The sequence below is a fragment of the Aegilops tauschii genome, chromosome 5, assembly GCF_002575655.3.
Source record: "Aegilops tauschii subsp. strangulata cultivar AL8/78 chromosome 5, Aet v6.0, whole genome shotgun sequence".
In the NCBI taxonomy this organism is placed as follows: domain Eukaryota; kingdom Viridiplantae; phylum Streptophyta; class Magnoliopsida; order Poales; family Poaceae; genus Aegilops; species Aegilops tauschii.
The window spans coordinates 555,597,465-555,741,643 of NC_053039.3; the positions used below are offsets into that span (position 1 = coordinate 555,597,465).

At 44.6% G+C, this 144,179-nt stretch overlaps 4 protein-coding genes across 5 annotated transcripts; 2 read left to right on the forward strand and 2 right to left on the reverse strand.

Annotated features, from left to right (window-relative positions):
• Positions 1 to 46,550: 46,550 nt before the first annotated feature.
• Positions 46,551 to 48,082, reverse strand: LOC109782534 (guanosine deaminase). 2 transcript variants are annotated; one of them, XM_020341157.4, is made up of 4 exons: positions 47,796 to 48,082; positions 47,201 to 47,373; positions 46,961 to 47,065; positions 46,551 to 46,870 (listed from the first exon to the last, which is right to left on the reverse strand). In XM_020341157.4, exons 1-4 carry the CDS (start codon positions 47,809 to 47,811, stop codon positions 46,682 to 46,684), a joined length of 483 nt encoding a protein of 160 aa, XP_020196746.1. In that variant the 5' UTR covers positions 47,812 to 48,082; the 3' UTR covers positions 46,551 to 46,681. The 2 variants fall into 2 exon arrangements, with proteins under 2 accessions (XP_020196746.1, XP_020196747.1); XM_020341158.4 differs by having other exon boundaries at positions 47,183 to 47,373.
• Positions 48,083 to 54,907: 6,825 nt separating this feature from the next.
• On the reverse strand, positions 54,908 to 56,407 carry LOC109782527 (guanosine deaminase). Its single transcript, XM_073498927.1, has 4 exons — positions 56,257 to 56,407; positions 55,635 to 55,825; positions 55,384 to 55,488; positions 54,908 to 55,282 (listed from the first exon to the last, which is right to left on the reverse strand). Exons 1-4 carry the CDS (start codon positions 56,402 to 56,404, stop codon positions 55,130 to 55,132), a joined length of 597 nt encoding a protein of 198 aa, XP_073355028.1. The 5' UTR covers positions 56,405 to 56,407; the 3' UTR covers positions 54,908 to 55,129.
• Positions 56,408 to 59,351: 2,944 nt separating this feature from the next.
• Positions 59,352 to 65,766, forward strand: LOC109782535 (flap endonuclease 1-B). Its single transcript, XM_020341159.4, has 17 exons — positions 59,352 to 59,527; positions 59,646 to 59,762; positions 60,374 to 60,432; positions 60,534 to 60,593; positions 60,691 to 60,744; positions 60,834 to 60,882; positions 60,991 to 61,038; positions 61,243 to 61,308; positions 62,067 to 62,117; positions 62,202 to 62,321; positions 62,396 to 62,480; positions 62,890 to 62,968; positions 63,695 to 63,803; positions 63,874 to 63,930; positions 64,038 to 64,087; positions 64,169 to 64,217; positions 65,299 to 65,766. The coding sequence occupies exons 1-17, from the start codon at positions 59,516 to 59,518 to the stop codon at positions 65,470 to 65,472; spliced, it is 1,239 nt and encodes a 412-aa protein (XP_020196748.1). The 5' UTR covers positions 59,352 to 59,515; the 3' UTR covers positions 65,473 to 65,766.
• A 530-nt stretch (positions 65,767 to 66,296) lies between these two features.
• On the forward strand, positions 66,297 to 68,661 carry LOC109782528 (uncharacterized protein C24B11.05). The gene is made up of 8 exons (XM_020341150.4): positions 66,297 to 66,574; positions 67,099 to 67,208; positions 67,307 to 67,372; positions 67,473 to 67,570; positions 67,655 to 67,780; positions 67,869 to 68,159; positions 68,254 to 68,319; positions 68,410 to 68,661. The coding sequence occupies exons 2-8, from the start codon at positions 67,157 to 67,159 to the stop codon at positions 68,563 to 68,565; spliced, it is 855 nt and encodes a 284-aa protein (XP_020196739.1). The 5' UTR covers positions 66,297 to 66,574; positions 67,099 to 67,156; the 3' UTR covers positions 68,566 to 68,661.
• The last annotated feature ends 75,518 nt before the right edge of the window (positions 68,662 to 144,179 follow it).

The following is a 144,179-nucleotide window of genomic DNA, read 5'->3' on the forward strand; positions in this document are numbered from 1 at the left end:
GCCTTGGCCTCCTCATATTCGCCCCACATTTAGGCTAGATATGAGAGGTGCCGGTCAACCCGTACGTTTAGGGCTGGTATGAGGCGTTCATCTGAGTTGTTTTTTTACCAGTGAGTGACTGGGTCGTCGGATCAGGGCGTTTGAGGATGATATAAGGCCGTGTTATCCGGCCGGGCGTTGAAGGACGATTTAAGGCATCCGGCTGTAAATGCTCTAACCACGCGGCACGCGGGCGATCATGGCTTGGGTGACGTCACACACGTGGACGGACGGCGTCGATGGACGGGCGGAGCGGTGGGTCAGTCGCGTCAAGTAAAGGTGCATCAGTTCTCAAAAGAAAAAAAAATGTAAACGTGCATCACGTAGTACGAAGCGGTGGCGCTTTCCTTTATTCTGTTTCGATTTCGATTCCACGGGGACGCCAGAGGCGATGTGGCATGGTCTCCGTCAACGGGATTTCTTTTTCATTTTTTATCATCACATCATCATCAGACTGGAAAGATGCTCGCGTCCATGCGCACTCGCAAAGAATTGGAAACCTTATCCTCAAAAAAAATAAAAAATTGAAAACCTTGTGATGAGTAGAGTGTATCACCTCACGATCACGGGGGAGCGCAGGTTCTCATGCCAACATAATTTTCATTTAATTATCAGCTGTTCGTGGCAAACTGTCGTCTTCAATCTTGATTAACGCATTGCTCAACACGCCTAGGGAAATGGCTAAGCCCCACACCATATTAGGCTAGTCACAGTGAAGAGTAATTTAGACTAGTGTCATGCATATGAGAAGCGGATTTGTAGCACCCGGGTGCTCCACACCCCTTATACGAACATTAAATAAATAAAAAATACCGAGAAATTTGAAAAAAATATGATATTTTGGGATATCAAATCTGGGGTCCCAATCTACTTCCTTGTGAAATTTCGTGGAGAAAATATCACGAAACGTATCTGTGGCAAAAAAAGACAAAAAACTCCTATATATAGAAAAAAAACTGTTTGGATAGATTTTTGTTCAGACAGTATTTCCTTCGCCACAGATATATTTTCTTGTATTTTTTCACGAAATTTTACATGGGAGTAGATTGAGAACCCACGTTTGATATCCCCAAATTTCAGATTTTTTTGAATTGTTTGGTATTTTTTATATGATTAATATTCGTATAGGGGTGTGGAGCACCCAGGAGCTCCTGTGTATTTTTCCATGCATATGGCACTAGTCTATGTTACTATCTTCATAGTGCAAACTAACATAGAAGTACTATCATAGTATATGGTTGCATTTATTAGTTTGTAGACTCAACTTTTCTTGGGAAGCGCTATGTGATGGTAACATAATATGTTACTCTAGTTACCTCTCTCCACATTAACTAGCTGCCACATAAGCAAACTTATTTTAGGATGTGTTATATTACTACCTAAGTTACTCCCACTATAACTAGCCTTATGATAAAAATAATCATTTAGCTTGTTGATTGTTGTGTCCCCACTCCGTGTGGACAATTTGGACCTCCGTCCAGATGTATAAGTCACCTTACGAAAATAAAATAATTTCAAAATACTTAGGGGCGGTGCATTAACTCTCATATCGTTTCTTAATATAACTAAAGAAATCAATCAATAAGAGATGTGGGGTGTGTATGTTTTCAATGACTTGAGACTACGACATAAGACATGCAGTGGTCAGTTCATTGCCTGAAATGGTATTAATTGGCAAATAAATATTAACTTCTCTCGTCTTTTCCTTCGCCTTGGTCATGGTGCACAACATAAGATGACTTATGCAACTGGGCGGAGGGAGTAGTATAGGGACGGTGCACTTCTCGCAAAAAGAAAGTAGGGACACTGCACTCTGCCAACCCATTTAGGCGATTTCATTTATTTTTTTAGGATAGGCGATTTCATTTATTTTTTTAGGATAGGCGATTTCATCTCTATTTCGTACTGTACTTGCAAGCACAATATTTTTCTTTTTCTTTTTTAATATTTTTCTAGCTATTCATCGGTTTTTGTTTGTATTCTTTCCTTATTTTTATTTTGTCTTATCAATTTTTCTTTCTTTTTTCCATCCCTTTTTTCTTTTTTGGGTTCTTCAACCCACTTTTTAAATATGTTCTTTCCCTTTGTTTTCAATTCATAGTAGTAAAAATGAATTTCTCGTGCATATATGAATTTTTTTAAATACATGTCAAAAAAATTACAAATACACAGTGGAATTTTTATAAGAAAAAGTTGTCCATACAATTTAAGTAAATTTTAACACAAAATTTAAAAGTATTTCACTTTAATTTTCTAAAAAATACACCCTTAAATATATGTAGATCGTGTTCACATTTTTCCTAAAAAATATATATTCTTATGTTTGTTTGGAAGTCGGCTGGAAACGAGAACAAATATGGGAAACCGAGTGGGAAAAGTGTTCCCAGTTTTGACGTGGTGTTGTTTACCATTTGGTTTCAGGCTCAGTTTTGAAAGTCGGATTTGTTTTGTCTAGTTGGATATTACTCATATGAACCTACCTATAATCTCGAACGAACAGGGGAACTTATTGTCTTGAACAACACATTGCTCAATAGGAAATGGCTAAGCGCGCCGTATACCAAAATAATCGTTTCGCAAACTTTTTCTTGTCCTGATATCTTTTCGTGTGGGGAAAGCTCTGAAGGTATTCTGTTGTTGCTTCTCTAATGGGACAATCTAGACAGGGACATGGCACTAACCCACAGTCAATCTTTTTCTTTTTTTTTTTGAGAACATGACCCGATTATATTAAAAATTCAGATGTAGTACAAAGCACACCGAAAGTAAACAATTTTACAACAAAGTCCACAGACCACCTGAGGAAGACCCCGCACGCCGGAGCGGGGTGAGGGTGCGCCTCCATCGCCATCGCTCCTATCAGAGCTAGCACCCTTGTGTAGACAGCCATGACGGGCGTAAGTCTCCAACCTTGTCCACCGAGGACCAGCACACCAAAGACACAACCATCAGTGACAAATCCTCACGGCTTCACGCAAATCCAGAAATCCACACCCACAAGCACACCAAGACCCAACCTCCGCGCCACCAATGGGGAGCTTGCTGGCGCAACGACGAGAGTAAAATGCATCATAAATCCTAAAACTATTTTAGATGTGTCAGTTTAGTCCTATAACTTTGAAAGTGCAGTTTTGGGTCCTAAAACTATTGAGGTGTGTCAGTCAAGTCCTATAACTTCAAAACTGCAGTTTTGACTCCCAAAACTATGTAAGAATATGTTCGGAACAAAGGGAAGAAAAGCATAGGATTGGGGAAAACCCAGAAACTGGAAAGGAATAGAGGTACAAAACACAGGAAATAAAATCGTTGTGCTTCATACAGAATTGCCGTTCGGGACAGAGGAAATCGAATCAGAGGAAATCAGCTCAGGTGGGTCCCATCTAGTAATTTTTAAATGCTAGAAAGATGAGCACTAGCTGCAGCTCATGTGCATGTGGGTCCAAATTGTGCATGGTTCACAGCAGCCATTCCCCTGCTTGCCTCGGGCCAACGCGAAAACAAGAGGGTAGATTTTTTTTTTTCCCGTAAAAACGTAGGAGATCGAAACTTTCCATCGGATTGGAACGAGCCTATTCCTTCATAGGAACAGACAAAACGCAGCGATTCCACAGGAATGTGTTTCCTTTCGTTTTCCTACGTACCGAACAGGGCCTAAGTTTGTTCATCTTAGGTCCTAAGCTTGCATGGCCAACATATATGGTGCAATTTTTTTAAATGATCCCTTTATATGTGTTTAGTTCCCCAAAAGTGGTTCATACGCTTCCACGTCGCAGTGTGTGTTGCAACCTGTGCGCCCACCACCTACGTGGCCATGAGCTGCAAGCCAGCCTCACTAATATGTTTGCCACGGCCGCGCGGGGGGGGGGGGGGGGGGGGGGGGGAGGGAGATCCTGAGCTAGTCGGCATGGAGGACGACATCCCTCTCCCGTGACGCGGCCGCTGGGGAGGCCCCTCCAATAGTTTTAGAACTCAAAACTGCAGTTTTCGAAGTTATAGGACTAAACTGACACACTCCAATAGTTTTAGAACCCAAAACTGCGCTTTCAAAGTTACACGACTAAATTGACACACCTCCAATAGTTTTAGGACCCAAAGCTGCAGCTTCGAAGTTATAGGACTAAACTGACACACCTTCAATAGTTTTAGGACCCAAAAATGCAGTTTCGAAGTTATAGGACTAAACTGACACACCTCCAATAGTTTTAGGATTTATGGTGCATTTTACTCCAACGACGAAGATGAAGGGGAAGGGGAAACTCACAAGAACCCACACCATGGCCCGATGTAAGGGCATTTCCCGTCTTAAGTGTTTTGGTGTTTGATGACAATGCAATTTGTGGACTAACTGTGTGCCTAAGCTACACACGTATACTTTATGTGGCATGAGACGGTTGGGTACCTATCCGGACGAAAAGATTGAAGACGGCATTTCCGACACTTTTGTTTCCTTGGTCGTAGGAAATCCATACTATTAAGAGGGGCCGGCATCGGAAAGTACTGAGTGAATCAAAACACTTATATTGCACCCACATACATTCTTTCGTTCGAGGAGAGAGCCTCAAATTCTACCAAGTGTTGTTTTTTCCCACACTAGCGGTTGTACCGCTGGTGGGTGCGGTAGCACTGGGTGTCCGGTGCTTCCGGATCAACCACCGCCCAAGGAGTGATTCCCTTGGGTTGGGCAGTGCCCCAGGTGAAGGTCGAGCGGTAGTACCGCCCTGGACTTGGCTGTTCCCCACGGTGTTGCAGGGCGGTTGCTCCGGTTAGTGTACCGCCCCAACCACCGGAGTCGGGCGACTCCGTTCTGGTTGGTTGGCGGTGGTTGGCGTGAAGGAAATCTGGCCTAGAGGCAATAATAAAGTTGTTATTTATATTTCCTTATATCATGATAAATGTTTATTACTCATGCTAGAATTGTATTAATCGGAAACTTAGTACATGTGTGAATACATAGACAAACAGAGTGACCCTAGTATGCCTGTACTTGACTAGCTCGTTAATCAAAGATGGTTAAGTTTCCTAGCCATAGACATGTGTTGTCATTTGATGAATGGGATCACATCATTAGAGAATGATGTGATGGACAAGACTCATCCGTTAGCTTAGCACTATGATCGTTTAGTTTATTGCTATTGCTTTCTTCATGACTTATACATGTTCCAATGACTATGAGATTATGCAACTCCCGAATACCGGAGGAACACTTAGTGTGCTATCAAACGTCACAACGTAACTGGGTGATTATAAAGATTCTCTACAGGTGTCTCCGATGGTGTTTGTTGAGTTGGCATAGATCGAGATTAGGATTTGCCACTCCGTGTTTCGGAGAGGTATCTCTGGGCCCTCTCGGTATTGCACATCACTATAAGCCTTGCAAGCAATGTGACTAATGAGTTAGTTGCGGGATGATGCATTACGGAACGAGTAAGGAGACTTTCCGGTAACGGGATTGAACTAGGTATGATGATACCGACGATCGAATCTCGGGCAAGTAACATACAGACGACAAAGGGAACAACGTATGTTGTTATGCGGTTTGACCGATAAAGATCTTCGTAGAATATGTAGGAGCCAATATGAGCATCCAGGTTCTGCTATTGGTTATTGACCAGAGATGTGTCTCGGTCATGTCTACATAGTTCTCGAACCCGTAGGGTCCGCACGCTTAACGTTCGATGACGATTTGCATTATGAGTTATGTGTTTTGATGACCGAAGTTTGTTCGGAGTCCCGAATGAGATCAGGGACATGACGAGGAGTCTCGAAATGGTCGAGACATAAAGATTCATATATTGGAAGGTTACATTCGGACACCGGAATGTTTCGGGTCGTTTAGGATAAGTTTCGGAGTACCGGGGGGTTATCGGAACCCCCCGGGAAGTATGGGCCACCATGGGCCTTAGTGGAGAAGAGAGAGGACTGGCCAGGAGGTGGCGCGCGCCCCCCGTGCCCCAATCCGAATTGGAACAAGGGGAGGGGCGGCGCCCCCCTCCTTCCTTCTCCCCTCCTCCTCCTTCCCTCCTTCTCCCACTTGGAATAGGAAGGGGGGGGGGCGAATCCTACTAGGTTTGGAGTCCTAGTAGGGCTCCCCCCCATGGCGCGCCTCCCCCTTGGCCGGCCTCCTCCTCCCGTTCCTTTATATACGTGGGGAGGGGGCACCCTAGGACACACAAGTTGATCTTTTAGCCATGTGCGGTGCCCCCCTCCACAGTTACACACCTCGGTCATATCGTCGTAGTGCTTAGGCGAAGCCCTGCGCCGGTAACTTCATCATCACCGTCGCCACGCCGTCGTGCTGACGAAACTCTCCCTCGGCCTCAACTGGACCAGGAGTACGAGGGACGTCATCGAGCTGAACGTGTGTTGAACACGGAGGTGCCGTACGTTCGGTGCTAGGATCGGTCGGATCGTGAAGACGTACGACAACATCAACCTCGTTGATAAAACGCTTCCGCTTTTGGTCTGCGAGGGTACGTGGACACACTCTCCCCGCTCGTTTCTATGCTTCTCCTAGATAGATCTTGCGTGATTGTAGGAATTTTTTTGAAATTACCGCGTTCCCCAACAATGGCATCCGAGCCAGGTCTATGTGTAGATGTTATATGCATGAGTAGAACACAAAGAGTTGTGGGGATAATAGTCATACTGCTTACCAGCATGTCATACTTTGATTCGGCGGTATTGTTGGATGAAGCGGCCCAGACCGACATTACATGACCGCGTTCATGAGACTGGTTCTACTAACGTGCATCGCACACAGGTGGCTAGTGGGTGTCTGTTTCTCCAACTTTAGTTGAATCGAGTTTGACTACGCACGACCCTTTTTGAAGGTTAAAACAGCACACTTGACGAAAATTCGTTGTGGTTTTGATGCGTAGGTAAGAACGGTTCTTGCTAAGCCCGTAGCAGCCACGTAAAAATTGCAACAACAAAGTAGAGGACGTCTAACTTGTTTTTGTAGGGCTTGCTGTGATGTGATATGGTCAAGATGTGATGATATATAAATTGTTATATGAGATAATAATGTTTTGTAGAAGTTATCGGCAACTGGCAGGAGCCTTATGGTTGTCACTTTATTGTACGAAATGCAATCGCCATGTAATTGCTTTACTTTATCACTAAGTGGTAGCGATAGTCGTAGAAGCAATAGTTGGCGAGACGACAACGATGCTACGATGGAGATCAAGGTGTCAAGCCGGTGACGATGGTGATCATGACGGTGCTTTGGAGATGGAGATCAAAGGCACAAGATGATGATGGCCATATCATATCACTTATATTGATTGCATGTGATGTTTATCCTTTATGCATCTTATTTTGCTTAGTACGGCGGTAGAATTATAAGATGATCTCTCACTAAATTTTAAGGTACAAGTGTTCTCCCTGGTATGCACCGTTGCTACAGTTCGTCGTGCCGAGACACCACGTGATGATCGGGTGTGATAAGCTCTACGTTCACATTCAACGGGTGCAAGCCAGTTTTGCACACGCGGAATACTCGGGTTAAACTTGACGAGCCTAGCATATGCAGATATGGCCTCGGAACACTGAGACCGAAAGGTCGAGCGTGAATCATATAGTAGATATGATCAACATAGTGATGTTACCATTGAAAGCTACTCCATCTCACGTGATGATCAGACATGGTTTAGTTGATATGGATCACGTGGTCATTATGACTAGAGAGATGTCTATCTAAGTGGGAGTTCTTAAGTAATATGATTAATTGAACTTTAATTTATCATGAACATAGTACCTAATAGTATTTTGCATGTCTATGTTGTTGTAGATCAATGGCATGTGCTACTATTCCTTTGAATTTTAATGCGTTCCTAGAGAATGCTAAGTTGAAAGATGATGGTAGCAACTACACGGACTAGGTCCGTAACTTGAGGATTATCCTTATTGCTGCACAGAAGAATTACGTCCTGGAAGCACCGCTAGGTGCAAGACCCGCTGCTGGAGCAACTCCGAACATTATGAACGTATGGCAGAGCAAAGCTGATGACTACTCGATAGTTCAGAGTGCCATGCTTTACAACTTAGAACCGGGACTTCAACGACGTTTTGAACATCATGGAGCATATGAGATGTTCCAGGAGTTGAAGTTAATATTTCAAGCAAATGCCCGGATTGAGAGATATGAAGTCTCGAATAAGTTCTATAGCTGCAAGATGGAGGAGAATAGTTCTGTCAGTGAACATATACTCAGAATGTCTGGGTACCACAACCACTTGACTCAACTGGGAGTTAATCTTCCGGATGATAGTGTCATTGACATAGTTCTTCAATCACTGCCACCAAGCTACAAAAGCTTCGTGATGAACTATAATATGCAAGGGATGGATAAGACAATTCCCGAGCTCTTCGCGATGCTAAAAGCCGCGGAGGTAGAAATCAAGAAGGAGCATCAAGTGTTGATGGTCAACAAGACCACTAGTTTCAAGAAAAAAGGTAAAGGGAAGAAGGGGAACTTCAAGAAGAACGGCAAGAAAGTTGCTGCTCAAGTGAAGAAGCCCATGTCTGGACCTAAGCCTGAGACTGAGTGCTTCTACTACAAAGGACTGGTCACTGGAAGTAGAACAGCCCCAAGTATTTGGCGGATAAGAAGGATGGCAAAGTGAAAGGTATATTTGATATACATGTTATTGATGTGTACCTTACTAATGCTCGTAGTAGCGCCTGAGTATTTGATACTGGTTCTGTTGCTCATTTTTGCAACTCGAAACAGGGGCTACGGATTAAGCGAAGAGTGGCTAAGGACGAGGCGATGATGCGCGTGGGAAATGGTTCCAAAGTCGATGTGATCGCCGTCGGCACGCTACCTCTACATCTACTTTTGGGATTAGTTTTAGACCTGAATAATTATTATTTGTGAAGGAAATATGCCCGAGAGGCAATAATAAAGTTGTTATTTATATTTCCTTATATCATGATAAATGTTTATTATTCATGCTAGAATTGTATTAACCGGAAACTTAGTACATGTGTGAATACATAGACAAAACAAAGTGTCCCTAGTATGCCTCTACTTGACTAGCTCGTTTATCAAAGATGGTTATGTTTCCTAACCATAGACATGTGTTGTCATTTGATGAACGGGATCACATCATTATGAGAATGATGTGATGGACAAGACCCATTCGTTAGCTTAGCATTATGATCGTTACAGTTTCATTGCTACTGCTTTCTTCATGACTTATACATGTTCCTCAGACTATGAGATTATGCAACTCCCGAATACCGGAGGAACACCTTGTGTGCTATCAAACATCACAACGTAACTGGGTGATTATAAAGATGCTCTACAGGTGTCTCTGATGGTGTTTGTTGGGTTGGCATAGATCAAGATTAGGATTTGTCACTCCGTGTTTCGGAGAGGTATCTCTGGGCCCTCTCGGTAATGCACATCACTATAAGCCTTGCAAGCAATGTGACTAATGAGTTAGTTGCGGGATGATGCATTACGGAACGAGTTAAGAGACTTGCCGGTAACGAGATTGAACTAGGTATTGAGATACCGATGATCGAATCTCGGGCACGTAACATACCGATGACAAAGGGAACAACGTATGTTGTTATGCGGTTTGACCGATAAAGATCTTTGTAGAATATGTGGGAGCCAATATGAGAATCCAGGTTCCGCTATTTTTTATTGACCGGAGATGAGTCTCGATCATGTCTACATAGTTCTCGAACCCGTAGGGTCCGCACGCTCAACGTTCGATGACGACCGGTATTATGAGTTTATGTGTTTTGATGTACCGAAGGTTGTTCGGAGTCCCGGATGAGATCACGTACATGCCGAGGAGTCTCGGAATGGCCGAGACATAAAGATTCATATATAGGACGATAGTATTTGGACACCGAAGTGTTCTGGGGGTACCGGGTACATATCGGGTCACCGGAAAGGGGTCCGGGCACCCCCGGCCAAGATATGGGCCTTATTGGGCCTAGGGCGGGACAGACCAGCCCCTAGAGGGCTGGTGCGCCCCATATATGGCCGAATAGGCTGGGGGAAAGGAAAGGGAGAGGAGAGAAAGGAAGGGCGGCAATTCGGCCTCACCTTTCCTTCTCTCCCCCCTCCTCTTTCCTTCTCCCTCCGGAAAACATGGAAAGGGGGGAGGCCAAATAGGATTAGGCCCCAAGTAGGATTCCTCCTACTTGGGGCGCGCCTCCTGCTGCTCCCTCCCCCTCCCACCTATATATATGTGGGGAGGGCACCGCTAGAACACACAACAGACAATCTCTTAGCCGTGTGCGGTGCGCCCCTCCACAGTTACACACCTCGGTCATATCGTCGTAGTGCTTAGGCGAAGCCCTGCGCCAGTAACTTCATCATCACCTTCGCCACGCCGTCGTGCTGACGAAACTCTCCATCGGCCTCAACTGGATCAAGAGTACGAGGGACGTCATCGAGCTGAACGTGTGCTGAACACGGAGGTGCCGTACGTTCGGTGCTAGGATCGGTTGGATCATGAAGACGTACGACTACATCAACCGCGTTGATAAAACGTTTTCGCTTTCGGTCTACGAGGGTACGTGGACACACTCTCCCCGCTCATTGCTATGCTTCTCCTAGATAGATCTTGCGTGATCGTAGGAAATTTTTGAAATACTACGTTTCCCAACAGTGGCATCCGAGCCAGGTCTATGCGTAGATGTTATATGCACGAGTAGAACACAAAGAATTGTGGGCGATAATAGTCATACTGCTTACCAGCATGTCATACTTTGATTCGGCGGTATTGTTGGATGAAGCGGCCCGGACCTACATTACGCGTACGCTTATGCGAGACTGGTTCTACCGACGTGCTTTGCACACAGGTGGCTGGCGGGTGTCAGTACTCCAACTTTAGTTGAATCGAGTGTGACAACGCCCGATCCTTGTTGAAGGTTGTTTTTGATGTGTAGGTAAGAACGGTTCTTGCTAAGCCCGTAGCAGCCACGTAAAACTTGCAACAACAAAGTAGAGGACGTCTAACTTGTTTTTGCAGGGCATGTTGTGATGTGATATGGTCAAGACGTGATGATATATATATTGTTGTATGAGATGATCATGTATTGTAATAGTTATTGGCAAATGGCAGGAGCCTTATGGTTCTCGCTTTATTGTATGAAATGCAATCGCCATGTAATTGCTTTACTTTATCACTAAGCGGTAGCGATAGTCGTAGAAGCAATAGTTGGCAAGACGACAGCGATGCTTCGATGGAGATCAAGGTGTCAAGCCGGTGACGATGGTGATCATGACGATGCTTTGGAGATGGAGATCAAAGGCACAAGATGATGATGGCCATATCATATCACTTATATTGATTTCATGTGATGTTTATCCTTTATGCATCTTATTTTGCTTAGTACGGCGGTAGCATTATAAGATGATCCCTCACTAAATTTCAAGGTATAAGTGTTCTCCCTGAGTATGCACCGTTGCGACAGTTCGTCGTGCCGAGACACGACGTGATGATCGGGTGTGATAAGCTCTACGTTCACATACAACGGGTGCAAGCCAGTTTTGCACACGCAAAATACTCGGGTTAAACTTGACGAGCTTAGCATATGCAGATATGGCCTCGGAACACTGAGACCGAAAGGTCGAGCGTGAATCATATAGTAGATATGATCAACATAGTGATGTTCACCATTGAAAACTACTCCATCTCACGTGATGATCGGACATGGTTTAGTTGATATGGATCACGTGATCATTTAGATGACTCGAGGGATGTCTATCTAAGTGGGAGTTCTTAAGTAATATGATTAATTGAACTTTAATTTATCATGAATTTAGTCTTGATATTATTTGCAAAACTATGTTGTAGATCTATAGCTCGCGTATAGCTCCCCTGTTTTATTTTTGATATGTTCCTAGAGAAAACTAAGTTGAAAGATGATAGTAGCAATGATGCGGACTAGGTCCGGGATCTGAGGATTATCCTCATTGCTGCACAGAAGAATTATGTCCTTGATGCACCGCTAGGTGACAGACCTATTGCAGGAGTATATGCAAACATTATGAACGTTTGGCAAGCTCGATATAATGACTACTTGATAGTTTAGCGCACCATGCTTTACGGCTTAAAACCGGGACTTCAAAAATGTTTTGAACGTCATGGAGCATATAAGATGTTCCAAGAGTTGAAATTAGTATTTCGGACTCATGCCCGTGTCAAGAGGTATGAGACCTCTTACAGTACTTTGCCTACAAGATGGAGGAGAATAGCTCAACCAGTGAGCATGTGCTCAGATTGTCTGTGTACTTCAATCGCTTGAATCAAGTGGGAGTTGAACTTCCAGATAATATAGTGATTGATAGTGTTCTCTAGTCACTATCACCAAGCTACTAGAAAACTATAATATGCAAGGGATGACGAAAACAATTCCCAGGCTCTTCGCGATGCTGAAATCGGCGGAGGTAGAAATCAAGAAAGAGCACCAAGTGTTGATGGTTAACAAGTCCACTAGTTTCAAGAAAAGGGCAAAGGAATAGAAAGGTAACTTCAAGAAGAATGACAAACAAGTTGTCACTCCCGTGAAGAAACCCAAAGCTAGACTCAAGCCTGAAACCGAGTGCTTCTACTACAAAGGAAATGGTCACTAGAAGTGGAACTGCCCTAGATACTTGGCGGATAAGAAGGATGGCAAAGTGAGCAAAGGTATATTTGATATACATGTTATTGATGTGCACTTTACTAGTGTTTATAGCAACCCCTCGGTATTTGATACTGGTTCAGTTGCTAAGAGTAGTAACTCGAAATGGGAGTTGCAAAATAAACAGAGACTAGTTAAGGGTGAGGTGATGATGTGTGTTGGAAGTGATTCCAAGGTTGATAAGATCACCATCGCACACTCCCTTTACCTTTGGGATTAGTGTTGAACCTAAAATAAATGTTATTTGGTGTTTGCGTTGAGCATGAATATGATTGGATCATGTTTATTGCAATACGGTTATTCATTTAAGTCAAAGAATAATTGTTGTTCTGTTTACATGAATAAAACCTTCTATGGTCATACACCCAATGTGAATGGTTTATTGAATCTCGATCGTAATGATACACATATTCATAATATTGATGCCAAAAGATGCAACGTTAATAATGATAGTGCAACTTATTTGTGGCACTGCCGTTTAGGTCATATTGGTGTAAAGCGCATGAAGAAACTCCATGATGATGGGTTTTTGGAATCACTTGATTATGAATCACTTGATGCTTGCGAACCATGCCTCATGGGCAAGATGACTAAGACTCCGTTCTCCGGAGCGAGCAACTAACTTATTGGAAATAATACATACTGATGTATGCGGTCCAATAAGTGTTGAGGCTCGCGGCGGGTATCGTTATTTTCTGACCTTCACAGATGATTTAAGTAGATATGTATGAGAATATCTACTTAAATCATCTGTGAAGTGAAGTGGAAAATCATCGTAACATTTGAAAAGTTCAAAGAATTTCAGAGTGAAGTGGAAAATCATCGTAACAAAAAAATAAAGTTTCTACGATCTGATCGTGGAGGTGAATATTTGAGTTATGAGTTTGGTCTTCATTTTAGACAATGTGGAATAGTTTCGCAACTCACGCCACCGGGAACACCACAGCGTAATGGTGTGTCCGAACGTCGTAACCGTACTTTATTAGATATGGTGCGATCTATGATGTCTCTTACCGATTTACCACTATCTTTTTGGGGTTATGCATTAGAGACAACTGCATTCACATTAAATAGGGCACCATCTAAATCCGTTGAGATGACACCGTATGAACTGTGGTTTGGCAAGAAACCTAAGCTATCGTTTCTTAAAAGTTTGGGGCTGCGATGCTTATGTGAAAAAGCATTAACCTGATAAGCTCGAACCCAAATCGGAGAAATGTGTCTTCATAGGATACCCAAAGGAGACTGTTTGGTACGCCTTCTATCACAGATCCGAAGGCAAGATATTCTTTGCTAAGAATGGATCCTTTCTAGAGAAGGAGTTTCTCTCGAAAGAAGTGAGTAGGAGGAAAGTAGAACTTGATGAGGTAATTGTACCTTCTCCCGTATTGGAAAGTAGTTCATCACAGAAATCAGTTCCAGTGATTCCTACACCGATCAGCGAGGAAGCTAATGATGATGATCATGAAACTTCAGATCAAGTTACTACCGAACCTGTAGGTCAACCAGAGTACGATCCACACCAGAGTGGTACGGTAATCCTGTTCTGGAAGTCATGTTAATAGACCATGATGAACCTACGAACTATAAGGAAGCGATGATGAGCCCAGGTTCCGCGAAATGGCTTGAGGCCATAAAATCTGAGATGGGATCCATGTATGAGAACAAAGTATGGACTTTGATTGACTTTCCCGATGATCGGCGAGCCAGTAAGAATAAATGGATCTTCAAGAGGAAGACGGACGCTGATAGTAGTTTTACTATCTACAAAGCTCGACTTGTCGAAAAGGGTTTTTGACAAGTTCAAGATGTTGACTACGATGAGATTTTCTCACTCGTATCAATGCTTAAATTCTGCCTGAATCATGTTAGCAATTGCCACGTTTTATGAAATCTGACAAATGGATATCAAAACTGCATTCCTTAATGGATTTATTAAAGAAGATTTGTATATGATACAACCAAAAGGTTTTGTCAATCCTAGAGGTGCTAACAAAGTGTGCAAAGCTCCAGCGATCCATCTATGGAATGGTGCAAGCATCTCGGAGTTGGAATATACGCTTTGATGAGTTGATCAAAGCATATAGTTTTATACAGACTTGCGGTGAAGTCTGTATTTACAAGAAAGTGAGTGGGAGCACTACAGCCTTTTTGATAAGTATATGTGAATGACATATCGTTGATCGGAAATGATGTAGAATATTCTGGAAAGCATAAAGGAGTGTTTGAAAGGAGTTTTTCAAAGAAAGACCTCGGTGAATCTGCTTACATATTGAGCATCAAGATCTATAGAGATAGATCAAGACGCTTGATAAGTTTTTTCAATGAGTACATACCTTGACAAGATTTTGAAGTAGTTCAAAATGGAACAGTCAAAGAAGGAGTTCTTGCCTGTATAGCAAGGTGTAAAGTTGAGTAAAGACTCAAAACCCAACCACGGCAGAAAATAGAAAGAGAATGAAAAGTCATTCCCTATGCCTCAGTCATAGGTGCTATAAAGTATGCTATGCTATGTACCAGACCTATTGTGTAACTCACCATGAGTTTGGCAAAGAGGGTACAATAGTGACCCAGGAGTGGATCACTGGACAGGGGTCAAAATTATCCTTAGTGGAATAAGGATATGTTTCTCGGTTATGGAGATGACAAAAAGTTCATCGTAAAGGGTTACGTCGATGCAAGTTTTGACACTGATCCGTATGACTCTAAGCCTCAATCTGGATACATATTGAAAGTGGGAGAAATTAGCTAGAGTAGCTCAGTGCAGAGCATTGTAGACATAGAAATTTGCAAAATACATATGGATCTGAATGTGGAAGACCCGTTGACTAAACTTCTCTCACAAGCAAAATATGATCACACCTTAGTACTCTTTGAGTATTAATCACATTGCGATGTGAACTAGATTATTGACTCTAGAAAACCCTTTGGGTATTAGTCACATGGCGATGTGAACTAATCACATAAAGATGTGAACTATTGGTGTTAAATCACATGACGATGTGAACTAGATTATTGACTCTAGTGCAAGTGGGGAAATATGCCCTAGAGGCAATAATAAAGTTGTTATTTATATTTCCTTATATCATAATAAATGTTTATTATTCATGCTAGAATTGTATTAACCGGAAACTTAGTACATGTGTGAATACATAGACAAAACAAAGTGTCCCTAGTATGCCTCTACTTGACTAGCTCGTTTATCAAAGATGGTTATGTTCCTAACCACAGACATGTGTTGTCATTTGATGAATGGGATCACATCATTAGGAGAATGATGTGATGGACAAGACCCATTCGTTAGCTTAGCATTATGATTGTTACAGTTTCATTGCTACTGCTTTCTTCATGACTTATACATGTTCCTCAGACTATGAGATTATGCAACTCCCGAATGCCGGAGGAACACCTTGTGTGCTATCAAATATCACAACGTAACTGGGTGATTATAAAGATGCTCTACAGGTGTCTCTGATGGTGTTTGTTGGGTTGGCATAGATCGAGATTAGGATTTGTCACTCCGTGTTTTGGAGAGGTATCTCCGGGCCCTCTCGGTAATGCACATCACTATAACCTTGCAAGCAATGTGACTAATGAGTTAGTTATGGGATGATGCACTACGAAACGAGTAAAGAGATTGCCGGTAACGAGATTGAGCTAGGTATTGAGATACCGACGATCGAATCTCGGGCACGTAACATACCGATGACAAAGGGAACAGCGTATGTTGTTATGCGGTTTGACCGATAAAGATCTTCGTAGAATATGTGGGAGCCAATATGAGCATCCAGGTTCCGCTATTGGTTATTGACCGAAGATGAGTCTCGGTCATGTCTACATAGTTCTCGAACCCGAAGGGTCCGCACGCTTAACGTTCGATGACGATCGGTATTATAAGTTTATGTGTTTTGATGTACCGAAGGTTGTTCGGAGTCCCGGATGAGATCAAACATGACGAGGTGTCTCGGAATGGCCAAGACATAAAGATTCATATATAGGACGATAGTATTTGGACACCGAAGTGTTCTGGGGGTACCGGGTACGGATCGGGTCACCGGAAAGGGGTTCCGGGCACCCCCGGCCAAGATATGGGCCTTATTGGGCCTAGGGCTGGACAGACCAGCCCCTAGTGGGCTGGTGCGCCCCATATATGGCCGAATAGGGTGGGGGAAAGGAAAGGGAGAGGAGAGAAAGGAAGGGGGGCAATTTGGCCTCCCCTTTTCTTCTCTCCCCCTCCTCTTTCCTTCTCCCTCCGGAAAACATGGAAAGGGGGGAGGCCGAATAGGATTAGGCCCCAAGTAGGATTCCTCCTACTTGGGGCGCGCCTCCTGCTGCTCCCTCCCCCTCCCACCTATATATATGTGGGGAGGGCACCGCTAGAACACACAACAGACAATCTCTTAGCCGTGTGCGGTGCCCCCCTCCACAGTTACACACCTCGGTCATATCGTCGTAGTGCTTAGGCGAAGCCCTGCGCCGGTAACTTCATCATCACCGTCGCCACGCCGTCGTGCTGACGAAACTCTCCCTCAGCCTCAACTGGATCAAGAGTACGAGGGACGTCATCGAGCTGAACGTGTGCTGAACACGGAGGTGCCGTACGTTCGGTGCTAGGATCGGTCGGATCATGAAGATGTACGACTACAGCAACCGCGTTGATAAAACGCTTCCGCTTTAGGTCTGAGGGTACGTGGTCACACTCTCCCCTCTCGTTGCTATGCATCACCTAGATGGATCTTGCGTGTGCGTAGGATTTTTTTTGAAATTACTACGTTCCCCAACAATTTGGTGCCAGCGTTAAGCATGAACATTATATCTGGATCTTGTTTGATGCGAGACAGTTATTCATTTAAATCAGAGAATAATGGTTGTTCTATTTATATGAGTAATATCTTTTATGGTCATGCACCCTTGATGAGTGGTCTATTTTTGTTGAATCTCGATAGTAGTGACACACATATTCACAGTATTGAAGCCAAAAGATATAAGTTTAATAATGATAGTGCAACTTATTTGTGGCGCTGCCGTTTGGGTCATATTGGTGTAAAGCGCATGAAGAAACTCCATGCTGATGGGCTTTTGGAATCACTTGATTATGAATCACTTGATGCTTGCGAACCATGCCTCATGGGCAAGATGACTAAAACTCCGTTCTCCGGAACAATGGAGCGAGCAACAGACTTGTTGGAAATAATACATACCGATGTATGCGGTCCGATGAGTGTTGAGGCTCGCGGCGGGTATCGTTATTTTCTGAGCTTCATAGATGATTTGAGCAGATATGGATATATCTACTTGATGAAACATAAGTCTGAAACATTTGAAAAGTTCAAAGAATTTCAGAGTGAAGTGGAAAATCATCGTAACAAGAAATTAAAATTTCTCCGATCTGATCGTGGAGGAGAATATTTGAGTTACGAGTTTGGTCTTCATTTGAAACAATGCGGAATAGTTTCGCAACTCACGCCACCCGGAACACCACAGTATAATGGTGTGTCCGAACGACCACACTTTATTAGATATGGTGCGATCTATGATGTCTCTTACTAATTTACCGCTATCGTTTTGGGGTTATGCTTTAGAGACGACTGCATTTACGTTAAATAGGGCACCATCTAAATCCGTTGAGACGACAGCTTATGAACTGTGGTTTGGCAAGAAACCCAAGTTGTTGTTTCTTAAAGTTTGGGGCTGCGATGCTTATGTGAAAAAGCTTCAACCTGATAAGCTCGAACCCAAATCGGAGAAGTGTGTCTTCATAGGATACCCAAAGGAGACTGTTGGGTACACCTTCTATCACAGATCCGAAGGCAAGATATTTGTTGCTAAGAATGGATCCTTTCTAGAGAAGGAGTTTCTCTCGAAAGAAGTGAGTGGGAGGAAAGTAGAACTTGATGAGGTAATGGTACCTGCTTCGAAATTGGAAAGTAGTTCATCACAGAAACTAGTTCCAGTGATTCCTACACCAATTAGTGAGGAAGCTAATGATAATGATCATGAAACTTTAGATCAAGTTACTACCGAACCTTGTAGGTCAACCAGAGTAAGATCCGCACCAGAGTGGTACGGTAATCCTGTTTTGGAGATCATGTCACTTGACCATGACAAACCTACGAACTATGAGGAAGCGATGATGAGCCCAGATTCTGCGAAATGGCTTGAAGCCATGAAATCTGAGATGGGATCCATGTATGAGAACAAAGTATGGACTTTGGTTCACTTGCCCGATGATCGGCAAGCCATAGAGAATAAATGGATCTTCAAGAAGAAGACCGACGCTGACGGTAATGTTACTGTCTACAAAGCTCGACTTGTTGTGAAAGGTTTTCGACAAGTTCAAGGAGTTGACTACGATGAGACTTTCTCACCCGTAGCAATGCCTAAGTTTGTTCGAATCATGTTAGCAATTGCCGCATTTTATGATTATGAAATTTGGCAAATGGATGTCAAAACTGCATTCCTGAATGGATTTCTGGAAGAAGAGTTGTATATGATGCAACCAGAAGGTTTTATCGATCCAAAGGATCCTAACAAAGTGTGCAAGCTCCAGCGATCCATTTATGGACTAGTGCAAGCCTCTCGGAGTTGGAATAAACGTTTTGATAGTTGAGGGAGTCCTGGATTAAGGGGTCCTCGGGCATCCGGGCTATGTGACTTGGGCCGGACTCGTGGGCCGTGAAGATACAAGATGGAAGGCGTTCCCCCGTGTCCGGATGGGACTCCCGTTGGCGTGGAAGGCAAGCTTAGCGTTCTGATATGAAGATTCCTTTCTCTATAAACTGACTCTGTACAACCCTGGCCCCCTCCGGTGTCTATATAAACCGGAGGGTTTAGTCCATAGAGGCAATCACAATCATACAGGCTAGACATCTAGGGTTTAGCCATTACGATCTCGAGGTAGATCAACTCTTGTAACCCCTATACTCATCAAAGTCAATCAAGCAGGAAGTAGGGTATTACCTCCATCAAGAGGGCCCGAACCTGGGTAAACATCATGTCCCTGCCTCTTGTTACCTTCGATCCTTAGACGCACAGTTCGGGACCCTCTACCCGAGATCTGCCGGTTTTGACACCGACATTGGTGCTTTCATTGAGAGTTCCTCTGTGTCGTCGATAGAAGGATTGACGGCTCGCCTTGTCATCAACGACAGCATCACTTCTGGAGGAGCCCTAGCTTCAGGGCAGACCCTCCGGCTTGGCAACTTCACCATGGGCGCCCGTTCGGCCATTAAGCCAATGGCGGCCCCCCAAGTCGCCAAAAATCATCTCCGCATCGGCCCCGAATACTCCGACAAGATGGATCCGGCAGATGTAGCGTCTTTGAATGAGCTGCTAGATCGCATCGCCGCCTTGGGATTCGCAACTGACTATGATCGGATTGGGCTTAAACCTGATCAGAGAGAAATCATATCTCCGCCGATCACCCATCTAATAGCGGTTGTGGAGGAGCAGGCCAACGATAACTCTTCTCCTACGTTGAGAACGAACTTTGTTCGGATTTCCGAGCCCGGCGGGCCGGATACCTGTTGGGGAACGTAGTAATTTCAAAAAAATTCCTACGCACACGCAAGATCATGGTGATGCATAGCAACGAGAGGGGAGAGTGTCGTCTACGTACCCTCGTAAACCGTAAGCGGAAGGGTTATGGCAACGCGGTTGATGTAGTCGTACGTCTTCACGATCGACCGATCCTAGCACCGAAGTTACGGCACCTCCGCGGACTGCAAACGTTCAGCTTGGCGACGTCCCACGAACTCACGATCCAGTAGAGCTTCGAGGGAGAGCTTCGTCAGCATGATGGCATGATGACGGTGATGATGAAGTTACCGACGCAGGGCTTCGCCTAAGCACCGGTACGATATGACCGAGGTGGATTATGGTGGAGGGGGGCACCGCACACGGCTAAAAGAGATCAATGATCAACTTGTGTGTCTATGGGGTGCCCCCCTCCCCCGTATATAAAGGAGTGGAGGAGGGGCAGGGCCGGCCCTCCTAGGCGCGCCCCAAGGGGAGTCCTACTCCCACCGGGAGTAGGATTCCCCCCTTCCAAGAGTAGGAGTAGGAGAGAGGGAAGGAAAGGGGGGCGCCGCCCCCCTCCTTGTCCATTCATACTAGAGGGGGAGGGGCGCGCGGCCTGCCCTGGCCGCCCCTCCTCTTCTCCACTAAGGCCCAATAGGCCCATTACACTCCCCGGGGGGTTCCGGTAACCCCCTGGTACTCCAGTATTTGTCCGAACTTGCCTGGAACCCTTCCGAAGTCCAAACATAGTCATCCAATATATTGATATTTATGTCTCGACCATTTCGAGACTCCTCGTCATGTCCGTGATCATATCCGGGACTCCGAACTACCTTCGGTACATCAAAACACATAAACTCATAATATCGATCGTCGCCGAACGTTAAGCGTGCGGACCCTACGGGTTCGAGAACTATGTAGACATGACCGAGACACGTCTCCGGTCAATAACCAATAGCGTAACCTGGATGCTCATATTGGTTCCTACATATTCTACGAAGATCTTTATCGGTCAAACCGCATAACAGCATACGTTGTTCCCTTTGTCATCGGTATGTTACTTGCCCGAGATTCGATCGTCGGTATCTCAATACCTAGCTCAATCTCATTACCGGTAAGTCTCTTTACTTGTTCCATAGTGCATCATCCCGTAACTAACTCATTAGTCACATTGCTTGCAAGGCTTATAGTGATGTGCATTATCGAGAGGGCCCAGAGATACCTCTCCTGGCAATTGGAGTGACAAATCCTATTCTCGATCTATGCCAACTCAACGAACACCATCGGAGACACCTGTAGAGCACCTTTATAATCACCCAGTTACGTTGTGGCGTTTGGTAGCACACAAAGTGTTCCTCCGGTATTCGGGAGTTGCATAATCTCATAGTCATAGGAACATGTATAAGTCATGGAGAAAGCAATAGCAGTAAACTAAATGATCAAGTTCTAAGCTAACGAAATGGGTCAAGTCAATCACATCGTTCTCCTAATGATGTGATCCCGTTAATCAAATGACAACTCATGTCTATGGCTAGGAAACTCAACCATCTTTGATCAATGAGCTAGTCAAGTAGGGGCATACTAGTGACACTATGTTTGTCTATGTATTCCACATGTATTATGTTTCCGGTTAATACAATTCTAGCATGAATAATAAACATTTATCATGATATGAGGAAATAAATAATAACTTTATTATTGCCTCTAGGGCATATTTCCTTCAGTCTCCCACTTGCACTAGAGTCAATAATCTAGATTACACAGTAATGATTCTAACACCCATGGAGTCTTCAGTCTCCCTCTAGGGCATATTTGCTCGTGGAAGAGGCTTAGTCAACGGGTCTGCAACATTCAGATCCGTATGTATCTTGGAAATCTCTATGTCTCCCACATGGACTTGATCCCGGATGGAATTGAAGCATCTCTTGATGTGCTTGGTTCTCTTGTGAAAACTGGATTCCTTTGCCAAGGCAATTGCACCAGTATTGTCACAAAAGATTTTCATTGGACCCGATGCACTAGGTATGACACCTAGATCAGATATGAACTCCTTCATCCAGACTCCTTCATTTGCTGCTTCCGAAGCAGCTATGTACTCCGCTTCACACGTAGATCCCGCCACGACACTTTGTTTAGAACTGCACCAACTGACAGCTCCACCGTTCAATATAAACAAGTATCCGGTTTGCGATTTAGAATCGTCCGGATCACTGTCAAAGCTTGCATCGACGTAACCATTTACGACAAGCTCTTTGTCACCTCCATAAACGAGAAACATATCCTTAGTCCTTTTCAGGTATTTCAGGATGTTCTTGACCGCTGTCCAGTGATCCACTCCTGGATTACTTTGGTACCTCCCTGCTAAACTAATAGCAAGGCACACATCAGGTCTGGTACATAGCATTGCATACATGATAGAGCCTATGGCTGAAGCATAGGGAACACTTTTTATTTTCTCTCTATCTTCTGTAGTGGTCGGGCATTGAGTCTGACTCAACTTCACACCTTGTAACACATGCAAGAACCCTTTCTTTGCTTGATCCATTTTGAACTTTTTCAAAACTTTATCAAGGTATGTGCTTTGTGAAAGTCCAATTAAGCGTCTTGATCTATCTCTATAGATCTTGATGCCCAATATATAAACAGCTTCACTGAGGTCTTTCATTGAAAAACTCTTATTCAAGTATCCTTTTATGCTATCCAGAAATTATATATCATTTCCAATCAACAATATGTCATCCACATATAATATTAGAAACGCTACAGAGCTCCCACTCACTTTATTGTAAATACAGGCTTCTCCAAAAGTCTGCATAAAACCATATGCTTTTATCACACTATTAAAACGTTTATTCCAACTCTGAGAGGCTTGCACCAGTCCATAAATGGATCGCTAGATCTTGCACACTTTTTTAGCACCCTTTGGATCGACAAAACCTTCTGGTTGCATCATATACAACTCTTCTTCCAGAAATCCATTCAGGAATGCAGTTTTGACATCCATTTGCCAAATTTCATAATCATAAAATGCGGCAATTGCTAACATGATTCGGACAGACTTAAGCATTGCTACGGGTGAGAAAGTCTCATCATAGTCAACCCCTTGAACTTGTCAAAAACCTTTCTCAACAAGTCGAGCTTTGCAGACAGTAACATTACCGTCAGCGTCAGTCTTCTTATTGAAGATCCATTTATTCTCTATGGCTTGCCGATCATCGGGCAAGTCAACCAAAGTCCACACTTTGTTCTCATACATGGATCCCATCTCAGATTTCATGGCCTCAAGCCATTTTACGGAATCTGGGCTCACCATCGCTTCTTCATAGTTCGTAGGTTCGCCATGTTTAAGTAACATGACTTCCAGAATAGGATTACCGTACCACACTGGTGCGGATCTTACTCTAGTTGACCTACGAGGTTTGGTAGTAACTTGATCTAAAGTTTCATGATCAATATCATTAGCTTCCTCACTAATTGGTGTAGGTGTCACATGAACTGATTTCTGTGATGAACTACTTTCCAATAAGGGAGCAGGTACAGTTACCTCATCAAGTTCTACTTTCCTCCCACTCACTTCTTTCGAGAGAAACTCCCTCTCTAGAAAGGATCCATTCTTAGCAACAAATGTCTTGCCTTCGGATCTGTGATACAAGGTGTACCCAACAGTTTCCTTTGGGTATCCTATGAAGACACATTTCTCCGATTTGGGTTCGAGCTTATCAGGTTGAAGTTTTTTCACATAAGCATGGCAGCCCCAAACTTTAAGAAATGACAACTTTGGTTTCTTGCCAAACCACAATTCATAAGGCGTCGTCTCAACGGATTTCGATGGTGCCATATTTAACGTGAATGCAGCCGTCTCTAAAGCATAACCCCAAAACGATAGCGGTAAATCAGTAAGAGACATCATAGATCGCACCATATCTAGTAAAGTACGATTACAACGTTCGGACACACCATTACGCTGTGGTGTTCCGGGTGGCGTGAGTTGCGAAACTATTCCGCATTGTTTCAAATGTAGACCAAACTCGTAACTCAAATATTCTCCTCCACGATCAGATCGTAGAAACTTTATTTTCTTGTTACAATGATTTTCCACTTCACTTAGAAATTCGTTGAACTTTTCAAATGTTTCAGACTTATGTTTCATTAAGTAGATATACACATATCTGCTCAAATCATCTGTGAAGGTGAGAAAATAACGATACCCGCTGCGAGCCTCAATATTCATTGGACCACATACATCAGTATGTATGATTTCCAATAAATCAGTTGCTCGCTCCATTGTTCCGGAGAACGGTGTTTTAGTCATCTTGCCCATGAGACATGGTTCGCAAGTACCAAGTGATTCATAATCAAGTGATTCCAGAAGTCCATCAGTATGGAGTTTCTTCATGCGCTTTACACCAATATGACCCAAACGGCAGTGCCACAAATAAGTTGCACTATCATTATCAGCTCTGCATCTTTTGGCTTCAACATTATGAATATGTGTATTACTACTATCGAGATTCAATACAAATAGACCACTCTTCAAGGGTGGATGACCATAAAAGATATTACTCATATAAATAGAACAACCATTATTCTCAGATTTAAATGAATAACCGTCTCGCATCAAACAAGATCCAGATATAATGTTCATGCTTAACGCTGGCACCAAATAACAATTATTTAGGTCTAAAACTATTCCCGAAGGTGGATGTAGAGGTAGCGTGCCGACGGCGATCACATCGACTTTGGAACCATTTACCACGCACATCGTCACCTCGTCCTTAGCCAATCTTCGCTCAATCCGTAGTCCCTGTTTTGAGTTTCAAATATTAGCAACAGAACCAGTATCGAATACCTAGGTGCTACTGCGAGCTTTAGTAAGGTACACATCAATAACATGTATATCACATATACCTTTGTTCACCTTGCCATCCTTCTTATCCGCCAAATACTTGGGGCAGTTCCGCTTCCAGTGATCACTCTGTTTGCAGTAGAAGCACTCAGTCTCAGGCTTAGGTCCAGACTTAGGTTTCTTCTCCTGAGCAGCAACTTGTTTGTCGTTCTTCTTGAAGTTACCCTTCTTCTTCCCTTTACCCTTTTTCTTCAAACTGGTGGTCTTGTTGACCATCAACACTTGATGCTCCTTCTTGATTTCTACCTCCGCTGCCTTTAGCATTGCGAAGAGCTCGGGAATTGTCTTATCCATCCCTTGCATGTTATAGTTCATCACGAAGCTCTTGTAGCTTGGTGGCAGTGATTGAAGAATTCTGTCAATGACACAATCATCCGGAAGATTAACTCCCAGTTGAATCAAGTGATTATTATACCCAGACATTTTGAGTATATGTTCACTGACAGAACTATTCTCCTCCATCTTGCAGGTGTAGAACTTATTGGAGACTTCATATCTCTCAATCCGGGCATTTGCTTGAAATATTAACTTCAACTCCTGGAACATCTCATATGCTCCATGACGTTCAAAACGTTGTTGAAGTCCCGGTTCTAAGCCGTAAAGCATGGCACACTGAACTATCGAGTAGTCATCAGCTTTGCTCTGCAAGACGTTCTTAATGTCGTCAGTTGCATCTGCAGCAGGCCTGGCACCCAGCGGTGCTTCCAGGACGTAATTCTTCTGTGCAGCAATGAGGATAATCCTCAAGTTACGGACCCAGTCCGTGTAATTGCTATCATCATCTTTCAACTTAGCTTTCTCAAGGAACACATTAAAATTGAACGGAACAACAGCACGGGCCATCTATCTACAACAACATAGACAAGCAAAATACTATCAGGTACTAAGTTCATGATAAATTAAAGTTCAATTAATCATATTACTTAAGAACTCCCACTTAGATAGACATCTCTCTTATCATCTAAGTGATCACATGATCCAAATCAACTAATCCATAACCGATCATCTCGTGAAATGGAGTAGTTTTCAATGGTGAACATCACTATGCTGATCATATCTACTATATGATTCACGTTCGACCTTTCGGTCTCAGTGTTCTGAGGCCATATCTGCATATGCTAGGCTCGTCAAATTTAACCCGAGTATTCTGCGTGTGCAAAACTGGCTTGCACCCGTTGTACAAGAACGTTGAGCTTATCACACCCGATCATCACGTGGTGTCTCGGCACGACGAACTTTGGCAACGGTGCATACTCAGGGAGAACACTTGTACCTTGAATTTTTTTAGTGAGAGACCATCTTATAATGCTACCGTCAATCAAAGCAGAATAAGATGCATAAAGGATAAACATCACATGCAATCAATATAAGTGATATGATATGGCCATCATCATCTTGTGCCTTTGATCTCCATCTCCAAAGCACCGTCATGATTACCATCGTCACCAGCGCGACACCTTGATCTCCATCGTAGCATCGTTGTCGTCTCGCCAACTTGCTTCTACAACTATCGCTACCGCTTAGTGATAAAGTAAAGCAATTACATGGCGATTGCATTTCATACAATAAAGCGACAACCATATGGCTCCTGCCAGTTGCCGATAACTCCGTTACAAAACATGATCATCTCATACAATAAAATATAGCATCATGCCTTGACCATATCACATCACAACATGCCCTGCAAAAACAAGTTAGACGTCCTCTACTTTGTTGTTGCAAGTTTTACGTGGCTGCTACGGGCTGAGCAAGAACCGTTCTTAACTACGCATCAAAACCACAACAATATTTTGTCAAGTTAGTGTTGTTTTAACCTTCAACAAGGACCGGACGTAGTCACACTCGGTTCAACTAAAGTTGGAGAAACTGACACCCGTCAGCCGCCTGTGTGCAAAGCACGTCGGTAGAACCAGTCTCACGCAAGCGTATGCGTAATGTCGGTCCGAGCCGCTTCATCCAACAATACCGCCAAACCAAAGTATGACATGCTGGTAAGCGGTATGACTTGTATCGCCCACAACTCACTTGTGTTCTACTCGTGCATATAACATCTACGCATAAACCTGGCTCGGATGCCACTGTTGGGGAATGTAGTAATTTCAAAAACATTCCTACGCACACGCAAGATCATGGTGATGCATAGCAATGAGAGGGGAGAGTGTCATCTACGTACCCTCGTAGACCGTAAGCGGAAGCGTTATGACAATGTGGTTGATGTAGTCGTACGTCTTCACGATCAACCGATCCCAGCACCGAAATTACGGCACCTCCGCGGACTGCAAACGTTCAGCTCGGCGACGTCCCATGAACTCACGATCCAGTAGAGCTTCGAGGGAGAGCTTTGTTAGCACGACGGCGTGATGACGGTGATGATGAAGTTACCGACGCAGGGCTTCGCCTAAGCACCGCTATGATATGACTGATGTAAATTATGGTGGAGGGGGGCACCGCACACGGCTAAGAGAGATCAATGATCAACTTGTGTGTCTATGGGGTGCCCCCTCCCCCGTATATAAAGGAGTGGAGGAGGGGGGAGGGCCGGCCCTCCTAGGCGCGCCCCAAGGGGAGTCCTACTCCCACCGGGAGTAGGATTCCCCCCTCCAAGAGTAGGAATAGGAGAGAGGGAAGGAAAGGGGGGCGCCGCCCCCCTCCTTGTCAAATTAGGAATAGAGGGGGCGGGGGCGCGCGGCCTGCCCTGGCCGCCCCTCCTCTTCTCCACTAAGGCCCAATAGGCCCATTACACTCCCCGGGGGGTTCCGGTAACCCCCGGTACTCCGGTATTTGTCCGAACTTGCCCGGAACCCTTCCAAAGTTCAAACATAGTCATCCAATATATCTATCTTTATGTCTCAACCATTTCGAGACTCCTCGTCATGTCCGTGATCATATCCGAGACTCCTAACTACCTTCGGTACATCAAAACACATAAACTCATAATACCGATCGTCAGCGAACGTTAAGCGTGCGGACTCTACGGGTTCGAGAACTATGTAGACATGACCGAGACACGTCTCCGGTCAATAACCAATAGCGGAACCTGGATGCTCATATTGGTTCCTACATATTCTACGAAGATCTTTATCAGTCAAACCGCATAACAACATAAGTTGTTCCCTTTGTCATCGGTATGTTACTTGCCCGATATTCGATCGTCAGTATCTCAATACCTAGCTCAATCTCGTTACCGGCAAGTCTCTTTACTCGTTCCGTAGTGCATCATCCCATAACTAACTCATTAGTCACATTGCTTGCAAGGCTTATAGTGATGTGCATTACCGCGAGGGCCCAGAGATACCTCTCCTGACAATTGGAGTGACAAATCCTATTCTCGATCTATGCCAACTCAACGAACACCATCGGAGACACATGTAGAGCACCTTTATAATCACCCAGTTATGTTGTGATGTTTGGTAGCACACAAAGTGTTCCTCCGGTATTCGGGAGTTGCATAATCTCATAGTCATAGGAACATGTATAAGTCATGGAGAAAGCAATAGTAGTAAACTAAACGATCAAGTGCTAAGCTAACAAAATGGGTCAAGTCAATCACATCATTCTCCTAATGACGTGATCCCGTTAATCAAATGACAACTCATGTCTATGGCTAGGAAACTCAACCATCTTTGATCAACGAGCTAGTCAAGTAGAAGCATACTAGTGACACTATGTTTGTCTATGTATTCACACATGTATTATGTTTCCGGTTAATACAATTCTAGCATAAATAATAAACATTTATCATGATATGAGGAAATAAATAATAACTTTATTATTGCCTCTAGGGCATATTTCCTTCCATACCCGTCTCCGGGAAGGCACTCCCCGTTCTCCGAACATAGGACCGGACGTTAAGCCCGGAAACTCACCGGACACTCTGGAGCCCGAGCTGGCGACCTCGGAAATTCACCAAACTCCGGATCCCACTGTGGGTCAGGGTGCGAATTGAAGTCCGACCACCCACCACAGACAATATTCCCCAAGCAATTCCGGTCCACCGGACATATACGATCTAATGTATGTGCGGCATCAGCCTCAGGAAACAGTCCACCACTTTTGGGCAAGATTCCTCCTTGTTAAAAACAAGATCAAAGATTGCTGCGACGACGATGTGATTTCAGTATTTAACAACAACTGTACGGATGCCGGAATCCTTAATGCCCTCAAACGCCGTCGCATACTGCATTTTGCAGATTTGGCACATATAGTACAGAAGTACTGCGCAATGGAAAGCGCTTGGAAAACTCAGACAACCCGCTGGGAACCGCAGACCTTTAAGCCATCTCCAGGACGAGCAAAAAGATGCAGCTTCGCGGGGCACCTGATCATCATCCCGCGGACAAGACAATTAAGCCCTTTTCGAGACATAAAACTGTCTTCGAGGAATGGCTTGATAGGCCCTGTCAAATACACACAACGCCGAACACCGAACCAATGCACAACCACCGAGCATGTTGGATACTCCGGCAAGTGTCCAAGAGCGGCGAGGGTATCCTCACCAACACTACCTCAGAGAAATACTCCTCGGAGGACAACGATATCAAAGTATTCACGGTCTTCAAGACCTTCTCATAAAATAATCGGCGCAAAAGGGCGCTACGCGACCTTGCCGAAGTCTGCCAAGTAGCAGCAGTAAACCCTTGTAACGATACGGCGATTACTTTCAACGCCGACGATGAACCAAGGTCCCGCTCAGTCCGAGCACCAGCCGCTTTGGTCCTAAACCCAATGGTGGATGGCTTCTGGCTCACTAAAGTGTTAATGGACGGTGGCAGCGGACTGAACCTCATCTATGAGGACACGCTCAATAAAATGCAAATGGATAGGAGTCACATTGAGCAGAGTCATACAACCTTTCGGGGCATTATACCCAGTCGGGAAGCAAGATGCTCGGGGAAAATCAAACTCGACGTGGTATTCGGCATGCCGGAGAACTATAGGTCCGAAGAGTTACTCTTCCATGTGGCACCTTATAACAGCGGGTATCACGCCTTGCTGGGGCGAGACGCATTCACACGCTTTCAAGCTATACCCCATTACGGGTATATGAAGCTCAAAATGCCCGGGCCCAACGGAGTTATCACTATCACCAGTGATCCGGACATAGCACTCCGCGCCGAAAATAAAACCGCCTCTTTGGCCCTCGAGGCACTATCCGAGGCCCTCGCGGCCGAAGAATTGACCACCCTACGCTTTACAGTGGACAGGGATGATGTAATCCTCGATAAGAGACCTAAGTCCACTTCCTTGAAGCCAGCGGACGAAATAGTCAAATTTCAAGTTCACTCGATGGACCCCCAAGAAGACAGCGTCCATTGGGGCGCAGCTGGAGCCGACGGTCGACGCCGCATTACGCGCGTTTTTGCGAGAGAATTGGGGCATCTTCGCCTAGCACCCTTCGGATATGCCAGGAATCCCACCCCGACTGGTCGAGCATAGTCTCAATATATTGAAGGGATACAAGCCAGTCAAGCAAACGCTGTGGCGATTTTCCGAACCCAAACGACAGGCTATGGGGGAGAGCTAGCCAAGCTACTTGAAGCCGGGTTTATCAGAGAGATCAAACATCTGGACTGGCTAGCGAACCTGGTCATGGTACCGAAGAAGGATAAATCCTGGCGCCTATGTGTCGATTTCAAAGACCTTAATAAGGTCTGCTCTAAGGACCCCTTCCCACTACCTCGCATTGACCAGATTATTGACGCAACCGCAGGACACGATTCACTGTGTTTCCTTGACGCATACTCCGGATACCATCAAATTAAGATGAAGGAAACCAACCAGGCCGCAACGGCATTCATCACCCCGTATGGGCCCTTCTGTTTCAACACTATGCCCTCCGGGCTCAAAAATGCCGGCGCCACTTACCAGCGCATGATTCAAACATGCCTGGAAAAGCAAATCGGCAAGACTGTGGAGGCATATGTCGATGACGTAGTCATCAAAACCAAGCATGTTGAATCCTTGGTAGAGGACCTACGCCGTACTTTCGACAACCTCCGAGCATATGACATACGGCTCAATCCAGAAAAGTGCGTTTTCGCCGTCTCCGCCGGAAAACTGCTCGGGTTCATTGTCTCCAATAGAGGAATCGAAGAAAACCCAGCCAAAATCTTAGCCTTGTCACAATTGGCAACACCAACATACCTCAAGCAGGTCCAAAAACTAGCCGGGTGCATGGCAGCTTTGAGCCGTTTTATCTCCAGACTAGGAGAAAAGGCATTGCCATTGTATCGCCTGCTCCGACGCACCGACCACTTCGTGTGGACGGACGCTGCCACAGCCGGATTGGAAGAAATAAAAACTTTGTTAGCAAACAACCCAATCCTAGCCGCACCAAATGTTGGCGAGCCGATGTTGCTCTACGTATCTGCAACTCACCAGGTGGTGAGTGCGGTGCTCGTCGTTGAACGAGAGGAAGAGGGACATAAATTCCCACTTCAAAAACCAGTATACTATGTATCGACGGTCCTTACACCATGCAAATCCCGATACCCGCATTATCAAAAGATAGCCTATGCGGTCTTTATGGCATCCCGCAAGTTGCAGCACTACTTTCAAGAGTGCTCGATCACGGTGGCTTCCGAGGTACCACTCAATGATATTATAAACAACCGGGACGCCACCGGCCGGATTGCCAAATGGGCCATTGAGCTCTTACCATTTGAAATAACATACAAACCACGCCGAGCCATTAAATCTCAGGTGTTGGCGGAGTTCGTCGCCGAATGGACAGAGGCTGAACTCCCTAAAGAGTACGACACATATTCCAACTGGGTGATGCACTTCGACGGCTCTAAAATGCTAGCCGGACTTGGGGCTGGTGTTGTCTTGACATCCCCCACAGGAGACACAGTCCGCTATGTGCTACAAATATTATACACAGACTCCAACAACACAGCCGAATACGAGGCCCTACTGCACGGTCTCCGGATGGCCGTCTCCATGGGCATACAGCGCCTCGAAGTACGTGGGGATTCCAAACTCGCAATATCCCAAATAAACGGAGAATTCGACGCAAAGGATCCGAAGATGGCGGCTTACCGCAACGCCGTACTCAAAATATCAGCTCGGTTCGAGGGGCTCAAGTTTCATCACGTGGCTCGAGAAAGTAATCAAGCCGCGGACATCCTGGCTCGCATGGGCGCTAAACGCGAACCCGTCCAACCTAACACCTTTGTGGAAAGACTCTTCAAGCCATCGGTGGTGTGGCAAGACGAGAGCGGCAACCCTGGTCCAGAGCCAATCACACCCCCAGATCCTGAACACAGTTCCGATATCATCGGGGGCTCAGGCACCGAAGTAACACCCTCGGCCCACGAGATCATGGCTATAATTGTCCCATGGACCGAACCTTTCCTCGCCTACCTTACTAGGAATGAGCTCCCTGACGATCAGACTGAGGCCCGTCGCATCGTTCGACGCTCGAAGGCCTACAAAGTCCATGAAGGAGAACTATACAAGAAAAGTACTATCGGAGTCCTTCAGCGATGTATCTCCGAAGAGCAGGCATGGCAGCTCTTGGCAGAAATACACGCTGGTCTTGGTGGCCATCATGCCGCAGCTCGGGCCCTTGTAAGTAAAGCCTTCCGTACGGGTTTTTATTGGCCCACGGCCCGAGCGGATGCACAGGACCTCGTACAACGCTGCGTCGGATGCCAGCTTTTTGCCAATCAAAGCCATATGCCACCCACCGCCCTACGAACAATCCCCATTACTTGGCCTTTTGCGGTCTGGGGGCTAGACATGGTCGGACCCCTTAAAGGGGGAAGCAATAAGAAGAAATATTTACTGGTTATGGTCGACAAGTTCACTAAGTGGATACAAGCCAAACCAGTCAAAACGGCCGAGGCCGGACCGGTGATAGACTTTATATCCGGTGTTGTACACCGTTATGGTGTCCCGCACAGTATTATTACTGACAACGGCTCTAAATTTACGGCCGATGAGGTGAAAACTTGGTGCGCTAATTTGGGCATCAAGCTCGATTACACCTCCGTATACCACCCTCAGACAAACGGCCAGGTCGAACGGGCTAACGGCCTAATAATGAGCGGCATCAAACCCAGACTAGTGCGATCTTTGAAAGAATCAGACAAGCACTGGGTTGAGGAACTCGATTCCGTACTCTGGGGGCTGCGGACCACGCCCAATCGCACGACCGGATATACACCTTTCTTCATGGTGTACGGCGCGGAGGCAGTCTTGCCTTGCGACATTATTCATGACTCACCTCGAGTGCGCATGTACGAAGAGAGAGAAGCCGAGCTCGATCAGCAGGACGATCTGGACGGCCTGGAAGAGGAGCGTGATGTCACGAAGGCCCGTTCCGCATTCTATCAATAGCAGGCTTGGCGATATCAAAGTAGGGAAGTACGGGCAAAGACTTATAATGTCGGCGAACTCGTTCTACGCCTACCAGAGAAGAAAAAAGACAAGCTCAAGCCCAAATGGGAGGGTCCCTTCATTATAGATGAAGTTCTTACTGGAGGAGCCTATCGCCTTCGCAATGCTTTAGATAATCACTTGGAACCAAACCCATGGAACGCTGCCCGGCTCCGAAGATTCTACGCCTGAGTCCGCACATGTACCTTTTTTTCTCCCTTCCACTTTTTTCCTTCTTTTTCGTTTTTATACGACCTCTAGCTTGTGATCGGATAAACCGCACACTTGAGGGGTATACATCTTTAAATGTACATACCCCACAATACCTGGGGGCTTCTTTTCACAAGAAGCTTATTTTCATTATTATTTTTCGAGCATCGAGCTCACCGTATATATGTGTTTGTCTACTCATATATGTCTTTCCTCCACCATTATATGCACCTTTTATGACTTCAGATTTTTCCAAGATGGGTTGCCTGGCTCTTGTGCTTATGCCCTACGTTCCCGCTTGTTCGGCTAGGGCATAAAGGGAGCACCTCCGCGATTGTTACAACCGGGTTATCCGGACATGTACCTCAGACTGGGTGAAGCCGAAAGCTAGCGTTCTTAAGGGAATAAATGGTCGGCAGACAAAAGACGCATTGCCCTCGTTGCAATACACAACCCCCAGACTATAACGTGTACTGTGATCTTTTAGCATCACAGCTTCGACATGCAAAAAAAAGCATGCTGGCCCAGGGAAAGGAACCCTTAACAGAACTATTCTCTTTGGAAGATGTTTCTTACAAATTAAATGTAATATAACATAACTCCCCGAATACAACTTGTCTGTTCAAGCAACTATGACCGGACTGCCTGGTTTCCGAACATACTTCAGTGATTACCTGCGGTATAGTATTCGGAAACACTCCAAACCTCGGGTTCTCGGAGGTCGAAGCAGAAAGTCTGCCATGACAATGGTTTTACAAGTTCGGTTGGAGACAAGTTTGTCGATCAAAGTACATTGCTACTGGGACTCAAAAACTTCTTCTTCCTCTAGACCCTCTAACAGTTTGTCTAGTTCACAATCCTATTGTGAATAGGCCATCTTCACTTGGTCGTACACCAGGCTGACCAGAATTTCCTGTCCATCTTATCCTCGAGGTCCGACCCGCACCATAAGATTCGGATCAAGTTTGGTGTACCGTGTTTTCACCATGGCCCAGGCTTCCCGAGCACCTTCTCGGCATGCTGATATCTTCCATAGCGCAAAACGGTGCCGAGCTCCCTTGAATAAGTTCACGAGTTCCTCCATACTTCCTGGAGGAGAATCGGCTGGCCATAAAGCCTTCGCGATGTTTCTCATTGCCTTCCGATCTCGCTCATGCATCTTGGACAGCTCTTGTAGTAGGTCGCCTTGATATCCGGACACCTCGTCTTCGGGTCGCCCTGTCAGCATACCTACAGAAACAAACTTGTTACGATTCGTTTTACCGAATTGTATGAAAGTCAGTTAAAAGGCATACTGAATATGCCGCCTCTCAGTTTTCTGTTCTCCTTCAAAGCGTCCGACAGTTGGGCTCGAACGTCTTTCAGCTCTTCGCCTAGCCGGGTGTTGGCATCCTGCAGCTTGTTCTTCTCATCCCTGGTCCGTGTCAGTATACGTTGACCAGCGGCTTCTTGCCTTTCGGCATGATGTTTGTCCGCCTGCGCGGCCTTTAGTTTCTCTTCCAGCTGATCCGATGATCCTGCCATCATAAATACAACTGTGTTTATTTGAATAAACATTACTGGCACATGATTATATTTTCCGGACAGAAGGGACATTACCGGCCGGTGCCTCCTTGGACTTTTCCAGTTCGGCGGTAACAATAGTTAGCTGGGTCCGACACTTTTCCAGCTCCTGGGACAGCTTGTTGTTCTTCTCTGTGAGTACCTGGTTATACAACGATCCTTAAAATCAGTTGCTTCAACTGTTTCAAGTCTCGGGGGCTACTGGTATATGATTATTAAATCTACACAGTATGATCTTACCCGCATATCCTTTGAAAGCTGGTAAGTGGCTCCAGCAAGCCCATCTCGAGCAGCTCGGAGGTATGCATCCGCCGAGCTTGAACGCCTCTTCAGTAAAATGGGGGTCGCGCATAGCGGCCCTCCAGCGTCGATGGTTCATTGCACTCTCCACTTCGGAGTTGGTGACGGATACACTATCCGAATCTTCGAAGAGAGGACAATCCGGCATTGCACCTGTATCAACTCTAGTCTTGGAGGTAGGGTCCGGGGCCGGATTGGTGGACGTGTGCCCGGTGTGGTCTTCGGACATAGTCCGGCGAACGCTCTTCTTGAAGTATGACGTAGTAAGGAATGGTATGATTACCATTGGGCATATTCAAAACCATACCTCTTCGATGAAGGCTTGGCAGTGTCGCCATCCGCCTTTCTCTTCGAAGACCCGCCTCGCATAGGCTTCGTCCGTTTAGGGGATGCCTCTGGTGCGGAATGGCGAGACGAGCGCCACCCCTTTAAAGCACGAGATAGTGTGGTGGGTGAAGCGCGGTGAGAAAACTCTTTTGAAGGGGACGTCTTCGGGGCACTTACGTGAGAGGAAGGGAGAAGGCCGGGGTAATCAGCGATAATGGCTACTTCCGTACCATCGTAGCTCGCCTGATAGAAGACCCCCTCCTTGAGCTCTACAAATATATCCGGATCCTCTTCAAATCCAGGATCCAGGTCCCGAATATGGTCCTCTAGCTGCGGAGCAGGGCTGTAAATCCCTGCGATGGCTTTCCTCCATTCCTGTTAAAGATAGTTGGATTAAAGTTCGAATAAGTACGACTCGGGAAGGAGATCGAATAAAGTTACAAAACAAAGGCTCACCCAGCTAGGAGGATTGTCCATGGAAAAGCCGTCTCGGCATTTAGGACGAGTGAACTCTTCTTTCTCCCCTTTATAAAGATCGACCAACATGCCGGCCAGCGCGGCAAAGTTGTCCAGACCTTTGCGCCCGTAGCGAGATTTGTCATCCTCCCTGTTGTAGTTCCACATGGGGAGTCCTCTGGATTGGAGTGGCTGGACACCCCGCGTTATGGAAATCGCCATAACCTCAATTATGGACAGTCCGGATTGCGCGAGTATCTTTATCTTGTCCATTAACTTCTTAACCTCCGCACTATCTTCCTCCTCGAGGCTCCGGGGGCGCCAGCTGTGGCGTTTCTTTAACGGGACGTTGGAGAATTCGGGTAGGCCTCGTCGGATTGGGTCTGAGAGAACGACGTCTTCAATATAAAACCACTCCGAGGGCCACTCTTCGGATGTCTTCTTCGGAGTGCCGGATAGGTATCCTGTCCCAGCTATGCGCCACACTTCGGCACCGCCCACCTCAAATATGGATCTCTTTTGGGAGCGAGGGACGAGGTAGAAAAGTTTCCTTCATAACTCGAAATGGGCCTCGCAGCCCAGGAACAGCTCGCAAAGAGCAACGAAGCCCGCGATGTGCAGAATGGAGCCCGGTGTGAGATTGTGCAATTTGAGGCCATAATACTCCAGGAGACCTCGGAGGAAAGGGTGGATTGGGAATCCAACGCCTCTTAACAGGAAGGAAACGAAGCACACTCGCTCCCCCTCGGTAGGATTGGGGAAGTTTTCCGCCAGGGCTTCGCTGTTGATGGAAGCTAATCCCGCCCGAATAGGGACTAGATCCGCGGGAGGGAGATATCCCTGCATCTGGAGCTTGGCCAGCTGAGCGTGGGATACTGAGCAGCTCTCCCAATCGCCTTTTTCAGGGCCATGGGGGCGGGAGGAAGAACTGGGAATGCTAGCCATGTTGGCGTTGTTTCTTGTGGCAAGCTCTAAGGATTTTCCGCCTAGTGTGGAATGGCATATGAGATTCAATCTCCTTAAATAGACGCCTTCCCTACATGGCCCGGGTGTTATGTGTAAAAATGCTTCGACCCCTCGTATTCGTTTGACGCGTGGGAGCCGGGGCGACGATGGCGCAGAAGCCGAAGGGCATAACATTTAATGTATAGCCGAATTCACCTTACCAAGACCGAAGATGTAGAGGCCGAATACAGTCCTTTGGTTCAGATGCTTTGAAGTGTTCGGAGGAGGAACCCGCCTTGCAATGCCGAAGACAATTTCCGCGCCGGACATATCGTCATTGAAGCCTGGTTCAGGGGCTACTAAGGGAGTCCTGGATTAAGGGGTCCTCGGGCGTCCGGCCTATGTGACTTGGGACGGACTCGTGGGCCGTGAAGATACAAGATGGAAGGCATTCCCCCGTGTCCGGATGGGACTCCGCTTGGCGTGGAAGGCAAGCTTAGCGTTCTGATATGAAGATTCCTTTCTCTGTAAACCGACTCTGTACAACCCTGGCCCCCTCCAATGTCTATATAAACCGGAGGGTTTAGTCCATAGAGGCAATCACAATCATACAGGCTAAACATCTAGGGTTTAGCCATTACGATCTCGAGGTAGATCAACTCTTGTAACCCCTATACTCATCAAAGTCAATCAAGCAGGAAGTAAGGTATTACCTCCATCAAGAGGGCCCGAACCTGGGTAAACATCGTGTCCCTGCCTCTTGTTACCTTCAATCCTTAGACGCACAGTTCAGGACCCCCTACCCGAGATCTGCCGGTTTTGACACCGACAATAGTGTGATCAAAGCATATGGTTTTATACGGACTTTTGGAGAAGCCTGTGTTGGGGAATGTAGTAATTTCAGAATAATTCCTACGCACACACAGGATCATGGTGATGCATAGCAACGAGAGGGGAGAGTGTGTCCACGTACCCTCGTAGACCGAAAGCGGAAGCGTTAGCACAACACGGTTGATGTAGTCGTACGTCTTCACGATCCGACCGATCCAAGTACCGAACGTACGGCACCTCCGAGTTCAGCACACGTTCAGCTCGATGACGTCCCGCGAACTCCGATCCAGCAGAGCTTCACGGGTGAGTTCCGTCAGCACGACGGCGTGATGACGGTGATGATGTTGCTACCGATGCAGGGCTTCGCCTAAGCACCGCTACGATATGATCGAGGTGGAATATGGTGGAGGGGGGCACCGCACACGGCTAAGAGATCAAGAGATCAATTGTTGTGTCTAGAGGTGCCCCCTGCCCCTGTATATAAAGGAGGGAGGGAGAGGCCGGCCCTAGAGGGGGCGCGCCAAGTGTGGGGAGTCCTACTAGGACTCCCAAGTCCTAGTAGGATTCCCCTTTCCTTTCCGGAGTAGGAGAGAAGGAAAGAGGGGGAGAGGGAGAAGGAAAAGGGGGCTGCACCCCTTGTCCAATTCGGGCCAGAGGGGGGCGCGCGCCTCCTTCCTTTGGCCTCTCTCCTCTATTCCCGTATGGCCCAATAAGGCCCAATACTTCTCCCGGTGAATTCCCGTAACTCCCCGGTACTCCGAAAATACCCGAATCACTCGGAACCTTTCGGATGTCCGAATATAGTCGTCCAATATATCGATCTTTACGTCTCGACCATTTTGAGACTCCTCGTCATGTCCCCGATCTCATCCGGGACTCCGAACTACCTTTGGTACATCAAATCATATAAACTCATAATACAATCGTCACCGAAACTTTAAGCGTGCGGACCCTACGGGTTCGAGAACTATGTAGACATGACCGAGACACGTCTCCGGCCAATAACCAATAGCGGAACCTGGATGCTCATATTGGCTCCCACACATTCTACGAAAATCTTTATCGGTCAAACCGCATAACAACATACGTTGTTCCCTTTGTCATTGGTATGTTACTTGCCCGAGATTCGATCGTCGGTATCTCAATACCTAGTTCAATCTCGTTACTGGCAAGTCTCTTTACTCGTTCCGTAATACATCATCCCGTAACTAACTCATTAGTTACAATGCTTGCAAGGCTTATAGTGATGTGCATTTACCGAGTGGGCCCAGAGATACCTCTCCGACAATCGGAGTGACAAATCCTAATCTCGAAATACGCTCACCCAACAAGTACCTTCGGAGACACCTGTAGAGCACCTTTATAATCACCCAGTTACGTTGTGATGTTTGGTAGCACACAAAGTGTTCCTCCGGTAAACGGGAGTTGCATAATCTCATAGTCATAGAAACATGTATAAGTCATGAAGAAAGCAATAGCAACATACTAAACGATCAAGTGCTAAGCTAACGGAATGGGTCAAGTCAATCACATCATTCTCCTAATGATGTGATCCCGTTAATCAAATGACAACTCATGTCCATGGCTAGGAAACTCAACCATCTTCGATTAACGAGCTAGTCAAGAAGAGGCATACTAGTGACACTCTGTTTGTCTATGTATTCACACATGTATTATGTTTCCGGTTAATACAATTCTAGCATGAATAATAAACATTTATCATGAAATAAATAATAACTTTATAATTGCCTCTAGGGCATATTTCCTTCAGCCTGTATTTACAAGAAAGTGAGTGGGACTCTGTAGCATTTCTAATATTATATGTGGATGACATATTGTTGACTGGAAATGATATAGAATTTCTGGATAGCATAAAGGGATACTTGAATAAAAGTTTTTCTATGAAAGACCTCGGTGAAGCTGCTTACATATTGGGCATCAAGATCTATAGAGATAGATCAAGACGCTTAATTGGACTTTCACAAAGCACATACCTTGATAAAGCTTTGAAGAAGTTCAAACTGGATCAAGCAAAGAAAGCGTTCTTGCCTATGTTACAAGGTGTGAAGTTTTGAGTCAGACTCAATGCCCGACCACTGCAGAAGATGGAGAGAAAATGAAAGTCATTCCCTATGCTTCAGCCATAGGTTCTATCATGTATGCAATGCGGTGTACCAGACCTGATGTGTGCGTTGCTATTAGTTTAGCAGGGAGGTACCAAAGTAATCCAGGAGTGGATCACTGGACAGCGGTCAAGAACATCCTGAAATACCTGAAGAGGACTAAGGATATGTTTCTCGTCTATGGAGGTGACAAAGAGCTCGTCATTAAATGGTTACGTTGATGCAAGCTTTGACACTGATCCGGATGACTCTACGTCACAAACTGGATACGTGTTTATATTGAACGGTGGAGCTATCAGCTGGTGCAGTTCTAAGCAAAGCGTCGTGGCGGGATCTACGTGTGAAGCAGAGTACATAGCTGTTTCGGAAGCAGCAAATGAAGGAGTCTGGATGAAGGAGTTCATATCCGATCTAGGTGTCATACCTAGTGCGTCGGGTCCAATCAAAATCTTTTGTGACAATACTGGAGCAATAGCCTTGGCGAAGGAATCCATATTTCACAAGAGAACCAAACACATCAAGAGACGCTTCGATTCCATCCGCGATCAAGTCAAGGAGGGAGACATAAAGATTTGCAAGATACATACGGATCTGAATATTGCAGACCCGCTAACTAAGCCTCTCTCACGAGCAAAACATGACCAGCACCAAGACTCCATGGGTGTTAGAATTATTACTATGTAATCTAGATTATTGACTCTAGTGCAAGTGGGAGACTGAAGGAAATATGCCCTAGAGGCAATAATAAAGTTGTTATTTATATTTCCTTATATCATGATAAATGTTTATTATTCATGCTAGAATTGTATTAACAGAAACTTAGTACATGTGTGAATACATAGACAAATAGAGTGTCCCTAGTATGCCTCTACTTGACTAGCTCGTTAATCAAAGATGATTAAGTTTCCTAGCCATAGACATGTGTTGTCATTTGATGAACGGGATCACATTATTAGAGAATGATGTGATGGACAAGACCCATCCGTTAGCTTAGCACTATGATCGTTTAGTTTATTGCTATTGCTTTCTTCATGACTTATACATGTTCCTATGACTATGAGATTATGCAACTCCCGAATACCGGAGGAACACGTAGTGTGCTATCAAACGTCACAACGTAACTGGGTGATTATAAAGATGCTCTACAAGTGTCTCCGATGGTGTTTGTTGAGTTGGCGTAGATCGAGATTAGGATTTGTCATTCCGTGTCTCGAAGAGGTATTTCTGGGCCCTCTTGGTAATGCACATCACTATAAGCCTTGCAAGCAATTTGACTAATGAGTTATTTGCGGGATGATGCATTACGGAACGAGGAAAGAGATTTGCCGGTAACGAGATTGAACTAGGTATGATGATACCGACGATCGAATCTCGGGCAAGTAACATACCGATGAGAAAGGGAACAACGTATGTTGTTATGCGGTTTGACCGATCAAGATCTTTGTAGAATATGTAGGAGCCAATATGAGCATCCAGGTTCCGCTATTAGTTATTGACCAGAGATGTGTCTCGGTCATGTCTACATAGTTGTCGAACCCGTAGGGTCCGCACGCTTAACGTTCGATGACGATTTGTATTATGAGTTATGTGTTTTGATGACCAAAGTTTGTTCGGAGTCCCGGATGAGATCACAGACATGACGAGGAGTCTCGAAATGGTTGAGACATAAAGATTCATATATTGGAAGGTTACATTCGGACACCGGAATGGTTCGGGTCGTTTCGGATAAGTTTCGGAGTACCGGGGGTTATAGGACCCCCCCCCCCCGGGGAAGTTAATGGGCCACCATGGGCCTTAGTGGAGAAGAGAGAGGGCTGGCCAGGAGGTGGCGCGTGCCCCCCTTGCCCCAATCCGAATTGGCCAAGGGGAGGGGGCGCCGCCCCCCTCCTTCCTTCTCTCCTCCTCCTTCCCCCTTCTCCCACTTGGAATAGGAAAGAGGGGGGGGGGGGGGTGGGGCGAATCCTACTAGGTTTGGAGTCCTAGTAGGACTCCCCCCATGGCGCGCCTCCACCTTGGCCGGCCTCCTCCTCCCCCTCCTTTATATACGTGGGGAGGGGCACCCTAGGACACACAAGTTGATCTTTTAGCCGTGTGCGGTGCCCCCCTCCATAGTTACACACCTCGGTCATATCGTCGTAGTGCTTAGGTGAAGCCCTGCGCCGGTAACTTCATCATCACCGTCGCTACGCCGTCATGCTGACGAAACTCTCCCTCTGCCTCAACTGGATCAAGAGTACGAGGGACGTCATCGAGCTGAACGTGTGCTGAACACGGAGGTGCCGTACGTTCGGTGCTAGGATCGGTCGGATCGTGAAGATGTACGACTATATCAACCGCGTTGATAAAACGCTTCCGCTTTCGGTCTGCGAGGGTACGTGGACACACTCTTCTCGCTCATTGCTATGCTTCTTCTACATAGATCTTGCGTGACCGTAGATTTTTTTTTGAAATTACTGTGTTCCCCGGCGGTTGTCCCGGCTGCTCTCTAAGCAGCGCTACAACTGGTGGTCTTGGTACGGTTGTACCGCCCGAGACTTAGCGACCACCGAAACCCTGAAGAAGTGGTTGTACCGGTTATTGTACCAGCCCTTGTACCGCGCACGGGTGGTTCCGTTCAGATACTATGGCGGTATGTGTCCGGTTTTCCCGGCCGAGGTTGACTCAACGACACTACCGATGGTCCCGATGATTGTATCGCCCTGTGCATCGCTGCTGGCATAACCGTAGGGAGTGGTTGTACCAGACCATGGTCCAGTTTGTACTGCTCCTGTGTAAAATTGTAACGGTTGCATTTGAGGGGCGCTATGAAAGAAGTGGTTCTTCCACCTTTCCTCTCACCTCTTGCCCCTCTCTCTCCTTCATTGTTGCCCCCGATCTCATTCTCTAGCCAACCAAATTTTTTGATTTGCTAGGGATTGAGGGAGGCCTAGATCTACACTTTCATCAAAGGAAATTTGATTCCCCCATACTTTCACTTGTGGATCTTGTTACTCTTGGATGTTTGGGCACCCTAGACGGAAGAGGTCATCTTGAAGCCACATTCCATTATGGTGAAGCTTCGTGGAGGTGTTGGAAGCCTCGAATTAAGTTGTGAAAAGAGCCCCAACCTTATTTCTAAAGATCTAGTTGCCGCCTTCAAGGGCATCGCTAGTGGAATCACGACATCTTGCATTGTGCGAGGGCGTGAGAAGAATAAGGCGGTCCTATTGACATCTTGGGGAGCATTCTGCCTCCACACCTCTCTAACGGAGACGTACCTCCCTCAAAGGAGAAAACTTAGGAAACACATCCTCGTCTCCATCGGCTCCACTTGCGGTTATTTCGTGCCTTTACTTGTAGCAACCTTATATTATGTGTTTATCTTGTGCTTGCATTTGTTGTTGTTGTGCTTGTCATCTAGGTTGTTCACCTAGTTGCATATTTGTACAACCTATTTTTTTGTTGAGCCGTAATATTGTTAAAAGAAGGTAAAATTTGTTAGTCGCCTATTCAACACCCCCCCCCCCCCCACTTAGTCGCTCATATCGATCTTTTCACCCAATTGGAGATAGACAGGAAGAGAAAGCCGACCGCGTGCTGGCACCACCAGCACCGACTAGGACAAGGAAGAGCGACTGATTTATAAAGTTTAACTTAGAAGGATCCACACTCAATCTATAATCTTTCTTTTTTCAAGGGAATTCCAGCATGGCTTTCTTTAGCTTTAGCCAAGGAAAGCTTTCCCATTAAATGAATGTGCTTGTACTTACATAGAAGTACCAAAAAATTAAAAAAATTGTTTTGGCCCCTTAAATAATACTCCCTCGTCACATAACATAAGACATTTTTGCTAACAGAGGAGTATGTACATCATCAACAAGACTTTAACAATAAAACATGGATGATTATTAACCCATACATGCGGATCATGTTGAGCCTCCCACGATAAACAGTGAGCTACACGGGTGGTGCAACACTGGCAGCAGGTGGCCGTTGGCGCGACGCGGCAATAGTGCAGCTCCTTTTGCAGCGGGCACAGGCGGGTGCACGGGCGAGCCATGCGCCAGACGGAAGAAAGGGAGAAAGAGGGAGAGCTCAGGATCATCTTCAGGTTGCGCCAGAGGCTGCCATGTGGGGTCCTGGGCCTATGGGCAGTGAGAGCAAGGAAGATGGGTGGCTAGATGCAAGATTTTGACCAGAGTCCACATGGCAATCTCGGGACAAATGGATGAACTTTGATGTTTGGCTCCAAATGACCTTGATACAGCCGCCGTTCACCAGCTAGCTAGCTGGATACACCGTTCCTCTCCGTCCCACTCCCGTCCCCCACGTCCCTCTCCGAGGCGACACGGGGAACCCTAGCCGCCCCCGCCGCCGGCCTTCCTCCACCCTCCCCTCCCCCTCGCCGCCGCCGAGAGCAACCGCTGGGCAAAGCCCAGGCAATGTCGGCGGCGGCGGGGCTTCTCCCCTGGCGCGGCTTCCCTCCTTCCTCGCGGCGGCTTAGTCAGTCCCTGTGGGCTTGGTGGCGCGGCGCTTCGAAGCTCCGGCGGTGGCTCGCCTTGCGGCAGGTTGGAGGGCTTGTCCCCGTCTGGTGGTGCCGCCTAGACAGCGGCTGCGGCCTAGGGCTCTTGACCCCGGATTGGATCTGGGTGGTGCTCGGGCCTGGCCGTGGCTGCCTGTCAGGCGTGGTGGCGGCGAGTCTCGCGGCCTCTGGGCATCGTGGAGGTGCCGCCGGCGGCGTGTGCTCTACCTGGTGATGGCGGCGGCCGTGCACGGGAGTTGGATTCCTTCGAACAGATCTGGGTGAAAACTTGCTTTCGGCTACTGCCAAGGCCGGCGGTGGCGGCGCTATTTGCATCGTTCCCTTCTTGAAGGCATCGCCGTGGAGAAGTTCAAGACCACTCTCTACTACCTCCGAGGGAAACCCTAGATCGGATGATCGGATGACGGCGGCGCTCTAGTGTCGTTCCCCCTTTGGGGGCGTCATTCTTGGAGGTACACACGTGATCGAGGGACCAAAGGACGGACTCTTTGGTGGAGCGGTGCGCCATCTCACTCATTGATGGTGGTGGGTCTCGGGGGCATGTCACTGTGGTGACTCGGCGTCCGATGCGCGGAGATGGACTCGCGCAGGAGGGTGACGTGGTCTGGCGTCGTGGTGGCGTCGACGACAGCTAGACCGGGCAAGGTAGATGCAGCAGTACAGCTCTGAAGATGGATTGGTGGCAGGTGGCTGCGGTGGCCTCATACCCGGCAGGCGTCCTGGTTGAGGAGTGCGTCAGACCGGTGGGTGCCCCATACCCGGCAGGCGTCCTGGTTGAGGAGTGCGTCGGACCGGTGGGTGCCCCATACCCGGCAGGCGTCCTGGATGGGACCTCAGGTCTTAGGTGTTAGGTTTGTCTGCGAGGTCTGTTTGGTATTAGGCCCAGACTATCAGCATCCCTTCATCAATTGGATAGAAGTAGCGACAGATGTTGCCTAGACGGTGACTTTAGTCTTACTGTTTTTTACTTTGTAAGGTCTTGTGTGAACAATTAATAAAGTGGCTGCATGCATCGTCCAGATGCAGAGGCCGGAGGACTTCCTCCTTTTAAAGAAAATGACCTTGATCCAAGGGGGAAATGACGTCAACTAGGATTTACTACATACTAGTAAGGTTCATCTCCAGGATTATTTTGAGATTTTCCAGATGATTTCTTTCATCGTCGCCATGTCCAGTTTTTAACTTGGGCCGATTCTGTAATTCAAATTTAGCTTTTCAAATTTACAGCAAGGCTAGTGGGTTGATTTATTTTGTGAAGGTCAAGAATGTGATAGGGAAGAGGATGTTAAATTTTGAAGATTTTTGGAGGTGAGGAAATCATATTGTCCCCGCAAAAAGAAAACACATATTGTAATACCTTTTCGCCAATCTTAAAACGAGGAAAAAAATATTAATCACTTCCAAAAATTTAGATTTTTTGGGTAGGTGACGTTCTAAGGTATTGTAAACCTAAAATTGTTTTGTTAATACGATGTCAAGGATCTTTTTTATATAAACGCATGTTTTAGGATTTTAGCAAAAGAATTGCCTTTTTAAGTTTTAGTTAGAATAAAATGTGATGAACAATAAATCAAAAAAATTTAAAATGTTCTGAATTTCGTTTGTACATGTTCATGTTAGTGTCGAAAGTGTGCATGGCAGTTTTCCTCCGAAACATAATAATTGTAGTTCTGTTTTCCTTTGTACTCCCTCTGTAAACTAATATAAGATCACTATAATAATTTACGGAGGGAGTATATGTTCATGTTAGTATCCACAGTTATTGTCTCAGAATTAAGTAAGAGCAAATTAGAATCAAATCTGCCCAAATCACCAATGACATAATTTTGACAATTACAGTATCTTTCTTTTCTGAGCATCAAGGGATTCCGTGATGTGAAATCCCATCATGTCTTCATATACACATTATTTCAATCGAAATTTCCCCTTGGTGTTCTGAAAGACTTGTTCAGCAAGCAGGGCTCCATTCCCATCTGCTCGCTTTATCTCCAGGTTGGCCGTACGGTAGTGCCCAGTTCCTCCGAGAGCATCAGCAATGAAGGCGTCAAATCCAATGGCAACAGCAGCTTCTGCCTTGGCTCCATACACCAGCCTCTGCATTGCAGCATTCAGCATGATTATTAGTTAAACAAATTAAGCTACGTACATTCTACAGCATGAAGAATGCTGAAGTAAGGGGGGAACCTTGATCCGGGATAGATGAACAGCGCTAAAACACATCGGACAAGGTTCGCAGGATGCATACATTTCGCAATCCGACAGCTCAATCTTTCCAAGCTTTTTGCAAGCCTCGAGGAAAGCAAAACACCGATTATTTGATACAGACGACTAAACATTGGAAATATTCATGTACCAAAAAAATGTAAACAGTAAGCACCAAGTGCACCTATTTACAGGGTACCTCACCTCTCTTATTGCAGTTACCTCAGCATGTGCAGTTGGATCAGTGTTCTTCAAAACCATGTTATGGCAACTGACTACTACTTCGTCGTTGCGGACTACGACCGCACCAAATGGGCGTCCATGGCCACAGTCGACTGCTCGGTAAGCTTCTTCTACCGCTATCGATAAGAACTTGTGATCTCTATCTTGTGCAGCTGTTCAACGAAGCAAAGCATACACAAGTCAGTCTTTTCTCCTTAAGAAAGAGTGTTTCTCACCCCGCAAAAAAAGAAAGAAAAGAAATAGTGTTTCTCCTTAAGAAAGAGTGTATGGCCTGCTCTGCGATTGCCCAGAACCAACAAACCATTGCTCTGGTTTGGAGTAGCTAAGCAAGTGTCCGAGGAGAGTTTTGGTACTGACGAACGACAAAGCAATGGAGCTGCTAGCTAGATAGAGCACCAAACTCGCCCCCTCAAAGCAGGCTGAGAAGTGCGTCTTCTTCAGTGCAGTCTCCTCAGCACACTCCCATTCAGGTGTGGAACCAGGGAACTGCCACCCCATTCATCGAGATCGAGATCCAAGCCCACCATCCCAGACCCACGAGACGAGATGACCGGAGCGGAGCGCCAGAGCGTACCTTTGGCTTCCTCCATGGCGAGCGGATGGGAGGAGGAGGGGAGCGCGCGGAGCGAGCGACGAGGTGCGCGTCGGTCGGCCCCGCCCCGTCCGTCCGTGGGAGTGGGGGAGGAAAGGGAAGAGCTGCTGGTGTTGGTGCTGGTGCTCGGTCGTCGCTCGCCGACGCGGAAGGCTGATGAAGCATTGGAGCTGGAGCATCCGTCCACATCAGCGCTAGTACAGAACTAGAGCTTCTCACACCAACGATCGCTTATCCACTAATATCAAACTTACAATCTCCGAATTTGTTTCGTTCTGCGCTATGCAAGCTCCTAGAGTTAGGGGAGTCATATGAGAAAACAGATTCTCCTATGGATGTCTCAACCGTCCATTTGATTGAAGATATGTATGCATGCATGCTTATTTTCTCTCTCCGCCTGTCTTAATCATTACTCTCTTCGTTCCACAATATAGTGTGGCCACGTTTTTCGAGATCTAACTTTGACCATTAATTTAATCAACAAGACCGACTGCGGCGCGAGCAAAAATTATACCATTGAATTCGTATCAAAATGCAAATTCAGTGGTATGATTTTTGCTCCCGCCGCACTCGGTCTCGTTAGTTTAATTTATGATCAAACTTAGATATCGGAAAACGCGGGCGCACTACATTGTGGAATGGAGGGAGTAATTAATTATGAAGGCCTCATGCATGCATACTTTTGTTAGAGAGTTACATGTGCCATCCATCCCATCTTTCATGTTTTTTCATTTCATCTTCTAGTTTTAATTTACTACTCCGGTGTATTTGTTTTTTGATAAAATTTCACAATGCAAGATGCATTTTTTCTAGTTCCTCATAATTCCCTTTCTATCCTTCTGGAAAAATGAAAGTATCTCTCTTCTGAGTGTGTGTATCTCTCCTTATAGTAAAAGAAGCAAAGTATCTCTCTCTCGATTGCATGTATCTCTTACATTCCTGAATTGGCTGATTTACATGCCACTAACCAATAAATTTGCCAAGAATAATTTAGTCCTAACTAATCTATAATTATGTACCTTGGTCACCGCACCGAAAATAATACATCTTACATAAAGGAATTGAGGGAGTATATCTTTTGAACCGAAAATCTAGATTAATTTTCGTTCGCATATTTGTGTTCATCGCTTCGAGACTTTCAACAACTTTAAAAAAAATCTAAGTTTCAAATACTGAAACTTGGTAATCGTAACATTATTTCTTTTACCAAGTTTTACCAAATTTCATATGTTTTTACGGTTCTGGGCTTAGCATTTTAGGGTTCAAGGTTCAAGGTTTTAGTTTTAGTTTTGAAACTTGCTATTTATGATTGCTTCTATTAATTTTAGTAGTTGAAACTTGCTTGACTACCCAATTTAGCTCGCGATCCGCAAAGTCGTTGGATCCCACACAAGGGCACACCAAGTTTTAAGTTTTAGTTTTTGAATTTGCGATTATCTCGTTCACGCGTACCAAGTTTCAGCAGTTGAAACTTCATGGATTTTTAAAAACTCGTCAAAACATGTTCAACATTTATCTTATTTGAAAGCAACAGGAATCTGAAAAAAAAATTGGACTCGTCTTTCAAAATATATAGAAGAATAAAAAATTGAACATAAAAAAATTAAAAGGATAGGAGGTGAGATGGGTGGAGCTGCATGCAAGTGGCCCATCCAAAATGATTAATGCATTAATCTATGCACGGGAGAAAACTCCACTCTCGAAGTCATATGGACTCAATCGGCATAATAATCATCGGATTGACGATTTTGACCAAAAAATCCATCTAACAGAGCCGCAGTATTCCCCATATCGCCATAATTTATGGAAGGCGTCTCAAATCCAATCCACGAAACTCAGTATTTGAAAGTTGTAGCCATTGGTTTAGAGGACGCCCCATCCGCCAACTACTTGCACAGTTTCACCTCCCTCCTCACATCCCGCAGCCAATCTCCTCTCCTGCATGCCAAATAACGGCGACAGACGCATGCCAACTGCATGGGGCCATCTTAGCCACGTTTTCTCACTCATTTTTCCTCCGCCCGCGCCTATAAAAAGGTTGTCATCATATCGGAAAGCTCATATCCCCGCCTCTCATAGCCTCCACCTCTATCACCACCGTCCACAACCTCCAACTCCCTCTCTATCGCGCACAATCTCCACTTCCCCGCCGCCCACAACTGCTCTTGGAGTAAGAGCGGGATGATGATCGAGTCCACTTTTGCATCCCCATTATCCATTGTTTCTACATAATAGTGGTAGGATTTTCAAAAATTTATCGTGCACCACACCCTTTTTGCCTTGCCAAGTACCCAAAGAAGAAGGGTATTTTGAGCATTGATTGGAAAACACCTAACTCTAGGTGAAAATAATGCTAATTGATGTCATAATAACCTTCCTTATGAATATAACATTTCGTGGGAATGGATAAAACATAGAAGTTTTACCCACAAAAAAAAATAGAAGTTCCTTATGAAGATAAAATTCCTAGCATGAGAGTAACAATATCAAAGAGTACTGTGCATTGAATAAAACATAAAAAATATTTGGGCAAAAACCTACTAAAGCATACAAATTTCTCAAACATTAAGGTGAATGGGTAAATAAATCCAATTCATTTCTCAAAAGATTGAGGGGGAATGGATACAATAATTCCAATTCCAGATAATAAATGGAGCTGAATCCTCGTCATGATGATCATCATGCATACAAGTTCAAACCAAGTCAGGAAGAACTTGTTGGGCTAATCTTGCCAGAGATGGCTGCAAATAGTAACGAGCTGGAAGTAGAAGGGGAAATCTATCTTCATCCTTCAAGGTCTCTTTCCAGCTCCTTGGCCCCTCCTTCATCATCTTTGTAGCCTCCGCTTCGTCATAGTCATGTCAAGGGCATCTGTCTCATCGTCTCTGTCATCATTATATAGAGATCAAGGCCCACGACGCAAATGTACCGGCTGAAATCACAAGAGACAACGTTGTTGATGTCAAGGCTGTCAAAATAGTCCGCAAGACAAGTGGACGACTGGATGGTGTTATTCCGCATGTTGATCGCGAGCAAATAGTGTGCACATGTCGGGATGAACTTCCATATTCTCCGGCTTTCGCGGCACTCGCCGAGCGCGACGTAAACAATGTCATGATCATCTGTACTCAAAAGAGGGTACATGAGGGTTAAGTCCTTTGGGAGGTCGCGGAATCCATCGAGTCCCCAGAGGGTCTCAAGGCGGAGCTAGCTCATACTCTTTCTCCCACCCCATGTCAGGGTCCAACAATCTCCACACCATCACGGTGCGGTCCTTGAGGTCGACGTGCTCGAGGAAGCCGTCAATGGAGACCAACTTGATGATGGAGTTCTGGACGACGTGCATGGTGCGGTAGTCTTCCGGTTGCGCCACCCGGGAGTTGCTGCGTCGGTGATCTGCTCCGGGCAACTCTGGGGCCAATGGGAAGAAGCCAAACTCCAGCACATGGTCGTCTTCACCGTCGTTGTTGAATAGGGTGTCCAAGAGGCAGTACGTGACGCCACGCAAGAGGTCCGCCCAGTAGCCGACGCCGTTGCACGAAAACACCATGTCGGGTTGGAACACGCGCATGTCGACGCAAGACTTGTTTGGGAACGTAGCCTTCTTGACCTCAGACCATGGCGGCAAGGACGAGGAGGCGGGCCGCCACAGCAGGAGAGCATCTTGTTCCTCTCCACCACCGGCGTCGTCCGCCAACTTGCCCGCGAGGACTAGGGCAAAGTCCTCGCCATGGCGTGGCCGTGCAATGAGCATGTGAACGGTGAGGCCGGCCCGTGAACCTCCAGCAGGGGCTTTCTGGCGCGGGGATCATGTGGGGCGACCCATCGACGGCGTTGTAGACGAGATAGAGCATGTGGCCGAAGTCGTGGAGGAAGGTCGTCGTGATGACGACGACGCCTCTATCGACGGCTTCGATGTTGGTCAGCGGGCTGCCGCCTCGTAGGCCCAGGCAAGAGATTCCCGGCGGCGCGTCGGCAAGGTGCACCCCGATGTCCATGCTCCGGACCACCTCGTCGGCGTGGGACTGCGGCTGGGGTGGGAACCCGGACGCCGCCTTCTTGACGCACCTCAGAATCTTGAACGGCTGCATGGCGATTAGGTCTGTCTGGTCGTTGTCGTCGAAGTCGGTGCGCACGCGGCGGTGCAGCAGGCAGCCGGGCGGCAAGCTGGAACCACTACCCGACATGGCTGCTAGCTAGGGTAGTAGTGGATCTACGGCAGAGGCTAGGTTTTCTTTAGGGAAAGGTATGATGGCACCCGGGAGCCCCGGCACCCTCTTATCTGGCGCGTCCAACCGTTTCGAGATTTGTGCAGGGGCACAACGGTAGCAGGCCATTAGCGAGGCGACGTTTAATTAAGCACCTTTTCGACAGTGATGGACAGGGTTGGTCGTAGGCTGCGGCATGCATAGCAGGCTCTGGCAAAGGTAGGCCTGGATGGGGACCTTGAAATGACAGCTCACAGGGCGGTGCATGCAGGTCACAATTTTTTATTCTTGCTTGGAGCAACAATTATCTATTACTCCATGTTTCCTTTTCTGCCTCAATCATTCTTTCTTCTTCCTGAGAGGTACCATGCAAGAAAGAGAAAGGTGAGGACAGAGAAAGAGAGTAAGTTTGCTATTAAGCATTTTTCTGGAATTAGATTTTTAGGATGTTTTGAAAAAGCGAGGAGAGAGAGATGGTTTTTAGGATGTTTCTTCTAGAAGAGAGAGAGAGGTGTTATGCGTTAGAGAGAAAAGAAAGAAAGAGATGCTGTGAGAGGCAGAATAGTAATATAGAATGGAGAGATGTGTTGCATGCGTGACAGTCTGAGAGGAAAGGAGAGATGTGGACAGCACGTTTACTTCTTTTCTTTACTACTAGCCGACATGTCACGTCCAGCTCCATTTGAAATCCTCTCAGATTCCCTCGGTTCACAACCAGTACGTCTGCTAATCAGTTGTTTGCTACAGTACACTGCACATATCCCTAAACGCTGGAATCTGTACCAACGGTACTGATAAGGGGGTGCCTAGGCATCCGGGTCCTGAAAATCCACTCTCTTTTCTTTACGGAAGAAGATGACCTACATGGATGGTGCAACGAATTTGTTGGATTTTGTTTCTCCGGTGTTATTACAACTCGATGGCCTACATGGATGTGTGTATATACACACACGTGCACGTCGACAGGACACGGGAACAACTAGGAATCTGACTCGCACTCAGTTAATTTCAGAGAGTCTATTGAACGAACGTTCGCTAGATTCGTTCTTGGCGCAACCCAACATCGTCCGTCCAATACGTGAGCGAATCTCAACGCGAGGACAACCACGCAAACATCCCAAGCGCGGCCGTTCGCTCCTAAGTCACTGAGTCATCACGAGCGAGCTAATCATCATCTCGTCATTGTTTTTTTTTAAAAAAACTTTCAATCGATCATCTTCAATCATGACAGTACAACAAAGACCAGAAATAATAAAAATTACATGCGAATCCGTAGACCACTTAGCGACGACTACAACCACTGAAGCGAGACGAAGGCGCGCCATCATCATCGCCGCTCCCTCGCCGGAGCCGGACAAATCGGGAAGTCGTCGTCCTAAGGCCCATAGAACTAGCGCAGTAGAACGGCAACCACCGCTGATGAAGAGTAGCGTAGATCCGAAGGATCAGCTTGTCATTGTTGCTCCCCATTTCCTCCCCCGGAAAGTTGTGGTGGAGGTCGAGCTCCATGGTATCGCTTATCTAGCCATCTTTTTTCTGCATGGTGATCTACTTTTGTCTTTTTTGTTTCTCTTATCAAAAGAACATATAAACTTTAAAGCAAAACAACAAAACATTCTAATAACAATGTGGGAGAAAATCATTTTTTTTCATGCATCTTAAATACTTAAAACGACTTTTTTACTAAAAAAAATCTCATTTTGTATATTTATGTTTTTCCGAGCAAGAAAGTTTGTTTGACCTACAAAGTTTGACATCCATATGTTGTTTCATTTGAGACAAACAAAAAAGAGAAACTTTCATATAGTAAGTTAGTTGGCTGGCACAAATCTCAAAGCTATGTTGGAGGGGTGAGGATAAGGGGTGCCATGGAGCTCGGCCTAAAGAAAATCACTCTCACTTTCGACCCCCGCCTCTCTCTCGCATGTTTGTCCCCAACAAAGTTGGAACCTGATAGGCGGCCCCAGCTCCGCTGGTGGTGGACTGGTGGGGAAGGCCTTCACGACAAGCACGCTCGAAGCTCATCCACCATCAACGCTAGTAGCGGAGCCTCGGGTACCATGGGGGGCTCTCGCCCATTGTTGTCGGCCTGCAACCTTCGCTCTTCATGCTGAGAAGGCCTTCACGGCGCACGAGCTTGACACGGCGGAGCAGCTCTTCCTCCATCAACGTGAGCAGGGCTTCCTCAGGCACCACAGGGACGAGATTACATGGCCCGTCGTTGCCGGCCTACCCCGTCCCCTCCTTGGGAACCACAGGCGCCCGACCCATTGTTGTCAGACTTCCTCACCCGGTCCGGTGTTTTAGCTCCCACGAGCATATTCTCCAGGGGTGAACAGTAAATTCAAAACAACATCAAACAAATTTTAAAAAAAAATCTGATTTCTTTTAAATGTTCATGTTAGTATCCAAGGGAAAGTTGTGGTGTACCCCCATAACAATGTACCCTTTACCCTCATTGTCCATTCTTGAATCAAAATTCGTGCAAAAAAACTTCTCTTTTTTGTTTCTCCAAATAAAAGAACATTAGAACTCAAAACTTCGCAGATCAACAACAGTTATGTGCAGATAAGTTTTCGGATTTTTCGGCGCAACATGAATGTTTAAAAATGATAGAATTCATTCAAAATTTGAAATTTGACAAATTTATGTTCCATAAAAAAAATGGAAACATTTATACAATGAGTGACACTTGTGTATAATCTGCAAAGTTTTAAGGTCAAATGTTCTCTTGTTTGGAAGAAACAATAAAGAAAATTTTCTATATAAGGATAAGACGACTCATAACGCAAATTGAATTATCTAGGTAGAGGGTACACTGGTACAGGGGTATAAAAATCCACACTCTCAAAGCGTGTTTGACAGTTTTCATGTGGAACAGAATAATTGTAGTTCTGATATTTTTTTGTACTGTTTCATGTTAGTATCCACAGTTAGTATCTCAGAATTAAGTAAGGTCAAATCAGAATCACATGTTATATATGCTACTGTATTTGACTGTTTGTAGTTCATCACCAATGACAGATTTTTGACAATTGCATTATTTTTTTCTGAGCATCAAGGGCTTCCGTGATGTGAAATCACATCAATGTCGTCTTTATCTACACATTAGTACATTGGAAATTTCCCCTTGGTGTTCTGAAAGACTTGTTCAGCAAGCAGGGCTCCATTCCCATCTGCTCGCTTTATCTCCAGGTTGGCATTCTGGTAGCAGCTTCCCATGGCAATAGCAGCTTCTGCCGTGGCTCCATACACCAGCCTCTGCATTGCATTGTAACATTCACCACGATTGATAGATTGTCGATTAACAAAATAAGCTATACGTTCTACCAGATGAAGAATGCTAAAGTAAGGGGGGGAACCTTGATCCGGGATAGACGAACAGCGCCGAAACACATCGGGCAAGGTTCGCAGGAAGCATACATTTCGCAATCCGACAGGTCGATCTTCCCAAGCTTCTTGCAGGCCTAGAGTGAAAGCAAAACAGCGGGTATTTGATACAGACGACCAAACATTGGAAATGAACTACAAAAAATACACCAAGTAACCAAAAATGTAAACAATAAGCACCAAGTGGCTTATGAGCATAGCCTCTGCCCACAGGGCAATTTACCTCTCTTATTGCAGTTACTTCGGCATGTGCTGTTGCATCGGTGTTCTTCAAAACCATGTTATGGCAACTGGCTACTACTTCGTCGTTGCGGACCACGACCGCGCCAAATGGGCGTCCGTGACCACGGTCGACTGCTCGGTAGGCTTCTTCTACCGCTATCGATAAGAACTTGTGCTCCCTATCTTGTGCGGCTGTTCAAAGAAGCAAAGCATAAACAAGTCGAACTTTTCTTTAAGAAAGAAAGAAAGAAAGAGTGTCTCTCCAACTCCAATTGCAGAGAATTACAGAGATGAGTCGGGACTTATTTAGTCATCAATCAAAAGGTAGAATAATAAATAAAATAAAGTAAAGCAGCTAGTAGGTATTGTAGAACAACTTGTGCAATGTATAGAGAAATTAGCATACATAAGCAAACAAGATCCTCATGAACTCAGAAAGATGCTGTCCCTCTCTTGTATGGCCTGCTCTGCGGTTGTGCTGAACCACCAGATTCAACAGACGGAGGAGCTAAACAAGTGCACGAGGGCTGTTTTGGTACTGGCGATTAAATCCCGCCTCCTTGAACTTGGGTATTTTATTGAGCTATAAGCAGAGCACAAAACAGAGTAGCAAACAATCTGACCCGCGAGATAACCGGAGCAGATCGGCGGAGCCAGCGACGAGGTGCCTCCTGGCGGCCCTGTCCATGGGAACGAGGAGGAAAGGAAAGTGCTTGGTGCCAGGTCGTCGCTCGTCCAGTCGACGCGCAACTCTAGAACATCGGTCCACATCAGCGCTCGCTAGTACAGCACTACAGCTTCTCACACCAACGACGTGTACATTTTATTGATTATCCGGTGTCAAACTTATAATCTGGGCAACCAGCTGCTCAACATAAAATGTGTCTAGACAAATCTAAGATTAGACTTTTGGGACGGAGAGAGTATTATGCAAGCTCCTGCTCTAGCCAAGTTATGGTATGACTCCATAATAACCGTTGATATGTTGACCGAAAAGATCACTCTAACAGAGTCTTTGGCCCCGTTTTTTTGGCCTTTCGTTTCTGCTTTTTCAGATTTTTTATTTCGACAAAAAAAGGCGGAAAAAAGATCACTCTAAGTATGTGCTTTTTGTTTCGGCTTTTGGCTTATACCATCATATAACAATATTGATTCATAAGCTAAAAGCTGAAGAAAAAGCCCCTGTTTAGAAGCTTTTATGGCTTTTTTGTCAAAATAAAAAAGCTGCAAAAACAGAAACAAAAACCCAAACAAACAGGGTTCATATGGTTTTGGATCATCCTAATTATAAAAGGTGCTCCAAATCCATCACACGAGCCTCCATATTTAGAGGCCATGGGGCGTTGGTTTGGAGGGCGCTCCAGTCATCGACCGCTCACGCAGGATGAGATCCCGTGCGACCCATCCTTTCCTGTGTGCCAATTAATGGCGGCCGTCGCATGTCAACTGCCCCATGGCCATTTTCGTCACATTTCCCGCTCGTTTTCCCCTGCGCCCACGGCTATAAAAAGATCATTGCCATGTTGAGTAGCTCATACCCCTTGCCGCCCACAATCTCCACCTCCTTCCCCCGCCGCCCACAACCGGTCTCGGAGCAGGAGAGGGATCGCCATGAAGTGTCATTAAAAATATATATTAAGGATTACAAAGCATCAACTTAAATCTTTGGGTGCTCCACCTCATGTTTAATATGATTTTAAAGAAATACAAAATTAAGTTTGAAATTCCAATTGTTGTTTGATTAAGATGGAGAAAAAACAGTTCTTATTCTTTGCCGGCATAGGTGGTCACGCTCGCGTCCAGGCGAAATCCCCGCCAATGGCTGAGATGTGTAAGCTCCTAATCTAATGTATTATGTTTGTTGTATCTCGTAGGTCAATCTAGAAAAAGGGACATGTCACTGACCCATATCTAATATTTGATTTTTTATCTTCACCTTTTTTATCTCTACTATTAAAGGGGAACTAGAGTTGGTCATTGTACGTTCGCCTCCCACCCCTGTCCCTCCCCTGTTTGGTCCCCCCTGTACGTCACCCCTCCCCACATCCCGCATTAACTCAATCAAATCAAATCACACCAAAACCTCAACTAAATCAAAACTTTCCTTGTTTTCCCCTACCCATACCGAAATCAAATCTAACCAAAACCTCAACTAAATCAAATGTCCCTTGCCTTCCCCTATCCATACTCAAATCAAATCTTATGAAAATCTAAAATAAGGTGGGTGTAAGGTATATGCCGGACATGATTGATGGTGAACCATTTGACAGTTAGCTAGTGTGTGCTAATGGGATATCAACCCATGCAATTAGGTTGCTACTTTAGGTGCCTCATTGTTTCAAAAGATCTTCATAAGAATCTAGGAAGATTAAAATCTAAGGAATTTTTTCCTACATCCCTTGTTTGATTCACATGATTCAACACTGTAAGGGTTTTAAGGGTTCTTTTACATCGCGTTTCGTCGAAAATTTGGATCCACCCAAATCCCTTGTAAAGTATCCTTCGTCTTCCATTATGCAATCAAACACATCAAAATATCATAGGATTCAAATGAGCAGGACATTGCAATCATGTGTCAAATCCTTTTTATTTAGAATTCTACAATAGACTATGCCACAAAAAAAAAGAAATCTACAATATAATTTTTTCATGAAACTAATCAAGTGTATGTTTTATGGTGCACCTTAAACATGATTAATGTGCAAACGTGTTTCCGCATATACAAGCAATTTTACGCTATAATACTAAAAAATGCTTTAGGATGTTGGGCTCCAATAAGCCCATTTTATTGATTTTTCTTAAAATATATAGTTGAAGTGTTATTTTTTGTGAATTTTTTGGCATGTATCGATGTACCTACAAACTATCATATGCTACACATTTGTAAACATGTGTACATAAAAAAAATACATGGATTTGAAAACAGTAAAAAATATGCACATTGTTTGCTTGAAAATTCGTAAACGTGTCTTTTTTTTACAGATCACATGGTAGTATGTCCCAATGAGATTTTATCTTGTCAGAATTATTTGATGCTTCCAAATACGAATTTTGATTTTTTGTTTTATTAAAAAATGTGCCCACCGGAGCTTGGGCTCTAATACGCCTCTCTCTTGTAAATAATATTTTTTGATAAGCCTAGTAATTATAATACAATACTTTGATTGTTAGAAAGTTTTCGTTGATAGACGGTCACTTGAAAAATGCTAAAAAACATTCATTGTGGATGGAATGTAAGTCACATTACTACGTTTAAGTTATCTGATCTTTATCATTATTTCAGCACATATAGGAACTCCTTTATTGTAGGGAACTTATTTTTAGGGGTATAAAAGTTTTATTGCTCAAAATGCACATGATATGGGATACAAAATGGATCATGTGGTTAGACCAACCAGACATGTCACCCCTGATCAAGAGAATGTGAAAACTTGGCAAACCTATCGGCGTCGCTATTAGCAGCTCGGCCTTCAAAGGAAGACATACAATTAAATAATCGAGACCTACTATTAATCTCTTTTTTTGAATTATTTGAATTACTTACCACATGTGTCATGTGGTTACTGTTCATCTCCCTGATAATATTCCCATGTGCTCCCTGTCTAGGAACTGATAAAAGACATCCAAAGGGCATCATATCAACTCTTTTGATTGTGGGTTGTACATGGGCCGGGCCTACGAACAAGAGCTAAAATCTTCCAGGCCTATTTAGAGTGACAGGCGAATGGTGGTTTCTAGCCGTCGTCTTCCTCCTGGAAAAAAAGAGAGAGAGGCCCAAACGTCTATTATCCACTTCCCCGGCGGCGGGAGGAGGGTCTTGGACAAGCAGCGGCGGGAGCGGAGACGGTCGGAGGTTGCTCGCCGCCGGCCGCCGCCGACGCAATGGGAATCAAGGTACTCTCCTCCAGTGGGTTTCTCGTTCGCGGCTCCCGTTTTCGCTCGCTTGTGGCCCCCCGATGTGACGGCCTCTCCCTCCCTCACTCTCTCTCCGTCTCTGCGCCCCGCGCGCTAGGGTTTGACGAAGCTGCTGGCGGAGCACGCGCCGAGGGCCGCGGTGCAGCGGCGCGTGGAGGACTACCGGGGCCGCGTCATCGCCATCGACGCCAGCCTCAGCATCTACCAGTTCCTGGTGAGTCGCCGTCGTTCGCCGCCCCCCTCCCGTATGTTCTATCCCGTTCCCCTTGGATTTGGGTGGTGCGAGTTGTGCCTGTGCAATCGGATTGGTTAGGAGATGCCATTCTTCCACTCCGGGGAATGGTTCTGCTTCATGCTTGCTGCCGTTGGGCGGTTGATTGCGCTTGGGTTGGTTGGTTCACATGGGAGGATTGTGCGTGCCATGACGCCTGTCAAAAGCTTGAGCATATGCCAACACATTTTTCATCTGTCTATTTTGTGTAGGAGGCAGGGGTTGCCAGTCGCCAGCAGCAAAATTGCAATGTTGAGAGTGTAAATTAACAAATGCAGTAAAAAATAATATCTTATAGGCAATGCTGTTTACCATGTGCAAGCTTTCCATATGTCAGACAAAAGGGGATGCTTATTTAGTGTTAGCATGTGCAAGCTCTCCTTATATTGACAAAAGGGGTTTCTTATTAGTAAAACTTATAGAACTCGCTGGTAAACAATTCCCCATTTGCGTTACTCCTTTGTTTATTGTATTGTAGGACCATTTGCCAAACCATGTGGTTAGGCCATCTGCTTGCCTCATCTGCTGTATAATACTGTTTCCCATTTCTCTAGGTTGTGGTGGGAAGGAAAGGAACAGAAGTTCTGACCAATGAAGCCGGTGAAGTCACAAGGCAAGCAGAAATTGTTTGCCCATCAATTTGTTTGTCTAAAATGTTATTGAACTCATGATGTTTATTAGCTCATATGGTTTTTTTTTATTTCTAAATTGCAGTCATCTGCAAGGCATGTTGAACCGGACTGTAAGATTGCTTGAAGCAGGAATAAAACCTGTGTAAGTTTGATCCATTTCTGTGGCTGGTTGGTCGCTGTTCTTTCTTGCTTACTGTAACTAACACTAACAGGGGTTAACTGCTGAACGTTTATGCCAGGTTTGTGTTTGATGGTGAGCCACCTGCCCTGAAGAAAAAGGAACTGGCCAAAAGGTATACGCTGAACCATTCCATTGCTTCCATTCTTTACTCTCATTGTCTTGTCTCAACACATGCTTTGACATATGTTCGCTGCTTATTAGGTCTTTGAAGAGGGATGATGCTTCGAAAGATCTTCATAGTGCTATTGAGGTCACTTTCTCCTTGCCGTAGTTCGAGAATCTCCAACCCTCCTCTTTAGTCGTCATGCTTCTGTATTTGTTGTGTTGTTGGACCTCTGAGGTGGCAATTGCATTGCAGATTGGAGATGAAGATTCAGTTGAAAAATTTAGCAAAAGGACCGTGAAGGTAATTGTCCTACAATTTGGGGAAGGACTGAAGGAGGCAATAATTTCGTGTGTATATGTGTAGATTTAATTCGGATAAAGTACCCTAACATTCATTCTGCCAGTTTGAGCTTTGTCTGCAAACTCAGTAACATTCTTTACCATGTTCTGAAGTGGTTCCAACTTCCAAGCACATGATAAGGTCTTTTGTTCCTTTTCTTTCCAGATCACAAAAGAACACAACGATGGCTGTAAGAGGTTGTTAAGATTGATGGGTGTCCCTATAGTTGAGGTATTATTAATTATTTTAATTCATCAGTTGCTTCAAATATTTCTGTACATTGCAGTCACAGATGAGTTAGTTTCCTCATTGACGTGCTTTTTCAATGCCGAGGAGATTAATAGAACATTCAGAATCTTGTGCACATAAAGAAGTAATCACCAGGTTTTCACTAAAGAAAAAACATCACCCTGCTCGGGAGGCCTTAAATCTGCCTCAAATCTAAGTTCTCTTGAACGTGGGCTGATAATGTTTTCTCAGTCAAGTGTAGGATTCTAAGTTTTAAGCCTAGAAACTGTTCAGGCATGGTCAGCTTGCAAGCCTCTCCTTGAGCAATGAACCAGTCCCCTGCTTGTCTCTATCTTTTTTGTGTGGAGGTGAGTGTGTGTGTGTGTGTGTGTGTGTGGGAGGGGGGGGGGGGGGTCATGATGGACACGTTGTCTTGAGTACAAGATATCTGTTTGCTGTTCTCTTAACCTTGTCTATTCAGGTCAGCTTAGGCGTAAAAGAAAGGCTTGACCTTAGCATACGAAAAAATGGGACATTGGAGTGATACTTTGGCAATCAACAGATGTTTCCCGTAATTTAGGAAATACCACGAAAGGAAAACAAACTGGATTGGGCTCTGCTTCTCATGGAGTGAAATTCTTCTAAATGAACAGCATGCCGTACTGTAATTTCATGGCAAAGATGCAAGCATATTAGCTGGCCTTCATGAGCTTTACTGTCGTATGTATATACCTAATCACTTTGTCTGAATAATTATGCAGGCACCAGGTGAGGCAGAAGCACAGTGCGCATCACTTTGTAAGAACCATAAGGTGCAACAGACAAACAACTTTGTAAGAACTCTATCTTTATTATCCAAGTAGCATGACTTAATTGTATTTCATTGTGAGTGCCAGGCATATGCTGTCGCTTCAGAGGATATGGACACACTGACTTTCGGTGCTCCAAGGTTTCTTCGCCATGTAACTGACCTTAGTTTTAAGAAATCTCCTGTCACAGAGTTTGAAGTGCCAAAGGTAAATTCTTCTAGTTTTGATCTAATGTTTTTTTTTTCATCTGAATATCATGGCTACTCTTCACTATTTGACAGGTTTTGGAGGAACTTGGACTCACAATGGATCAGTTCATCGACTTATGTATCCTTAGTGGATGTGACTACTGCGAGAATATTAAAGGTTTACCTGCATCATATGTTTTCTTACACACTTCTGATATTAGATTGAGTCCACAGTATGATGTAGCTCTTCATGATTTGCTTAAAAAGTTGCACAGCTCTGAAAATATTAAAGCTGTTTCTCTTTATTAGTTATGTCATGCATGGACACAATATACTCAATTCCAAATCTAGCTTCAGCAGAACTGTGGAAGAAGTGTAATGTCTCAGGCTTCAGATTCATAATATATTGTTTGCGCTCACCGTATATGATTAAAATGTATGCTTTTGCTTATAGTGCAGCGAAATTGGGTGCTGTTTATGTCGTTTCCATTTTTGAATCTTGACAAATCTTCGTTATACATAAACAAAATGGATCCAAAATCCACAACCATTTTAATGTTTGTCGGACTTTGGTCTTGGTTGAATAGGTATTGGGGGACAAAGAGCCTTGAAACTCATACGTCAGCATGGTTGCATAGAAGAAGTTGTGCAAAATCTTCACAAGAGGTATGCTTATCCTTGCTAGTGTTTTATGTTGGCAGCAAAGTATTAAGACACTCTTTTTGCAGTCCATCTATTTAATTGTGCAATCAAACTCCTCATTGAGAAAACTACGCAATTGAACACTAGGCACACATTTTGAATGGTAACAATGATGTTTCAATGTTGTTTTTTCATCTGGGCATGCTAAAACACTGACATACCCTTTCAATGTAACAATGCGGCTACTGTGTCCATTAACATACATCCTAAACAGCTTCTGTCACCATCCTGCACTCTCGAACTACTCCTGTTGCCATTTCGCGGTGCTTCATGAGCTATGTTCTGGTGCTATGCCACTGTGGTGTTCCTGCACATGTCATGCCACCGTATCGCTCCTGTGCTGCTGTTCTCTGACCCTGCCTTCTGCTGTTTGGATCCAACCCCAGATTCATGGCGTCAATGGGGGCTGATCTGTCCGGTATCTGGCATGTCTTGACTTTTGATGACTAGTTTGTGATGACTGCACTGTAGTTTTTTATATAGCATAACATTTCAGTGGGCAATTGTTTATTACTCCCGATGTCAAGGTGGTAGTTAATTCTCAGTTTTGTCGAGGCAATGAAATTTAAATTTTGACCAGAAATTTGAATTCCCTGGGCTTTGCAGTAGACAACTATGTCTAGTTTTGACGAGGCACTCCAAGTAATCTAGAATGTTTGGTTTTACTTAACACACTCATATGTTCCATAGGTACACTGTTCCAGAAGATTGGCCTTACCAGGAAGTTCGAACCTTGTTTAAGCAACCAAATGTTTGTACAGAAATTCCAGATTTCCAGTGGACCTCAGCAGACAAAGAGGTTATGCTTGATAACTCATGTCATACGGTCCATGTTTTTCCACAAACTGATAGTTGCTTTCTATTTCCAGGGCCTTGTGAATTTCCTGGCATTCGAAAACAGTTTCAGTTCTGATCGAGTGGAAAAGGCATGAACGCATCTTTATTTCATCCGAGCACTCTTATTTAATCTCTTGTAATTTGAATTGTAAAATTGTTGATTTGTTGACACAATGTTTGTATGTTTATTCATTAGGCAGTAGAAAAGATAAAGGCTGCTAGCGATAAATATTCCCCAGCAGGGCGGTAAGTGTAATCTGCCTTGTATCTCATGGATAAACTCATAAAGATTGATGCACCTATAAGATAATATTTTTATTGTATCAGAGCGAAGCTTTTGACCCCAGTAGCTAACCTATCAGGATCTACAGATAAGGTGTGGTACTAGTCCCCTAGACTTATTATTTGTCTCACATGGTTCAAATTGACATCCCTTCCTTCTTAGTAGGGTAGTTTCACATTTTTTACAGAAAACATAATGCTTCATAAATCTCTCTCTCTCTCTCTCTCATACAATATTACGTACTGCTTAATTTCTACATCCGTGGAAGTTACCATTGGATGTGTCCATTATGAATGGTTTTATGAAAACTTATCGGCAGATTAGTTTGAGCAACTGCTTCATCCCTTTTTGTTTCCTTCCTTGCGGCCCATTATTATGTGCATTCAAGTGAGCCCTCTGTAGATGGACTCACGGCACAGTGAAACAGGTGTTCATGAATGGGGCAAATACCGCTCAGGGTGAGCAAGCCCATGAAGATGGGATACTATAATACAGAGAAATGTACTATTAACTGAGGGTGAGAAGTTTCGATGGGAGAAGCTAAAATTCTTCTTGCTCGTGTAATAAGATGTCCTTTTGAAACCGAAACTGTAATAAGTGTTGAGCCTCTTTTATCTAGTGTCCCAAACAATAATAGCCAATTCAGACTCATCTATATCTGCTAATACACTTTAGAATTGAACAATTGATCCCGCAAATTTTGTTTTTGTTTGAACAATTGAAGGCCAACAATTAAATGCCACACAAAGTAACAATAGTGCAGACAAAATGTATCTATCCGTGAATTGGACTCCGCTCACACGTGCGGTCTTCTTATCCACGATCCCATGTGGTTAACCTGCTGTGCACTGGCCTGGCTTACCCACACAGATGCATGTAGCCAACTCCATGACACGTCGCAGATTATTTATGCAACTTTGATGGACACAAGTTCTCAGTTGGTAGATTGTCTCTTCAGATAGTTGATTGCTTCAAGTATTCTTCATTTCTTCTGGCGTAGAGTAGCCGAGTGTTGGATTATTACCTAATTTTCTTAATGATTTTTCTGGCATGTTTTGAATTTTATCTGGTTGGATAGGAATATATCAATATACAGTCGTGTACAATTCTGAAAACCAAGAAACACTATAATGTTGATCCTTATCTTATCCGTTCGTATTTTACTGGATAACAGGAATCCAAGTGTGTTTTAGGTGCTTCAGGACAAGGTCTGAGGAGCAGGACTGCTGTACAAGTATGCAGTAGCTCAAGCTCTGGTTTCAGATATGGTAGTTCTAGTTCAAAGCCATTGGTGCTGGGAAGGCAATCAGGAGTTCATGTGAAGCCTCCCACCTTTTCTTTCATCTAAATCTGGAGTTGCTTTGGTTCTCAAGATTACCTAGCGAAGCTGTGACCAAGCTACAGGAAGAATAGATGGCCACTTGGAATGTGTCAAGTGAATGCTATGGTTGTAATTTAGGCTTGTCTTGTAATCTAGAAAATTAGCTTCAATGCTTCAACTTATTCACATCTAACGCTGCTTCCTGCTAGAGTGTCGCATGGTGACCGGCAAGTATTTGGTCGCCTTTTGGCTATAATATGGAAAATTGTCAGTGCGCCAGTGTTTTTTTGCTGACAAAATACACATATACCCCTTGCATTACCTCGAACTGGAGTAAATGTTTTGTTCAAACACGAGCTATGTTGATCATATAGTTTTTCAGATTCTGCACGATCTTTTCATGGAGCATAGAGGTTGTACATTAGCCTCCCATGCTCATGATACAGGAAATCGAGAAGTATCATTTGAACCGCAAAACTGGAACGTATCTTTGATGTTGGCTGTTCCATTTGGGTTATTATTGGATTCTTAACAAGTGGAGCCTTGGAAATCCTGATGACATCTGTGCCCTTTGGTTATGCCACATGATATGCTCAAATATGTGTTAAGTTAGCCTTGGAGATGTCTGATTCGCCATATCTTATATTCTGTATGACTTCAACATTGGCGGCTGGGGAACAACAGCTCTTGGAAGGGTACCAATCACCACCGAGTGGGTATATTCCCTCATGTATGCAAAAATCCAGGATATTTGATACAGATGCTGTAATATTCTCTGGTTCTTCCAACTCGTGCTAAATATTCTCATGCCACTTTTGTAGGAACTGGGAGGTTCTGGCTTGTGGCCCAGTGGGCACATGAGAGCCTTTAGATTTGAACACTAGCCTGTTGTTCTTCTGTAGGAAAGTGGCATCCTTGACCTGATGGAAAGTTGTAGACAGACATCAAATTGGCTGCGGATCATTCTGAATGCTGGATTTCATGCCATCAGTCTACCAAAGCATCTGTGCATCTGTTATGTTCTGTATGTTGCCAGCTTGGCCTGCTGCTATAAATACAGCACCAAATCTACCAGGCTCAACACCATTCATTGCCTCATTAGAAGCCTTCCAGTGTTCATTGTCGCAAGGTAACCGACTCTTTTGGCTTTCCGCAAGTGTTTTTATTTACTTTATTCATGTCCGCTGGAGCCAGGATATGTTTGGGCTAATCATGCTGGATTGAGGTGTCATGGTAGATGTATTAACACTTAGGTAATATCATAAATTCAGAATATACCTCCCACTGGGTGTGAATAATATAGTGAGATGAAAATTACAATGTCTATGTCAGATGTTAGTACCAAAGTTCAGCCATTAAAATATTTTTGCTGAGTTGTCTGATTTCAGAGCCAAGAGAATGTAGACAAGTCTTCAGCATGGGTATGGAATGTAGACAAGCCATTAACATATTTTTGCTGAGTTGTCTGATTTCAGAACCTACCATGTCTTACTGAAGTTTACAGTTTGGCTGCTTCAGTTTGATTGTTTGTATGGAAAGACTTGTTTTGCCTGCCGTGCTTGTTTTGTACCTGGCACACTACATAATTTATTTTAGTTAATCTCCTGGGGACTATGTTATTGCTTTCTCATGAACTGCTTATTGTTCTTTCAGGTTGCTATCTGATTGTGTCATTTCATTTAGCAACTGCCTCTGGTTTTGACTGTAGAAGATGGCTGCTATTGTTGAAGGTCCCACTCCTAAGTATGAGTGCTTGCTATTTGGTATGTACCGTGCTTTTATAAATCTGAAGAGTTGTTTGTTTAAATTACTTATTGTTTTGTACACTCCAGTAAAAGCTGTTCACTATTTGTGACTGCAGATTTGGATGATACACTGTATCCTCTTAGTGCTGGCATCAATCTTGCTTGCCGCAAAAATATTCAAGGTGTGAATAATAAGTCATTTTTTCAGTATCTTCGTACTTTATGAATCGTTATGTTTTCATAAATGATTGGAGAGACTAACTTTGAAATTTTGGCTACCAGATTACATGCGTGACCATCTGCGAATTGAAGAAAGCCAAATTGCAGAGATGTGCCTGGAACTTTATAGGGAATATGGCACCACAATGGCTGGTCTTAAGGTACAATTTGTATCCAGTTATTATTTTTAGCAGAAGAGCTTATGTTTCTTGGCCCCTAATCATACGAATGTTAATTCTCTGCAGGCATTAGGTTATGAGTTTGACAATGATGAATTTCATTCAAATGTTCATGGTAGACTGCCATATGACAATCTGAGGCCTGACTCTGTTTTGAGGACCCTTCTACTTTCCATTCCACAAAGAAAAATAGTAAGCGAATTTGCCACAGTTTATTTGCTCTTCTAATCATTACACCTTGCATTGGCAATTAGTAATTTGGAGAACTTGCTTGTTGCAGATATTTACAAACTCGGACAAGGTTCACGCGGAAGAGGTTCTGCGCAGGCTGGGTTTGCAGGACTGCTTTGAGGGTGTGATATGCTTCGAGACATTGAATCCACCAGCTGTGACGAGCAATGGCCTATGCAAGTCCCAGGCGGATCCTATGGCTCTCTCTGATGAACCATCTTCCGACTTGGACGGTCTCTATGGATCGGATGGCAGACCTAAATCATCCATCCTGTGCAAACCCACTATTGAATCCATGGAAGCCGCAATTCATATCGCAAATGTTGATCCTAAGAAGACAGTACGAGCAATCCCTCTTTCATACATGAGCAAGAACACTCCCCACCGGCAATGATAACCTGATATTTTGCTACTTTGCTACTTCCATTTTGTAGATCTTCTTTGATGACAGCACCCGGAACATTGCTACAGGAAAGGCTGCAGGCTTCCACACCGTGATTGTAAGATTGCGTCACGCATAATTCCAAACTAGGCGTGCTTCCACGTCCAGGGAAAATGTTACACCTGTAATTCTTGTGAATTTGCTGCAGGTTGGCAGGTCAACACTCGTTCCAGGGGCTGATCATGCACTGGAGAGCATCCACAACATCAAGGAGGCCTTGCCCGAGATATGGGAAGTCCACGACTGGTCAGAATTAGACGCTGTTCCTGCTTCTGCCACGGTAGAAACATCGGTTATTGCTTGACGTCGTGTTCCCAATGATTGGCTACCATCGGAGAATGGAATGTTGTATCACAGGTACCAAGCATGGACCTATTTAATAAAAAGTAGCATTGTATTCTCGACCTTCATGCGCTGATACACCTCAGAAACGCCGCCTCCCCTGTGCAGGGTGAAAAAGGTATACCAAAGTATCCCCAAAAAGTACAAGAGTAAACATATATTTTCATATGGGCAATAAACTTGAACGTCAATAAACACTTTTTTGTTTGTTGCAAAACCCACTTATTGACTACACTCCTTGTGTACTTGCTTGCATGTAATGCTATCTTGAAACAAATGCCTCAACGGTTAATGGGAACATGGGGGTCATAGCGTGGCCATCTTCTCTCCATCAAGAAAAGTAAGAGGAAATTTATATATGGTAAATCAACACTTCGATGACAATACATCAAGACCATCCTACATATTTGCTAACAGTTTGCTAAATATGAAAGACACTAAGGAAACTAGATATAGTTTCAAAACAAATAGCATGAGACATGACCAAATGCAGAGCTAACAAATAGTTGCATCTCCCGTACGGAAAGCATTCTGTGGGATATTCTAGGTTCCAGCACGTTAAGCATGAGAAGACAAGGAGTATACAACTTGCATCCTCTCCACAGATAATATTCTTGCTGCCCCAAGGAGCATTTCTTGCCTGGAAGAAACAAAACCCACATGATTTTGATCATGCCCGATAACCACTCCGGCATGGCCACCTTGCATCTAGGAGGTACGCCAAACCAGTTCACCATTACCGGGATAAATAAAGCAATCAACCGAAGGATACGCCAAACATATATCGCTGATATTCGTGACGTAACCTCCAATGTCACTTTGTTTAATGTCGCACGCCAGCTTGATGGTCATTCTTTTAAGCACTGGCGCCCATCTGAATATCATTGTGATGAAATCAATCTCACCACTGTCCCCTCCAAAGTTGTCGATTTCTACTTCTTCAAGAAGAGTCAAGGAGATACTTTGGCTCCTCCAGTTCTTTGGCTCATGACAATCACAATTTCCATGGCATTGCGATGTTTGTGACATCTAGAACATGAAAAAAACGTTAGAATGTGTTTTGAATAAGTAGCACGTATGTGTAAGATATATAAGCAGCATGGAGAAATATATACCTGGCACCATGCCGGTAGTATGACCTTAATTAAGCCCCTGTATAGCGGTTCGAATGTGATGCATCTCAAGGAGGCGTAACATCAATGCTCCAAAAGCATGCCCGTGTGTACTGAGATTTAGCTCTAAGGTAGAAAAGTTGGTAATCGAAAGTTTGTTCATCTCATGCTCAAGATTTAGCTCCACCACATCCACATCAAACCCCCGCAAAAAAAAAACATCCACATCAAACAAATCTTGAGTATGATCCTGCAAAACATTATGGTTATTATTAGGCATCACTAGTAGAGAATGAACTGATGCAACAGATCTACTGTAGTAGATTGAGAAAGAGGAGAGAGAAGAGACTACTTACAAGGTCAAATATGTCCAAGATCGGGCCAATAGCTCCTGTGCGACGTTTTTGAGGTGAATTGGCAAGAGTGCGACGTTGTTCGAGCGAATGGCTGTGGTGCGACACATTTGAGCGTGTAAATAGCCCAGGGCCACATGGGGTGTTAAATGTGGTTAAATTGGTCGTCAACCAAGCCCGCCCGTTTATGTTAGGACATGTGGGTCCAACTTAATTGTTCCTCAAAACAGCTGACCGTGCCCTGCCGCCTGACCATGCTGGGCCCGCCACTCTGCCCCCCTTCTTCTCCGGTGGCGGCGGATCTTGCGTTCTCGGTGGCGGCGGCGGAGCCCTCGTTCTCAACGGCAGCGGAGCCTTCATCATAAGAAAATGGTGAGTGAATTCAAACCCTAGTCGCCCTCCCGTCCCTCTCTCGGGCCCGTAGATCTCAGCTCGTTTCCTCTGTTTTCACTTGCGGAATCGATAGGTTGTGAGGGGAGTCCGTGGGCATACTGAGATGGAGCCGCCAGATTCAACTTCGAATAGGTAATGCGCCTCTCTCCGATCCAATTTTGCATGCAATTAGGGGGTAGCCTCGTCTGCTCTTTCTCACGGGCTCACACTGTCCGCCACTGACAGAGGGGATGCTGCCGCTCGGACCTTCGAATTGATAGTCAATTTCTTTCCATCAAAGGAAAAATTAGTTGATGGTAGCATATAGAACATTGAGAGAGACACAATTGTTAAATGGGAGGTTGAGTTTACAGAGATTGATCCACAAGTTCTACAGAACATGGGAGAGACGGCAGTGAAGAAATGGGTGGAAAAAATTGGGGAGAATATAGTTTGGGGTCCAGAGCAAGAAGTATCACTGTTGCGGTTTGATGATTGGAAAGGAGAGTATGTGAGAATAGAAGATGGTGAACAGATTGTTGAAGAAATCGATCGGCAAAACGGCTGGACAAGCAAACGGGCTAATTTTTTTTGCTGAGCTCGTTGATCTGAACATTTTTTCGAAGGTTGGATATGTGCCATCACAATTGGCTGCGCAGATGGTAGATGATGATTGGGCTACACAGAGGCCATTGATTCCCATGTGTACTGAACTTACAGTAATAGCCGAAGAGGGACAGGTGACTGGAACTGAAACTGAAACTGCAGCAACTGTTGATTGGAATGTAGTCGAATTAGATGAGCCTACTGATTTGGTCATTGCACCAATGCCTGACATTGAGATGGCCAAACTTTTTGGCATTCCAGTCGATGACAGAGATAAGCAGGAGAGGGGCGAATCTAGTTTGCCTGCTAATGCTGATGAAGAAGTAGATGGACAGTTGATGGAACAAGCTGCTGATGAAGTAGATGATGCACATGATGATGAGCTAGTGCATGTGTATGACAAAGAAAACCCTGTCATTGAAGTAGGCAAGTTGTTCCCAAGCATGAAGGAGTTTAGGATGTGTTTCAAGACTTATGCAGTGAAACATGAGTTTGATGCCAAGACTGTTTGGACTGATAGAAAGAAGTTTTATGCGAGGTGCAGAGGATTTGATGGTAGTGTGAAGCCTTGCAAGTGGTACATATCTGCTAGACTGCAACCTGATGGAAGTACTGTCAGGGTTAACCAAATCCCCAATCAACATACTTGTATTACAAGTTCACAGAGAGTATCAACCATGACATCACAACTTTGGGTTGCAGAAAAGATCACCCCAATTTTAGCCAAAACACCAAACACTTCTGCCAAGAAACTCAAAGTAGACTTGGAAAAGATGTACCCCATTAAACTGAAATATACCACAGTGTGGAAGGCAAAACAAAGGGCAATGAAAAATTTATATGGTGATTGGGCAAATACATTTAGGATGCTTTACAACTTCAAAGCAGAGGTGGAAAAGAGGTCACCTGGCAGTGTTGTGAAGATAGATACAGAGGTATCAGCCGAAGGTGAAGCCAAGTTCTCCAAGTTTTTTATGGCTTTGAAGCCTTGCATCGATGGGTTCAAAGCAGGGTGCCGTCCATATTTGAGCATAGACTCATCATTTTTGACAGGCAAGTGGAATGGTCAGTTGGCAGCATGCAATGCTCTAGATGAACACAACTGGATGTTTCCTATTGCTGTTGGCTTGTTTCAGTCAGAAACAGAGGCTTCATGGACATGGTTCATGATCCAGTTGAAAAGATGCCTAGGGCCAGTGTCACCTTTGGCTATACACACAGATGCATGTAAGGGGCTTGAAAATTCAGTGAAAAATGTTTTCCCACATGCTGAGCAGAGGGAGTGCTTCGGTCATTTGTGGATGAATTTGATCAAAAAATTTAGAGGAGAAGAATTTGGGCGCATGTGGCCAGCAGCAAGATCCTACACTAGACAGACACACAAATATCATCTTGATAAGATAATGGCAGCATGTGATGAGTTTGGTCCATGGCTGAACACCTACCATTCTTTGTTATGGTACAGGTCAGCATTCAACACTGCCATCAAGTGTGACCACATCAACAACAATTTGGCAGAGAGTTTCAACAACAAGGTGAAGGAGTTAAAAGATTTGCCTGTGCATGACATGGTTGACCAAATCAGGATCATGCTCATGCGGTTGTGGGAATTGAGAAGAAGGATAGGTGATTGTCTGCAAGGTGATAAGCTTCCAGCAGTGGTACAACAGATGGTCAATAGGAGCAGATGTCTTCCACATTTGTTTGTTGAAAAATCTTCACCTTGGGGTGTTGAAGTTAGAGATAACAAAACTGGAAGGAGACATGTTGTTAACACTGAATTGCATGATTGCACTTGCCTCGAGTGGCAACACACTGGTAAACCATGTGAGCATGCCATTCTCTTCTTAGCATCCCAACCGAAGATAAACATGCACCCATATTTGCATGAATATTATTCGGTAGCAAGATTCAAAGCTGCATATGCTACTCCAATTCCAGCACTTACAGATCAGTCTCAGTGGCCTGAAGTGGACATTGAATTTTCCATGTGTCCTCCCTTGACGAAAAGAAAGGCTGGCAGGCCTAAACACAGTAGATTCAAGGCATGGTTTGAGAAAGGTGGGAGTAGTAAGAAGGGAAAGGAAGATGGAAAGCCAAAAAGGGCCCAAAAAGGTAACAAAAACAGATGCAAGTTGTGCCAGGAACTTGGGCACAAAGTGGGATCTGTCAAATGCCGTTACACTCCTGATAAGCCAAAGTATGTTCTTGTGTATTTTTTTGTGTTTTGATTTGGTGCTTTTTTCCAATTACTATATCTATAACATTTTCCCAATGGCCAGGAGGAAGCGAGCAAGTCAGCCCCTTGTTGTTGAACAGTGTTGGCCAACAAAAAAGTAAGAGTCAATGGCGGTAGAAAGAAGAGAAGTGTGCCTGAGCCTGAGCAGACTGAAGAAAATCTTGCTGCAGTCAACATTCAGACTGAAGAAACTGCTCTCGAGGTTGAAACTGAACCTGAGCGTGTCGAGGTTCAGACTGAAGAAACCCATGTTGAGGTACACACCGAAGAAACTGAACCTGAGCGTGTCGAGGTTCAGACTGAAGAAACCCATGTTGGGGTACACACCGAAGAAACTGAAACTGCTGTCAACATTGAGACTGAAGACACTGATCACGAGGGTGTTGGCGAGGTGTTGAAAAGACCAGTGAAGAAAACCAAGATGATAAGTGAACTTGTGTGTGTAGTAGAACCAAAAACAAGAAGTGCTAAGGCGAAGAAGGGCACGCGACGTGGTAGGAAGAGGTAGAACAGAGAACAGTTTGAAAATTTGGGGCATGTAATAATATTTGTAACTTGGTGCGTACTGGTAGTCACTATGTATCCCCGTATTTCTATTCGAACTTGTTTGTTGGTACCTTGTCTAAACCAGCCAAATAAAATTAAAATTTAAATTCAAATTTGGACTCAAATTTGAATTAGGGATGGGGTATTGATGTTTTAATGCTATCTAAAGTACCTCAACTGAAATATGTTTGCTTGCTGATCATTCCGAGCCCTTTTGGTAAGTTGAACTCATAGTCATGAAAAGTGTGTCTCAAATGACCTCCAAAGGTAGGATAAACGGCCTCATATTTAAGCAAGTTTTTTTGGTACCTTGTCTAAACCAGCCAAATAATTTTTCTACACATCTATTCTACCTATATAGTGTAAATCTAAAGTCTCACTATTTATTGAATTAATTTTCTATTATTTTCTTTTTTTTGAAAAAATAAGGTTTAATAGAAAATTATATATAAAACAAGTTTAAAACATGAAAATGAGAAAAGTAAGTTAAGATCTTTCTTAGTCAATCCAAAATGAAGTTTTGGTGAGGTTTTCACACTTTTCATTTTCAAAACCCCACCTACTCTCGGGTGCCCACTACTCTCTCCCTTGAACTCCATACTACATTGTTCGAGGAATGACAATTTTGTGAAGGATTTTTCGTAAAAATGTATGTAAACCATATTTATTTTTTTTTCTCGTTACTATATGACATAATAAGACTATGTGCGCAAGTTTTATATTTTTTGATTTTTTTGAATTAGTTATGCTCAACCCTAATCAGTCAAAACCCCTCAAAACCCCTCTCAAAACCCCTCAAAACCCCGCACACTACCGGGTCGTCGATCGTTGTGCGTGGACGGTTGAGATCAGGCGCTAGGGTTAGATACAGTGTGCATCGATCCGCATGAGACGCGCTGATTGGTTGAATCAGTGGGGTTTGGATCAGCCTCTCTCGTTGGGGCATCAGGACCGTTCATTTGAATCCAACGGCAAGAGTTGACGCGGTGCATGGACCAAGCCTATGCAGTGCCCTTTCCATCGTTGCATGCGTGCCCGTGCCTACCCGCAGCATGCATGCCCACCCGCAGAACTGCGCCCGTGCGTTGCATGCATGCCCTCGACGTAGCCCTGCTCCGCCACCCCTATCGACGCAGTAACCTGTCGCATGCCTACCATTACAATTGATGCATCGTCGCATGAAAGCATGCGCCCGGTCACAACGCAGCAGCCCGATGAAGACAACCAAAAAGCCAACGTTGCATTGCGTGCTGTACATGGCGTGCTCCTCTTTGAGGACGCAATACTGGCATGGGGTATCGATGCCTAGTTCAAACGGCGTGCTTCCCGTTACAAGATGGGCAAATGAAGGCGTCCATTATTGTCATGTCTCCCATCGACCAAACATTGCCCTCTAGCCAGGCCCTAGCAAGATGTGCAAATTAATGGGCTACGGCATGAATGCACGGGCGGCACACGCAGAGAACTTCATGCAGGCGTGTCCCCTTGACCCATGACGGCACATACGCGTCCGTGAGCCCGTCCCCCTTGACCCGCGACCGGTTGCACAGAAGGATCGCAGCCCGTTTCCCACGCTCGTGTACACACTTTCATGGGGCGCCACCAAACGCCGCCCGCCCATTAATTCTACGGGGTGAAACCACGTCGCACTTGGGCTATTTAAGCCGGGCACTATCGTCTTCCTCTTCCTCCTCATCCACACCCCATCCTCTGCCTCCTCTGCCCTCCTTCTTCCTTCTTCTCCATCAAACCCAATCGAGCCCTCGAGCCACCCCGCCACCATGCAGTACAACGGCCCCACCTACCGCTTCCCCCCAATCGTGCCGGAAAGGCTCTACCCGGCCGGAGTGTATGTAGAGAGAACCCTTAGGGTTTGGGCGATCTCGAGGTGGAGGGGCGCAAGGGAGTTAACGGAGTTCTTCCTTGCGGCCGGCTTCCGCCACCTCCCCCGCGGCTCTCCTCGGATGTACCATCTTGAGGAGGTCAACCACAACGGCGTTGTGGTTGGGCTCCTCGCCACGTTCACTAACCCTTTCGATGCTTTCCATCTCCTCGGGCGAGCGTATTGGGTTGGTTGTGAGTTCATAGCTTTCACAACCTACAATATCTTCACTGACTTCAACGGCATCTTCCCCAACGACGGCGTTATGCACACGCTCCTGTACCCCATCAACAACGGGGAGGAGTGAAGGGCGGCACCCGGAGGAGCGAGGTGGCCTGGAGGAGGAGGAGAAGAAGAACCCGAAGAAGAACCCGCGTTTGGTGCCCCCCGATCTATCTAGCTTGCTATAGATCTATCGTATTAGTTTTTTTAAGTTGTAATCGTTATGCTACTATTATTAAGTTTTATTAGTACTTTAAGTTGTAAGGCTATCATGGAGTTGTAAGGCTATCGTGGAACTATGGGTTGCAATCGTTATGCTTCTATATAATCGTTATGCTACTATATATATTGTGTGTTTCGTGCTATTATTTGTGGATTGCTATGGGTTGTTCTTGCTTATTATTCGTGTATTGCTATGGGTTGCTACGGGCCCGGGTTGCTACACCCCAATCACCACACACACCATCTTCAAAATATTGGTCAAACCATGGACGTGCAACTAGGAGCCCCATGCAAATCCAATATGGACATGGGTGCAACTAGGAAATGCAAACTAATTTACTTCGGGCACTTCATGCAAGCATGCAACTCATTTAGTTCATGGAACCGTAGACATGCATAAAAACAATTAACATTTAGTTTTAGTGCATCAAAAAATGATCCATCACAAAATTTAGTGCAAGAAAAGGCCAAAATAAAAACAAGTAACATTTTATTGGGCCCCATTTTATTTGCCGAAGTTAGAGGTGGGCTGGTGCCCCTACGCGGGTGGGCTGGTCTTGGCCATGGTTATTTTCTCAGGGCCCATTTTCTCACGGCCCAACATCTATTCGGCAGCCCAGTTTTGTTTTTTACTAGAAACTAAATTTGGGTGTGTACTCTGTTAACTGAAGAACAAAAACAGAGGAAACAGAGCATGAACACTGAATAGAGCCCCTGAGAATATCATTACAATAATTCAAGCAAGTTTTGCTTCACACTAATTCAAATTCATGTAACAAATGATCCCTGGCTAACTCAAACTACTGGGCACCCCTGAAACTAGTTGACACACTAACTGAAACTCTAACAAATTCTAGCGATTGATGAACATCAAGTAAAATAAACCCATAGCAATGACACAACCATAAAATGCTCCAGCCATCATATTTGCTTGCTGCTTCAAATCGATCAGATGCTTTAGTTGCTTGCCAATTTTCTTCAATTCACACTTCAGTTCTGCACTGTGCATCATCGGATCGGCTCTGTCCGCCAAATTGGGGGCTTGTTCCACGGCAAGCGGCCCCCCAAAATTGAGCTCTTGGGTTCCGGTTGATCCCTCCAATTTCAACCTTTCAACATAGTCATCGAGCCACTCAAAATGCCCACATTTCTTCAGAACCTGAAAAACAGGGGGCCGGCGGCGCATGAATCCTAGATCCACCACCCAGATCCACCGCCCTAATTCGAGGAAAAAAAGAAAGAAATCGGGAGAAATTAGACCATAGGATTGGTCAAGAACACAGATCTAACCCGCCCCGGCTGTGGCTTGCTCAAGCATTTCACAAACTCGCGCCCACGATTGCCATTTTCTTCCCTCACACAAGTCAAATGCTTCAGAGGCTCCATGCGCGGGCAATCGGGGCATCTTGTCAACGGCAGTGGACCGTACTGCGTCCATGATTGGCGGGAGGCCGAAGTCGAGCTAGACATCACTCGCCGGCGGCGCGCTTCGTTGCCGGAGCAGAGGAAGAAGAAGGTGGGAAAGGAAAGGGGCAGGGCAAGCAATGGAGGGCGGGGGGGGGGGGGGGGGGCTGGCTCGGGCTCGTGGCTGGCTTGGGTCGGGGCACGCTGATGAGCACGGGCATGCTTGCGTGGATAAGTTGTGGGTCCCACCCGCATGCGAGTAACTGCTAGGGCCCGCGTGTCATAACTCGAATCGCTAACCCCTCGTGTTTTTCATTTCATGGTTAAACAGAGCCATGTCGCATTGGAGCTATTGTTTGCTTCTAAAACATCGCATCACAACCATTCATTCCAACAACGTCGTACTCCTTCCAATTCGCATGAAAAACGTCGCACAGGAGCTATTGGCCCGTCCAAGATCAGGACACGGATGTGAGGAAGGAGCTGCTGCGAACATGCGCCTTCTTGGTTGTTATCTTTGTATTTGTAGTTCTCTCACGTCATTAACCTGAGCCTATCAAGCAACCAAGTATCAAAATCAAACACAAGAGGCAACTGCGTATACGTGCGCTCCAACAAGATCTCCTCCACCATTGGCGCTGAGATGGACAAGTTTAGGTCCGTGTCGGCCTCGACCTCCAGCACCAGTTTCTTAAGCAGCGGAGTCACAATGTCGATGCTCCGGCATTCCGTGTGTCTTTTAGCATCAAGGAAAAGCTCCTGCAGCGACGTCGAGTAGACCGTGATGTCGTGCGCATTATGGTTATCTGTGGTCGCCTTGAGAACGCGCAAGCGGGGACATCGGGTGAGCAGTGTGGCGAGGTCTGCCATGGTGCAACCCCCGAGGGACAGCCTCTCGAGCGCGGCGAACTCGCCAGCAATTGGCAGTGTGAAGACGGAGCACAAGCACATCTCGATCGCCGTGGTGCGCCGGAAGCAGGGCAGCTCGACATCATAGAAGTTGTGGTAGCCTTGGGTGACGACGAGCTCCTGGGGAGAGATCCTTTGCCATGGCACCGAGAAGGGAGGCGTAGCGAGCGGCCCCAATGTCGTACATCCCAACATTGTACGTGTTACTAATAGTAGTAATGGTGTTGATGCGGAGGAGGGACACCACCAGGCCGAGCCCCCTAGCGGTTTCAAGAGAGGCGAGCGCCGCTTGGAGCGAGTCGGGATCGACCTCGCGAAAGGTGACCCTGAGCACGCGTAGGCGCGGGCAGCGGCTGAGCATGGTGCCAAGGTCGGCAATGTTGCCGGACAGAGACAACCTGTCGAGCAGGGGGAGCTCGCCTGCTCGCGGCGGCTTGAGGCGGAGGTGACGCGTGTCGAGCTCGATCGATGTGGCCCGGCGGAAGCACGGCATGGCGATCTTGAGGGGGCGGTCTGGTTTTAGAGTAGAAGGCCGCGGGAGGACGAAGACGAGCTCCTCCGGTGAGAGGCGCGCGGCGGCGCGCAGCAGCGACTTGGCGCGGATGTCGTCGGCACTGCCCCACTCCGTCGGCGGAAAAGACCGGAAACGGATGTCGAGAAGAGAAACGGATGCGGGGAGAGCGATGCTGGCGAGCGCGGCTTCGATCTTGCTGGTCGGGACGTCGCGGAAGGTGAGATCGGGGAGGCGGGTCCAGAGGCCGCGCCACCGGCGCGAGAGGACGGCGGTGCGCGCGGCGTCGCGGGCGCAGCGCAGGCGCACGAGGATCTGGATGAGCATGTCTTCGGGGAGGGAGCTGATTCGGTCATCTCCTTCTGGACCACAAATCGGGAGAGCTCCATGCGGGCGGTGGCGGCGGCGGCGGCGGCGGCGCCGAGCGCCTGAGGCCATCGCAAACGATATCGAATGAAACTTCTTGTACGCGTCGGCCAAACCCTGTTTTCAAGACCGGACATCAGTATCACGGCCCACGAAGCAATAATATTTCCAACTTTCTTTTCTCGGGCACTTCGGATAGGACAAGGTATCCAACCCCAAGTTTTTCTCAAAAAAGAAAAAAGAAAAAAGAAAAAGGTATCCAACCCCATGTTTACCAGAACGATCCCTATCCCCTCTAGTAGGGTTTTACTCCTCCCAACGAACGCCTTTGCTCCGCCATGGAGATCTTCGATCCCCTGTCTTCTCCCTCACTATTATCAGCGGGAGTCTTTGACTCCCGGCCAGCGCGGCCTGCGCGAGGAGACTTTAGGGTTCTCTGTGTGACACTTCTGTTCCATTTGCATCACGATATATGTTGTCGGGCTCAAGGTGAATTGGTCATCCTTGTTGTACCTAACTTTAGGGTTCTCGGTGTAACTCCATGAAACATCACTGCAGAAGAACCGAGATATAAACCATGGTGGTCACGGTAGACTGCTGCAACTGCTCCTCCATGTCTGTTCCGTGTGACTACTCCGTCGATGTCAATTTTCACACAATTTTTTGGTGGAGGGAGCCACCTTTCTGCTTCATCCCATGGGACTCGAATATCTTCCGACTGCTGCACACTTGTCCTTGGAATTTGCTGTAGATCATGGATACAGGAATTCACAAAGGCAATAGTTTGGAAAGGGCTCTGAAACACAACCTCGTGGATAGCCTTACACCGCGCGTATCAGACTGACCAAAGTGTCACTGCCATCTTGGTAAACAATTCATGACTCATGGTATCATATAGCTCGAGCATCCAAGGTTTGGCGCTCAGTTCATCATTTGCTGTCATCTGTGACACCAGCTGTTCGCCCGAGAGGGCCCAAATGCACCATGACATAGTGCATGAAATAATAGCATGCCTCCAGGAATCCTCACAGCCGCATAGGAGGCATGCATCTTGATAGGCATATTTCATTTGTGCAAGACATCGAATGCATCGCTAGCCTCCACATGAATACCTTCACCACTGAAGGCACTGTTAATTTCCAAAGAGACGGCCATGAATTACCTTCGCTGTCTTCACTTGATGAGCCACTCCTACCCTCCAGCCAGCTTTCTCTCTGAAGCTTGCTTTTAACCATAAATTTATATGCTGAACTCACTGAGAATCTACCTTTGCTATCAGGTGCCCAAGCCTAAAAGTCTTCGGTGTTGCGGGTACTCATCGGGATTCTCAATATTGCTTCTGCATCTATTGGTAAAACGATTGAACGAACTAGCCCAACATTCTAGGATGCATAGGCTGGCTCCAATAGATTCGAAACCCTTCTAGGTGGGTTTGGTATGAGCCAAGTTATGGGCCTTTATTGGGGATGTAACTACTGGGTATGACCCGCCCAAGAGGGGCCGGGTCATGTTATTGGCGACTTAAAGATAAAGAGGCCCGATAAAGTCCAAGAAGACATGAAGATGGCGGTTCAACGAGCGAGCCTATTGAAGGCCCAAGACCCGGAGGTGACTTGAGGCCCAAAGGGGTGAGCCGCTATATGTTTAACTTGTTTTGTAAGGCAAGCTTAGTTAGAAACCGTGCCGGTCACGTTTGTGTGAGCCGGCCGGGACTCTGTAAGCCGCCGGGCATCAACTAAACAACTGATCGAGAACTAGGTCAAGCGTATTCGCTCCCTGGTAATCGAAACCCAAGTAATACAACCCAAAGCAGGAGTAGGATTTTACCTCATTGAGAGGGGCCATACCTGGGTAAACTCTCTGTGTCCTTTGTCCCGTTTAACCCCTTCAAGCTAACCTAGTTGCGATGGCTCCACACCTAAGTCCTTTTGCTAGGGCATCTGCCGTGTTAAGTCCACGACAGTTGGCCCCCACCGTGGGGCCAGCGCACGGTGGTTTCGAGTTCTTGAAGGGCAACTTCGCAGGGAACAAGGGATACACCATCGGCCGAATGACTAAGAGTCGCCGCGGCAAGCTCTACATCGATGATGCTGGCTGGGGCCCCGAGGCCGGCTCAATCGAGTACGGGTACCGGGTCCCCTTCGGCGGAATCCACATCTTCATCGGCAAGATCGGCGACTCGGAGCTTGAGCCGGACACCTGCACCGACATCATCGAGACGGCTCGGCGCGCACGACCCGCCAAGGTTCAAACCGCCGTGAAGCACGCTTTCGTTGGTTTTATTCATGGAGCGGGTCTTGAGGAAGGATCTGTGTCCAATGGAGAGACGACCATCTACTCTGATGGTGAGTCCTCAACCGGCGAGACCAATTCAATGTATCAATTGCAAGACGGCGGGCTTGGGGGCTATTCTGATGGCAACAGTATTCCGGACCCCTATGAGCCGCCAAACAGGGTCGCGGTCTTCATGGCCGGCACACAACCGGTGCTCAATTCAACAACCGCTGCAGCTATGACTTCTAGCTCAACAGCTGCGGCGACAGCCGTGGCAAGCAGCTCTGGGTGCCCGCTGGCTCAAGTCTTATCCGAGCTCTTGGATGCTTTGGAACCTTATTGGCTGCAGAGGTAAGCCCGGAGAATCAGGCACAACACAAGGTGGACGTCGCGAAACTACGAGATGAGATAGCTCAGGCCCCAGGCTAAAGAGGAGCTTAATGCAGAGAACACTAGGATGGTGATGGAACGAGCCGCCCTGGACGCTGAGTCACAACGGATTCAAGCCAAAAATTTCCGGTTAAGCTTGGATCAGAATGCATCTAACGCCATTCTGCGAAGGAGGCACCAGAGTCGTTTACCTTCAGAGTACGATGCGAGGAATCTTTTCAACACGCCTGGGGTGGGACCAAGTAATCCACCTGAGATAAACCGGGCTGTCGAGATGCCTAGGACCGGAGCGACGGTTCAACCACGTGTTGCAGACCCGCCTCGTTTGAATTTAACCCCGCCTCAGCAGGTGCTGACACCGCCGGGTCATTATTCTAACCCTCTGGATAACTTGGTTGCTACGGCGTCGCGGCTGGCAGCTCTTCTAGTGCAAGGTGAGTCGCCCGCGGCGGTTGAGACCCGGAGGGCTGTCGAGCTTCTTAACACAGCGCTAGCTCAGCAGGCGGCTTATTTGTACAGCCGTGAGCGGATTCATTCGACTCCACGCCCCAGTCGGAGTTATAGCCGACATATGGAGTCACCGGCGGTGTCGAGTAGTGAGCGGCATGGTAACCAGTCACGTGGGCGTGACCCACCACCTGCTGGTAACCAAGCTCAGGTTTTGGTGGATGAGGCCAGGGCACGTCGGGAGGCTGAGCTGGCGGCTCAGCTAGCAACTCATCTGCAACCTTAGCATAACCCGTCGGTGTTTGTGGAAGCTGTGATTACTTCTAGGACCGTGGGTGTGTCGTCTCTAGTGCCGGCTTTGCGTAATGAGCGCCTGCTGATACGTCCGTTTTGCATCATGCTTTGATATTGATATTTATTGCATTATGGGCTGTTATTACACATTATGTCACAATACTTATGCCTATACTCTCTTATTTTACAAGGTTTACATGAAGAGGGAGAATGCCGGCAGTTGGAATTCTGTGCTGGAAAAGGAGCAAATATTAGAGACCTATTCTGCACAGCTCCAAAAGTCTTGAAACTTCACGGAAGTTATTTTTTGAAATTTATAAAAAATACTGAGCGAAGAAAGTACCAGAGGGGGGCCACCCACCATCCAGGAGGGTGGGGGGCGCGCCCTACCCCCCTGGGCGCGCCTCCCTGCCTCGTGGCCCCCCTGGCAGGCCTCCAGTGACCATCTTCTACTATATGAAGTCTTTTACCCTGGAAAAAATCATAGGCAAGCTTACGGGACGAAACTCCGCCGCCATGAGGCGGAACCTTGGCGGAACCAATTTAGGGCTCCGGCGGAGCTGTTCTGCCGGGGAAACATCCCTCCGGGAGGGGGAAATCATCGCCATCGTCATCACCGACGATCCTCTCGTCGGGAGGGGGTCAATCTCCATCAACACCTTCACTAGCACCATCTCGTCTCAAACCCTAGTTCATCTCTTGTATCCAATCTTTGTCCCAAAGCCTCAGATTGGTACCTGTGGGTTGCTAGTAGTGTTGATTAGTCCTTGTAGTTGATGCTAGTTGGTTTATTTGGGGAAGATCACATGTTCAGATCCATTATGCATATTAATACCCCTCTGATTATGAACATGAATATGATTTGTGAGTAGTTACGTTTGTTCCTGAGGACATGGTAGAAGTCTTGCTATTAGTAGTAATGTGAATATGGTATTCGTTCGATATTTTGATGAGATGTATGTTGTCTTTCCTCTAGTGGTGTTATGTGAACGTCGACTACATGACACTTCACCATTGTTTGGGCCTAGGGGAAGGCATTGGGAAGTAATAAGTAGATGATGGGTTGTTAGAGTGACAGAAGCTTAAACCCTAGTTTATGCGTTGCTTCGTAAGGGGCTGATTTGGATCCATATGTTTCATGCTATGGTTAGGTTTACCTTACTACTTATTTTGTAGTTGCGGATGCTTGCAATAGGAGTTAATCATAAGTGGGATGCTTGTCCAAGTAAGGGCAGCGCCCAAGCACCGGTCCACCCACATATCAAATTATCAAAGTACCGAACGCGAATCATATGAGCGTGATGAAAACTAGCTTGACGATAATTCCCATGTGTCCTCGGGAGCGTTTTCCTTCATATAAGAATTTGTCCAGGCTTGTCCTTTGCTACAAAAAGGATTGGAACACCTTGCTGCACCTTATTTACTTTTGTTACTTATTGCTCGTTACCAATTACCTTATCACGAAACTATCTGTTACCGATAATTTCAGTGCTTGCAGAGAATACCTTACTGAAAAGTGCCTATCATTTCCTTCTGCTCCTCGTTGGGTTCGACACTCTTACTTATCGAAAGGACTACGATAGATCCCCTACACTTGTGGGTCATCAAGACTCTTTTCTAGCGCCATTGCCGGGGAGTGAAGCGCCTTTGGTAAGTGGAATTTGGTAAGGAAAAATTTACATAGTGTGCTGAAATTTACTGTCACTTGTTACTGTGGAAAGTAATCCTTTGAGGGGCTTGTTCGGGGTATCTTTACCCCGTCCAGTAGAGCAAAGAGTTGCTCCTCAACCTACTGAACCTACTGAAAATGTTTACTTTGAAATCCCTTCGGGTATGATAGAGAAACTGCTAGCTAATCCCTTTACAGGAGATGGAACATTGCATCCCGATTTGCACCTAATCTATGTGGATGAAGTTTGTGGATTATTTAAGCTTGCAGGTATCCCCGAGGATGTTATCAAGAAGAAGGTCTTCCCTTTATCTTTTAAGGGAGAGGCATTGACATGGTATAGGCTATGTGATGATATGGGATCATGGAACTACAAACGACTGAAATTGGAATTTCATCAGAAGTTTGATGCTATGCATCTTGTTCATCGTGATCGTAATTATATATATAATTTTTGGCCTCGCGAAGGAGAAAGCATCGCTCAAGCTTGGGGGAGGCTTAAGTCAATGTTATATTCATGCCCCAATCATGAGCTCTCAAGAGAAATAATTATTCAAAACTTTTATGCTCGGCTTTCTGACAACAATCGCTCCATGCTCGATACTTCTTGTACTGGTTCTTTTATGACGAAGACTATTGAATTCAGATGGGGTTTTTTGGAAAGAATTAAATGCAACTCTGAAGATTGGGATCTCGACGAAGGTAAGGAGGCAGGTATGACACCTAAGTTTTATTGTGTTAAATCTTTTATGGATACCCATGTTTTCCGTGAATTTAGCACTAAATATGGACTTGACTCTGAGATAGTAGCTTCTTTCTGCGAATCATTTGCTACTCATGTTGATCTCCCTAAGGAGAAGTGGTTTAAATATCATCCTCCCATTGAAGTAAAAGTAGTTGAACCCATTAAAGTTGAAGAAAAGACTATCACTTACAATGATCCTATTGTTCCTACTGCTTACATTGAGAAACCACCTTTCCCCGTTAGAATAAAGGATCATACTAAAGCTTCAACTGTGGTTTGTAAGAGTAATATTAGGACACCCAAACCCTCTGAGAAAATTAAAGTTGAACCTAATATTGCTATGGTTAAAGATCTCTTGGTTGATAATATTGATGGGCATGTTATTTACTTCTGCGATGAAGCGGCTAGAATTGCTAGACCTGATACTAAAAATAAACATAGACCTGTCGTAGGCATGCCTCTTATTTCTGTTAAAATAGGAGATCATTGTTATCATGGCTTATGTGATATGGGTGCTAGTGCAAGTGCAATACCTCATTCCTTATACAAAGAAATTATACATGATATTGCACCTGCTGAGATAGAAGAAATTGATGTTACAATTAAGCTTGCCAATAGAGATACTATTTCACCAGTTGGGATTGTTAGAGATGTTGAAGTCTTGTGTGGGAAAGTTAAATACCCTGCTGATTTTCTTGTTCTCGGTTCCCCACAAGATGATTTTTGTCCCATTATATTTGGTAGACCCTTCTTGAGTACTGTTAATGCTAGGATAGATTGCGAAAAGGATATTGTTACAATTGGTTTAGGGGATATGTCTCATGAGTTTAATTTTGCTAAATTTTGTAGACAACCCCATGATAAAGAATTACCTTGCAAACATGAAATTATTGGTCTTGCTTCTATTGCCGTGCCTCCTAATGATCCTTTAGAACAATATTTGCTAGACCATGAGAATGATATGTTTATGAATGAAAGAAGGGAAATATATGAAGAATTCTTTAAACAGGGACCTATTTTGAAACACAACTTGCCTGTTGAAATCCTAGGGGATCCTCCTCCACCCAAGGGTGATCCCGTGTTTGAGCTTAAACCACTACCTGATGCTCTTAAATATGCTTATCTTGATGAGAAAAATATATATCATGTTATTATTAGTGCTAACCTTTCAGAGCATGAAGAAAAGAAATTATTGAAAACTCTGAAGAAGCACCGTGCTGCTATTGGATATACTCTTGATGATCTTAAGGGCATTAGTCCCACTCTATGCCAACACAAAATAAAATTGGAGAAAGACGCTAAACCGGTTGTTGATCACCAACGACGGTTAAATCCTAAGATGAAGGAAGTGGTAAGGAAAGAAATACTAAAGCTTCTTGAGGCAGGTATAATTTATCCCGTTGCTGATAGTCAGTGGGTAAGCCCTGTCCATTGTGTCCCTAAGGAGGGAGGTATTACTGTTGTCCCTAATGATAAAGATGAATTGATCCCACAAAGAATTGTTACAGGTTATAGGATGGTAATTGATTTCCGCAAATTAAATAAAGCTACTAAAAAGGATCATTACCCTTTACCTTTTATCGATCAAATGCTAGAAAGATTATCCAAACATACACATTTTTGCTTTCTAGATGGTTATTCCGGTTTCTCTCAAATACCTGTGTCAAAAGAGGACCAAGAAAAGACCACTTTTACGTGCCCTTTTGGTACTTTTGCTTATAGACGCATGCCTTTTGGTTTATGTAATGCACCTGCTACCTTTCAAAGATGCATGATGGCTATATTCTCTGACTTTTGTGAAAACATTGTTGAGGTTTTCATGGATGATTTTTCAGTTTACGGATCTTCTTTTGATGATTGCTTAAGCAACCTTGATCGAGTTTTGCAGAGATGCGAAGAAACTAATCTTGTCTTGAACTGGGAGAAGTGCCACTTTATGGCTAATGAAGGTATTGTCTTGGGGCATAAAATTTCTGAAAGAGGTATTGAAGTTGATAAAGTTAAAGTTGATGCTATTGAAAAGATGCCATGCCCTAAGGACATCAAAGGTATAAGAAGTTTCCTTGGTCATGCCGGTTTTTATAGGAGGTTCATTAAGGACTTCTCAAAAATCTCTAGGCCTCTCACTAATCTCTTACAAAAAGATATTCCTTTTGTCTTTGATGATGATTGTGTAGAAGCATTTGAAATACTTAAGAAAGCATTGATTTCTGCACCTATTGTTCAACCACCTGATTGGAATTTACCTTTTGAAATTATGTGTGATGCTAGTGATTATGCTGTAGGTGCTGTTCTAGGACAAAGAGTTGATAAGAAATTAAATGTTATCCAATATGCTAGTAAAACTCTAGATAGTGCCCAGAGAAATTATGCTACTACTGAAAAAGAATTTTTAGCAGTTGTATTTGCTTGTGATAAGTTTAGACCTTATATTGTTGATTCTAAAGTAACTGTTCACACTGATCATGCTGCTATTAAATATCTTATGAAAAAGAAGGATGCTAAACCTAGACTTATTAGATGGGTTCTCTTGCTACAAGAATTTGATTTGCACATTATTGATAGAAAGGGAGCTGAGAACCCCGTTGCAGACAACTTGTCTAGGTTAGAGAATGTTCTTGATGACCCACTACCTATTGATGATAGCTTTCCTGATGAACAATTAGATGTCATAAATGCTTCTCGTACTTCTCCATGGTATGCTGATTATGCTAATTAGATTGTTGCTAAATTTATACCACCTAGTTTCACATATCAGCAAAAGAAAAAGTTTTTCTATGATTTAAGACATTACTTTTGGGATGACCCACACCTTTACAAAGAAGGAGTAGATGGTGTTATTAGACGTTGTGTACCTGAGCATGAACAGGAACAAATCCTACGCACTCCGAGGCTTATGGAGGACACCACGCTGGAGATAGAACTGCACATAAGGTATTGCAATCCGGTTTTTATTGGCCTATTCTCTTCAAGGATGCCCGTAAGTTTGTCTTGTCTTGTGATGAATGTCAAAGAGTTGGTAATATTAGCAGACGTCAATAAATTCCTATGAATTATTTGTTGGGAACGTAGCGGAAATTCAAAATTTTCTACGCATCACCAAGATCAATCTATGGAGTAATCTAGCAACGAGGGGAAGGGGAGTGCATCTACATACCCTTGTAGATCACGATGCGGAAGCGTTGCAAGAACGCGGATGAAGGAGTCGTACTCGTAGCGATTCAGATCGCGGTTGATTCCGATCTAAGCACCGAAGAACGGTGCCTCCGCGTTCAACACACGTGCAGCCCGGTGACGTCTCCCACGCCTTGATCCAGCAAGGAGAGAGGGAGAGGTTGGGGAAGACTCCGTCCAGCAGGAGCACGACGGCGTGGTGGTGGTGGAGGAGCGTGGCACTCCAGCAGGGGTAGGGCTGCGCTATGAGAGAGATCATCTCGTGTGTTTGCAGCCCCAAATACCTCAAGTATATATAGGGGAAGGGGAGGGGCTGCGCCCCCATCTAGGTTTCCCTCCCCAGGGGTGGCGGCAGCCCCCCAAAACCCATCTAGGGTGCGGCCAAGGGGAAAAGAGAGGGGGGCGCCACTAGGGTGGGCCTTAAGGCCCATTTGGACCTAGGGTTTGCCCTCTCCCACTCTCCCTGCGCCTTGGGCCTTGGTGGGGGGGGGGGGGGCGCACCAGCCCACCTGGAGCTGGTCCCCTCCCACACTTGGCCCACGCAGCCTTCTGGGGCTGGTGGCCCCACCTGGTGGTCCCGGTACATTACCGATAGCACCCGAAACTTTTCCGGTGACCAAAACAGGACTTCCCATATATAAATCTTTACCTCCGGACCATTCCGGAACTCCTCGTGATGTCCGGGATCTCATCCGGGACTCCGAGCAACATTCGGTAACCATGTATCTCTATTCCCTATAACCCTAGCGTCATCGAACCTTAAGTGTGTAGACCCTACGGGTTCGGGAACCATGCAGACATGACCGAGACATTCTCCGGCCAATAACCAACAGCGGGATCTGGATACCCATGTTGGCTCCCACATGTTCCACGATGATCTCATCGGATGAACCACGATGTCAAGGATTCAATCAATCCCGTATACAATTCCCTTTGTCAATCGGTATGTTACTTGCCCGAGATTCGATCGTCGGTATCCCGATACCTTGTTCAATCTCGTTACCGGCAAGTCTCTTTACTCGTTCCGTAACACATCATCCCGTGATCAACTCCTTGGTCACACTGTGCACATTATGATGATGTCCTACCGAGTGGGCCCAGAGATACCTCTCCGTTTACACGGAGTGACAAATCCCAGTCTCGATTCGTGCCAACCCAACAGACACTTTCGGAGATACTTGTAGTGCACCTTTATAGTCACCCAGTTACGTTGTGACGTTTGGTACACCCAAAGCATTCCTACGGTATCCGGGAGTTGCACAATCTCATGGTCTAAGGAAATGATACTTGACATTAGAAAAGCTCTTAGCATACGAACTACACGATCTTGTGCTAGGCTTAGGGTTGGGTCTTGTCCATCACATCATTCTCCTAATGATGTGATCACGTTATCAACGACATCCAATGTCCATGGTCAGGAAACCCTAACCATCTATTGATCAACGAGCTAGTCAACTAGAGGCTTACTAGGGACATGGTGTTGTCTATGTATCCACACATGTATCTGAGTTTCCTATCAATACAATTGTAGCATGGATAATAAACGATTATCATGAACAAGGTGTTGGAAATATGCCCTAGAGGCAATAATAAATAGATTATTATTATATTTCCTTATTCATGATAATCGTTTATTATCCATGCTAGAATTGTATTGATAGGAAACTCAGATACATGTGTGGATACATAGACAACACCATGTCCCTTGTAAGCCTCTAGTTGACTAGCTCGTTGATCAATAGATGGTTACGGTTTGCTGACCATGGACATTGGATGTCGTTGATAACGGGATCACATCATTAGGAGAATGATGTGATGGACAAGACCCAATCCTAAGCCTAGCACAAGATCGTGTAGTTCGTTTGCTCAGAGCTTTTCTAATGTCAAGTATCACTTCCTTAGACCATGAGATTGTGCAACTCCCGGATACCGTAGGAATGCTTTGGGTGTGCCAAACGTCACAACGTAACTGGGTGGCTATAAAGGTGCACTACGGGTATCTCCGAAAGTATGTGTTGGGTTGGCACGAATCGAGACTGGGATTTGTCACTCCGTGTAAACGGAGAGGTATCTCTGGGCCCACTCGGTAGGACATCATCATTATGTGCACAATGTGACCAAGGAGTTGATCACGGGATGATGTGAGTTACGGAACGAGTAAAGAGACTTGCCGGTAACGAGATTGAACAAGGTATAGGGATACCGACGATCGAATCTCGGGCAAGTAACATACCGTTAGACAAAGGGAATTGAATACGGGATTGATTGAATCCCTGACATCGTGGTTCATCCGATGAGATCATCGTGGAACATGTGGGAGCCAACATGGGTATCCAGATCCCGCTGTTGGTTATTGACCGGAGAACGTCTCGGTCATGTCTGCATGGTTCCCGAACCCGTAGGGTCTACACGCTTAAGGTTCGATGACGCTAGGGTTATAGGGAAAGTATGTATGTGGTTACCAAATGTTGTTCGGAGTCCCGGATGAGATCCCGGACGTCACGAGGAGTTCCGGAATGGTCCGGAGGTAAAGATTTATATATGGGAAGTCCTGTTTTGGTCACCGGAAAAGTTTCGGGTGAAATCGGTAATGTACCGGGACCACCGGGAGGGTCCCGGGGGTCCACCAAGTGGGGCCACCAGCCCTAGAAGGCTGCGTGGGCCAAGTGTGGGAGGGGACCAGCCCCAGGTGGGCTGGTGCGCCCCCCCACCAAGGCCCAAGGCGCATGGGAGAGTGGGAGGGGGCAAACCCTAGGTCCAGATGGGCCTTAGGGCCCATCTAGTGGGGCGCCTCCCCCTCTCCTCCCCTTGGCCGCCCCCCTTGATGGGATCTAGGGCTGGCCGCCTCCTCTTGGGGGTGGAAACCCTAAAGGGGGCGCAGCCCCCTTCCCCCTATATATACTTGAGGTTTGGGCTGCCATACAGACAGGAGAACGTCTCTCTTTCGACGCAGTCCTACCCCTCTCCCTCCTCCTCCTCTCCCGCGGTGTTTGGCGAAGCCCTGCGGGATTGCCACGCTCCTCCATCACCACCACGCCGTCGTGCTGCTGCTGGATGGAGTCTTCCCCAACCTCTCCCTCTCTCCTTGCTGGATCAAGGCGTGGGAGACGTCACCGGGCTGCACGTGTGTTGAACGCGGAGGCACCGTACTTTCGGTGCTTAGATCGGAATCAACCGCGATCTGAATCGCTACGAGTACGACTCCCTCATCCGCGTTCTTGCAACGCTTCCGCATCGCGATCTACAAGGGTATGTAGATGCACTCCCCTTCCCTTCGTTGCTAGTAAACTCCATAGATTGATCTTGGTGATGCGTAGAAAATTTTGAATTTCTGCTACGTTCTCCAACACAAGGAAATATAATAATAACCAATTTATTATTGCCTCTAGGGCATATTTCCAACAGTCTCCCACTTGCACTAGAGTCAATAATCTAGTTCACATCACCATGTGATTAACACTCACAGGTCACATCACCATGTGACCAACATCTAAAGAGTTTACTAGAGTCAACAATCTAGTTCACATCACTATGTGATTAACACTCAATGAGTTCTGGTTTGATCATGTTATGCTTGTGAGAGAGGTTATTAGTCAACGGGTCTGAACCTTTCAGATCCATGTGTGCTTTACGAATATCTATGTCATCTTGTGGATGCTACCACGCGCTACTTGGAGCCATTTCAAATAACTGCTCTACTATGCGAATCCGGTTTACTACTCAGAGTCATCCGGATTAGTGTCAAAGTTCGCATCGACGTAACCCTTTACGACGAACTCCTTTTCACCTCCATAATTGAGAAAATTCCTTAGTCCACTAGATACTAAGGATAAGTTCGGCTGTCATGTGATCCATTCCCGGATCACTATTGTACCCCTTGACCAACTCATGGCAAGGCACACTTCATGTGCGGTACACAGTATAGCATACTATAGAGCCTACGTCTAAAGCATAGGGGACGACCTTCGTCCTTTCTCTCTTCTGCTGTGGTCAGGTCTTGAGTCTTACTCAATACTCACACCTTGTAACACAGCCAAGAACTCCTTCTTTGCTGATCTATTTTGAACTCTTTCAAAATCATGTCAAGGTGTGCGTTCTTTGAAAGTATCATCGGGCGTCTTGATCTATCTCTATAGATCTTGATGCCCAATATGTAAGCAACTTTATCCAGGTCTTCCTTTGAAAAACTCCTTTCAAACAACCCTTTATGCTTTCCAGAAATTTTACATCATTTTGGATCAACAATATGTCATTCACATATACTTATCAGAAATGTTGTAGCGCTCCCACTCACTTTATTGTAAATACAAGTTTCCAACAAACTTTGTATAAACCCAAAAAAAACTTTGATCACTCCATCAAAGCGTATATTCTGACTCCGAGATGCTTGCTCTAGTCCATGGAAGGATCGCTGGAGCTAGCATACCTTTTAGCATCCTTAGGATTGACAAAACCTTTCTGATTGTATCACATACAACCTTTCCTTACGAAAACTGGTAAGGAAACTTGTTTTGATATCCATCTGCCATATTTCATAAATGCAGCTAATGCTAACATGATTCCGACGGACTTAAGCATCGCTACGGATGAGAAAATCTCGTCGTAGTCAACTCCTTGAACTTGTGAAAATACTCTTTGCCACAAGTCGAGCTTCATAGACGGTAACATTACCGTCCATGTCCGTCTTCTTCTTAAAGATCCATTTATCTCAATGGCTTGCCGATCATCGGGCAAGTTCACCAAAGTACATGGTTCCTATCTCGGATTTCATGGCTTCTAACCATTTGTCGGAATATGGGCCCACCATCGCTTCTCCATAGCTCGTAGGTTCATGGTTGTCTAGCAACATGACTTCCAAGACAGGATCACGTACTACTCTGAAGTAGCACGCATCCTCGTCGTCCTACGAGGTTTGGTAGTGACTTGATCTGAAGTTTCATGATCACTATCATAAGCTTCCACTTCAATTGGTGTAGGTGCCACAGGAACAACTTCCTGTGCCCTGCTACACACTAGTTGAAGTCATGGTTCAATAACCTCATCAAGTCTCCACCATCCTCCCACTCAATTCTTTTGAGAGAAACTTTTCCTCGAGAAAGGACCTGTTTACTTCCAGATCTGAAACATGAGGTATACCCAACTGTTCTGGGTATTCTATGAAGATGCATTTATCCGCTTTGGGTTCGAGCTTATCAGCCTGATACTTTTTCACATAAGCATCGCATCGCCAAACTTTTAAGAAACGACAACTTAGGTTTCTCTAAACGGTGCCGTCTCAACGGAATTGCGTGGTGCCCCTTTTAAAGTGAATGCGGTTATCTCTAATGCCTAACCCATAAACGATAGTGGTAATTCGATAAGAGACATCATGGTATGCACCATATCCAATAGGGTGCAGTTATGATGTGCGGACACACCATCACACTGTGGTGTTCCAGGCGGTATTAATTGTGAAACACTTTCCACAATGTCTTAATTGTGTGCCAAACTCGTAACTCAGATATCTCTATGATCATATCATAGACATTTTATCCTCTTGTCACGACGATCTTCAACTTCACTCTGAAATTACTTGAACCTTTCAATAATTCAGACTTGTGTTTCATTAAGTAAATACACTCAGCATCTACTCAAATCGTCTGTGAAGTAAGCACATAACGATATCCACTGCATGCCTCAGCACTCATTGGACTGCATACATCAAAATGTATTACTTCCAACAAGTTGCTCTCTTGTTCCATCTTACTGAAAATGAGGCCTTTCAGTCATCTTGCCCATGTGGTATGATTTGCACGTCTCAAGTGATTCAAAATCAAGTGAGTCCAAACTATCCATCTGCATGGAGTTTCTTCATGCATATATACCAATAGACATGGTTCGCATGTCTCAATCTTTTCAAAAACGAGTGAGTCCAAAGATCCATCTACATGGAGCTTCTTCATGCGTTCTATACCAATATGACTCAAATGGCAGTGCCACAAGTATGTGGTACTATCATTACTATTTTATATCTTTTGGCACGAACATGTGTATCACTGCAATCGACATTTATTTTAGGTGCAAGACCATTGAAGGTATTATTCAAATAAACAGAGTAACCATTATTCTCCTTAAATGAATAACCGTATTGCGACAAACATAATCCAATCATGTTTATGCTCAACGCAAACCCCAAATAACAATTATTTAGGTTTAACACCAATCTCGATGGTAGAGGGAGCATGTGATGCTTTGTAACACCCCGAGAATCATGCTACAGTAACTCTCTGGTATTAAGCTAATCATGTTGCTAAACAGGGCTTGATCACATTGGAATCACATTTCTTTTCAAACTCCTAATCCAAACTTTAATTAAATTTAAAATGGAAAATAAAAGTTTTCAAAAATTTAAACAAAAATGTTCGGGCCATGTCAGTTATTGCATCGGTAAATATGGTGAAGTAATCACATTTTTATAAAATGCCTAAATGCTTTTAAATGAATTATAATAGAAAGGAAAATAAATAAATAAAGAGAAAACAGAACAAAAAAAAACAAAAAAACAAAAGCCCCCCCACTGGACCTGGCCCAACTGGGCCAACCCCCAGCCGCCCGAATGGGCCGGCCCACCCTGCGCCCCCCCTCTCACCTTATCCCCTCACCCCCCACTCTCCACCGACAGCCACCCCCACTCCCCCCCAAAATATCTCCTCTGCCTCCCCCGATCTGGATCGAGGAGGAGGCCGTCGCCGTCGCGCTCGACCCCGCGCCGCCTCGCCCTCGCCGGAGCACGCCCCCGCCGGCCTGCTCCCCCCTTCTCCGCCTCGCCCGTCGTCCCCGTCACCCTCCCCGCGCCCCGCTGCCAGACCCCCTACGGCCACAGTGAGCACCGCCGCGCCTCGCCCCTCCTCTCTCTCCCTCGCCCCCTCTCCTCTCGGTCACCGCCGCCCCGCTCGCGCTCCGGCGCGCCCAGACGCGCCCCCGCCGCGCCTGGCCACGCACCGCGCTCGGCCGCTCCACCCGCTGGCTGCGCCCGTCGCCCCACGCCGACGCGCCTCGCCTGCGCCGCTCGCCCGTGCGCGCCCCGACCGCGCGCCCGCGTCGGCCATGCCCCGCCTGCCCCCCCTCGTCGTCGCGCTAACCTCGCCGTCCCGTGCAGGCCCATGGCCTCGACCGCACCCCCCTCGCTGCTTCTTCCCCCATGCCCGACCGCACAGACGCGCGCCCGCACGGCCATCGCCGTCGTTTGCCTCCCCTTCGCCGATCTCCGCCCCGTCGCCACGGTGGCCTCGCCCCTCTGCACCACCTCCGGCGGCTGGCCCCGCACCACCGCGGCCTCGCCCCGCTCCGGCCATGGCCGGCGCCGTGCCCCGCCGTGGCCGCCAGCGCCCACGCCCACACCCCGCGCCCGTAACCCGCAGCGCCCCCTGGGCCACTGCCAGTGGGCCTCGCCCCCTCTGGGCCACTGCCAGGTGGGCCTCGCCCCACCTGAGCCACTGCCCACTGGGCCCGACCCCGCGGGCCTATGACAAACGGGGCCCAGCCCACAGAACGAAAAGTAAAAATAAAATAATAAATAAAATAAATTAATAATATTAAGAAGAATAAATTAATTAATAAAAATAATAAATAAAATAAAAATAAAATAATAAATAAAATAAATTCATAATAATAATAATAAGAAAAAATTAATTAATAAAAAATAAAAAATAAAAAATAAAGAAAATAAAAATAATTTTAATTAATTAATTAATTAACTAAATTAATTAAGTTAATTAATCCTGTTTAAATTAATTAAACAGTAATTATTTAGCTAAACCCTAATTAACCTAAACAGAGAATGACAGGTGGGTCCCACTGGACCCACATGTCAGTTTGACTTAGTCAACCCCTGTTGACTGCTGATGTCAGCATGACATCATGCTGATGTCATAAATCCGAATTTCGAATTAAATTAAATAATTAATTAAATTCCAGAAATTAATAAAATCTTTAGAAAATCATATCTTTTAATCCGTAACTGGGATTAAAATATTTTCAACATGAAAGTTGCTCAGAACGACGAGACGAATCCGGATACGCAGTCCGTTCGTCCACCACACCTCCCTAACCTATCGAACTCGCAACTTTCCCCCTCCGGTCCGTCTGTCCGAAAACGTGAAACATCGGGAATACTTTCCCGGATGTTCCCCCCCTTCGCCGGTACCACCTACTGTCACGTTAGGACACACCTCGCACTGTTCATTGTCATGTCACGCATCGTCATGCTTATGTTTGCATTGTATTTACTGTTTCTCCCCCCCTCTTCTCTCCGGTAGACTACGAGACCGACACTGCTGCTGCCCAGTTCGACTACGAGTTGACGACCCCTCCTACTTGCCAGAGCAACCAGGCAAGCCCCCCCTTGATCACCAGATATCGCCTATTCTTCTCTATACTGCTTGCATTAGAGTAGAGTAGCATGTTACTGCTTTCCGATATCCTATCCTGATGCATAGCCTATCCTTGCTACTACTGTTGTTACCTTTACCTGCAATCCTACATGCTTAGTATAGGATGCTAGTTTTCCATCAGTGGCCCTACATTCTTGTCCGTCTGCTGTGCTATACTATCGGGCCGTGATCACCTGGGCGGTGGTACTTATATACTATATACATACACATGTGATGACTAAAGTCGGGTCGGCTCGTAGGAGTACCCGCAAGTGGATCTTTGTGGCGGAGCGACAGGGCAGGTTGAGACCGCCTAGGTGAGAGGTGGGCCTGGTCCTGGTCGGCGTTCGCGGATACTTAACACGCTTAACGAGATCTTGGTATTTGATCTGAGTCTGGCCATTTGGTCTATACGCACTAGCCATCTACGCGGGAGTAGTTATGGGTATCCCGGCGTCGTGGTATCAGCCGAAGCTCTTTTTGACGTCAGCGACGGAGCGGCACGCGCCGGATTGGACTGGAACGCCACTAGGCTAGGTTTGCTTCCGGCCGCCCTCGCAACGTGCAGGTGTGCATAGGGCGATGGGCCCAGACCCCTGCGTGCATAGGGTTAGACCGGCGTGTTGACCTCTCGGTTGAGCCTAGGTGGGGCTGCGACGCGTTGATCTTACGAGGCCGGGCATGACCCAGAAAAGTGTGTCCGGCCAAATGGGATCGAGCGTGTTGGGTTATGTGGTGCACCCTGTAGGGAAGTTTATCTATTCGAATAGCCGTGTCCCTCGGTAAAAGGACGACCCGGAGTTGTACCTTGACCTTATGACAACTAGAACTGGATACTGAATAAAATACACCCTTCCAAGTGCCAGATACAACCCGGTGATCGCTCTCTAACAGGGCGACGAGGAGGGGATCGCCGGGTAGGATTATGCTATGCGATGCTACTTGGAGGACTTCAATCTACTCTCTTCTACATGCTGCAAGATGGAGATGACCAGAAGCGTAGTCCTCGACAGGACTAGCTATCCCCCTTTTAATTCTGGCATTCTGCAGTTCAGTCCACTGATATGCCCCTTTACACATATACCCATGCATATGTAGTGTAGCTCCTTGCTTGCGAGTACTTTGGATGAGTACTCACGGTTGCTTTCTCCCTCTTTTCCCCTTCCTATACCTGATTGTCGCAACCAGATGCTGGAGTCCAGGTGCTAGAGATCCCGAGGATGATTCTACATGGAGTTCGGCTTCGAGGAGTAGTTAGGAGGTCCCAGGCAGGAGGCCTTGCCTTTTCGATCGTTGCTACTTTTGTGCTAGCCTTCTTAAGGCAAACTTGTTTAACTTATGTCTGTACTCAGATATTGTTGCTTCTCCTGACTCGTCTATGATCGAGCAATTGTATTCGAGCCCTTGAGGCCCCTGGCTTGTATTATGATGCTTGTATGAGTTATTTATGTTGTAGAGTTGTGCTGTGATATCTTCCCGTGAGTCCCAGATCTTGATCGTACACATTTGCGTGCATGATTAGTGTACGGTCAAATCGGGGGCGTCACAAGTTGGTATCAGAGCCGACTGCCTGTAGGAATCCCCCTTTCGAACTCCTTGGCCGAAGTCGAGTCTAGACATTGCAAAAACTTTTACTAACATGGCTGTGTGTCTTACGGGCCCACGTCGCCATTGGGTGGTATTAGGATCTTTTACTCCTTGTCTATACTCTGGGACTCTGATCTCTCTTCTATTTGGGTTAAGTGAATTTTACTAAATCTAACATTAGGATCTCGTTATCACTTTCACCCGGAGAGCCCCTTATTACTGATGATCGTCTGCTGCACGTGAAGACCCTGAAGATACTCTCCGCTGATAACCCGAGAACTTGTGTTCATTGCTTTTGCAATTCTCTTTCATCGATAAACTCCTATGGATAACCACGTATACTCGCCATTCATACAATGTTTCCCAGTTGATCTTGTTATTACAAGATACCCCGAAATTCTCTCTGTTGTTCCGAGAATCCTTTGAGCTTACTGCCTTGCTGTTCTTTGTCACCTGAATACCCCTACGGATAATTCTCGCACTTACCGAGTATCCGGTCATCCCCAGTTGATTCAAGTATTCCACAATAGTCTTCAAAATACTATTCGATCTTCCGAAAATTCTCAGGAGCCTATTGCTCTTGAAATTCTTGTTTGCTTGCATTATGGTTAATCCCTTAAGTCTCGTAATCTTATTGGCATCTCTTGTCATTATCATTTTGAGTCCGTTGATTCAATTTGTTGCGAATGCTCGCAATCCTCAATCATATCCTAGAATTCATTCTTCCGGCTCAGACGTCATTTTAAACGTGAGCTGGATCTCGACCTATCAAATTGCCATCGATTGTACCCCTAAGCCTACTCAACTTATCCATCCTTGATCAGAGCGTTGCTTCTGACCTCCCTGAGTTGGAAATCATAATTCTTTTGCATTTGAACTTTGAGTTAGTCAGTTGTTTCTATAATCAGATCTCCTGGCATTCTTCTTCCTCTGGTTGATTACCGATGCTCACATCAGATCCCTTGTGGACCATCGGTTCCTTTGTTGGATTTAATCCGACAGTGTCCTTCCTATTGAATAACCTTGTGAGCCTTTCCATGGGTATATAATGCCTTTGGTAAATTGTATCATCTGATTTTGAACAATGCTCTTCTTTCGAGCTTGTAATATTTACTCCGAAGTTTGTGGTATATGTTCCTAAGATGCCTTGATTGGTTGAACCTATGCCTTTCATAATACGTGTGAACTCGAAAGTTTTCATGAGTCATACTCTTCTGGTATTTAGCCAGATAAAAATTTTCCACACTGCAACTTCATCAAACGCGAAAAGTGAATGAAAGGTTATGCATTGAAGAAGTGGGAGTCGACCTTGAACTTTGTGTTCATGCCCATGGACACGATGTATACCTTATCATGGAAGGTTCTCTTAAAATAATTGTCCCCTTGTAATAAGTTCATCTGGTATCCGTGGACGTCGTTCCGACCATGTTCTCCTTTAAATACCATTTCTCGTGCAAGTTTAAACACTTGTCTTCTGCAGAGTAATACCCCAGTCCAACCTCTACTTTGAATTGTCGTCGAGTATTACCCCCTGGTATCTCGAGATTATCACAGAACTGCATAACTTCTTATGAGTTCTTCATCAAGTGCTACATTCTCATTGATTCCAAATTTTCACGGGCTTTGAGTTTTTAAACACTCAAAACCACCGATAATTGAATCGAGTCCGCACTACGGTTCAACAACTTTAGTAATGCTCCTTACTTACGAGTTTGTACCCGATCGCGTCATTCCTAGCCTGTTTGGCTATATCATTATCTTGATGATTTTAACTATGCTACCTGGTCCTTATTCCCGGAGCACCACTTTCGACGATGAGCTAAGCTTACGTCGATTTTCCTCATCATATCGTTTCACCTCGAACAACAAACTTGACCCCGAGTTTGTGTGCTACCCGTGGTTCCAATAACCTTCCGCTTTCATCATTCCTATGACTTGATGTCATCATCGATCAATTACATCTTCTTGAAAACCTCTCGACAAATTTGTCGTGATCATTGTCAACAATTTGACTTCTTCCAAGTTGTGTGTCGAAATTCAGGATGAGAAATACCATCCTTGCCCCTCGATGAATTATGTTATCATCGACAATATTCTTACCTTCCCCCCCAACACGAACTTGTTCATATTTTGTGATGTATCTTGATTTCCCCTGCTATCCAACTTATGTTATGTTCTACCGTGGAGTATTACCAATTTTGATGTCAAGAATGTCGTGAACATTACTCCACCTCTTAAGAATTCTTGGTATAGTGATACTTCTCACCATCACCATTCTTTCTTGGTCCCCGTGTAGTTTCTAAACGAAATACCGACAAATGGTCTGTGATGTGTAAATTCTAAACTTCTAGCAACCCTATTGCTTTGAAGTTATTGGTCTATAGTTCCATTCTACGTCTATGGCTTAATGAATCATCATTCGAACGTTGATCGTGCTACCTAGCCCATATTTCGGGTGCACATTTCAGCCAATGTTTAACTGTGTATGTTTTCCTCGAGCATACATCATTAAGTCATTCGATCTAGCAAATGTTATCTCCTTGTTCACATAGTTTTGGAAATCCATCTTTTGGAAGTCTCAATGGATTGTCGCTGAGTCAATCAGTCACCTCCTCACCTCTCCTTGGTTTAATGATGAACTCTTGTTTCGGAACTTGCTTTCATGGTTCATTTCCCGAGAATCTTACAATGTCATCCCATCAATTTGTGTTGCACCTTTCTTCTCAGGCATCCTGAGTCTGAGTTATCCTGACACCAATCAGATCTGAATATCGGTCAGATATGATGGTTGGAACATATTTCCAAGAGTTATAACATTGGCCTATTTATGACCCGGTAAGGGATGACATGCCGAACACACCTGGCCGGAGGACCTGTTGTTATAAGCTTTCCTTTCAGCAAGGTTATCTATTCTTCCATGAGGAAATTGTAAGACTTATTCTATAAGTTGTTCCTGATGGATCCTTTTTGTTTCCAAATTCTGATCTTCACCTGTTGACCATGTCAATGCTATCTCAAAGCATGTCTATGGTACTCCGATTATCAACAGGAACATTTGAAGCCCAAAGCTAATTGTTTCCTGCTCAATTATCCAAACACCGTTGTATGGGTAATGTCATGAAATTTCCTTCCCCTTACCTAAAGAGTTTTCTACGTTATATCCCATCATGGATATCATGCTCTGCTTACCCTTGGGAAGAATATACCCTTGAAATATGTGTTTTAACACATTTTCCTTTCCATTCTTCTGTTTAATCTGATAATCATATTTTCCTTTCCATTGTTTGATTTAACCTTTCTGGTGATCTATATGATCTAAGCAGTAATATTCTCCTGCTTATGTAAACACCTCGGTGTACAACTCTGTCAGTAAGACCCTGTTACTATTGTTGGTGACATTTCGGTAACCATCGATGGGCGAGAACCTTGCCTAATGGTCCGCCTCGTTTGAACGAGCAGGAAAATGGTTCTCTTCGTCCCTCGCCCTTGGTACCAACGTGTTGCCGACATAATTGACAGGGTGTTCCCTGACCTGCCTTGCTATCATGACCGTGCAAGATGTCACTGCTCCTATAAAAAAAAACCACATGGTGGGCCCATAACCCACAGTTCCACAGGATCGAAACCTGACTCTCCTGTACACCCCCGGTTTCCAAAGTTATTCCTCGCGCTTGACTTCTTATGTAACTCACGGGCCACTTGCCTAGTGATCTATACTGGTACCAGACATAATACTTATTCCGATTGCTTTGAACCCCTTTCACACTCTGTTTCAGGCAATGAACGATTGCCTATCCGCTCGAAACTTCTTATTGCACTGTCCTAGTTTGCTCTCGATGTGTTTCCTTTGTTCAACTCGAGAGATACTCATATGTTCATTCTTGGGATACCCCCAGATGATTTTCCCTTATAACATCCTGTCGTTGTAGAGCTGCCCCTTACCTATTCGTAAGTACGATGGAGCTCCCGAAGAAAGGACGACAGCTTTATCATGATGACCTGAAACAGCAGAATGAAGACATCAATGTAATGGATCAATCTCTTCGAGAAGAACCACCAAGACCAAGAACACTCCCTAGAATTCCGTAACCCGAACCTTCCCCCTTTACTTCCCTCTTAAATCTCGGGACGAGATTTCTTGTAGTGGAGGAGATTTGTAACACCCCGAGAATCATGCTACAGTAACTCTCTGTGATTAAGCTAATCATGTTGCTAAACAGGGCTTGATCACATTGGAATCACATTTCTTTTCAAACTCCTAATCCAAACTTCAATTAAATTTAAAGTGGAAAATAAAAGTTTTCAAAAATTTAAACAAAAATGTTCGGGCCATGTCAGTTATTGCATCGGTAAATATGGTGAAGTAATCACATTTTTATAAAATGCCTAAATGCTTTTAAATGAATTATAATAGAAAAGAAAATAAATAAATAAAGAGAAAACAGAACAAAAAAACAAAAGCCGCCCCCACTGGACCTGGTCCAACTGGGCCAACCCCTAGCCGCCCGAATGGGCCGGCCCACCCCCCGCCCCCCCTCTCACCTTATCCCCTCACCCCCCACTCTCCACCGACAGCCACCCCCACTCCCCCCCGAAATATCTCCTCTGCCTCCCCCGATCTGGATCGAGGAGGAGGCCGTCGCCGTCGCGCTCGACCCCGCGCCGCCTCGCCCTCGCCGGAGCACGCCCCCGCCGGCCTGCTTCCCCCTTCTCCGCCTCGCCCGTCGTCCCCGTCACCCTCCCCGCGCCCTGCTGCCAGACCCCCTACGGCCACAGTGAGCACCGCCGCGCCTCGCCCCTCCTCTCTCTCCCTCGCCCCCTCTCCTCTCGGTCACCGCCGCCCCGCTCGCGCTCCGGCGCGCCCAGACGCGCCCCCGCCGCGCCTGGCCACGCACCGCGCTCGCCCGCTCCAGCCGCTGGCTGCGCCCGTCGCCCCGCGCCGACGCGCCTCGCCTGTGCCGCTCGCCCGCGCGCGCCCCGACCGCGTGCCCGCGTCGGCCACGCCCCGCCTGCCCCCCCTCGTCGTCGCACTAACCTCGCCGTCGCGTGCAGGCCCATGGCCTCGACCGCGCCCCCCCTCGCTGCTTCTTCCCCCACGCCCGACCGCACAGACGCGCGCCCGCACGGCCATCGCCGTCGTTTGCCTCCCCTCCGCCGATCTCCGCCCCGTCGCCACGGTTGCCTCGCCCCTCTGCACCACCTCCGGCGGCTGGCCCCGCACCACCGCGGCCTCGCCCCGCTCCGGCCATGGCCGGCGCCGTGCCCCGCCGTGGCCGCCAGCGCCCACGCCCACACCACGCGCCCGTAACCCGCAGCGCCCCCTGGGCCACTGCCAGTGGGCCTCGCCCCCTCTTGGCCACTGCCAGGTGGGCCTCGCCCCACCTGAGCCACTGCCCACTGGGCCCGACCCCGCGGGCCTATGACAAACGGGGCCCAGCCCACAGAACAAAAAGTAAAAATAAAAATAAAAGTAAAAATAAAATAATAAATAAAATAAATTAATAATAATAATAATAAGAATAAATTAATTAATAAAAATAATAAATAAAATAATAAATAAAAATAAAATAATAAATAAAATAAATTAATAATAATAAGAAAAAAATTAATTAATAAATAAAAAAATAAAAATAAAAATAATTAATTTAATTAATTAATTAATTAACTAAATTAATTAAGTTAATTAATCCTGTTTAAATTAATTAAACAGTAATTATTTAGCTAAACCCTAATTAACCTAAACAGAGAATGACAGGTGGGTCCCACTGGACCCACATGTCAGTTTGACTTAGTCAACCCCTGTTGACTGCTGATGTCAGCATGACATCATGCTGATGTCATAAATCCGAATTTCGAATTAAATTAAATAATTAATTAAATTCCAGAAATTAATAAAATCTTTAGAAAATCATATCTTTTAATCCGTAACTCGGATTAAAATATTTTCAACATGAAAGTTGCTCAGAACGACGAGACGAATCCGGATTCGCAGTCCGTTCGTCCACCACACCTCCCTAACCTATCGAACTCGCAACTTTCCCCCTCCGGTCCGTCTGTCCGAAAACGTGAAACATCGGGAATACTTTCCCGGATGTTCCCCCCTTCGCCGGTACCACCTACTCTCGCGTTAGGACACACCTCGCAGTGTTCATTGTCATGTCACGCATCGTCATGCTTATGTTTGCATTGTATTTACTGTTTCTCCCCCCTCTTCTCTCCGGTAGACTACGAGACCGACACTGCTGCTGCCCAGTTCGACTACGAAGTTGACGACCCCTCCTACTTGCCAGAGCAACCAGGCAAGCCCCCCCCCCTTGATCACCAGATATCGCCTATTCTTCTCTATACTGCTTGCATTAGAGTAGAGTAGCATGTTACTGCTTTCCGATAACCTATCCTGATGCATAGCCTATCCTTGCTACTACTGTTGTTACCTTTACCTGCAATCCTACATGCTTAGTATAGGATGCTAGTTTTCCATCAGTGGCCCTACATTCTTGTCCATCTGCTGTGCTATACTATCGGGCCGTGATCACCTGGGCGGTGATCACGGGTATATACTTATATACTATATACATGACACATGTGATGACTAAAGTCGGGTCGGCTCGTAGGAGTACCCGCAAGTGGATCTTTGTGGCGGAGCGACAGGGCAGGTTGAGACCGCCTAGGTGAGAGGTGGGCCTGGCCCTGGTCGGCGTTCGCGGATACTTAACACGCTTAACGAGATCTTGGTATTTGATCTGAGTCTGGCCATTTGGTCTATACGCACTAGCCATCTACGCGGGAGTAGTTATGGGTATCCCGGCGTCGTGGTATCAGCCGAAGCTCTTTTTGACGTCAGCGACGGAGCGGCGCGCGCCGGATTGGACTGGAACGCCACTAGGCTAGGTCTGCTTCCGGCCGCCCTCGCAACATGCAGGTGTGCATAGGGCGATGGGCCCAGACCCCTGCGCGCATAGGGTTAGACTGGCGTGTTGACCTCTCGGTTGAGCCTAGGTGGGGCTGCGACGCGTTGATCTTACGAGGCCGGGCATGACCCAGAAAAGTGTGTCCGGCCAAATGGGATCGAGCGTGTTGGGTTATGTGGTTCACCCCTGTAGGGAAGTTTATCTATTCGAATAGCCGTGTCCCTCGGTAAAAGGACGACCCGGAGTTGTACCTTGACCTTATGACAACTAGAACTGGATACTGAATAAAATACACCCTTCCAAGTGCCAGATACAACCCGGTGATCGCTCTCTAACAGGGCGACGAGGAGGGGATCGCCGGGTAGGATTATGCTATGCGATGCTACTTGGAGGACTTCAATCTACTCTCTTCTACATGCTGCAAGATGGAGATGACCAAAAGCGTAGTCCTCGACAGGACTAGCTATCCCCCTTTTAATTCTGGCATTCTGCAGTTCAGTCCACTGATATGCCCCTTTACACATATACCCATGCATATGTAGTGTAGCTCCTTGCTTGCGAGTACTTTGGATGAGTACTCACGGTTGCTTTTCTCCCTCTTTTCCCCTTCCTATACCTGATTGTCGCAACCAGATGCTGGAGTCCAGGAGCTAGAGATCCCGAGGATGATTCTACATGGAGTTCGGCTTCGAGGAGTAGTTAGGAGGTCCCAGGCAGGAGGCCTTGCCTTTTCGATCGTTGCTACTTTTGTGCTAGCCTTCTTAAGGCAAACTTGTTTAACTTATGTCTGTACTCAGATATTGTTGCTTCTCCTGACTCGTCTATGATCGAGCAATTGTATTCGAGCCCTCGAGGCCCCTGGCTTGTATTATGATGCTTGTATGACTTATTTATGTTGTAGAGTTGTGCTGTGATATCTTCCCGTGAGTCCCAGATCTTGATCGTACACATTTGCATGCATGATTAGTGTACGGTCAAATCGGGGGCGTCACATGCTTGATCACATCAACCTTGGAAACACTTCCAACACATATCGTCATCTCACCTTTAGCTAGTCTCCGTTTATTCCGCAGCTTTTATTTCGAGTTACTAACACTTAGCAACCGAACTGGTATCTAATACCCTGGTGCTGCTAGGAGTACTAGTAAAGTACACATTCATATAATGTATATCAAATATACTTCTGTCGACCTTGCTTGCCTTCTCATCTACCAAGTATCTAGGGTAGTTCTGCTTCAGTGACTGTTCCCCTCATTACAGGAGCACTTAGTCTCGGTTTTGGGTTTAACCTTGGGATTCTTCACTAGAGCAGCAAACGATTTGCTGTTTCATGAAGTATCCCTTTTGCCCTTGCCCTTCTTGAAACTAGTGGTTTTAATAACCATCAACAATTGATGCTCCTATTTGATTTCTACTTTCGCGGTGTCAAACATCGCGAATAGCTCAAGGATCATCATGTCTATCCCTGATATGTTATAGTTCATCACTAAGCTCTAATAGCTTGGTGGCAGTGACTATGGAGAACCATCACTATCTCATCTGGAAGATTAACTCCCACTCGATTCAAGTGATTGTAGTACTCAGACAATCTGAGCACATGCTCAACGATTGAGCTTTTCTCCCTTAGTTTGCGGGCTTAAGAAACTTGTCGGAGGTCTCATACCTCTTGACGTGGGCATTAGTCTGAAATCCCAATTTCAGTCTTCGGAACATCTCACATGTTCTGCGACGTTTCAAAAACGTCTTTGGTGCCACAATTCTAAACCGTTAGCATTACGCACTGAACTATCACGTAGTCATCAAAACGTGTATGTCAGATGTTTCGCAACATCTACAGACGACGCTGAGGTTTAGCACACCGAGCGGTGCATTAAGGACATAAGCCTTCTGTGCAGCAATGAGGACAATCCTCAGTTTACGGACCTAGTCCGCATAATTGCTACTATCAACTTTCAACTAAATTTTCTCTAGGAACATATCTTAAACAGTAGAGCTAAAGCATAAGCTATGACATAATTTGCAAGGACCTTTTGACTATGTTCATGATAATGAAGTTCATCTGATTATTTAATGAACTCCCACTCAGATAGACATCCCTCTAGTCATCTAAGTGATACATGATCCGAGTCAAACTAGGCCGTGTCCGATCATCACGTGAGACAGACTAGTCATCATCGGTGAACATCTCCATGTTGATCGCATCTACTATACGACTCATGTTCGACCTTTCGATCTCTTGTGTTCCGAGGCCATGTCTGTACATGCTAGGCTCGTCAAGTCAAGCTAAGTGTTTCGCATGTGTTCCGAGGCCATGTCTGTACATGCTAGGCTCGTCAACACCCGTTGTATTCGAACGTTAGAATCTATCACACCCGATCATCACGTGGTGCTTCAAAAAAACGAACCTTCGCAACGGTGCACAGTTAGGGGAAACACGTCTCTTGAAATTTTAGTGAGGGATCATCTTATTTATGCTACCGTCGTTCTAAGCAAATAAGATGTAAACATGACAAACATCACATGCAAATCATAAAGTGACGTGATATGGCCAATATCATCTTGCCTTTTGATCTCCATCTTCGAGGCGCGGCATGATCACCTTCGTCACCGGCATGACACCATGATCTCCATCATCATGATCTCCATCATCGTGTCTTCATGAAGTTGTCTCGCTAACTATTACTTCTACTACTATGGCTAACGGTTAGCAATAAAGTAAAGTAATTACATGGCGTTATTCATTGACAAGCAGGTCATACAATAAATTAAGACAACTCCTATGGCTCCTGCCGGTTGTCATACTCATCGACATGCAAGTCGTGATTCCTATTACAAGAACATGATCAATCTCATACATCACATATATCATTCATCACATCCTTTTGGCCATATCACATCACATAGCATACCCTGCAAAAACAAGTTAGACGTCCTCTAATTGTTGTTGCATGTTTTACGTGGCTGCTATGGGTTTCTAGCAAGAACGTTTCTTACCTACGCAAAAGCCACAACGTGATATGCCAATTTCTATTTACCCTTCATAAGGACCCTTTTCATCGAATCCGATCCGACTAAAGTGGGAGAGACAGACACCCGCTAGCCACCTTATGCAACTAGTGCATGTGAGTCGGTGGAACCAGTCTCACGTAAGTGTACATGTAAGGTCGGTCCGGGCCGCTTCATCTCACGATGCCGCCGAATCAAGATAAGACTAGTAACGGCAAGTAAATTGACAAAATCGACGCCCAGAACTACTTTGTGTTCTACTCGTGCATAGAAACTACGCATAGACCTAGCTCATGATGCCACTGTTGGGAACGTAGCGGAAATTCAAAATTTTCTACGCATCACCAAGATCAATCTATGGAGTAATCTAGCAACGAGGGGAAGGGGAGTGCATCTACATACCCTTGTAGATCGCGATGCGGAAGCGTTGCAAGAGCGCGGATGAAGGAGTCGTACTCGTAGCGATTCAGATCGCGGTTGATTCCGATCTAAGCACCGAAGAACGGTGCCTCCGCGTTCAACACACGTGCAGCCCGGTGACGTCTCCCACGCCTTGATCCAGCAAGGAGAGAGGGAGAGGTTGGGGAAGACTCCGCCCAGCAGCAGCACGACGACGTGGTGGTGGTGGAGGAGCGTGGCACTCCAGCAGGGCTTCGCCAAGCACTACGAGAGACGAGGAGGGAGAGGGGTAGGGCTGCGCTATGAGAGAGATCATCTCGTGTGTTTGCAGCCCCAAATACCTCAAGTATATGAAGGGGAGGGGCTGCGCCCCCATCTAGGGTTCCCTCCCCAGGGGTGGCGGCAGCCCCCAAAACCCATCTAGGGTGCGGCCAAGGGGAAAAGAGAGGGGGGCGCCCTAGGGTTTGCCCTCTCCCACTCTCCCTGCGCCTTGGGCCTTGGTGGGGGGGGGGGCGCACCAGCCCACCTGGAGCTGGTTCCCTCCCACACTTGGCCCACGCAGCCTTCTGGGGCTGGTGGCCCCACCTGGTGGACCCCCGGGACCCTCCCGGTGGTCCCGGTACATTACCGATAGCACCCGAAACTTTTCCGGTGACCAAAACAGGACTTCCCATATATAAATCTTTACCTCCGGACCATTTCGGAACTCCTCGTGACGTCCGGGATCTCATCCGGGACTCCGAACAACATTCGGTAACCACGTATCTCTATTCCCTATAACCCTAGCATCATCGAACCTTAAGTGTGTAGACCCTACGGGTTCGGGAACCATGCAGACATGACCGAGACGTTCTCCGGCCAATAACCAACAGCGGGATCTGGATACCCATGTTGGCTCCCACATGTTCCATGATGATCTCATCGGATGAACCACGATGTCAAGGATTCAATCAATCCCGTATACAATTCCCTTTGTCAATCGGTATGTTACTTGCCCGAGATTCGATCGTCGGTATCCCGATACCTTGTTCAATCTCGTTACCGGCAAGTCTCTTTACTCGTTCCATAACACATCATCCCATGATCAACTCCTTGGTCACACTATGCACATTATGATGATGTCCTACCAAGTGGACCCAGAGATACCTCTCCGTTTACACGGAGTGACAAATCCCAGTCTCGATTCGTGCCAACCCAACAGACACTTTCGGAGATACCTGTAGTGCACCTTTATAGTCACCCAGTTACATTGTGACGTTGTTACACCCAAAGCATTCCTACGGTATCCGGGAGTTGCACAATCTCATGGTCTAAGGAAATGATGCTTGACATTAGAAAAGCTCTTAGCATACGAACTACATGATCTTGTGCTAGGCTTAGGATTGGGTCTTGTCCATCACATCATTCTCCTAATGATGTGATCACGTTATCAACGACATCCAATGTCCATGGTCAGGAAACCGTAACCATCTATTGATCAACGAGCTAGTCAACTAGAGGCTTACTAGGGACATGGTGTTGTCTATGTATCCACACATGTATCTGAGTTTCCTATCAATACAATTGTAGCATGGATAATAAACGATTATCATGAACAAGGAAATATAATAATAACCAATTTATTATTGCCTCTAGGGCATATTTCCAACATTATTCACTTGTTATTAAACCATTTGATGTTTGGGGCTTTGATTATATGGGACCGTTTCCTTCCTCTAATGGATATACACATATTTTAGTTGCTGTTGATTACGTTACTAAGTGGGTAGAAGCTACTCCAACTAGTAGTGCTGATCATAACACCTCTATTAAGATGCTTAAAGAAGTTATTTTTCCGAGGTTTGGAGTTCCTAGATACTTAATGACTGATGGTGGTTCACATTTTATTCATGGTGCTTTTCATAAAATGCTTGCTAAGTATGATGTTAATCATAGAATTGCATCTCCATATCACCCACAGTCTAGTGGTCAAGTAGAACTAAGTAACAGAGAGCTTAAACTAATTTTGCAAAAGACTGTTAATAGATCTAGAAAGAATTGGTCCAAGAAACTTGATGATGCTTCATGGGCCTACAGAACTGCATATAAAAATCCTATGGGTATGTCTCCGTATAAAATGGTTTATGGAAAAGCATGTCACTTACCTCTCGAACTAGAACATAAGGCATATTGGGCCATTAAAGAGCTCAATTATGATTTCAAACATGCCGGTGAGAAGAGGTCATTTGACATTAGCTCACTTGATGAATGGAGAATCCAAGCCTATGAGAATGCCAAACTGTTTAAAGAAAAAGTTAAAATATGGCATGAAAAAATGATACAAAAGCGTGAGTTTAATGTAGGTGATTATGTTTTGCTATACAACTCCCGTTTAAGATTTTTTGCAGGAAAACTTCTCTCTAAATGGGAAGGCCCTTACGTTATCGAGGAGGTCTATCGTTCTTGTGCCATAAAAATCAACAATTTAGAAGGCACAAATCCGAAGGTGGTGAACGGTCAAAGAATCAAAAATTATATCTCAGGTAATCCCATAAATGTTGATACTAATGTTATTGAAACTGTAACCCCGGAGGAATACATAAGGGACACTTTCCAGAACGTTTCAGACTCCGAAAAGGAATAGGTATGTGGTATGGTAAGTAAACCGACTCCAAAATAGTTCTAATGGTAATTTTTCTCCGTTTTGGAATATTTACAAAAATAGGAAAATAAGAAGCAGTCCGGGAAGGACACGAGGCATCCACGAGGGTGGAGGGCACGCCCCCTGCCTCGTGGGCACCTCGTGTACTCTCCGGACTCTGTTTTCTTGCGCGATACTTCTTTTGGTCGGTAAAAATTCATTATATAATTTCCCGAAGGTTTTGACCACCGTATCACGCAAATATCCCCTGTCCTTGTTTCGAGCTGTTTTCTGTCAGATTTGTCAAGGCCAGGCATCATGACGTCACCCTCCTTCAACAATGAAGACAAGGATGCTTGGCTATTGAAGATAGAGCTGAAGAGAGAAGAACCCGGGGAGATCAAAAAGGATGATAGGATCAAGGAAGCCATGGAGGAACAAGCTCCGGCGGGAGAAGAAGAAGACATCCAACCTCTTCCCAACCTCTTTACCCCAACTGAGATTGAAGCTTTCAAGATGATTGAGTTAGCTCACATACAAAACAAGTATCTCACACGTGAAAATATTTTGTTGAAGGATCATATCATCGCACTCAAGGGCATTATCCGCAAATTGGAAGAGCTCTTACGCTCGATGTGTGACTATCCACCATCATCAGCACCACCTTCATCACCTCCGAGGACATAATCACATGGGTATGGGCACTCCCCTTGGCAACTGCCAAGCTTGGGGGAGGTGCCCCGGTATCGTATCACCATCACACTCCTATCTTTATCGTTTTTCTTAGTTCAATCCTTTTGGTAATATCTTGATCTATTAGAATAATGTTTTTGGTATGTTCTAGTTTTGAGTTTTTGCTTTATGATCCTTCTATGTAATCGAGTCCGTGAGCTATATATAATAAAGATTAGTCTTGAGTCAAGGGCTTTGCTATCTTGCTATGATCTTGAGGGAATAAAAATAAAATAAAGAATAAAAAGAAATAAAGAGATCACATTAATCTTATGAAGAGTAATAACTTCACATATAAAGAGTATGATGCATAAAAGTTGTTGAGAGTTGACAAACACAGTTTTGGTCATCGTTGCAATTAATAGGAAGTAATAAAGAAAGAGAGGTTTTCACATATAAATACACTATCTTGGACATCTTTCATGATTATGAGCACTCATTAAAATATGACATGCTAAAAGAGTTGATGTTGGACAAGGAAGACAACGTAATGGGTTATGTTTTCTTATATCCGAAATAAAGTATATTGTCATGGATCATCCAACATGTTGAGCTTGCCTTTCCCTCTCATGCTAGCCAAATTCTTTGCACTAAGTAGAGATACTACTTGTGCTTCCAAATATCCTTAAACCTAGTTTTGCCATGAGAGTCCACCATATCTACCTATGGATTGAGTAAGATCCTTCAAGTAAGTTGTCATGTTGCATGCAATAAAAATTGCTCTCTAAATATCTATGACTTATTAGTGTGGAGAAAATAAGCTTTATACGATCTTGTGATATGGAAGTAATAAAAGCGACGGACTGCATAATAAAGGTCCATATCACAAGTGGCAAATAAAATGACGTTCTTCTGCATTAAGATTTCGTGCATCCAACCATAAAAGCTCATGACAAACTCTGCTTCCCTCTGCAAAGGGCCTATCTTTCATTCTTGCCTTATACCCTTATACAAGAGTCATGGTGATCTTCACCTTTCCTTTTTTTATATTTTATCCTTTGGCAAGCACATTGTGTTGGAATGATCCCAATTGGATGTAAGTTAGCATGAACTATTATTGTTGACATTACACTTGAGGTAAAAGGTTGGGAGGCAACACTATAAGCCCCTATCTTTCTCTGTGTCCGATTAAAACTCCATAACCATAAGTATTGTGTGAGTGTTAGCAATTGTGAAAGACTAAATGATAGTTGAGTATGTGGACTTGCTGAAAAGATCCTATATCGACTCTTTCCTATGTTATGATAAATTGCAATTGCTTCAATGACCGAGATTATAGTTTGTTAGTTTTTTTATGAAGTTTCTGATTCATACTTGACATTGTGAATAGATTGTTACTTGAGCATAAGAAATCATATGACAATATTTATATATGTTGCTGTTATAAGAATGATCATGATGCCGTCATGTCCATATTTTATTTTATCGACACCTCTGTCTCTAAACATGTGGACATATTTATCGTTATCGGCTTCCGCTTGAGGACAAGCAAGGTCTAAGCTTGGGGGAGTTGATACGTCAATTTTGCATCATGCTTTGATATTGATATTTATTGCATTATGGGCTGTTATTACACATTATGTCACAATACTTATGCCTATTCCCTCTTATTTTACAAGGTTTACATGAAGAAGGAGAATGCCGGCAATGGAATTCTTGGCTGGAAAAGGAGCAAATATTAGAGACCTATTTTGCACAGCTCCAAAAGTCCTGAAACTTCACGGAAGTTATTTTTGGAATTTATAAAAAATACTGAGCGAAGAAAGTACTAGAGGGGGGCCACCCACCATCCACGAAGGTGGGGGGCACGCCCTACCCCCCTGGGCGCGCCCCCTGCCTCGTGGGCCCCCCTGGCAGGCCTCCGGTGACCATCTTCTGCTATATGAAGTCTTTTACCCTGGAAAAAATCATAGGTAATAGCTTACGGGACGAAACTCCGCCACCACGAGGCGGAACCTTCGCGGAACCAATCTAGGGCTCCGGCGGAGCTGTTCTACCGGGGAAACATCCCTCCGGGAGGGGGAAATCATCTCCATCGTCATCACCAACGATCCTCTCGTCGGGAGGGGGTCAATCTCCATCAACACCTTCACCGACACCATCTCCTCTCAAACCCTAGTTCATCTCTTGTATCCAATCTTTGTCCCAAAGCCTCAGATTGGTACCTGTGGGTTGCTAGTAGTGTTGATTACTTCTTGTAGTTGATGCTAGTTGGTTTATTTGGTGGAAGATCATATGTTCAGATCCATTATGCATATTAATACCCCTCTGATTATGAACATGAATATGATTTGTGAGTAGTTACGTTTGTTCCTGAGGACATGGGAGAAGTCTTGCTATTAGTAGTCATGTGAATATGGTATTCGTTTGATATTTTGATGAGATGTATGTTGTCTTTCCTCTAGTGGTGTTATGTGAACGTCGACTACATGACACTTCACCATTGTTTGGGCCTAGAGGAAGGCATTGGGAAGTAATAAGTAGATGATGGGTTGCTAGAGTGACAGAAGCTTAAACCCTAGTTTATGTGTTGCTTCGTAAGGGGCTGATTTGGATCCATATGTTTCATGCTATGGTTAGGTTTACCTTATACTTCTTTTGTAGTTGCGGATGCTTGCAATAGAAGTTAATCATAAGTGGGATGCTTGTCCAAGTAAGGGCAGCGCCCAAGCACCGGTCCACCCACATATCAAATTATCAAAGTACCGAACGCGAATCATATGAGCGTGATGAAAACTAGCTTGACGATAATTCCCATGTGTCCTCGGGAGCGTTTTCCTTCATATAAGAATTTGTCCAGGCTTGTGCTTTGCTACAAAAAGGATTGGGCCACCTTGTTGCACCTTATTTACTTTTGTTACTTGTTGCTTGTTACCAATTACCTTATCACGAAACTATCTGTTACCGATAATTTCAGTGCTTGCAGAGAATACCTTACTGAAAAGTGCCTATCATTTCCTTCTGCTCCTCGTTGGGTTCGACACTCTTACTTATCGAAAGGACTACGATAGATCCCCTACACTTGTGGGTCATCACCTGCCAAAAGATTTTAAGGGTCCCCGCAAGGTGCCTAATTACACAGCGGATCGACCCCCGGAGGCTTGGATTGAGAGTTACGAGATGGCCATGGAGATGTTGGACGTCAGTGATGCTGCGTGTGCTAAGTATTTCACCATGATGTTGGATGGACCGGCTCGCACCTGGCTAAAGGGATTTCCCCCTAATTCCATCACATCATGGGCGGTATTGAAAATGCGTTTTATCCAGAATTTCAAGGACACGTGCAAGCAGCCTACGTCGATTCTTGATTTAGACAGTTGTGTCAAGGGTGAGGGCGAGTCGACGACCCATTGGGTACGCCGGATCTCGGCCATTATCCACTCATCGGATAGTATCAACACTGGTTCAGCCGTCCTGATTTTAGAGAAGAATTGCCGGTTCCTTCCCCTCAAGCAGAAGCTGGGGCGGCTTAAGCGCCACTGCAATGATACGGGAGAGCTTATGGCAGCTCTCGTCAAATACGCCGACTCTGATAATACTAAGGACCCTGAGTCTGATGAGGAGAAGGCTAGCAAGAGGAAGAAGAACGGCAATGCAAAGGGACAACAGCATAATACTGCGGGTTAAGGTAATAACGATAAGCGCAAGCAAACTGACGACGGTTCAGACTTTGTGGCTAATACCAGCACGCAGAGTAATAATCAGCGTCATAAGGGGAAGTCATCAGTGCCCCGGTTTGGCGGGCCAAAATTCAACCTTGAAGTGATAATGAATCAGCCTTGCCCAAAGCACGGTACTCAAGAGAAGCCGGCCACTCATCTCTGGAAAGATTGCTTCATCATGAGGGAGTATAGAAATTCCGGTTTTTATCAGGATAACCAGGGCCCACACGGCGGGTTAGGATCTGGCTCTCACGGGCCCGGCTTTGGAGGTGGCGGCTCGAACTCTGGATTTCAGGGCCAAGGTAACCAAGGCGGTTTCAATCAACAACCTAATCAAGGTAATCGACAACAGCAGTCTGGTTATCAGAGTAATCTGAAGCAACTGAATAGTGGTCAGTATCATGTGTTTACCACGAGTTTGTGCAAACGAGACCAGAAGATTCATAAGCGGGCGGTGAACGCGGTTGAGCCGGCGGTCCCCCGATACTTACGATGGTCAGAGCAGCCCATCGTATGGAGCCGTGAGGATCACCCGCCCCGGGTGGACAATCCAGGTCAGCTGGCTTTGGTTGTTGCTCCTCAGGTTGGAGGTTACAAATTGACGAAGGTGCTTATGGACGGGGGCATCAGTATCAATATTCTTTATTATGATACTTTCCGCCGTATGGATTTGACTGACAAAGATCTTAAGTCGTCTTCTACCGTCCTTCATGGAGTGGTGCCCGGTAAGTCGGCGTATCCGGTGGCTAAGATAACTTTGGAGGTGGCTTTTGGCAATGATCATGACTATAGGGCCGAAAAATTGACTTTTGAGGTGGTCAAGATCAATAGCCCTTATCACCCCCTGTTTGGACGGCCGACTTATGCCAAATTTATGGCACGCCCTTGTTATGTTTATTTGCAGCTCAAAATGCCGGGTCGTAAGGGTACCATCACGGTGCACGGTGACAGGAAGATAGCCTTGGAGTGTGAAGAAGGCAATGCTGCCTATGCTGAGTCTGTTTGTGCAACAGAGGAGTTGAAGTTCTACAAAGATAATGTTGACCCGGCGGATATGACCCCCTTGAAGAAGCCAACTACAGAGCATGACCCTTTGTTGAAATTTAAGTCGGCAGATGACACCAAGTAGGTCGATTTTGTTCCTGGTGACTCATCCAAACAGTTTAGTACCAGTGCCAATATGGATCCGAAATAGGAAAGCGCGCTCATCGAGTTCATCCATGAGAACCGGGACATCTTTGCATGGAAACCTTTTGACATGCCAGGTGTACCGAGGGAACTCGCTAAGCACACTCTCAATGTTGATCCAAAGTTTAAACCGGTCAAGCAATTCCTTCATCGCTTTAATGAAGAGAGGCGCAAGGCATTGGTGAGGAAGTGGCCCGGCTCTTGGCGGCTGGGTTTATTATTGAAGTTTTTCATCCTGAATGGTTGGCTAACCCGGTGCTGGGGCTTAAGAAAAATGGCACTTGGCGCATGTGTGTGGATTACACGGACCTTAATAAGGCCTGTCGGGCTGATCCTTTTGCTCTCCCTCGTATTGATCAGATCATTGATGTTACGGCAAGTTGTGAGCGTTTGAGTTTCTTGGATGCTTATTATGGTTATCATCAGATCAAGATGGCAGTTAAGGACCAGGAGAAGACATCTTTCATCACTCCCTTTGGAGCCTTTTGTTAAGTATCTATGCCCTTTGGGCTCAAAAGTGCTCAGGCGACTTATCAGCGTTGCGTTCAGAATTGCCTCCACAACCAGATTGGACGCAATGTTCATGCTTATGTGGATGATATAGTTGTGAAATCCAGAAAGAAAGAGACCTTGTTAGATGATTTGAAGGAGACCTTTGATAATCTCCGGGTCTACAAGATGATGCTTAACCCGGCCAAGTGTGTCTTTGGTGTGCCAGGAGGCAAGCTATTGGGTTTTTTGGTTTCTGAAAGAGGCATTGAAGCTAACCCGGAGAAAATCAGGGCTATTACTTCTTTGGCTAAGCCGGCATGTATCAATGACGTCCAACGTTTGGCGGGTCGTATTGCGGCTTTGAGCCGGTTTATAAGCCGTTTGGGCGAAAAGGCTATCCCTCTGTACCAGATGATGAAGAAAACATATCACTTTGTCTGGAGCGATGCTGCCAATCAAGCGTTTGAGGCGCTGAAAAAGCAGTTGGCCGAGCCGCCGGTTCTTGCAGCTCCCATTGATAAGGAGCCTTGCTTTTATATGTGGCCACTAACAGCTGAGCCGTCAGTGTAGCGGTTGTTGTGGAAAGGAAGGAGTCAGGCAAGGAGTATCCAGTTCAAAGGCCGGTTTATTATGTCAGTGAGGTACTAATTGAATCCAAGTAAAGGTACCCACATTGGCAGAAGCTAGTCTATGGGGTGTTCATGGCTAGTCGTAAGTTGAAGCAGTATTTCCTTGGTCATCCCATCACTATGGTCAGTTCAATTCCTCTAGGGGATATTATTCAAAACAGAGAAGCTACGGGCTGAGTGGCCAAGTGGGCCATTGAGCTTGGACCCCATGGTTTGAAATATATGCCTCGGACAACCATCAAGTCTCAAGCACTTGTGGATTTCATCAATGACTGGACTGCGTTGCAGATGCCAGAGGAGAAGCCTGATAATACATATTGGACTATTCATTTTGATGGATCCAGGAAGTTGGAAGGCTCGGGGGCTGGATTTATTTTGACTTCCCCACGAGGTGATAAGTTTTGCTATGTCTTAAGGTTGATGTTTCCTTGTACTAACAATGCAGTTGAATATGAGGCTTTGCTCCATGGTCTTCGGATGGCCAAAGAGATGAACTTAAGCCGGGTCAGGTGTTTCGGCGATTCAGATCTGGTGGCTCAGCAAGTCTCGGGAACTTGGGATTCCAAAGACCCGCTCATGACGGCTTACCGCCAAGCGGTTGATGCTATTGTTGGTCATTTCAAGGGTTATCAAGTGGAGCATGTTGATTGCAGGAAAAATGAGGCGGCTGATGCTTTAAGCCGGCTGGGGTCCCAGCGTAAGCCAATACCCCCTAATGTTTTCCTTGATATTTTGAATAACCCTTCAGTTAAGTTGCCTACGAAGGAGGATCTTGCTATTCCTGACCCGGAGGCACAGTTGGTGGCGGCTCTTCATGCTCTTCCTGATTGGACGGTTCCATATTTGGCTTATATGACCCGGGGTGAGTTACCTGAAGATGAAACTTTGGCCAGGCAGATAACCCGGCGGTCTAAGTCAATGACCATTGTCAATGGCGAGTTGCACCGATGCAGTGTCACAGGGGTGTTTCAGCGTTGTATTTATCCTGAGGAGGGCCGTGCGATTCTACGGGAGATTCATGAGGGAGATTGTGGCCTCATGCCGGCTCTAAGTCTCTCGTAGCTAATGCTTTTCGTCATGGATTTTATTGGCTGATGACTCATGCTGATGCAGAGGATCTGGTTAGCAAGTGTGACGGCTGTCAGAATTTTTCCAGACGAGCTCACGTGCCGGCTCAAGAGGATGATTCCAGTTACTTGGCCGTTTGCAGTCAAGGGGCTGGATATGGTTGGACCTTTTAAAATATCCAAGGATAAAAAGACTCACCTCTTGGTGGCGGTTGACAAGTTTACAAAGTGTGTTGAGGTAGAGCCGGTCAGCAAGTGTGATGCGGCAACGGCGGTTTAATTCATCAAAAAGGTGATTTTCCGTTTTGGCTACCCTCACAGCATCATAACTGATAATGGTACTAATCTGTCTAAAGGTGCTATGAAAGAATTTTGTCAACAAGAGCATATTCGTCTTGATGTTTCATCTGTGGCTCACCCCCAGTCTAATGGTCAAGTTGAAAGGGCGAATCAAGAAATCTTGAGAGGCATAAAGCCCCGGCTTATGGTCCCTTTGTAGAGGACGTCGGGTTGTTGGGTTGAGGTGTTACCCTCCGTGCTTTAGAGTATCAATACCACCCCTAACAGATCCACGGGTTATACGCCTTTCTTCATGGTTTACGGAGCGGAGGCGGTTCTCCCCAGTGACATCCGTCACGATCGCCCCGTGTGACGGCTTATGTTGAAGCTGATAATGAAATAGCACGTCAAGATGCTCTTGATTTGTTGGATGAAAAGCGTGACCTTGCGGCGGCTCGTTCAGCGATATATACCAGCAAGATCTGCGTCGGTATCATAGCCGCCAGGTCAAGACTCGAACCTTTTAAGAAGGCGATTTGGTGCTCCGACTCATCCAGGATCAAACAGACATGCACAAATTATCCCCACCTTGGGAAGGGCCCTTTGTGGTCAGCAAAAACCTAAACAACGGGTCGTACTACCTCATTGATATCCGAGACCACAAGGACTCACGCACATCGGAGGAGGAGACCCACCGGCCTTGGAATATTGCTCATCTTCGGCCTTATTACACTTGAGCCACTGGCTACAAGCGAGCGCCGGGTTTGCTTACGGCCAGCCACCGGCTGCTGCAAGAGCGGAAATGAAGCAGCAGGAGAAGGTGCATGCTCTGACGCGGGGGAGGAGGTAGCCGGTGCTGCGATGGAGGACCTCCGCGCCGGGGGCGGCGCTGCACTAAAGCTTCACCGGCGGCCATCGGGTGCTATGATGGGAGATGTGACGGCAGCCCGTGCTGCGATGGAGCAACACCCGCGCGGTAGGGCGCTGCAGTGAAGCATGGGGCGGCCGTCCGGGTGTACGATGGAGCATCACCGCGCCTGCGGCGGAGCTGCACTGAAGCTTCGCCGGCGGCATCGGGTGCTGCAATGGGAGATGTGACGGCAGCCGGTGCTGCGATGAAGCACCACTGCCCGGTGGGGCGCTGTAGTGAAGTGTGCAGTGGTGGTCGGGTACTGCGATGGAGCTCCGCCGTGCCCGGTGGCAGCACTGCACTAAAGCTTTGCCGGCGGCCAACGAATACTGTGATGGGAGATGTGACGGCAGCCGATGCTGCGATGGAGCACCACCGTGCGGCGAGGGGCTGCAATGAAGCATGCGGCGGCCGTCGGGGGTGCTGCGATGGAGCACGGCTACGCCGGTGGCGGCGAGCTTTGCCGGCGCTCGTCGGTGGAGCGTCGCTGCGCTGCTGATGAGGGGGCGCGGCTGCTGTTACGAGCCAGGTGGTGCTGCTTCCCCACGGCGAGTCGGCGACATGGTGGTTGCTTTTTTGCTGCGGTTGCGATGAGAGAAGAAGGCCCCATCCAACGTGTTGACCGGATCCAACGGATGTGTGAGGTGAATCCAACTGCGTGTGACCCGACTGATTTCCCAGGAAGATTTGTAGCAGTCGGCATTATATTTTGTGTGCATCCGTTAAGATACAGCGATATTTTCATGGTGGAACATACTCCATGATGATTTGATAATATTGGCGCCGTCTTTGATAGTGAAATTTTAGAGTAGTATCAATCGGCGAGGTGCGCGTACATATAAACCATGTGTCCTCCATTTTTCATATTTTTTTTATTGTCGGTGATAGTGCGCGTACATATAAACCATGTGTCCACCATTTTTTCCATAGGAGAAAACTCGACGACTTTTTATTTGTTTCGTCATACTTTATAATTGTCGGTTTAATGTGTGCATTATCCACATTTGTATCATATGCTTTTTTTTTTGTCAGTTCCCAATTTGAGCGGTTGATTATATTTTTAAAACTGAATCTTTTTCATTATAAAACTGATTTTTGCCATTTTGCATTTATATTTTGTGTGGTTTATGCATTTTATTTTATTTTGGTCAAAATCGATGTCAACATATGCCCCTCAAGGTCTGACTCGGCGCAGAGCTCGAAACTTGGCTATACATAACACTTTTTTTTTGTTTATAAAGCACCTCCCGTGAGTATATGGGCTCATGACTTCTAGTCAGTTGTGTGCTACAGCTATGTATGGCTATGACATCTCAAAAGAAAAAAGCTATGTATGGCTATGCACTTTTTTTTTTCACACGATGCTAACATATCCTGCAACCGTGGAAGCTAAAAATCAGGTCACGTTTGATGTTATCCGGCCAACAAACTTCATCAGGCTAACAAACTCCATCCGGCAAACAAACTCTATCCGGTGTTTCCTCTAACCTTTTTTAAACTGTCTGTCTCATTATTCTCTTAGACCACTGCGAGGCGACAACAGAGACGAGGTTCGGCTCGCTTTCCTCTGCCCTCCAACCGCAGCCCCGTATGCATTGAGACTTACCTTCCCGTTTCCTTGCGTTGTTGCATCTAAATTTGTCTGACTGATTAGCCCACTATTCCCGTTGTGCCAGACTATTTTCTAATCCCTCATGAGATGCACTTCCGTGTGAGCAAGTGTTGATTCATCCGGTTCGCGTATGCCCCTTTTTATCCTGTCATTATGAAGGTACGACTTACCCTTTAGCATCTTGTATGTTGATTTTAATCCATATCCCATCTCCTCATCCTGTAGGTGCAGGGAGCCGGGAGCATTAAGTCACGGCCTGGATCCAACTTTGTTTAGGTAATCTGCTTTTCCAAAGGGTTCCGTTTACTGTTGCATCTCTGTCATTACTTAGAACGGCTATAACTTTGTGCAAGGCCATATATTTTGTGACACGGTGTATATAGCCCTGGTCTCAGGATGCGTTTGATCTGTATCTACTCATAATTCACAGAAACCTTGATCTTGGCGTTCTGGGAAGCCCATATTTGGGCTTGGTCTGTCGTTCGACTGGGTTTTTTCTTTTACATGAACTGATGACTTGCTCACTATTGGCGCTCCGGGAAGCCTATATATTGGCTTGGTCCATCGTCCAACAGTGAATTTTTTGTTTACCGTACATGTATGAGTTACTAACTTGATCATCGTTGGCGTGGAAGTCTATATATGGGCTTGGTCCGTCGTTCGACAATGATGTTTTTTCATCGTGTATGTATGAATTTAATGACTTGATCACTGTTGGCGTTACGGGAAGCCTATATATGGGCCTGGTCTGTCATTCGGCAGTGATGCTACTAGTTTTAGGCATGAGGAATATTTTCAATCATGGGTACCTTCTTTTGTATTTCTCATATTCCTTCTGTTTTTAATTCTATGCGTCAAATTGAAATGTTTTTTTTATTGTAGATACTATCTCCCATTGTCCTTTGTTGCAAACCGTCTACCCTGGGATCATTACTTCCACCTTGGTAATAATTTCTATCTTGCATTTTCGTGTGACATTATTTTCAATTCCTATAATTTCATGCGTATACCGACATGCATATTTTCCTCGCATATAGATGGTGGAAGCCACGACACCATCTTGGTCTGAATCATGTAGAATACCTCTATCACAGTTGGCCAAAGTACACCTATTTGAACCTGATACTAGTGAGAGAGCCAATCCAGTGATCACGAAGTTAGGCGTACCACACGACCATCCCGACCACCCCGAGACGCAAGCAGTCTAATACACCGACTCACATGGACAAGGAAGAAAGGCTGCCCTTGAAATGAAAAATTGATTTTACCCAAGAATCCAATTTTTCTAACCGATAACAACGGACGGTCCATCATTAGATGTTGAGATCGGAAACTTTGTTAACGATGAAGATTTTTACCGCGTTCTTACCAGTGAGAAGGACCATTTCCTGGATGACCTCTTCAGTTTATCCGCGGAGGATTATGCCATTGACGAGTGTGGCCCGACGTGTCCGCCTTCCAGCCCAGACGTGACTGAAACTGTGCCCCTACCCCTAGTGCTCTTGATTTCCTGTCAACTTTACCCGGTAGTTTATTATTTATTTATTTTTTAACCGGCCGCGCCTATGAACCATAATTATCATCAATTCACACAACTCTTATTTCTTTTTTTGTTGCGAACAAGAAAGTCGCCACTCACAAGACCCTGTGGTGACGTTTTAACAAGGAAAGGCACACAGATGGACCGCAGTTGTCAAAGATGCGTTTATGAATGCCACCGATATGGTGGTGAAACGAGTCCTAGAAGGACTGAATGACTCTACACGTGGTGATCCCAAGAGACACATCATGCTCGAGAACATTTCTTAGATGTTGTCCCGTGTCCATGCAAGTACCTTAGGTAGCTAAAGTGCACGCTATGTTGGTCGAGCTTATTGTCATTTACAACAAGTTGGAGGCTGGCAAGACTGAGTTCACGAAGGGACCCGAGTGAGGTGAACATGCTGCCGCTGAAGTAGAGCTTAAAATTAAGTCCGGCCACAACATTTCTCCAAGGCCACAATCGAGGACTTATTAGCCCTAGACAAGAAGTGCACTGAAACGAAGGCACGGGAAGTAGCGCCGAAGGTGCAGCTTGAGGAGGTTACTACTACTTTGCACAAGCTTAAACTGGAGAGGGAATAGTGCCTCTGTTTCAGTGCACTTCTTGTCTAGGGCAGATAAGTCCTCGATTGTGGGTGTGGCCTTGAAAACATTGTGGCCAGACTTAATTTTAAGCTCTACTTCAGCAGCAGCATGTTCACCTCGCTCGGGTCCCTTCGTGAACTCAGTCTTGCTAGCCTCCAACTTGTTGTAAGGGACAATAAGCTCGCCAACATAGCCTGCACTTTAGCTACCTCAGGTACTTGCGTGGACAGCGTCCGAGAAATGTTCTCGAGCATGATGCATCTCTTGGGATCACCAAGCATAGTGTCAGTCGTTCTAGGGCTCGTCTCACCATGATATCTATGGCATCCATAAACGCATCTTTGACAAGAATTACAATCAATCTCTGTGCCTTTACTTGATAAAACCGTAACCATAGGGTCTTGTGAGTGGTGACTTTCTTGTTTGCAACCTAAAAAAAAGAAAGACGAGTGGTGAGAATTGATGATAATGATGGTTCGTAGACACGGCCAGTTAAATGAATGTATAAATAAATAAACTACCGGGTAAAGTTGACAAGAAATCAAGAGAACTAGGGGTAGGGGCACAGTTTTAGCCACGTCCGGGTTGGAAGGCGGATGAGTCGGGCCACACTCGTCAATGGCATAATCCTCAGTGCTTAAACTCAAGGGGTCATCAAGGACATGGTCCTTCTCTCCGGTAATAACGCGGCAAAAATCTTCATCATTAATAGAGTTTACGATCTCAACATCTAATGATGGACCATCGGATGTTATCGGTTCAGGACAATTGGATTCTTGGAAAAAATTAATTTTCTGCTCCAAGGGCAGCCTTTCTTCCTTTTCCACGCGAGTCGGTGTAGACTGTATGTGTCTCTTTCCTCTAGCAGATGGGGCAGTGTCCGGTAGATCATTATCCACTGATAGCGGATGAGCGGAGGAGGACCTTGGTATGGTGTATTAGGTATTTCATGAGACGTGAGAAAGGTTTGCATCTTCATAATAAATTTGAGATAAACCTCCTAATATATGCTAGGTGACCTTTAGAACTCTTTAGGTCATGTAGGTTTGTCGGTGTTGGCACTAGTTATAATGTATGATGTAGCTGAGAATGAGACAATAGACCCGGGGAACTCTTTAGTTCATGAAGAAAATGTCATGTATGCTTTTTGTGTATGATGCTTTGTCTCTTTCCTCAGATTTACGCAAGGCACTGTTACAGTATTCTCATTTCCTGAAGATTATAGAGTGAAAGTCTCGTATACTGAAGCTTAACTAAATCATGTGTTAAATATTACATTCACGGATGAGGACATGTTGTTAGGCTCAAAGAAGCATACCAGACCTCTTCTTATGTTTGGTGAGATTGACGACTTGCCAACAAATTGCATAATGATAGATGGTGGATCCGCCATAAATTTGTTGTCTCTGCGTACTTTGAAAGGATTGGATATTCCTCAGGCTGGCAATGGGGATTACCCAGGCGGGTATTGGGCTCTCATCCCTATCCCCGCGACAGCCTTACCATGCATGTCCCCATCCCCATACCCGTTTGTGGGGATAAAAATATTCCCATCCCCATCCCCGTCGGTTTTTTATACCCATGGGGAAACCTATACACACAATCAACAACAACCTTAGATAGCATTTCAGAAGAAAAAATAGCATTTCAGCACAATAAATAATAAGTTTTGGCTAGGTTAGGGTTTTCTTTTGGCAATTTGGCCAAAGAGGTGGATGGGTGAAAATTTTGGTGGGTAAGGGCGGGAATTACATGAGGTCTACTAATTTTAGAGCCAGGATGTAAGGACTTCATGGGTAAGGCGGGTAACTGGCACGAGTAATGTTATCCCATCCCCATCCCTGTCGTGTGCACTGGGTAAGGTATTTCACCCACCAGCTTCCTCGGGTATTAAAGCTGGTACATCCCCGTCCCCTAATAGAGTAATTGCCCACGGGGACGAGGGTAACGGTTAACCATTGCCAGCTTGAGGTATTCCCAAGGATTTGAGCCGGTCAAATGTTGTTATTCACCGCTTTAATCAGTCAGGTCAAGAGGTCATGGGTACCATTTCCTTGGTATTAAAACTTGAAGTGTTGTCCACATACCTGAGATTCCACGTGATTGATGCAACCTCATCTTACAATGCATTGTTGGGCCGACCATTGCTGCATGAAAATCAAGTTGTGCCATCTATACGATCCATCAGTGTGTCAAGTACAAAGAGCAATCTTGAGAAAAATTCTACTTTGAGCCTGTTGAGGAAGTACATAAGAGTATAAGACAAAGTCTGTAGTAGTACCAGAGTCAAATATGGCAGATGAAAATATATACTGCAGAATCCTCACCAAGACAAAATTTTTATCAGTATATACCAAGTGACCAAAGAAAAGAGGGTGACCCAATATTCCGCGTGATCAATAAATCATCTGTTAAAATAGGTACCAAAATACCTAGGTTCTTACCTCGTTTGGTTCAACATAAAATTGAATAGGATAAAGAGGAGTCGCCCCAGTATGAAAATAAATATAAAATGTGGTTCATAACACACCTTGGAAAATAAAGACGATGAGTCATTGCCCTTTTTTTAATGATAACCGAGTTTTCAATATGATGCGGAAAATGGGATATGATATTCTCACTGGCCCGTCCTTGTGCGATGGCCGGGGGCAGCGAGCTCCATCTGAAAAGTCATTGTCCCGGGAACAACTCAAAGCTCTGGACGAATACCGGCCTTTGAAAGAAAAAAGACATGGGTTAGGCTATGAGGTTTGCATGACTTCAGCTGAATTTATAGACCCATTCTTTTTGCGGGGGGCGAATTTATAGACCCAACTGAGTCGTCTCCACAAATGGAGCATGGTAATCAGCCAACTATTGATGACTTGGAAGAAATAAATATTGGGAGAGCCGAGGAGCCTCGACCAATTTTTATTGGTGCACATTTATTCAAGGAAAAGAAAGAAGAATATCATAAGTTCCTTTCTGCGAACAGAGATGTCCTGGCTTGGACATATGAGGAAATGCCTAGCTTGGATCAAAAGGTGCGGTGCACCGACTTGCCGTTCAAGAAGATGTTCCACCAGTAAAACAAGCACAAAGCAGATTTTGACCCGAGCTACTCCCCAAGATAGAAGCCGAGGTTGACAAACTCATAGCTGCTGGATTCATTAGGGAAGTTAAATATCCTAAGTGGCTTTCCAATATTGTTCCACTTAAAAAAAAACAGCCAAATTCGTGTATGCGTAGACTTTAGGGATTTAAATAAAGCATGCCCTAAAGATGATTTTCTGATACCTATATCTGAAATACTCGTTGATGCTATCATGGGCCATGAAGTATTTTCTTTTATGGATGGGTGTTCCGGGTATAATCAAATAAAAATTGCGCCAGAAGATGAAGAGCTAACGGCTTTCAGGACGCCCAAAGGCATATTCTGTTATATGGTCACACCGTTTGGACAAAAAATGCCAGGGCGACATATCAACGAGCCATAACCATAGTCTTACACTAGTAGAAGAAGGGTCAAATGTGAAGCACATTAGTGCCGGTTTGATTTTGAGCCGGCACTAATGTGTTCATTAGTGCCGGTTCCAATGGCTAGGCGGGCGGAGATCATTAGTACCGGTTCATGAGCAACCTTTAGTACCGGTTCATGTCACGAACCGGTACTAATGAGGCTGCGTCAGGCTGTGGTCAGGTTTGGGCCCCACGGGCACCTTTAGTACCGGTTCGTGCCATGAACCGGTACTATAGTTTCTTAGTAAGCTGTTTTTTAGTCCCACCTCGCGAAGAGAGAGGCACTAGGAGCGGTTTATAAGCCCTGAGTGCAGAGACGATGAAGGAGAGGCGCAATGCTCATCTGCACGTTGCTTAGCTTTAAGCCTTGAGGAATAGTGTAGACTGCATGGAGCTATGTGCAGTGCAGTTTGCACTATTCCGAAAGGCTTGAAGCTAATTAACGAGCATTGTGCCTCTTTTTTATCTTTAATAACTTATTACAACTCCGGACTTCTTGTGTTACGGAAAAACTGGACGCACTTCGTGTACAAACTGGACAATCTCTTTCGAAGTATCAGGGTTTCTGACGAGAACTCATCTGTTACATGGGCACTTCATTTTTTTAAACTTATTACAACTCCAGACTTTTTTGCGTTCCGTACACATCATTCAAAGCAACGTCATCAATTTTCAAAACTTTCTGACATCATTTGCTATTTTCCAGTCATTTACCGATTTGTTTAGAAAGCTAAATGACCGTGAAATTGAAAATCACTACAAAATGAACTCTGAAAATGTCAAAACTTGGCATGGTATCATCATTTCACCCACATAGCATGTGCAAAAGAGTAGAGAGGGTTACGGCAAAAACTAGACGCACTTCGTGTACAAACTGGACAATCTCTTTCGGAGTATCAGGGTTTCGGACGAGAACTCATCTGTTACACTGGCACTTCATTTTTTCAAACTTATTACAACTCCAGACTTTTTCTGCATTCCGTACACACCATTCAAAGCGACGTCATCAATTTTCAAAACTTTCTGACATCATTTGCTATTTTTTAGTCATTTACCGATTTGTTTAGAGAGCTAAATGACCGTGAAATTGAAAATCACTACAAAATGAACTCTGAAAATGTCGAAACTTGGCATGGTATCATCATTTCACCCACATAGCATGTGCAAAAGAGTAGAGAGGGTTACGGCAAAAACGGGACGTGCTTCCTGTACAAACTGGACAATCTCTTTCGGAGTATCAGGGTTTCGGACGAGAACTCATCTGTTACACTGGCACTTCATTTTTTTAAACTTATTACAACTCCAGACTTTTTTTGTGTTCCGTATGCACCATTTAAAGTGACGTCATCAATTTTCAAAACATTCTGACATCATTTGCTATTTTTCAGTCATTTACCGATTTGTTTAGAGCGCTAAATGACCGTGAAATTGAAAATCACTACAAAATGAACTCTAAAAATATCGAAACTTGGCATGGTATCATCATTTCACCCACATAGCATGTGCAAAAGAGTAGAGAAGGTTACGGCAAAACTGGACGCACTTCGTGTACAAACTGGACAATCTCTTTCGAAGTATCAGGGTTTCTGACGAGAACTCATCTGTTACATGGGCACTTCATTTTTTTAACTTATTACAACTCCAGACTTTTTTGCGTTCCGTACGCACCATTCAAAGCGACGTCATCAATTTTCAAAACTTTGTGACATCATTTGCTATTTTTCAGTCATTTACCGATTTGTTTAGAGAGCTAAATGACCGTGAAATTGAAAATCACTACAAAATGAACTCTGAAAATGTCGAAACTTGGCATGGTATCATCATTTCACCCACATAGCATGTGCAAAAGAGTAGAGAGGGTTACGGCAAAAACTGGACGCACTTCGTGTACAAACTGGACAATCTCTTTCGGAGTATCAGGGTTTCGGACGAGAACTCATCTGTTACACTGGCACTTCATTTTTTTAAACTTATTACAACTCCAAACTTTTGTTTAGATAGCTAAATGACCGTGAAATTGAAAATCACTACAAAATGAACTCTGAAAATTTCGAACTTGGCATGGTATCATCATTTCACCCACGTAGCATGTGCAAAAGAGTGGAGAGGGTTACGGCAAAAACTGGACGCACTTCGTGTACAAATTGGAAAATCTCTTTCGGAGTATCAGGGTTTCGGACGAGAACTCATCTGTTACACTGGCACTTCATTTTTTGAAACTTATTAGAACTCCAGACTTTTTTTGCGTTCCGTACGCACCATTCAAAACAACGTCATCAATTTTCAAAAGTTTCTGACAACATTTTCTATTTTTCAGTCAATTACCGATTTGTTTAGAGAGCTAAATGATCGTGAAATTGAAAATCACTACAAAATGAATCTGGAAATGTCGAAACTTGGCATGGTATCATCATTTCACCCACATAGCATGTGCAAAAGAGTAGAGAGGGTTACGGCAAAAACTGGACGCACTTCGTGTACAAACTGAACAATCTCTTTCGAATTATCAGGGTTTGTGACGAGAACTCATCTATTACATGGGCACTTCATTTTTTTAAACTTATTACAACTCCAGACTTTTTTGCGTTCCGTACACACCATTCAAAGCGACGTCATCAATTTTTAAAACTTTCTGACATCATTTGCTATTTTTCAGTCATTTACCGATTTGTTTAGATAGCTAAATGACCGTGAAATTGAAAATCACTACAAAATGAACTCTGAAAATGTCGAAACTTGGCATGGTATCATAATTTCACCCACATAGCATGTGCAAAAGAGTAGAGAGGGTTACAGCAAAAACTGGTCGCACTTCGTGTACAAACTGGACAATCTCTTTCGGAGTATCAGGGTTTCGGACGAGAACTCATCTGTTACACTGGCACTTCATTTTTTGAAACTTATTAGAACTCCAGACTTTTTTTGCGTTCCGTACGCACCATTCAAAACAACGTCATCAATTTTCAAAAGTTCTTGACAACATTTTCTATTTTTCAGTCATTTACCGATTTGTTTAGAGAGCTAAATGACCGTGAAATTGAAAATCACTACAAAATGAATCTGGAAATGTCGAAACTTGGCATGGTATCATAATTTCACCCACATAGCATGTGCAAAAGAGTAGAGAGGGTTACGGCAAAAACTGGACGCACTTCGTGTACAAACTGAACAATCTCTTTCGAAGTATCAGGGTTTCTGACGAGAACTCATCTATTACATGGGCACTTCATTTTTTTAAACTTATTACAACTCCAGACTTTTGTGCGTTCCGTACACACCATTCAAAGCGACGTCATCAATTTTTAAAACTTTCTGACATCATTTGCTATTTTTCAGTCATTTACCGATTTGTTTAGAGAGCTAAATGACCGTGAAATTGAAAATCACTACAAAATGAACTCTAAAAATGTCGAAACTTGGCATGGTATCATAATTTCACCCACATAGCATGTGCAAAAGAGTAGAGAGGGTTACAGCAAAAACTGGTCGCACTTCGTGTACAAACTGGACAATCTCTTTCGGAGTATCAGGGTTTCGGACGAGAACTCATCTGTTACACTGGCACTTCATTTTTTGAAACTTATTAGAACTCCAGACTTTTTTTGCGTTCCGTACGCACCATTCAAAACAACGTCATCAATTTTCAAAAGTTTCTGACAACATTTTCTATTTTTCAGTCATTTACCGATTTGTTTAGAGAGCTAAATGACCGTGAAATTGAAAATCACTACAAAATGAATCTGGAAATGTCGAAACTTGGCATGGTATCATCATTTCACCCACATAGCATGTGCAAAAGAGTAGAGAGGGTTACGGCAAAAACTGGACGCACTTCGTGTACAAACTGAACAATCTCTTTCGAAGTATCAGGGTTTCTGACGAGAACTCATCTATTACATGGGCACTTCATTTTTTTAAACTTATTACAACTCCAGACTTTTTTGCGTTCCGTACACACCATTCAAAGCGACGTCATCAATTTTTAAAACTTTCTGACATCATTTGCTATTTTTCAGTCATTTACCGATTTGTTTAGAGAGCTAAATGACCGTGAAATTGAAAATCACTACAAAATGAACTCTGAAAATGTCGAAACTTGGCATGGTATCATAATTTCACCCACATAGCATGTGCAAAAGAGTAGAGAGGGTTACAGCAAAAACTGGTCGCACTTCGTGTACAAACTGGACAATCTCTTTCGGAGTATCAGGGTTTCGGACGAGAACTCATCTGTTACACTGGCACTTCATTTTTTGAAACTTATTAGAACTCCAGACTTTTTTTGCGTTCCGTACGCACCATTCAAAACAACGTCATCAATTTTCAAAAGTTTCTGACAACATTTTCTATTTTTCAGTCATTTACCGATTTGTTTAGAGAGCTAAATGACCGTGAAATTGAAAATCACTACAAAATGAATCTGGAAATGTCGAAACTTGGCATGGTATCATCATTTCACCCACATAGCATGTGCAAAAGAGTAGAGAGGGTTACGGCAAAAACTGGACGCACTTCGTGTACAAACTGAACAATCTCTTTCGAAGTATCAGGGTTTCTGACGAGAACTCATCTATTACATGGGCACTTCATTTTTTTAAACTTATTACAACTCCAGACTTTTGTGCGTTCCGTACACACCATTCAAAGCGACGTCATCAATTTTTAAAACTTTCTGACATCATTTGCTATTTTTCAGTCATTTACCGATTTGTTTAGAGAGCTAAATGACCGTGAAATTGAAAATCACTACAAAATGAACTCTAAAAATGTCGAAACTTGGCATGGTATCATAATTTCTCCCACATAGCATGTGCAAAAGAGTAGAGAGGGTTACAGCAAAAACTGGTCGCACTTCGTGTACAAACTGGACAATCTCTTTCGGAGTATCAGGGTTTCGGACGAGAACTCATCTGTTACACTGGCACTTCATTTTTTGAAACTTATTAGAACTCCAGACTTTTTTTGCGTTCCGTACGCACCATTCAAAACAACGTCATCAATTTTCAAAAGTTTCTGACAACATTTTCTATTTTTCAGTCATTTACCGATTTGTTTAGAGAGCTAAATGACCGTGAAATTGAAAATCACTACAAAATGAATCTGGAAATGTCGAAACTTGGCATGGTATCATCATTTCACCCACATAGCATGTGCAAAAGAGTAGAGAGGGTTACGGCAAAAACTGGACGCACTTCGTGTACAAACTGAACAATCTCTTTCGAAGTATCAGGGTTTCTGACGAGAACTCATCTATTACATGGGCACTTCATTTTTTTAAACTTATTACAACTCCAGACTTTTTTGCGTTCCGTACACACCATTCAAAGCGACGTCATCAATTTTTAAAACTTTCTGACATCATTTGCTATTTTTCAGTCATTTACCGATTTGTTTAGAGAGCTAAATGACCGTGAATTTGAAAATCACTACAAAATGAACTCTGAAAATGTCGAAACTTGGCATGGTATCATCATTTCACCCACATAGCATGTGCAAAAGAGTAGAGAGGGTTACAGCAAAAACTGGTCGCACTTCGTGTACAAACTGGACAATCTCTTTCGGAGTATCAGGGTTTCGGACGAGAACTCATCTGTTACACTGGCACTTCATTTTTTAAACTTATTATAACTCCAGACTTTATTTGCGTTCCGTACGCATCATTCAAAGCGATATCATCAATTTTAAACACTTTCTGACATCATTTGCTATTTTTCAGTCATTTACCGATTTGTTTAGAGAGCTAAATGACCGTGAATTGAAAATCACTACAAAATGAACTCTGAAAATGTCGAAACTTGGCATGGTATCATCATTTCACCCACATAGAATGTGCAAAAGAGTAGAGAGGGTTACGGCAAAAACTGGTCGCACTTCGTGTACAAACTGGACAATCTCTTTCTAAGTATCAGGGTTTCTGACTAGAACTCATTTGTTACATGGGCACTTCATTTTTTTAAAACTTATTACAACTCCAGACTTTTTTGCGTTCCGTACGCATCATTCAAAGCGATGTCATCAATTTTCAACACTTTCTGACATCATTTGCTATTTTTTAGTCATTTACCGATTTGTTTAGAGAGCTAAATGACCGTGAAATTGAAAATCACTACAAAATGAACTCTGAAAATGTCGAAACTTGGCATGGTGTCATCATTTCACCCACATAGCATGTGCAAAAGAGTAGAGAGGGTTACGGTAAAAACTGGAGGCACTTCGTGTACAAACTGGACAATCTCTTTCGAAGTATCAGGGTTTCGGACGAGAACTCATCTGTTACACTGGCACTTCATTTTTTTAAACTTATTACAACTCCAGACTTTTTTTGCGTTCCGTACGCACCATTCAAAGCGACGTCATCAATTTTCAAAACTTTGTGACATCATTTGCTATTTTTCAGTCATTTACCGATTTGTTTAGAGAGCTAAATGACCGTGAAATTGAAAATCACTACAAAATGAACTCTGAAAATGTCGAAACTTGGCATGGTATCATCATTTCACCCACATAGCATGTGCAAAAGAGTAGAGAGGGTTACGGTAAAAACTAGAGGCACTTCGTGTACAAACTGGACAATCTCTTTCGGAGTATCAGGGTTTCGGACGAGAACTCATCTGTTACACTAGCACTTCATTTTTTTAAACTTATTACAACTCCAGACTTTTTTTGCGTTCCGTACGCACCATTCAAAGAGACGTCATCAATTTTCAAAACTTTGTGACATCATTTGCTATTTTTCAGTCATTTACCGATTTGTTTAGAGAGCTAAATGACCGTGAAATTGAAAATCACTACAAAATGAACTCTGAAAATGTCGAAACTTGGCATGGTATCATCATTTCACCCACATAGCATGTGCAAAATTGTAGAGAGGGTTACGGGAAAAACTGGAAGCACTTCGTGTACAAACTAGACAATCTCTTTCGAAGTATCAGGGTTTCTGACGAGAACTCATCTGTTACATCGGCACTTCATTTTTTAAACTTATTACAACTCCAGACTTTTTTGCGTTCCGTACGCAGCATTCAAAGCGACGTCATCAATTTTCAAAACTTTCTGACATCATTTGCTATTTTTTAGTCATTTACCGATTTGTTTAGAGAGCTAAATGACCGTGAAATTGAAAATCACTACAAAATGAACTCTGAAAATGTCGAAACTTGGCATGGTATCATCATTTCACCCACATAGCATGTGCAAAAGAGTAGAGAGGGTTATGGCGAAAATTGGACGCACTTCGTGTACAAACTGGACAGTCTCTTTCGGAGTATGAGGGTTTCGGACGAGAACTCATCTGTTACACTGGCACTTCATTTTTTTAAACTTATTACAACTCCAGACTTTTTTTGTGTTCCGTATGCACCATTCAAAGCGACGTCGTCAATTTTCAAAACTTTCTGAAATCATTTGCTATTTTTCAGTCATTTACCGATTTGTTTAGAGAGCTAAATGACCGTGAAATTGAAAATCACTACAAAATGAACTCTAAAAATGTCGAAACTTGGCATGGTATCATCATTTCACCCACATAGCATGTGCAAAAGAGTAGAGAAGTTTACGGCAAAACTGGACGCACTTCGTGTACAAACTGGACAATCTCTTTCGAAGTATCAGGGTTTCGGACGAGAACTCATCTGTTACACTGGCACTTCATTTTTTTAAACTTATTACAACTCCAGACTTTTTTTGCGTTCTGTACGCCCCATTCAAAGCGACTTCATCAATTTTAAACACTTTCTGACATCATTTGCTATTTTTCAGTCATTTACCGATTTGTTTAGAGAGCTAAATGACCGTGAAATTTAAAATCACTACAAAATGAACTCTGAAAATGTCGAAACTTGGCATGGTATCATCATTTCACCCACATAGCATGTGCAAAAGAGTAGAGAGGGTTACGGCAAAAACTGGTCGCACTTCGTGTACAAACTGAACAATCTCTTTCGAAGTATCAGGGTTTCTGACGAGAACTCATCTATTACATGGGCACTTCATTTTTTTAAACTTATTACAACTCCAGACTTTTTTGCGTTCCGTACACACCATTCAAAGCGACGTCATCAATTTTTAAAACTTTCTGACATCATTTGCTATTTTTCAGTCATTTACCGATTTGTTTAGAGAGCTAAATGACCGTGAAATTGAAAATCACTACAAAATGAACTCTGAAAATGTCGAAACTTGGCATGGTATTATCATTTCACCCACATAGCATGTGCAAATGAGTAGAGAGGGTTACAGCAAAAACTGGTCGCACTTCGTGTACAAACTGGACAATCTCTTTCGGAGTATCAGGGTTTCGGACGAGAACTCATCTGTTACACTGGCACTTCATTTTTTAAACTTATTATAACTCCAGACTTTATTTGCGTTCCGTACGCATCATTCAAAGCGATGTCATCAATTTTCAACACTTGCTGACATCATTTGCTATTTTTCAGTCATTTACCGATTTGTTTAGAGAGCTAAATGACCGTGAATTGAAAATCACTACAAAATGAACTCTGAAAATGTCAAAACTTGGCATGGTATCATCATTTAACCCACATAGCATGTGCAAAAGAGTAGAGAGGGTTACGGCAAAAACTGGTCGCACTTCGTGTACAAACTGGACAATCTCTTTCTAAGTATCAGGGTTTCTGACGAGAACTCATTTGTTACATGGGCACTTCATTTTTTTAAAACTTATTACAACTCCAGACTTTTTTGCGTTCCGTACGCATCATTCAAAGCGATGTCATCAATTTTCAACACTTTCTGACATCATTTGCTATTTTTTAGTCATTTACCGATTTGTTTAGAGAGCTAAATGACCGTGAAATTGAAAATCACTACAAAATGAACTCTGAAAATGTCGAAACTTGGCATGGTGTCATCATTTCACCCACATAGCATGTGCAAAAGAGTAGAGAGGGTTACGGTAAAAACTGGAGGCACTTCGTGTACAAACTGGACAATCTCTTTCGGAGTATGAGGGTTTCGGACGAGAACTCATCTGTTACACTGGCACTTCATTTTTTTAAACTTATTACAACTCCAGACTTTTTTTGCGTTCCGTACGCACCATTCAAAGCGACGTCATCAATTTTCAAAACTTTGTGACATCATTTGCTATTTTTCAGTCATTTACCGATTTGTTTAGAGAGCTAAATGACCGTGAAATTGAAAATCACTACAAAATGAACTCTGAAAATGTCGAAACTTGGCATGGTATCATCATTTCACCCACATAGCATGTGCAAAATTGTAGAGAGGGTTACGGGAAAAACTGGAAGCACTTCGTGTACAAACTAGACAATCTCTTTCGAAGTATCAGGGTTTCTGACGAGAACTCATCTGTTACATGGGCACTTCATTTTTTAAACTTATTACAACTCCAGACTTTTTTGCGTTCCGTACGCAGCATTCAAAGCGACGTCATCAATTTTCAAAACTTTCTGACATCATTTGCTATTTTTTAGTCATTTACCGATTTGTTTAGAGAGCTAAATGACCGTGAAATTGAAAATCACTACAAAATGAACTCTGAAAATGTCGAAACTTGGCATGGTATCATCATTTCACCCACATAGCATGTGCAAAAGAGTAGAGAGGGTTATGGCGAAAATTGGACGCACTTCGTGTACAAACTGGACAGTCTCTTTCGGAGTATGAGGGTTTCGGACGAGAACTCATCTGTTACACTGGCACTTCATTTTTTTAAACTTATTACAACTCCAGACTTTTTTTGTGTTCCGTATGCACCATTCAAAGCGACGTCGTCAATTTTCAAAACTTTCTGAAATCATTTGCTATTTTTCAGTCATTTACCGATTTGTTTAGAGAGCTAAATGACCGTGAAATTGAAAATCACTACAAAATGAACTCTAAAAATGTCGAAACTTGGCATGGTATCATCATTTCACCCACATAGCATGTGCAAAAGAGTAGAGAAGTTTACGGCAAAACTGGACGCACTTCGTGTACAAACTGGACAATCTCTTTCGAAGTATCAGGGTTTCGGACGAGAACTCATCTGTTACACTGGCACTTCATTTTTTTAAACTTATTACAACTCCAGACTTTTTTTGCGTTCTGTACGCCCCATTCAAAGCGACTTCATCAATTTTAAACACTTTCTGACATCATTTGCTATTTTTCAGTCATTTACCGATTTGTTTAGAGAGCTAAATGACCGTGAAATTTAAAATCACTACAAAATGAACTCTGAAAATGTCGAAACTTGGCATGGTATCATCATTTCACCCACATAGCATGTGCAAAAGAGTAGAGAGGGTTACGGCAAAAACTGGTCGCACTTCGTGTACAAACTGAACAATCTCTTTCGAAGTATCAGGGTTTCTGACGAGAACTCATCTATTACATGGGCACTTCATTTTTTTAAACTTATTACAACTCCAGACTTTTTTGCGTTCCGTACACACCATTCAAAGCGACGTCATCAATTTTTAAAACTTTCTGACATCATTTGCTATTTTTCAGTCATTTACCGATTTGTTTAGAGAGCTAAATGACCGTGAAATTGAAAATCACTACAAAATGAACTCTGAAAATGTCGAAACTTGGCATGGTATTATCATTTCACCCACATAGCATGTGCAAATGAGTAGAGAGGGTTACAGCAAAAACTGGTCGCACTTCGTGTACAAACTGGACAATCTCTTTCGGAGTATCAGGGTTTCGGACGAGAACTCATCTGTTACACTGGCACTTCATTTTTTAAACTTATTATAACTCCAGACTTTATTTGCGTTCCGTACGCATCATTCAAAGCGATGTCATCAATTTTCAACACTTGCTGACATCATTTGCTATTTTTCAGTCATTTACCGATTTGTTTAGAGAGCTAAATGACCGTGAATTGAAAATCACTACAAAATGAACTCTGAAAATGTCAAAACTTGGCATGGTATCATCATTTAACCCACATAGCATGTGCAAAAGAGTAGAGAGGGTTACGGCAAAAACTGGTCGCACTTCGTGTACAAACTGGACAATCTCTTTCTAAGTATCAGGGTTTCTGACGAGAACTCATTTGTTACATGGGCACTTCATTTTTTTAAAACTTATTACAACTCCAGACTTTTTTGCGTTCCGTACGCATCATTCAAAGCGATGTCATCAATTTTCAACACTTTCTGACATCATTTGCTATTTTTTAGTCATTTACCGATTTGTTTAGAGAGCTAAATGACCGTGAAATTGAAAATCACTACAAAATGAACTCTGAAAATGTCGAAACTTGGCATGGTGTCATCATTTCACCCACATAGCATGTGCAAAAGAGTAGAGAGGGTTACGGTAAAAACTGGAGGCACTTCGTGTACAAACTGGACAATCTCTTTCGGAGTATGAGGGTTTCGGACGAGAACTCATCTGTTACACTGGCACTTCATTTTTTTAAACTTATTACAACTCCAGACTTTTTTTGCGTTCCGTACGCACCATTCAAAGCGACGTCATCAATTTTCAAAACTTTGTGACATCATTTGCTATTTTTCAGTCATTTACCGATTTGTTTAGAGAGCTAAATGACCGTGAAATTGAAAATCACTACAAAATGAACTCTGAAAATGTCGAAACTTGGCATGGTATCATCATTTCACCCACATAGCATGTGCAAAAGAGTAGAGAGGGTTACGGTAAAAGCTGGAGGCACTTCGTGTACAAACTGGACAATCTCTTTCGGAGTATCAGGGTTTCGGACGAGAACTCATCTGTTACACTGGCACTTCATTTTTTTAAACTTATTACAACTCCAGACTTTTTTTGCGTTCCGTACGCACCATTCAAAGAGACGTCATCAATTTTCAAAACTTTGTGACATCATTTGCTATTTTTCAGTCATTTACCGATTTGTTTAGAGAGCTAAATGACCGTGAAATTGAAAATCACTACAAAATGAACTCTGAAAATGTCGAAACATGGCATGGTATCATCATTTCACCCACATAGCATGTGCAAAATTGTAGAGAGGGTTACGGCAAAAACTGGAAGCACTTCGTGTACAAACTAGACAATCTCTTTCGAAGTATCAGGGTTTCTGACGAGAACTCATCTGTTACATGGGCACTTCATTTTTTTAAACTTATTACAACTCCAGACTTTTTTGCGTTCCGTACGCAGCATTCAAAGCGACGTCATCAATTTTCAAAACTTTCTGACATCATTTGCTATTTTTTAGTCATTTACGGATTTGTTTAGAGAGCTAAATGACCGTGAAATTGAAAATCACTACAAAATGAACTCTGAAAATGTCGAAACTTGGCATGGTATCATCATTTCACCCACATAGCATGTGCAAAAGAGTAGAGAGGGTTATGGCGAAAATTGGACGCACTTCGTGTACAAACTGGACAATCTCTTTCGGAGTATCAGGGTTTCGGACGAGAACTCATCTGTTACACTGGCACTTCATTTTTTTAAACTTATTACAACTCCAGACTTTTTTTGTGTTCCGTATGCACCATTCAAAGCGACGTCGTCAATTTTCAAAACTTTCTGAAATCATTTGCTATTTTTCAGTCATTTACCGATTTGTTTAGAGAGCTAAATGACCGTGAAATTGAAAATCACTACAAAATGAACTCTAAAAATGTCGAAACTTGGCATGGTATCATCATTTCACCCACATAGCATGTGCAAAAGAGTAGAGAAGGTTACGGCAAAACTGGACGCACTTCGTGTACAAACTGGACAATCTCTTTCGAAGTATCAGGGTTTCGGACGAGAACTCATCTGTTACACTGGCACTTCATTTTTTAAAACTTATTACAACTCCAGACTTTTTTTGCGTTCTGTACGCCCCATTCAAAGCGACTTCATCAATTTTAAACACTTTCTGACATCATTTGCTATTTTTCAGTCATTTACCGATTTGTTTAGAGAGCTAAATGACCGTGAAATTGAAAATCACTACAAAATGAACTCTGAAAATGTCGAAACTTGGCATGGTATCATCATTTCACCCACATAGCATGTGCAAAAGAGTAGAGAGGGTTACGGCAAAAACTGGTCGCACTTCGTGTACAAATTGGACAATCTCTTTCGGAGTATCAGGGTTTCGGACCAGAACTCATCTGTTACACTGGCACTTCATTTTTTTAAACTTATTACAACTCGAGACTTTTTTTGCGTTCCGTACGCATCATTCAAAGCGATGTCATCAATTTTCAACACTTTCTGACATCATTTGCTTTTTTTCAGTCATTTACCGATTTGTTTAGAGAGCTAAATGACCGTGAAATTGAAAATCACTAGAAAATGAACTCTAAAAAGGTCGAAACTTGGCATGGTATCATCATTTCACCCACATAGCATGTGCAAAAGAGTAGAGAAGGTTACGGCAAAACTGGACGCACTTCGTGTACAAACTGGACAATCTCTTTCGAAGTATCAGGGTTTCGGACGAGAACTCATCTGTAGCACTCGCACTTCATTTTTAAAACTTATTACAACTCCAGACTTTTTTTGCGTTCTGTATGCCCCATTCAAAGCGACGTCATCAATTTTAAACACTTTCTGACATCATTTGCTATTTTTCAGTCATTTACCGATTTGTTTAGAGAGCTAAATGACCGTGAAATTGAAAATCACTACAAAATGAACTCTGAAAATGTCGAAACTTGGCATGGTATCATCATTTCACCCACATAGCATGTGCAAAAGAGTAGAGAGGGTTACGGCAAAAACTGGACGCACTTCGTATACAAACTGGACAATCTCTTTCAAAGTATCAGGGTTTCTGACGAGAACTCATCTGTTACATGGGCACTTTATTTTTTTAAACTTATTACAACTTCAGACTTTTTTGCGTTCCGTACACACCATTCAAAGCGACGTCATGAATTTTCAAAACTTTCTGACATCGTTTGCTATTTTTTAGTCATTTACCGATTTGTTTAGAGAGCTAAATGACCGTGAAATTGAAAATCACTACAAAATGAACTCTGAAAATGTCGAAACTTGGCATGGTATCATCATTTCACCCACATAGCATGTGCAAAAGAGTAGAGAGGGTTACGGCAAAAACTGGTCGCACTTCGTGTACAAACTGGACAATCTCTTTCGGAGTATCAGGGTTTCGGACGAGAACTCATCTGTTACACTAGCACTTCATTTTTTTAAACTTATTACAACTCCAGACTTTTTTTGCGTTCCGTACGCATCATTCAAAGCGATGTCATCAATTTTCAACACTTTCTGACATCATTTGCTATTTTCCAGTCATTTACCGATTTGTTTAGAGAGCGAAATGACCGTGAATTGAAAATCACTACAAAATGAACTCTGAAAATGTCGAAACTTGGCATGGTATCATCATTTCACCCACATAGCATGTGCAAAAGAGTAGAGAGGGTTACGGCAAAAACTGGTCGCACTTCGTGTACAAACTGGACAATCTCTTTCTAAGTATCAGGGTTTCTGACGAGAACTCATTTGTTACATGGGCACTTCATTTTTTTAAACTTATTACAACTCCAGACTTTTTTTGCGTTCCGTACGCATCATTCAAAGCGATGTCATCAATTTTCAACACTTTCTGACATCATTTGCTATTTTTTAGTCATTTACCGATTTGTTTAGAGAGCTAAATGACCGTGAAATTGAAAATCACTACAAAATGAACTCTGAAAATGTCGAAACTTGGCATGGTATCATCATTTCACCCACATAGCATGTGCAAAAGAGTAGAGAGGGTTACGACAAAAACTGGAGGAACTTCGTGTACAAACTGGACAATCTCTTTCGGAGTATCAGGGTTTCGGACGAGAACTCATCTGTTACACTGGCACTTCATTTTTTTAAACTTATTACAACTCCAGACTTTTTTTGCGTTCCGTACGCACCATTCAAAGCGACGTCATCAATTTTCAAAACTTTGTGACATCATTTGCTATTTTTCAGTCATTTACCGATTTGTTTAGAGAGCTAAATGACAGTGAAATTGGAAATCACTACAAAATGAACTCTGAAAATGTCGAAACTTGGCATGGTATCATCATTTCACCCACATAGCATGTGCAAATTTGTAGAGAGGGTTACGGCAAAAACTGGAAGCACTTCGTGTAAAAACTGGACAATCTCTTTCGAAGTATCAGGGTTTCTGACGAGAACTCATCTGTTACATGGGCACTTCATATTTTTAAACTTATTACAACTGCAGACTTTTTTGCGTTCCGTACGCAACATTCAAAGCGACGTTATCAATTTTCAAAACTTTCTGACATCATTTGCTATTTTTTAGTCATTTACTGATTTGTTTAGAGAGCTAAATGACCGTGAAATTTAAAATCACTACAAAATGAACTCTGAAAATGTTGAAACTTGGCATGGTATCATCATTTCACCCACATAGCATGTGCAAAAGAGTAGAGAGGGTTATGGCGAAAATTGGACGCACTTCGTGTACAAACTGGACAATCTCTTTCGGAGTATCAGGGTTTCAGACGAGAACTCATCTGTTACACTGGCACTTCATTTTTTTAAATTTATTACAACTCCAGACTTTTTTGTGTTCCGTATGCACCATTCAAAGCGACGTCATCAATTTTCAAAACTTTCTGACATCATTTGCTATTTTTCAGTCATTTACCGATTTGTTTAGAGAGCTAAATGACCGTGAAATTGAAAATCACTACAAAATGAACTCTAAAAATGTCGAAACTTGGCATGGTATCATCATTTCACCCACATAGCATGTGCAAAAGAGTAGAGAGGGTTATGGCGAAAATTGGACGCACTTCGTGTACAAACTGGACAATCTCTTTCGGAGTATCAGGGTTTCGGACGAGAACGCATCTGTTACACTGGCACTTCATTTTTTTAAACTTATTACAACTCCAGAATTTTTTTGTGTTCCGTATGCACCATTCAAAGCGACGTCGTCAATTTTCAAAACTTTCTGACATCATTTGCTATTTTTCAGTCATTTACCGATTTGTTTAGAGAGCTAAATGACCGTGAAATTGCAAATCACTACAAAATGAACCCTAAAAATGTCGAAACTTGGCATGGTATCATCATTTCACCCACATAGCATGTGCAAAAGAGTAGAGAAGGTTACGGCAAAACTGGACGCACTTCGTGTACAAACTGGACAATCTCTTTCGAAGTATCAGGGTTTCGGACGAGAACTCATCTGTTACACTGGCACTTCATTTTTTTAAACTTATTACAACTCCAGACTTTTTTTGCGTTCTGTACGCCCCATTCAAAGCGACTTCATCAATTTTAAACACTTTCTGACATCATTTGCTATTTTTCAGTCATTTACCGATTTGTTTAGAGAGCTAAATGACCGTGAAATTGAAAATCACTACAAAATGAACTCTGAAAATGTCGAAACTTGGCATGGTATCATCATTTCACCCACATAGCATGTGCAAAAGAGTAGAGAGGGTTACGGCAAAAACTGGTCGCACTTCGTGTACAAATTGGACAATCTCTTTCGGAGTATCAGGGTTTCGGACCAGAACTCATCTGTTACACTGGCACTTCATTTTTTTAAACTTATTACAACTCCAGACTTTTTTTGCGTTCCGTACGCATCATTCAAAGCGATGTCATAAATTTTCAACACTTTCTGACATCATTTGCTATTTTTTAGTCATTTACCGATTTGTTTAGAGAGCTAAATGACCGTGAAATTGAAAATCAGTACAAAATGAACTCTAAAAATGTCGAAACTTGGCATGGTATCATCATTTCAC

What these genes read in the sequence shown, in the direction of transcription:
- LOC109782528 (XM_020341150.4), top strand. Translation starts at nt 67,157, where the DNA reads ATGGCTGCTATTGTTGAAGGTCCCACTCCTAAGTATGAGTGCTTGCTA. An exon ending in CCACAATGGCTGGTCTTAAG is followed by an intron (nt 67,571 to 67,654) that starts GTACAATTTGTA and finishes AATTCTCTGCAG; the next exon opens with GCATTAGGTTATGAGTTTGA. An exon ending in ATGTTGATCCTAAGAAGACA is followed by an intron (nt 68,160 to 68,253) that starts GTACGAGCAATC and finishes TCCATTTTGTAG; the next exon opens with ATCTTCTTTGATGACAGCAC.
- LOC109782527 (XM_073498927.1), bottom strand. Translation starts at nt 56,404, where the DNA reads ATGTGGACCGATGTTCTAGAGTTGCGCGTCGACTGGACGAGCGACGAC. An exon ending in CTGCTCCGGTTATCTCGCGG is followed by an intron (nt 55,826 to 56,256) that starts GTCAGATTGTTT and finishes TTCTTTGAACAG; the next exon opens with CCGCACAAGATAGGGAGCAC. An exon ending in TTCGTCTATCCCGGATCAAG is followed by an intron (nt 55,283 to 55,383) that starts GTTCCCCCCCTT and finishes AATGCAATGCAG; the next exon opens with AGGCTGGTGTATGGAGCCAC.
- LOC109782535 (XM_020341159.4), top strand. An exon ending in GTTCTGATCGAGTGGAAAAG is followed by an intron (nt 63,931 to 64,037) that starts GCATGAACGCAT and finishes TTTATTCATTAG; the next exon opens with GCAGTAGAAAAGATAAAGGC. An exon ending in AAATATTCCCCAGCAGGGCG is followed by an intron (nt 64,088 to 64,168) that starts GTAAGTGTAATC and finishes TTATTGTATCAG; the next exon opens with AGCGAAGCTTTTGACCCCAG.
- LOC109782534 (XM_020341158.4), bottom strand. An exon ending in AGGTAACTGCAATAAGAGAG is followed by an intron (nt 47,066 to 47,182) that starts GTGAGGTACCCT and finishes GCTTTCCTCGAG; the next exon opens with GCTTGCAAAAAGCTTGGAAA. An exon ending in TTCATCTATCCCGGATCAAG is followed by an intron (nt 46,871 to 46,960) that starts GTTCCCCCCTTA and finishes GCTGCAATGCAG; the next exon opens with AGGCTGGTGTATGGAGCCAA.